This window comes from Plecotus auritus (genome assembly GCF_963455305.1).
Source record: "Plecotus auritus genome assembly, chromosome: 11".
Lineage (NCBI taxonomy): Eukaryota > Metazoa > Chordata > Mammalia > Chiroptera > Vespertilionidae > Plecotus > Plecotus auritus.
Window position 1 is genome coordinate 56581261 of NC_137777.1, and position 142910 is coordinate 56724170.

A 142910-nucleotide genomic window follows, 5' to 3' on the forward strand; every position below is an offset into this window, starting at 1 on the left:
CCACACTCAAGGGGCCAAAGAGCCGCATGTGGCTCGTGAGCAGCAGTTTGCCGACCACGGGTATAATTGCCTGTTTGTTCCAGGAGGTTTTTTCAATTCTTTGGGATTTTCTACATAGATAATCATGGCATTGTGAACAAGGAGAGTTTTATTCCTCCCCAAACTGTATACCTTTTACTTCCTTTCCTTGTCTTTTTTTTTTTTTTTTCTTGCTTAGCTGGTTAACCACACAGATGTCTGGGCTTTCACCCCAGCTCTACTGAAGCTGGACCACTGGGGTCACAGCTTGGCCATCTGTATTTCTTATTGATTTCAGAGAGGAAGGGAGAGGGAGAGATAGAAACATCAATGATGAGAGAGAATCATTGATTGGCTACCTCTTGCACACCCCACACTAGGGATGGAGCCCACAAACCAAGTATGTGCCCTGACCAGGAATCAACTGTGACCTCCTGGTTCCTAGGTTGACACTCAACCACTGAGCCACGCCAGCTGGGCTGGCCATCTGTATTTTAACAAGCTACTCAGGGAAGGAGATGTGACCCAGGTTTACGAATTATTCCATTTCACTCTCTTGTGTTCTTGCTGGGCATGTCACAGGCCTTCTCCTTGTTGGGAGCATCCTGAAAGTTTCCAGAACATAGGGAACTTCCTTCTTTCCTCCTGAGCCCCAAGGCCACAGAGCAATTATTCGGTGGGTCTCAGTGGGTACTTGACTTGGGCCACAGAGTTTCCTTTTCTTATCTTTACAGCATTATCTAGGACCTCCATCAAGATGTCTGTTGAATAGGAATGGTATAAAGAGACATCCTTGTCCTGTTGATCTTAGAGGGAAAGCACCTAATTTCTCACCACTGAGTATGGTGTTAGCTTAGGCTTTTTGTAGATAATTCTTTTCAAGCTGAGGAAATTCCCCTCTCTCTGTAGTTTGCTGAGAGTTTTTATCATGAATAGGTGTTGGGTTTTGTCAAATGCTTTTTCTATAGCTGTTGATGTTATCATGACTTCTCTTCTTCAGTTTTGTCTCTTTTCGATTCAAGGAAATTAGCTCTTTTCCTCAGATCTTAATTCCCACTACTTGTCAGTTGTTAATAATTTGTATGAAGGCAAAAGGTTTACTTTACTCTGTCTTTTGAGTTCTATGTCATGCTTAAAGGCTTTCCACTCCAGCATTATAAATAGAAATATCACCCACTTTACCAATATTCTTATGATTTTAGTTTTCATATTTACATCTTTGAGCTTATTTGGGACAAAATATTAGGCGAAGAATAGGTGTTTTTTTTTTCCCTATGGCTAGCAGCTGTCCCAGTTGGATTCAATTTTTGATGGATGTAGATAATAGAGAGGTAGCAAACCCAGACTAAGGGAACTATGGAAATGGAAATATTTCAATGACAAATGCAGTTTGGTTTCAGTTAAAGCATATAAAACATGGAAGGCAGCATTAGGAGATGGGACTGGAAAGATGGTTGAGACTAGAACGTAGAGAATACTGGGTAGTCAGCAACAAGGCCTTTAAAATAGAGGAAGCAACATGCTAAAGACCATGTGTTACCAAAACCATCTGAGGGTGGAATAGTTTTGGAGCCGGTGAACTTGAGGAGAAGTAGGGGGAGACTTGCCTTCTGAGTGAAAATACGGGAGAAAAGCAAAGACAACCGAATGATATAGATGACAAAATCGGTGTAGAACCAGAAGCTAAGTAGCTTAGGGTTTTGCTCGTGCCATATGTGGAGAAGGAGCGTGTGTAGGAGGAGAGGGCAGCTAAATGAAGGGACGCATGGATTTGCTTTGAATGCATTTTGATTAAGTTGTTAATGGGCCTGTCAGGTGGTGTAAAGAAGTAGCATATGGAAATGTGAAGTATATTTTTGGGGAAGAGGTCAGCCTAGAGATCTAATTTTGGGAATCAGTAGCATAGAGAGTTGAAACTTTGAGTAGATGAGACTTCCCACAAAAACCAGGAGTGAAGGCAAAAGTCAGAGTCTTGTGAATACTTGGGTTTTCAGAGTTTAGAGAAGGCAGAATTGGTGAGGAAAAAGCCATGTGTGAAGGAGGAGGAAAGCCAAGGAAGAGGCGTATGGTGCGTGACATACCCTCTCCACCTTCTCTTTTTTTTTAAATAGGAAATGGACCCTCAGGGATCTGCCTTTCTTATATGTTATCAGGCTACCGACCATATTTATCATCAGAAGCAATACATCCAAATACAATCTTACAGAGTAAATTACAAGAAGCAAGACATCTTTCCCTTGTTGATCAGGTATTATTTCAATGCTTTTAATTTTTCTATACTGAAACAAGATTAGTTCAGCTTATATAAGCATTGTGTTTAATTGAAAATCCTTTCTTCTAATAACACTTTCTATCATTTTAATTTTAGATTTGTAAGTACATTCTGCTTACTTTTATTTATTTTCCTGATTTGATAAGAGTAGAATTTCCCATATGATTTCCTGATAAAGTTTTAATAGGTGCTGTATGCTCAAATGAGTTTGGAAAGGGCTGCCTTTTATTACTGCAGTGTCACTGTAGACATATTAAGGCATATTAGCATGTTAAAGTCATCTTCAAATTTTGCAGTAAAAGGATCAGATTAGATTTGTTGAGACCTAAACTTTCCCATATTTGACCAAAGACTGTTAAGATCTCAAGGGACACCAATGTTGTGTAGCACACTCTCTGGGAAATGCTGGGTTAGAGTAATGGCCTTCACTTTTGTTATGATAGTAGTGGATTGTGTTTTTCTTTTTTCAAACTCTATCTGCCATCTTTTTTCTTTTTTAAATTCATTCAGGACTTAGAATACTTGTCTGAGGGCCTTGAAGGCCGATCATCCAATCCAGTTGCAGTACTCTTTGACACACTCCTTCATCCAGATGCTGACTTTGGGAAGGACTATCCATCTGTTTTGCATTGGAAATTAGAACAACATCATTATATCCCTCACTTAGTTCTTGGTAAAGGCCCACCTGGTGGAGCTTGGCATGTGAGTATATAGATCTTATTAATAAGACAATTTTTATTCTTAAACATTATGATATAATGTTATATATATTAACTGAATTTTTATCTAGAGTTTTAATCCTAATTAATTTGATGTGGGTAATTACTAGAAGCCAAGTTTGATTACTTATATTTTTAGAATAAGCACTTTTTCTATATCATTTTATAAGATTTACTAGAGGCCCGTTGCATGAAGATTCGTGCAGTAGGCCTTCCTTCCCCTGGCTGCCGGCACCGGTTTCCTCTGGCACCTGGGACCCAGGCCTTCGCTCCAGCTGCAGCGGAGAAGCCAAGCCTTGAGGTTAGGCTTCTCCACTCCGGCTGCAGCGAGGCTTGGCTTCTCCGCTTGGTTCTCCGCTCTGGCCGCAGGGGAGAAGCCAAGCCTCTTCAGTCTTCAGTTGTCTTCAGTCTTCGCTCGTGCCTGTGTATGCAAATTAACCCACCATCTTTGTTGGGTTAATTTGCATACTCACTCCTAATTGGATGGTGGTCATTGTGGAGGTACGGTCAATTTGCATATTTCTGTTTTATTAGTGTAGATATAGAAAATATTTTAACATTTCATAGTCAAAGTACTTTTACTTATTTTAGAATTTACAAATTTTACATACTATTTCATACTAATATCCATTATTTCTCTATATTTTCAAGATCTTAAGTGAAAAATGTAAAAGAATAAACTTGTATTAGCTTGCTTGAGCTGCTATAACAAACTACCATAGACCAGGTGGATTAAACAACAGACACTATTTCTCAAGTTTGGAAGCTGCGATGACCAGGATCAAGGTGCCAGTGTACTCACTTTGTGGTGAGGGCTCTTTTCCTGGTTTGCAGACAGCTGCTTTCTTGCTGTGTCCTCACATGGCAGTGACATTAAGAGTCAGTACATTTCATTAGAGGCAGCAACTAATAATTATTGTTTATGCTGTCCTTAGCAGCCAATATAGTGTCTAGTGTGCTGAGAATGCTCATTTGTTGTATAAATAAATATTAAATAAATTTGCTATCTTATGAACTACAAACTTCATGAAAATTTTAACATTAAATGTCAAATTTTAAGTACAGACTTCAGTTGGATCCTTCTATATAATAAAAGCCTAATATGCTAAGTGGTTGTCTGTTCAACCAATCAAAGTGTAATATGCTAATGATATGCTAAGGCCGCTCAACTGCTTGCTATGATGTGTACTGACCACCAGGAGGCAGACAGTTGACTGGTCGACCAGTGGCTATAATGTGAACTGATGACCAGGGGGCAGACACTCCGAGTGGTAGGTTAGCTTGCTGCTGGGGTCTGGCTGATAGGGACTGAGCGAGACAGGCCGGACATGCCCTGGAGGCCTCCCACAGTTCCTCCCTGGCTGGCCAACCTCCTGCATCCCTCCCCAGCCCCGATTGTGCACCAGTGGGGTCCCTCAGCCTGGCCTGCACCCTCTCACAATCTGGGATCCCTCAGGGGATGTCGGAGAGCTAGTTTCGACCCAATCCCGCAGGCCAGGCCTAGGGACCCCATTGGTGCATGAATTCGTGCACTGGGCCTCTAGTATTCCTATTATTAGTGTAATGTTATGTCTAAGAGTTGTTTACATTTAATTTATCAAGTGGGAGCCAATTAGGGGTGCTCATCCATGCCTTGCTGTCCAGGGATTTTTTTGGGGGGTCAGCCATGCAAGCCAGCAGCTCCCATGTGATTGGCCTCTGACTGGTCCCTGCCTCCCAGAGCAAACAGCGGTGTTCACCGTAATCCCATGTTAGGGTAAACGTGCACAGCCAACTGGTGCAGCATTGCCCAGGCTCTGGCATGCAGAAAACACTCATCAGGTGGAATATTCCAAGGGTCAGAGGATGTCTCCCAGGAGGTGACCAAAGGCCAGTTCTGAACACAGATCTTTCTTAGTAATGTGCAGGGCTAACGCAGTCCGAGCCTGTTAATCCTTTTCTGCAGCCTGGTAAGTTTTTTATGGAACAGTAACATAGCTTGCTTATTCTGCCTAGAATAGTCTTCCTTTCTAACAGTGCATCCTGCAAATTCTGCTTGTGTCCTTGAAGAAATAGCCTCTTTGTGTATGCTCCTACAGTACCCCTGGGTATACTGTCTTCATGACTGCAGGCATCATGGCATATAGGTTGCATAGGGAACAAAAGAAAAGCTGATTGGGAGAAAAACGAACAGATCAAAGGACTAGGTCTTGCAACCAACTGGAAGAACTGGTGCAGTGGGAATAAAGTTAAGAGATTGTTGACAGAAAGTAGAATACAGTGCTTTAAGGTTTTTGAGTTCAAGATGAGATGATTATGTGGCTGCAGAGAACTTCTGACATATAATAAATTCTTAACAGCTCCCCTTCTGATGGTTCTAGTTTTCCATCTTGGTTCTGATCCAAGTCCCAGGCCCAACCTGCCTCAAAGCAGTGGCAGCTTGCTGCATTCTCTCCCTTGGTGATGTGTCACAAATTAGCTTCATAAGGCCTAGCACTTAACAAGCGTTCTGGCCATTGCCAATGCCGGCTGTAGACACGGGCGAGAGAGTTAAGGGAAAAGAAGCCATAGCTGAGAGAATTAGTAAAAGAGCTCATTGAGGACACTGGACAGGTGCTGGTGGCCCTTGGGCCTTTCTTGCTTTGTACTGAGCAAAACAGAAGAAAGAGGGCATGGGAGCTTGAAGGCGGCATAGCATTAGCAGTGAGTCTGTTCTTAATCAGGCCACCACTGCTACTTTTCCTCGTTCTAGAAAGAGGTGCTGCTTTAGCTGAACCAGCTTAGACTTCCTAATTACAATTGATGGGGGGAGGCTCTTGTGCTGCCCATTAAAAAATTATTAATAATAAAATGAAAAGACATCTAAAGTGTGGAAATTGCCAGGCTGGCATGGCTCAGTGGTTGAGTGACAACCCATGAACCAGGAAGTCACGGTCTGATTCCCACTCAGGGCACATGCCCAGGTTGCAGGTTAGATCCCCAGTAGGAGGTAGCCGATCAAAGATTCTCTCATCATTGATGTTTCCATCTTCTGTCTCTCTCCCTCTCCCTTCCTCTCTCTGAAATAAAAACATTTTAAAAAATAATAAAGTTGGAAATTAATTAACTCTTTTCCTTTTGTTTAAAAGGTGAAAATATCCATTTGTTTCACTAAAATATCTACATCTGAATTATCATGTTGGTTATAGGCCAAAACTATTAACATTGTGTAGGCACCGTGTAATATTATAAATTTGTTCTGTAAATGTATAACTGTATGAAAGAAGTATATAGATAGATACTACCAAATGATGAAAGTATTATTTGAAAGTTTATTGGCATAAACTTTGAGAGGTAATTTATATAAACATTTAGGACTCCTTTGAGCTCTCCTTATCCAGACGCTTAAAGTTTATAGATGGGTTTGGTTAAAAAACAACAACAAACCCCATGTTACCTAAATGTGTTTTTTGATTGCACATTTTTTATCCAAATAGAATATGGAAGGCTCCATGTTGACAATCAGCTTTGGAAATTGGATGGAGCTCCCTGGACTTAAATTTAAAGACTGGGTGACTAGCAAACGAAGGTAAAAATCAAACTATCACAATTCTTTGGTTGCAGTGGGAAGAGTGTCAGCAAATTTCAAGGTACCTGTGACCTGTCTTAGATGAATAATACAGATGTCTGTGTCTCTCTCGTCAGAAGCCTCTGCAGCAGGGATTCTGAGCTGTTCCCGTAGCGCTGCCCCAGATGCAATGGAGGTCAGGAGGGGCTTTTCTATAGGCTGGGTTCCGACTGCTCTGCTTAAGCATGGATTTATCCTATCCTGTTAAACCACAGTTTACTTTCTTATCTACCCACATATCCTTTCCACACTCAGTCACTTATTTTTATGAGTGGATATATAAATTCATGTATGCATAGTTCATGTGTACATGTGTTTGACGTTCAAACTAGAGGAGTGCATATGATTAATCGTTTAGAGTGATGGAATAAACTAGAATTGATGGTGTGATTGGCTACTTAGATATAAAGGTAAATATTTAGTAGGAAATATTAACTGAGTAACTAAGAAGAAATCTCAACTTGGAAGAATACAAATTTAATTATTTTGGGGGAAAGAACCTAAAATTTAAAAAGAAAAATTGAAAAGCCTTATTGTTGTCAAGGATAATAATATTAAATAGGAATTACTAATTCAGAGAATCTATCTAATTTGACTGATCATGAAAACATTTCATTCCTGCAAATGAAAGCAGGAAGTTACTTAACTTTTGTTAGAACAGGGCTGTACCATTTTTACTTATTTATTTTTTAAAATTTAATAAATCTTTATTGTTCAGATTATTACAATTGTTCCTCTTCTTTCCCCTCATAGCCCCCCTCCACCCGGTTCCCACCCCACCCTCTGCCCTTACCCCCCCCCCCACTGTCTTCATCCATAGGTGTACACTTTTTGTCCAGTCTCTCCCCGCACCTCCCACACCCCTTTCCCCCCGAGAATTGTCAGTCCACTCCCTTTCTATGCCCCTGATTCTATTATATTCACCAGTTTATTCTGTCCATCAGGTTTTTTATTCACTTGATTTTTAGATTCACTTGTTGATAGATATGTATTTGTTGTTCATAATTTTTATCTTTACCTTTTTCTTCTTCTTCCTCTTCTTAAAGAATACCTTTCAGCGTTTCATATAATACTGGTTTGGTGGTGATGAACTCCTTTAGCTTGTTCTTATCTGTGAAGCTCTTTATCTGAACTTCTATTCTGAATGATAGCTTTGCTGGGCAGAGTAATCCTGGTTGTAGGTTCTTGCTATTCATCGCTTTGAATATTTCTTGTCACTCCCGTCTGGCCTGCATAGTTTCTGTTGAGAAATCAGGTGACAATCGTATGGGTGCTCCCTTGTAGGTAATTAACTGTTTTTCTCTTGCTGCTTTTAATATTTTCTCTTTGTCTTTTGCTCTTGGCATTTTAATTATGATGTGTCTTGGTGTGGTCCTCTTTGGATTCCTTTTGTTTGGGGTTCTCTGCGCTTCCTGGAGTTGTAAGTCTCTTTTTTTCACCAGGTCGGGGAAGTTTTCGGTCATTATTTCTTCAAATAGGTTTTCAGTATCTTGCTCTCTCTCTTCTTCTGGCACCCCCATAATTCGGATGTTGGTGCGCTTGAGGTTGTCCCAGAGGCTCCTTACACTGTCTTCAAATTTTTGGATTATTTTTTCTTTTTGCTTTTCCAGCTGAGTGTTTTTTGCTTCTTCGTATTTCAACTCTTTGACTTGATTCTTATGGTCCTCTAGTCTGCTGTTAGGTCTCTGTATATTTTTTATTTCAGTCAGTGTATGCTTAATTTCTAGTTGGTCCTTTTTCATATCCTCAAGGGTCTCACTAAATTTATCGGCCTTTTCTAGGAAATTCTTGAAACACCTTATAACCGTGGTTTTGAACTCTATATCCAGTCGTTTGTTTTCCTCCATTTCTTTCATTTGTGATGTTTCTTTGTCTCCGCATTTTCGTTGTTTCCCTGAGTTGGTAGAGAAGCTTTGTGTGCTAGGTGTCCTATAGGGCCCAGTGGCTCAGCCTCCCCAGTTACCTGAGTTTGACACTCTTGGTGCACCCCTTTGTGGGCTGTGTGCACAGCCTTGTTGTAGTTAAGTCTTGATTGTTGTTGGTATCACTGGGAGGAATTGACCTCCAGGCCAGTTGGCTGTGAGGATCAGCTGTGTCTACGCTGGGAGAACTTTTGTGCTGGAGACGCCCTTATGGGACAAGACTTGCAAAATTGCAAAAGCCTCTGTGCTCAGCTTGGATGGGGCGGAGTTTCAGGGCAGAACAGACAGCCTTGGTTTCCTGTCAGCCCTGCCCTATGAGGCCCCTGGGTCTCAGTGTCCCTTGGTCATGGCTGCAAGCACCTCTGAGAGAAAGCCGCCCTTGAGTTTTGCCCGCTGCCAGACAGTCCAGTTTCTCCCCAAATGAGTCGGGGTTCCCAGAAACTTGCCTGGAACTGGAGTTCAGTGCGGTCGGGAGCTTCTGTCTCCCTCCCGCTTTAGAAAGCCAGCTGCGCACTCAGCCTCCTGTGCATTCAGCAGTTAGTCCTCTCTGTGCGCGTGCGCCTCCAGACCTCTGCCTTCCGCAGCTCCTGAGTCTGTGTGCTTTCTCTCTTCCTGACAGTCCAAATTCCCCCCGAATGATTCTGGTTTCCCAGTGTCTCGCCCGGGACTGGAGTTCAGTGCAGTCGGGAGCTTCCTTCTCCCTCCTGCTTTAGAAAGCCAGCCGCGCACTCAGCTGCCCGTGCACACAGCCGCCCGTGCACACAGCCGCCCATCCTCTCCATGTGCGATTCTCCATACCTCAGCCTTTTGCATCTCCTCTGAGTCTCAATGTGCTTTCCTCTTTTCTTCTAGTTGTAGAATTTCCACTCAGCCAGCTTTGCTGTGGTTCTGGATGGTGTCCGTTTTGTCTTTTAGTTGTAGTTTTGATATTGTTGTGCGAGGCAGCAGTTTAGGTGTTTACCTATGCCGCCATCTTGGTTTCTCCCAGGGCTGTACCATTTGAATGCTTGACTTCTTGCTTCATAGAATCCATGTTAATCCACAGACATTATCTTTCATTTGACAAGATTTAAGGAGAGCAAATTTAGACCAGCGTTGTGTAATTGAAATTAAACCTATCAAATATTCCTTTTGGGTTTTTAAAAAAGAATTGTATATGGATTTGACATGTAAAGTTGCAAAATCAGGCAAGTTGTAAAAGTTCCTGATTTTCATAGGTCAGTAAATAAAACTGCTCAACATTCTTCGCTTTGTTATGTGGGTAAGAAAGGAGCTTCATGACTCTGTACCAGAGTGTTTGTCCTTCTGAAGTGGGGATTATTCGTACCCAATTACTATCACCTTTAGTTCCTGCCTTTGCATCATGGTAAAAGAAGGAAGACTCTTAAATCTCTAGAGATTGACTCTATAACCTGATGTAACCCTGGTCACACAAATTAGCTGTCAATTTCCTAGACTGTAAAGTGGAGATCATAATAGTAACTACTACATAGAGTTTCTGTAAAAATCAAAAGTTAATATGCTTTAAATCTTAATTACTATAATCATTAAACCTTTAGAAGAAAACTGTTTTTATTAACTTTTTCCAAAAACAAGTTATAATGAATTATGTGAAGTGATCTGGTTTGTTTTTCCTGCTATTTATCTCTAATTGGGGCACAGTGTTTAGGGGTGCTAATGCCCACTGCTTTAAATTCCAAGTGTAAAACGAAAGATGTACTAATGTACTTTTTCATAAAAATATTTTATTTATATATCTGAGTAAGAAAAAACACAGAAATGTCATATTATTTACTTAGACGCAAGCTAATTTTATTTACAGAAGACTGATCTGACTTATTTTTGGACATTAGGAAAATAGAAAGCACCTTACTAAAAATTGTGTCAGAGTGGTATATATTATCTTTAACAAACATATCTACGTATTACAGTTAGACCTGTACTGCCTCAACAATTGTAATTAAGTTAGTCTGTACTTAATAGCAGTGATTTTCAACCCTTTTCATCTCATGGCACACATAAACTAATTACTAAAATTTTGTGGCACACCAAAAATATGTTTTGCTGATCTGAAAAAAAGGGTATAATTTTGATTCATTCACATCAACCGGCTATTGTTGTGTTGGCTGCTGTCATTTTTTTTTTTTTTTTTATTTGACAACCTAAGGGAAGAGGTCAGTGCCCCTGACTAAATAGTCAGGTACTGCATATTTTAAAAATTTGGGGGTCCTACCAGTTTAAAATTGCTGACTTAAGAGTACAGAACAAAGACTAAATAGTAGAGCTATAAACAATTATTTAGATTACTATTGTAACATAGACTGTAAAAGAGTCTAATGATCACATATCCACATTTTAATCTCTTTGTTTATTGACAAAAGCAGCCAATTTGAAAAGATACAATGGAGAAACAGGCATGCCTTACCTAGTCTCTACCCTCAGGAGGCTTCTTCTTTTTAACTAAAAAGTTTTCTTTCTTTGTAAGGGGTTAGGACAGCCTTGGGCAAACTATACAGCCCGCGGGCCGTATCCGGCTGTTCTATCCGGTTCTCTTGCTCTCCCCTCTGCTCCTTTACTTTGAATTTATATTAGTTCACACAAACACTACATCCATGCTTTTGTTCCGGCCCTCCGGTCCAGTTTAAGAACCCATTGTGGCCCTCGAGTCAAAAAGTTTGCCCACCCCTGGGTTAGGATCATGGATAGCTAAGAGAGTTCAGAGGAATTTAAAAGATGTAATAGCTTACTGATGGAGAAGTAATAATCACAGAAACAAAGTCCTGTTCTCATAGGATCTTTTCCTTTTCCTTTTCTAGGAACCTAAAAGGGGATCGAGTTATGCCAGAGGAAGTAGCTCGCTACTATAAACATTATGTGAAAGTCATGGGTCTTCAGAAGAACTTCCGAGAGAACACTTACATTACCTCTGTGTCAAGACTCTACAGAGACCGGGAGGAGGATGGTGGTCAGGATGGAGCTATTCCAGCACAGCATTTGCAGATGGAGAAGTCCAAGTTTATCAAGAGAAACTGGGAGATCCGGGGCTATCAGCGAGTAGCAGATGGTTCCCATGTTCCCTTTGGTCTCTTTGCTGAGAATGTAGTTCTAGCAACGGGAACATTGGATTCTCCTGCCCGTCTGGAGGTGGAAGGGGAAGATTTCCCTTTTGTGTTTCATTCACTGCCTGAATTTGGAGCGGCTGTAAGCAAAGGAAAGTTGCGGGGCAAAGTGGACCCAGTGTTAATTGTAGGCTCTGGGCTCACTGCAGCTGATGCAGTACTGTGTGCTTACAACAACAACATCCCTGTGATTCATGCATTTCGCAGACGAGTAACTGACCCAAGTTTAATTTTCAAGCAGCTTCCTAAAAAGCTGTATCCAGAATACCATAAGGTCTATCACATGATGTGTACGCAGTCATCTTCTGCAGACTCCAGCCCTTTACCTGATTACACCAGCTTTCCTGAGCACCATGTGCTTTCCTTTAAGTCGGACATGAAGTGCATCCTTCAGAGTGTCTCTGGATTGAAGAAAATATTTAAACTTTCTGCAGCAGTAGTACTGATAGGTTCTCATCCCAATCTTTCTTTTCTGAAAGAGCAAGGCTGTTACCTGGGCCATAACTCGGGCCACCCAATCACTTGTAAGGGTAATCCTGTGGAAATAGATGCATACACCTATGAGTGTGTTAAAGAAGCCCATCTTTTTGCATTGGGTCCTTTAGTTGGAGATAATTTTGTTCGATTTTTAAAGGGAGGGGCACTAGGTGTTACACACTGTTTAACAACAAGACAGAAGAAAAAGCATTTATTTGTTGAAAGAGGAGGAGGAGATGGGGTAGCTTGAAGCAGGTTTACAAGTAATTTATATGGACAGTTCACCATTAAAGATTTTTAACTTTTTGCAGTGTACTGGCTTGATTTAACTGGAGAGTCTCAGGCAATAGTAACTATTTTTTAAAGTTACAAGAACTTCTTGTAACTTTATTTCATGGCATACATAAACTAATTACTAAAATTCTGTAGCACACCAAAAAATAGATTTTTTGCTGATCTGACAAAAACATAGGTAGATATATTTTTTAATATCTTTTTTAAAAAATTTATTTCAGAGAGGAAGGGAACAGGAGAGAGAGAGAGAAATATCAATGATGAGAGAGAATCGACCAGCTTTCTCCTGCATGCCTCACACTGGGGATTGAGCCCACAACCTGGGCATGTGCCCTGACTGGGAATCGAACTGTGACCTACTGGTTCATAGGTCCACACTCAACCACTGAGCCATGCCGGCAGGGGAAAAATAGGTATAATTTTGATTTACAAAAACAAATAGTAATTACCCCTTTTTGCTCCAGTAACCTTTTTTTTTTTTTTTTTTTTTTTTTTTTTAGAGAGATGGAGGAGGAGGAGAGAGAGAGAAACAGAGATAGGAGGCCTCCTGCACGCACCCTGACCAAGAATCAATCTGGCAACCTGGTGCACTGGACAACACAAAACAACTGAGCAACACTGGCCACGGCTCCAAAGTGACTTTTAAAAAAAATCAGGTGCCTATACTTGTATGTAAGGATTTCTGGTACAAGAATCTACCAGTGAGACTCAACCTTATTATGCAACATGACCGATAAGATGCAACTCTATTATATGACCTATATATTTATGGTTCAAGACAGGACATTCACACTGAACAGCTATTGTGTTGACTGTTGTCATTTTTTAATTTGACAATCTACAGGAAAAGAGGCCAGTGCCCCTGACTAGATAGGTGATGCATATTTTAAAAATTCTTACAGCTCACTGGTTGAAAAATCACTGCTGCAGTGTGCCAGAGGTGCCACTGTCAGACAGATATGCCAATTTGGTATTCTTTTAAGCTCTTACCTAAAATACTCTTTTCTTCCAAGAAGTACTTTTTGTGATCATTTTTGGTTATGACTGATGCCAAAACATTATAGCCTGAATCTATAAACCAAACTGTCATTAGGCTAGAAATCATCCTCGCCGTATATTGGGTCATCTTGCTACTCAGAGGTGGTCCAAAGCCCAGCCCAGCTCGCTCTGTAGCTTGTTAGAAGCGTAGACACTCGGGCCCCACCCCAGACTTAGTGCATTAGAAACTGCGTCTCAGAGATATCCTCAAGGAATGTGCGTGCTCGTTAAAGGCTGAGACACAGGGTCTAAAAGAAAATGGGATATGAAGTGGGGTGGGGATAGGAGGCATTTACAACTCAGGTTTTCTTTGCTTTGAAATTAACAATTGTATAAATTAATTTATCAAATATGCTGATCTTTTAAAAATATTTTTTATTATTTAAGACTTGACAAATACTTCACATTCTTAGCTGCTAATACTTTAAACAGTTCAATAATGTTGGCATACACTTAGACATCCAGGAACTTGCCAAGATATTTTTTGGATGTTTATTCTCTACTTAACTAACATAATAATTTGCAATTCAGTAAATTTTGAATGGGACTACTTATTCCTGTGTGAACACTGGCTTAATTTCTGTTTAAGTTCTCCTAATATTGTTATACCATTTGGGTACTGCCATAATTATTAAAGACTAAAGTTGAAAATAGGTTAAAACTTGTCTTCCATTCCCAAGATTACTTTGAAATTTGTTCACAGATGACAAATTTCTAAGGTTACTTATTGAACTGTATGCTTTATCTTCACTTATTTATTTATTTAGATGTGCTTAATGTTTGTATTTCCATACAAATCCCCAGAATTTTAGTGTTAGACAAAAAGTCCTCTGAAGTTCTCCATAGCAAACAATTTCTCAGTCTTTCTCTAGTCTTTTTCTCTTTTTTGGTAGAATTTATTTCATCTGGAATGTGTTTATTGAATACCTAATTCTATTTTTTCTTAATATTAGAAAATGGACTGAAGTGTTAGTATTTTTCTGTCCATTTTTTGCAATGTTATGTGCTCACCTTAAGGATCATAATTCACCTTAAAATCTATTTAGAACATACTTGCCTCTACAACTAGCTGTTTCAGATAAACTGGTGAATTCTTATATTTTTGATAACTATCATGTCTGATTTAAGTTTAATGATTTTAGAAATGATGAGATGCAGCTTTCGTTTATTATAATGGTAACTTTTCATATGAATGTTACCTCTCCTGGAAATTGTGCACTATCCTGAGAACACTGGGGTGAGCACTCTCGCTGGCCTGTTCTTTTGAGCACTGAATGAATTGGATTGGATGTTTTTCTTAATGTCACTTCTAAATTGAAATGACTTTGTTATAAAGATGGTTTCTAGGCAAGGCTAAGAACTGTTAACATCCCCTTGACTCAAAAGTTTGCTCTGACCCATCTTCCATGAAGACCCAGCAATGGCACAAATTAATTTTTGGGTCGTTTTCCAGGCTGTGCTCGAACACCTACGAAGGTAGGCTTGTGAGGTGTCAGAGCGGATGTGACCCCAGGAAGCTTTCAGTGAGCATCAAAACCCTGTTCTACTTCCTGGGACATGCGCAACGACCCTCAGATGGATAAAAGGACTATACTGTAATTCTAGTGTGCGGCTAAGTTCTTACATTACAAACCTTGAAAGCAAAGACATTCATTTTTTTTTTTTTCTTACCATGTCCCTTTAAAGTAGAAAGAAGACAATCTTACCATTTGTACTTTACAAAAACTAGGCCTCAAAGCAGAGGGACACCCAGCTCGCTAAGACCACAAACAGGTCTCCCTCCTGTGAGATGCATCCACAAGGATGAGGAAGTCTCCAGTTTCCAGTTTCCAGGACTAGAATGTGTGGTGACAGCCTCACCTGCAGTCATCTCTCCGGCCGTCGGTTCAGGAACAATTCCTGCATAGTGGAAAAGAAAACCATCGTTCTTATATACCCACAGCCTTCCAATCTGTGCAGTGGGGAGGAGCAAGGTGCAGAACACTGGACACGTTATGCCATCGTTTTGTAGGAAAGTATTGAAAGTTGATATGCATAGAAATTTGAATAGGCATTAAAATCTCTGGAAAGACGTAAGAAATGAGTATTGTATATTTTTTTCTAAGGAACCAATAGCTGGGACAGTGGTGGAAGGGAGTCTTTTAATCCTCACCCTTTTATCTTTTTAGAATTATGAACTGTGACTAATAATAAAACTAAATTGAAAAATGGAAAAAAATTACTGTAAGAGATGAGATAGTCATCTCTCACCATTTGTACTTTACAAAAACTAACTTAAACACTGACAACTAAGATGGCGGCATAGGTAAACACCTGAACTTGCTGCCACGCACAAACACATTAAAACTATAGCTAAAAGACAAAACGAATATCATCCAGAACCACGGGAAGGCAGGCTGAGTGGAAATTCTACAACTAGAAGGAAAGAGAAAAGCACATTGAGTCCGGTAGGAGGTGCGGAGGTATGGAAGTCTGGAGGTATGGAGGTGCACGTGAAAGGGGCTGGCAGCTGGGTACGCTGTTGTCTTTTTCAATCAGGAGGGAGATACAAGCTCCCGACTGCTCTGAACTCCAGTTCCGGGAGAGACTCTGGGGACCCAGACTCATATGGAGAGAAATTGGACTGTCTGGCATCGGGCCAGAATGCGAGGGCGGCTTTAAGAGGTGCTTGCAGCAATCATTGTTCCTGCACGGTGCTGCGGGACACAGAGACCCGGGGGCCTCTTCGGGGCAGGGCTGACGGGCAGCCATTGCTGTTTGCTCTGCCCTGGTGATTCCCTGAGACCCTGCCCCACCCAATTTACAACCCCACCCAAGCTGTGCACAGAGGCTTTTGCATACTAATGGCCTGGCCTTTCTCCGCCTAAACACCTGTCAAACTGCAGCTGGGTCAGAGAACCCCAGAGCCTCCAAAAGAAGGCCCAAGGCTGGACAGCAGCTTGCATTGCTTCACAGCTGGGCCTCATCTGGGCATCTCCAAACCCCAAACAAAAAGGAGGAATCTGCAGATCTCTCTGTAGCTCCTGCTGGGTGGTCTCAGGCAGTGGCTGCTTTGCACCTCCTTGGAGATCTAAGGGCCAGTATACCCAGTGGTCAGAGTAAGACCATCCAGATTACAAGTCCACATCCATAAGAGACACACTCAGGGGGCAGACTCAGTGAGCGCCAAAGCCCCACTGAAGCAAGTCCTGCCCCATAAGGGTGTCTCCAGCACAGAAGTTCTCCCATTGTAGACACAACTGGTCCTCACAGCCAACTGGCCTGGAGGTCAATTCCTCCCAGTGATACCAATAGCAATCAAGGCTTAACTACAACAAGACTGTGCACACAGCCCACAAAGGGGTGCACCAAGAGTGTCCACCTCAGGTAATTAGGGAGGCTGAGCCACTGGGCCCTATAGGACACCTAGCACACAAAGCCACTCTATCAACACATGGAAGCAGCCAAATTGCAGAGACAAAGAAACAGGTCACAAATGAAAGAAATGGAGGAAAGCAAACTACTGGATATAGAGTTCAAAACCATGATTATAAGGTTACTCAGAAATCTTCTAGAAACCTCCGAGAAATATAGAGAGACCCTCAAGGATATGAAAAAGGACCAATAAGAAATTAAGCATACACTGACTGAAATAAAGAATAATATACAGAGACCTAACAGCAGACTAGAGGACCATAAGAATCAAGTCAAAGATTTGAAATACGAAGAAGCAGAAAAACACCCAACCGGAAAAGCAAAAGGAAAAAAGAATACAAAAATATGAAGATAGTGCAAGGACCCTCTGGGACAACTTCAAGCATACCAACATCCGAATTATGGGGGTGCCAGAAGAAGAGAGAGAGCAAGATACTGAAAACCTATTTGAAGAAATAATGACCGAAAACTGCCCCCACCTGGTGAAAGAAATAGACTTACAACTCCAGGAAGCGCAGAGAACCCCAAACAAAAGGAATCCAAAGAGGACCACACCAAGACACAACATAATTAAAATGCCAAGAGCAAAAGACAAAGAGAGAATATTAAAAGCAGCAAGAGAAAAACAGTTAGTTACCTACAAGGGAGCACCCATACGATTTGTCAGCTGATTTCTCAACAGAAACTATGCAGGCCAGATGGGAGTGACAAGAAATATTCAAAGTGATGAATAGCAAGAACCTACAACCAAGATTACTCTGCCCAGTAAAGCTATCATTCAGAATTGAAGGGCAGATAAAGAGCTTCACAGATAAGAACAAGCTAAAGGAGTTCATCACCACCAAACCAGTATTATATGAAATGCTGAAGGGTATTCTTTAAGAAGAGGAAGAAGAAGAAAAAGGTAAAGATAAAAATTATGAACAAATACATATCAATCAACAAGTGAATCTAAAAATCAAGGGAATAAAAAACCTGATGAACAGAATAAACTGGTGAATATAATAGAATCAGGGGCATAGAAAGGGAGTGGACTGACAATTCTCAGGGGGAAGGGAATGTGGGGGGTGCGGGAAGAGATTGGACAAAAATCGTACACCTATGGATGAGGACAATGGGGGGGTAAAGGGTAGGGTGGGAACTGGGTGGAGGGGAGCTATGGGGGTAAAAGAGGAACAACTGTAATAATCTGAACAATAAAGATTTATTAAAAAAAAAAAAAAACTAGCTTAAAGCAAAGGGACACCCAGCTCAGTAACAACAAACCATACTACTTGTCACACAAAATAAATGGAGTTTGGTGCATTTTATTTAACAAATTCAGGCTAGAGAGCATTTGTAACTTGAACCCCTGAATCCAGAGGGAACAGGAAGTAATGTGGGCAGGAAATGTTTTTCCATGGCTTCTTCATAACAACCTCGGTTATCTATCTTCTCCTTTTTATGTTAGGATTGTATCTGCAAAGAAAGAAATGGGTTAAGTAATATTTAGATAAATGATAGCATTTCTTTCACTTTTAAAGGGTCTTCAAAATATAGTCACACGTTACCAAACAGAATGAGAATGCCAGTTTTATCCTTAGTATCAGATATTAAGCACTGACATTTTTACTTTCATTGATCATTTTGATGCTGGTTTCATTAATATTTGGTAAAAACAAAGCGTCATCAACAAAAAATAATCTATAAAAGCATTTAAATAATTAACAGAAACAACAGTTTAAAAATAAATGTGTTTACACTTTTTCTAGCATAGCTTCAAACAGTTCCTCCCCTCCCCCAATTAAAATATACTCTATTTGCACAAAAGAGCAATAGTGAGCCTGGAATAAAATTCCTTCACAGCGTTTTCTGCTATCGCAATGAGACAAATGCAGCTGGGCAGCAGGCCGGCTCCTTTGCCAACTTTGTCTGTCAGCATGTGGACCAATGATTCATATTGTCAATAATGAAATTAAAAAATCAAATCAGCTGTAAAACAGACTAAAAAATAGATTACCTTCTTCATTTGCCTTTAAATAAGTTTGGGAAAATGTTATTCTCCACTAACAAGTATCTACATACAGTACTTTCAAATACTTTTATGAGTATTTGAAAGTGAATTATAAGGTTTATTGGGCCTGTAAGATGCTGAAAATATGTTAAATCAGAATTAAATTATAATCGCCCCTTATAACTCTGCTAAATCTCTCACAAGAACCTACTTTGAAATTCTAACCCAGCCTCTTGTTTTTATACGTGTGCCAATTAAAATTCAACTAATGGTCTGGTATTTTACTTATCTTGATTCAAAACCTATTTATTCATAACTCTACCCAGTCGAAAATCTCGCAAATTTACGAGCCCAGCTCAGGAGCCTTCTTTGACCTGAGTGCCCCCCACATATTTTAAATATCCGGGGGTACAGTACGACTGAGTCAACCCCAAACTTAGAAGCTATATCCAGTAACTAAACTAAGAGGTGCTCACGCCGTAAAAAGAAACACATGTTAAAAACAAAACATTCTTTAGGTGAAGGGACAAAGCCTCTATTTCTAAGGACAGAAGAAAAATCTTTATGAATAGAACTGAATTTTACATAGATCTCTCTAAGATTCTTGAGAAAGCTGAAATTCAACTTACCTAAAGAGATCATCAGCAAGGGACTCTTCTTTTGCATGTTGATTTTGCGCCTGCGGAAATTAACATACTTTCAAACATTTCTCAATGATGCAGGCACAGGTAATGAGTCGCTCTCCTGGGTGGCCAGTCACCTTTGGGATTTCCACATCCAGGAGGGCCCCAGATGCCAAGTTCTAGCTCTGCACCACTCCCAGCCAACAGACCCTTTCTGTGTTTGCTGCCTGCCACGATTATTGCAAAATCCTCTAATTAAACAACCTCCAACAGCCAATCTCTCACAGGCAACCAAAATGCACACTGTTTGCCTGCTGGCTTTGAAACATTTCTCCCCAGTAGAATCCGTGTACTCGATTGAACTTCAGTGTTTTGAGGTCATACCATTGATGAAGGGGCTGAGTGGGCAATACTTCCCTCACCTTCACCCACAGCACCTATCCAGGTAAGTGGCTCCCTTCCTCACTGTCCCAGGTGGGCTCAGGAGCTGCTGCTGAGTTACCTCACCCACAAAGCAATTTTAAACTGAAACTCATCAAACTACAGCACCTTGCAGAGTTAGGGCCTGAAAAACCCTGTGCTGAGGGCACTTTCCCAAGGTCCGACCCTATCAGATGCTGAGCAAAACCCTGCAGGGACTTCTGCCAACCAAAGAAACCAGACTCCGCACAGCCTGGCTCCTCCCTCCCTCTCCATTGCTGCTCACTCCTCTCCACGAACCCTGGATGCCAGTCAAAACTGAATCACAAACAGGAAAACCAGTAACAAAACAAACAGAAACCAGACTCACCACCTACTAAATACCCTGTGGCTGCTTTTGTTCACATTCCTCCCTCTGACCCCCAGATTACCTTTCTTTTCCTCTTCCCACGTCTGCCTCAAGGTGCATTGTTCAAGAGTTACTCAGTGTGCTGTGTGCTAAGGAACATGCTCTTCACCTCTTTATAACTCTGTGCTCCTCTTTGTTTAATGTCTACTGTGAAGCACGCCCATGAGACTCAGCTGCAAGCTCCTCAATGCTCACCCATCTCTACCTTTCCAAAGATTGTAGCTCCTTGAAATGCAGATGCTGTTTACTGGTGAGAATTTACATCTCTGTGTTTCCAGATACTATCTTAAAAACCCTAAAAAAATCTTAATGTAACTTCATTACTGTTTTTGCACTATTACCTGCATTTTAGTTAATAAGGGAAGAGACTGGGTTAGTGGCCTGTAGCGATCAAAGGGCCATCCTCTGAGGAGCTGGGGCTGGGCCAGGGCTGCAGAACAAGGGCACCAGCTCTCAGCCAGGCTCCTGCGGCTGTGCGTCTTTGCGAAGGGCCTGCAGGAGGATGTGCAGGGATTCAGACATACAGAGGGATTTTCCCATGTGTACACTGAAATGCTAAATACAATTACATCTTTTCTTTTCACATTTTTCTCACTTGTATAGCAGAATACATCTGGGAACACACATGATTTTCACTAAGCAGCTATAAAAAACTGCTGATGTTATTATCCTAAATAGTCTTAAAGCCTTCCCAGCTGGAGATAATAATTTTAAAGTTATACTATACTAGATGGCAGCAGAGTAAGTGAATGTTGCATGGACGGGCTCCCATGACCAAACTGGAATTACAACTAAAATACAGAAAAACTTCCTGAATAATTAACTGAACACTCGCTGGAGAAAACCAAGGCTGGAAAGTGGAGACCACATAGAGACTGGCAGGAGGGGCAGAGGCGTGGAAGGGCTGGCCCGGGGCCCACAGACAGCAACTAAAGTTCCTCAGAGATATCACAGCTGTCTGCCAAAGAGAGATGGCTGGAAATGCAGGCACCCTCTTAAAGGGCCAATGCACAACATTCCCTGTGCAGCCACTCACCTTCTGCTCTGGCAGAGGGAGGGCAGAGTGGACTGGAGCTGGGGAAGCAGAAGACAGGGTTGGAGGCTCTGGAATGAGAGCTCAGAAGGCAGACACACCAGTTTCCTGTGCTGAGTCATTCCCTCACACTGTGGAGGTCCTCTTTTTTATGTAGACATTTGCTATCTAGGCGGTTTTGCCTGGGGGAAGACAGCTGACCCACGCTTTTGGAAAACCACATGCCCCAAGGTGTGAAGTTTCTGAGGCCCATTAAGAGACTGAGAATAACAATTAGCCTCTAGGCAAAAGCAACTGCCCCATCCTGTTGGAAAAACTATTGCCACACCTGTGGGTGAATGCTTGAGGCTACTCAAGACTGAATACAATCAGTCTGCAGGTAGAGGCAAGAGTCTTTGCCTGATTTAATTAGTCAGAAGAGCAGGGGTCCTCAAACTATGGCCCGCGGGCCACATGTGGCCCGCCGAGGACATTTATCCAGCCCACTGGGTGCCGCTGCCTGTCCTGCTTAGCAGCCGACTCGTCCCGGGCCCACAGTATGCATAGGAATTTGTTCATAGTTTTTTTTTTTTAAACTGTAGTCCGGCCCTCCAATGGTCTGAGGGACAGTGAACTGGCCCCCTGTTTAAAAAGTTTGAGGACCCCTGCATTAGAGAGTGAGAAGCGTAGCAGATCTACCTAATACACAGTCACAGACCAAACAGGCAGACAAAATGAGGTGACAGAGAAACAACCCACAAATGAAAGAACAAGAGAATTCTCCAAAAGAAGAGATAAATGAAATGGAGATAAGAAATTTTGATATAGAGTTCAGAATAATGATAGTAAAGATGTTCAAAAGCATGAGAAAAGATATAGTTACTATGAAAACAGAAATAAAGAATGACATAGCACAAATAAAGCACACATTAGAAGGAATACACAGCAAATTAGGGATAGCTGAGGACTGGATCAATGAATTAGAAGACAGGGTAGAAAGAAGTCACTCAATCAGAGAACCAAAAAGAAAACAACAATTAAAAAACAGGAGGACAGCCCTAGCTGGTAGGGCTCAGTGGACAGAGTACTGGCCTGTGGACCAAAGGGACCAAGGTTCGATTCTGGCCAAGGGCATGTACCTTGGCTGCAGGCTTCTCCTGGCCAGCGCCCTGGTCAGGGTGCGTTCAGGAGGCAACCAATGAATGTGTTTCTCTCACATGGATATTTCTCTCTGTCTTTCCCTCTCTCTTCCACTCTCTCTAAAAATCAATGAAAAAATATCCTTGGGTGAGGATTAAAAAACAAACACACACACAAACAAACAGGAGGACAACTAAGGGAGCTGTGGGACAACATGAAACAATATTCAAATAGTGGGTGAGCCAGAAGAGGCAGAAAGGGAGAAAGAGAGAACATTTTTGAAGAAATAATGGCAGAAAACCTCCCTAACCTGGTGAAGGAAAAAGTCACACAAGTTCAGGAGCCAAAGAGAGTCCCAAGCAAGAAGAATCCAAACAGGCCAATGCCCAGACACATATTTACAATGCCAAAAATTGAAGACAAAGAGAAAATCTTAAAGGCAGCAAGAGAAAAGCAAATTGTTACCTACAAAGGAATTCCCATAAGGCTGACACCTGATTTCTAATCAAAAACTCTACAGGCCAGAAAATGGCATGAAGTGCTCAGATGGAAAGCAAGGATCTGAGACCAAGATTACTCTATCCAGCAAGGCTATCGACGGTCAAATAAAGAGCTTCTTTTTCCCGGTGAAAAAAAGGCTAAAGGAGTTCATTACCACCAAGCCAGGATTATAAGAAATGCTAAAGGGACTGCTATAATGAGAAGAAATAGAGAGAGAAACATAGGCATACAGAAATAACATGGCAATAAATAAGTACCTATCAATAATAACCTTAAATGTAAATGCATTAAATGCTCCAATCAAAAGACATAGGGCAGCTGAATAGATTAAAAAAAAACACACAAAAAACAAAAAACAAAAAACATGACCCAATTATATGCTGTCTTCAAGAGACCCACCTCAGAACAAAAGACTCATACAGGATGAGAGTGAAGGGATGGAAAAAAATTTTACATGCATATGCAAACAAAAAAAAAGCTGGGGTAGCAATACCCATACCTGACAAAATAGACTTCAAAATAAAGGTGGTCACAAGAGACAACAAAGGGCACTACATAAAACTAAAGGGATCGATGCAACAAAAGGATATAACCCGGTAAACATATATGCACCCAGTATAAGAGCACCTAAATATATAAAAAATACTTCTTAGAGGACTTTTAGTGAGATATCGACAACAATACAGTCATAGTAGGGATTTATCACCTGCTAACTTCACTGGGTAGATCTTCCCAGACAAAAAATTAAGGAAACAGTGACTCTAAAGGACACACTGGATCAGATGGAATTAACTGACATTTATAGAACATTCTTCTCAAGTGCACATGGGTCATTCACAAAGATAGACCACATGTTAGGACACAAAGCAAGTCTCTACAAGTTCAAGAAGACTGAAATCATATCAAGCATCTTCTCAGATCAGAGTGGAATGTAATTAGAAATCAACTACAGCAAAAATATCCAAAAACATTTAAACACATGGTGGCTAAATAGCATGTTATTAAACAACTAGAGGCCCAGTGCACGAATTTGTGCACCAGTGGGGTCCCTCAGCCTGGCCTGCGGGATCGGGCCAAAACCAGCTCTCTGACGTCCCCCAATGGGTCCCAGATTGTAAGAGGGCACAAGCCAGGCCGAGGGACCCCACCAATGCACAACTGGGACCAGGGAGGGACACAGGATGTTGGCCAGCCAGGGAGGGACTGTGGGAGGACTCCAGGGCATGTCCGGCCCATCTCATTCAGTCCTGATCGGCTGGACCCCAGCAGCAAGCTAACCTACCAGTTGGAGCATCCGCCCCCTGGTGGTCAGTGCACATCATAGCAAGTGGTTGAGCGGCCTTAGCATATCATTAACATATTACGTTTTGATTGGTTGAATGGCCGACACGTCAACCAAACACTTAGCATATTAGGCTTTTATTATATAGGATGAATAGGTTATCAATGAAATCAAGAAAAGAAATCGAAAACTTCCTGGAAACAAGTGAAAATGAACACACAACAACCCCAAATCTTTGGGACACAGCAAAAGCAGTCTTGAGAGGGAAGTTCATAGCACTGCAGGCCTAACTCAAAAAATAAGAAAATCCATATAATGAAAGCCTAAGTGACCATTACAATGGAACGACCGGTCGCTATGATGTGCACTGACCACCAGGAAGCAGACGCTCACTGCAGTAGCTGCCCCCCCGATGGTCAGTGCGCTCCCATAAGGAGAGCGCCGCTCAGCCAGAAGCCAGGCTCATGGCTGCCAAGCATAGCTGCCACAACAGGTGCCTCTCCCGACTCCATGGCAGCAGTACCGAGTGGAGGCAGCAGGCACAGCGGGCCGGGATGAGCAAAAGCGGTGTGGCACCCGGCTCCGATTTGGGCTCCTCCCTGGTGCCTACCGCTTGGCACACTGCTACATCCGCTGAGGTGTCCCAGACTGTGAGTGTGTGGTATGACTGCCGGCTTAGGCCCAATCTCACGGGGATCAGGCCCAGGCCAGCAGCCAACTTCCCCCAAGGAGTCCCAGACTGCGAGAGGGATGTCTGACTGCCGGCTTAGGCCCAATCCCAGTGACATTCTCTGTAGAAGGCAGTCAGTCTGAACAACTCAGTGACTCAGGGAAGTGCAGGGAACTCAGGGTGAGCCTGCCTCCGCGCTTGACTCACCCACTCGATAGTGCTCGTACAATAGACTGCGGTGGCCCAGCCCATGCATGTGCAGCAGCTGCTGAAGCTCAAACAGCAGGCCGTGCAGCAGCAGAAGGCCATCCAGCCACAGGCCGGCAATCGGACATCCCCTGAGGGGTCCCAGATTGCAAGAGGGCACAGGGCGAGCTTAGATAACCCCCAAGTACACGAATTTTGTGCACAGAGCCTCTAGTTAATAATAAACTATTTAACCTTACAACTTAAAGAACTAGAAAGAGAACAACAAGAAAAGCCCAGAGTAAGTAGGAGGAAAGAAATATTAAAGATTAGAGCAGGAATAAATGACATAGAGACTAAAAATAAAAAAGTCAATGAAACCAAGAGCTGGTTCTTTGAAAGGATAAACAAGATTGATGAACCATTAGCTAGATTCATCAAGAAACAAAGAGAGAGGACCCAAATAAATAAAATCAGAAACGAAAGCAGAAAAGCAACCACTGACACCACAGAAATACCAAGTATTGTAAGAAAATACTATGAACAACTATATGCCAACAAGCTGGACAATGTGGATGAAAGGGACAAATTCATAGAAAAACACAACCTTCCAAAACTCAATCAGAAAACCTGAATAGGCCAATAACAACTGAAAAAATAGGAACAGTAATAAAAATAAAAAAACCTGGGTAAGGACGGCTTCACAGACACTCCTCAGACTCTTCCAAAGAATCCAAGAGGAAGGAACACTTTCAAGCTTTTTTTATGAGGCCAGCATTAGCATAATTCCAAACCAGATAAAGACAGTACAAAGAAAAAGAATTACAGACCAATATCCCTGATGAACATAGATGCTAAAATCCTCAACAAAATATTAGCAAATTGCATCCAGCAATATATTAAAAAGATCATACACCATGATCAAGTGGGATTTATTTCAGGGATGCAAGGCTAGTAAAATATTCGCAAATCATGAAATGTGATATATCACATAAACAAATTGAAAGACAAAAATCATATGCTCATATCAATAGACACAGAAAAAGCATTTGACAAAATCCAACACCTATTTTGGATAAATATTCTCAGTGAAGTGGGAATAGAGGGATCATATCTCAACATAATAAAGGCCAAATATGACAAACCTACAGCCAACATCATACTCAATGGGTAAAAACTAAAACCATTTCCCCTAAGAACAGGAACAAGACAGGGATGACCACTTTCACCACTCCTGTTCAACATAGTACTGGAAGTGCTAGCCACAGAGAACAGACAAGAAGAATAAAAGACATCCAAACTGGAAAGAAAGAACTCTCATTATTCACAGATGACATGATATTGTACACAGAAATCCCTAAAGACTCCACCAAAAAACTATTAGATTTAATAAATGAATCTGGCAATGTAGCAGGATACAAAATCAACAATCAAAAATCGATGGCTTTTTATACACCAAATAGAGGCCCAGCGCATGAAATTCAAGCACTGGGTGGGGGAAGGGTATCTCAGGCCAGCCTGTGCCCTCTCACAGTCCGGGACCCCTCGCTCCTTACTGCCTGCCTTCTCGCTGCTCCTTACCACTTGGATCGCTGCTCCTTAGCACTGTGCTCACCAGCCATGAGCCCAGCTTCTGGCTCAGCGGTGTTCCCCCTGTAGGAGTGCACTGACCACCAGGGGGCAGCTCCTGCATTGAGCATCTGTCTGCTGGTGGTCAGTGCACATCATACTGACTGGTCATTCCCCCATTTGGTCGATTTGCATATTAGTGTTTTATTATATAGGATAATGAATTCTCAGAAAGAGAAACTAAACAAACAATCCCATTTACCATTGCAACCAAAAAATTAAGATACTTAGGAATAAGCTTAACCAAGGAAGTAAAAGACTTGTACTTGGAAAACTACAGGACATTGAAAAAAGAAATAGAAGATGATATAAACAAGTGGAAGAATGTACCGTGTTCATGGACTGGTAGAATCAACATCATTAAAATGACCATACTACCGAAGGCAATCTACAGATTCAATGCAATCTCTATTAAAATACCAATAGCATATTTCACAGATCTAGAACAAATACTCCAAAAATTTATATGGAACCCAAAAAGACCCCGAAAAGCCACAGCAATGTTGAGAAAGAAGAACGAAGTCAGAGGAATCACAATACCAGATTTCAAGTTATACTACAAAGCCACCATAACCAAAACAGCCTGGTACTGACACAAGAACAGCATATAGATCAACGGAACAGAACAGAGACCCCAGAAATCAACCCAAGCCATTACGCTCAATTAATATTTGACAAAGGAGGCAAGAGCATAGAATGGAGTCAAGACAGTCTTGGTGTTGGGAAAATTAGACAGATAATGCAAAAAAAAAAAAAATCAAACTAGACCACCAACTTACACCATACACAAGAATAAACTCAAAATTGATAGAAGACTTAAATGTAAATTGGGGAACCATAAAAATCCTAGAAGAAACCATAGGCAGCAAAATCTCAGACATCTCTCATAGCAGTATGTTTGCAGATACATCTCCTAGGGCAGTGGTTGGCAAACCGCGGCTCGCGAGCCACATGTGGCTCTTTGGCCCCTTGAGTGTGGCTCTTCCACAAAATACCACGGCCTGGGCGAGTCTATTTTGAAGAAGTGGCGTTAGAAGAAGTTTAAAAAATTTGGCTCTCGAAAGAAATTTCAATCATTGTACTGTTGATATTTGGCTCTGTTGACTAATGAGTTTGCCGACCACTGGCCTGGGGCAAAGGAAACTAAGGAGAAAATAAACAAATGGGACTACACTAAAATAAAAAGCTGCACAGCAAAAGAAACCATCAACAAAGTGAAAAGGGAGCCCACTGCATGGGAGAACATATTTGGCAATGATACATCTGATAAAGGGTTAATTTCCAAACTATATAAAGAACTCATACAACTTAACAAATGGAAGACAAACAATCCAGTTAAAAAATGGGCAAAGGACCTAAATAGACATTCTCCAAAAGGGACATACAGATGGCCAAGAGACATATGAAAAAATCCTCAAAGTCACTGATCATCAGAGAGATGCAAATTAAAATGATAATGAGGTACCATCTCACACCTGTCAGAATGGCTACCATCAATAAATGAACAAATGACAAGTGCTGGCGAGGATGTGGAGTAAAGGGAACCCTCGTGCACTGCTGGTGGGAATGCAGACTGGTGCAGCCACTGTGGAGAACAGTATGGAGTTTCCTCAAAAAATTAAACATGGAACTCCCATTTGACCCAGTGATCCCACTTCTAGGAATATATCCTAAGAAACCTAAAACACCAATCAGAAAGAATGTATGCATCCCTATGTCCATAGCAGCACAATTTACAATAGCTAAGATCTGGAAACAGCCCAAGTGCCCATCAGTAGTTGAGTGGATAAAAAGCTGTGGTACATTTGCACATGGAATACTGTGCAGCTGTAAAAAATAAGGATCTCTTACCCTTTGAGACATCATGGGAGGGACCTGGCAAGTATCATGCTAAGTGAAGTAAGTCAGTCAGAGAAAGACAAGTATTACATGATCGCACTCACATGTGGAATCTAATTAACAAAATAAACTGATGAGCTGCATGAATCCAGAGACATGGAAGCATGGAAAAGAGTGCGGAATCTCGGAGGGAAGGAGAGTGGGAAGTAATCAACCAAAGACCTTGTAAGCATATATGCATCACCCACAGACACTGACAGTGGGGTGGTGAGGGCCTGGGGGGCGGGTAAGGGCAAGCTGGAGGGGGTCAATGGGGGAAAAAGGGAGACATATGTAATACTTTCAACAATAAATGTTAAAATAAAATAAAATAAAGTACTATAGTAAAGAAAAATCAGGAAGGAAAATCAGCTTTATTTTATATATTTTAGTACAACCATTAAATAAAATAGTATTAAGAAAGAGAAATCCTCATATTACTGATATTTTTTAAGGGTTTGGGAAAAATACATCTCACAATCTTTCCATATTCAAATCAGGTTGGACAGAGTTCAAAGAATTATTATGTTTAGTGCACAGAGTGAAAATAGACTAAATTCAAGAAAACCTCCGGAGCTGACTCCCAATCAGGGTAACTACCACGGCGGCAGCAGAAGCAGAGAGAGAAGGGCTGGGAGAACCGGGTGGGGAGTGCAGACGCAGAGCGGGCAGCCCAGGGAGCTGAGACAAACCGCGCTGCAGCCACGTAGAAGAAAGGCACCTCTGTTATCTTAGACCCCAACCCTCCCAGGAGACACGGTGTTATCTTAGACCCCAACCCTCCCAGGAGACATGGTGTTATCTTAGACCCCAAATCCTCCCAGGAGACACGGTGTTATCTTAGACCCCAACCCTCCCAGGAGACACGGTGTTATCTTAGACCCCAAATCCTCCTGGGAGACACGGTGTTATCTTAGACCCCAAATCCTCCCAGGAGACACGGTGTTATCTTAGACCCCAAATCCTCCCGGGAGACAGGGTGTTATCTTAGACCCCAAATCCTCCCGGGAGACACGGTGTTATCTTAGACCCCAAATCCTCCCGGGAGACACGGTGTTATCTTAGACCCCAAATCCTCCCGGGAGACACGGTGTTATCTTAGACCCCAAATCCTCCCGGGAGACACGGTGTTATCTTAGACCCCAACCCTCCCAGGAGACACGGTGTTATCTTAGACCCCAAATCCTCCCGGGAGACACGGTGTTATCTTAGACCCCAAATCCTCCCGGGAGACACGGTGTTATCTTAGACCCCAACCCTCCCAGGAGACACGGTGGCATAAATCTAGAACACAAGGTCTCCCTCTCCCAATTCTAATGAAATAAACAAAAACTAGGAAAAAGTCAGGGGCTGCGCCATCCTTCTCCCAGTCAGGGGAGCAGGGTCCACGCATGGGCTTCACAAGGTGGCTACACAGAGAACCAAAGACTGAGGGGACAGAGTCCTGACACTAACCCAGTCCATTCAAAGGTGCTACAGAGCTGGCCGAACCTGACACTTCTTGCTGATACCCTAAATTTAGGAAAGAATTGCCTGAGCAGGAAAGAGAGGACTGTGGGTGGGCTGCGGGAGAGACGGGTGGCGGGAGGGGAGTCAGTGGGACCAACACTGACCAACATCCCAGACATGTCAGCCAACAACAGAAGAGCCAGGAAATTCTCCTCTGGGACAGGACGCACTCTGCTGGTACCCACCTCATTCCAACCCCAGGACCAGTGCCCAGGCTCCAGCTGAGCCCTCCCTTTCCTCGACTCCAGGTCTTCAGGCTACAGAGACTAGACGGGTCTCCCCTGGGCCTCTGCCAAGCACCTGCCATGGGGACGGGCGGTGTGGACCCACCAGATAATCCTGTTCTCTACGAGCAAGCTAAGGGGTGGGAGTAACTTCAACTACATTCAGTTTTTGGCTCACAAAATGGCTTTAGAATGTAATCCCTAGGTAAGATGGCCCAGGACACTTCACACAGCGAAGAGCGTATCTGGACAGGTCACTTTAAACAGCTGCTGACGAAAACAGCTGCGCCATTCCACACACTAGGGGGAAAGGGAGACAGAACAGAACTTGCCAAAGAAGATGAAGAACCTAGCCTACAAAAAACAATAACTTAAGAATAAAAAAATACACAAATTAACAAGGACGTGAAAGCAGTAAGAAAGTTAAATGATAAAAAAACACATCAAAAGGAAACGAATGCTATGCAAACTGAGAACTATAACACCATTTCAGAATTAAATAAATTAGAAATAGCTCAGACTGACTGCTCCACTGTTACAGATACTTTATATGTGGAACCTTATTTAGTCCTCACACAAAGTCTATGAAGCAGAGGTACTATAAAACGGAGGCAGACAGACGTTAAGTAATTTGCCCAAGGTCACAAGGTCACATAGCTGGCAAGAAACAGAACAGACACCACTGAAATCTGAATTTCTGATATAGTGAAAGAGCTTAAAAATCACAATGAATGCAGAAGAAAGGAATGTGGAGGGTCAAGGTGAGCTAATAAGATAGTTGGGTCTTAAATGTATAGAACCCAGAAAATACAAAAATGTTTTGAAAGATGTAACAGAAGCCTGGCCGGCATGGCGCAGTGGTTGAGCATCAACCTATGAACCAGGAGGTCATGGTTCAGTTTTTGGTCAGGGCACATGCCTGGGTTTTGGGCTTAATTCCCAGGGTGGAACATGCAGGAGGCAGTCAATCAATGATTTTCTCATCATTGATGTTTCTATATCTCTCTTCCTTTCTCTCTGAAATCAATAAAAAAAAATAATTAGAAAGATATAACAGGAAATTGCCTTGAAATAAAAAAGACTGCATCTGCAGATCAAACTGCAGTGCTGAATCCCAGGGAAATAAGTGAATGAGCAGCACTGAAACTCAGGCATGTTCCTGAATGACCAACCTCAGGTCACGTAAGTTTGCTTTTGAGAATTTACTCTTGCGACAGCACAGAGGGACCTGGAGAGTATTGTGCTAAGTGAAATGAGCCAGTCAGAGAAAGACAAGTACCACATGATCTCACTTACATGTGCAACCTAATGAACAAAATAAACTGACAAACAAAATAGAAACAGAGGCATGGATCCATGGAAGAGACCGACAGCTGTCAGAGGGCACTGGATGGAAGGTGAATGGATTAGCCAAAGAACATACATGCACAACCCATGGACACAGACAACAGTGTGATGGACAGAGGGAAGGCAGGGGCAGGGGCTGGGTGGAGGGGAGCAAACAGGGGGAAATGACATCTGTAATAGTATCAATAATAAAAATAAAGAAAAAGTGTACAAAAATAAATAAATAGATCAGAGAATTTAAGGAAACCACAAGGGATCAAAATACAAAGCAAACAAGTTACCAGGCCTCACTTCTACTAACCTCCATTTCCTGCCTTAACCACTCTTCTAATTCTGTATTCTTCCGAGCATGATGGGCTATCAGATCTGACCCTCCAATGATCTGTGGAAGTTTTCCTGCTCCTGAAAATGCGACCTGTTAAGTAGTAAGGTTAAATGCATTAACAGATTAAGACAATCATTTTTAAGGCTTAAACAAAGCAAGGGTTATAAATCATCTACAATAATAAAAGCATAATATGCTAATTAGACTGGATGTCCTTCTGGACGAAGCCAGGCTACAAGGGAAGCCCAGGTCCTGGGTGCCTGCCTGCGGCCGGAGGGAAGCCCGGGTCCCGGGTGCCAGAGGGAAGCCGGTGCCAGCAGCTAGGGGAAGGAAGACCTACTCTTGCACAAATTTCGTGCATCAGACCGCTAGTGTGTAATATAAGTGCCAAAGATGTATATAACCTCTGGATGACAATGTGTGAGACAGAGCGGTAACTGTGTTAGAGCCATGTTTTTGCCCTGTGTTTGGCTATTATTATACCGAGATGTAGATACAGGACTAGATTTATGTATTAAGAAAATTTAAGATTTTTAATTTGGAGGTTTTACTCAAAAATCACGTTAGCACATCATCCACCAATTAGAGCAACTCCAGGTGAGCACACACTATAATTTAAAGTCGAATATTGTGTTCTAAAGATTTCAGAGCTTAAGTCCTGCTGATACTTGCAAATATTCAAACTTTCTGATTTATACATCCCTATGGCAACAGTTTATACTTTTAATTGAAATTTTAATTGCTTACAAATAAAGAAGTGCTTAAAAATATGTGAAAACCCATAACAAGTGCACTGGTAATAATGCATTTAGGGATTAAGTAATAAATTCTTAATATTTATGGGACATACTTTTAAAATTTCAATACAAGAACTGGAAAGGGAATATTAAATTCATTGACATCATTAAGCAGTATTTTAAGAGTACACGTACAACTATGTCATTGATTTGGGTATATAAAGAAAAACAGACAAATTCTTTCATTAGAGGTAATCAGATTAAACATATTTTCCTACAAATTTTGGGTTGAATTTCTTTTATACTCTCAAAAAATTCCTTGTTCAGGATATTAACACTTTTAAGGGTTTTACATTTTTCCATATTACTTTCCATAAATATGTACTGCTTTATATCTCATCTCTTCATCACTTCTGGGCCAACAGTGAATATTATTGCTTTTCCTTTGGTAACTTCATTAATACAAAAAAACAATATGTCTTTTGGCCATGAGCTTTTGTAACTGGGTACTCAACAGGAAGTATGGGATATGAATGCCCCCGTGCCCTGGCTGGGTGGCTCAGGTGCTTGAAGTGTCGTTTGTGCACCAAAAGGTTGTGTGTTTGACCCGGTCAGGGCATACACCTGGGCTGCTGGTTTAATTCCGGTCAGGGCGAAAACAGGAGACAATTTCTCTCTCACATCCATGTTTCTCTTTCTCTCTCATTCTCTCTATCTCTCCCCCTTTGCTGTCTCTCTAAAATCAATAAAAACATATCATTGGGTGAAGAAAAATAAAGGATGCCCCTGTGCTCTCCCCGGCTGTGGGTGGGAAGGTAAGGGAGCTCTGTGATGGAGACCCCCCATCATCCACTCTATGCAGAAGAAGTTCTTCCTCTTAAATGGAGGTCAGACCCTGTGGAGCTGTCAGAGTGGGCAGACCACTCATTTAATTGGGAAATGTTATTAGCAGCTGCCATTGGAGAGACAAAGTCCAATACCTCATGGTCACAGCTAGCATCACACAGATCCCGTTCCAGAGAAACCCTGTTTCCAGAGAAACTGCCTTTGAAATGATTACTACAGCATTCTCATCAACCGCATGAGCAAGAGCTGTCAGAGCAGGTTCACAGTGGAGCCAGATAGCCCGGAACAGCAAAGAACACAGACAATCTCATGGACAAAATAATGATCTCATCGTTTCTAAAAGAGGAGGCACTCAGGTCTGATGGTAACAATGAGGGTATCCTATATAATAAAAGCCTAATATGCTAAGTATCCGGTCGTCCGTTCAACCAATCAAAGCATAATATGCTAATGATATGCTAAGGCCACTCAATCGCTCGCTATGATGTGCACTGACCACCAGGGGGAAGACGCTCTGACTGGTGGGTTAGCTTACTCCTTGGGTCCGGCCGATTGGATTGGGAATGAGCGAGATGGGCTGGATACGCCCTGGAGCCCGCCCGTGGTCCCTCCCGAGCTGGCCAACCTCCCGCATCCCTCCCCGGCCCCGATCATGCACCAGCGGGGTCCCTCAGCCTGGCCTGTGCCCTCTTGCAATCCGGGGCCCCTCAGGGGATGTCAAAGAGCTGGTTTCGGCCCGATCCCACAGGCCAGGCCAAGGGACCCCACTGGTGCATGAATTCGTGTACCAGGCCTCTAGTGTATTCATAATTTTACTTTACATATGCATCCTATTTAATAAAGAGCTAATATGCAAATGGTTATCACGCTCTCGCTCCCTCGCGCAGGGGCCGGGAGACATGAGGCCACGCCCCCTGCCCGGTGGGGCTTGATGGGGGACCTGAGGCTGCACCCCCCTGCCCGGCAGGGCCTCATTTTCTTACTGAATTTGCTGTTGTTTTCCACAAACCTGCTACCTTCATAAAGTCCTGGGTTACAGAATCCCTTCGGGAAGTCACCGATCAGCATGAGAACTGAGAGGACCTGGCAGCAGCCAGACGCCCGCTGGGGATGGGAGGGGCGAGGGGGACAGGGCACACACTGAGGAATCCAGTCTCAGTGAGGCTTGTTTTGGTTTAGGTGTTCCATGCACCAACTGTCAGTTCATGCCTTAACTGTCTTAGGCAGGAGAAAGAGCACCAGTTTTCAACTCGAACTGCTTTGACTACTGTTAGTATCAGTAGTAGTTCTAAAACCACTTGACACACTGCCCTCTAGTGATTTTTTAGTGAAGAAACACGTACCTTTCTGAATTTCTTGAAATTCTTCAGTGGACCATGATCACCCTTGACACTGGGGTCATTTCTGGAGGCAAAGCCACTCACCACCAGGGACCTGAACTCCGTCAGCAACACCTTCCTCAGAGGCATCTCATCAATACCCTGGGGCCTGTCATTGTTCTTATAGGGGTAAGTGGATGGGTAAGAAATAAGAAAAGGAAAATTATTTGTCATTGAGGGATCTAAATTTAAAAATTCCAAATAGCTGAATAAATAGTTAAAAAGGTTTATTTCTGGCATCAGAACTTTGTATATGGAATCATATCGTATCTATTTCAAAACCAGAAAAGTTTTGTATAACTTCAGAAACATTTATAACATGCTAATCTATGACAGAGGGCATGTGGCATTTTAAAAACTTAGTATTTCAAATTTAGTAGCCTATTTTAATAAATATCATCTCAATAAACAATTTATCTTCTTAAACATATTTTCTTGGCAGGAAATCTTAAAACTGTTTTCTTCTCATTAAAACCATACTCTAGCTTAGCCAGCACGGTTCAGTGCTTGAGCGTCAACCTATGAACCCGGAGGTCACGGTTCGATTCCCCATCAAGGCACATGCCTGGGTTGCAGGTTCGGTTCCCAGTGTGGGGAGTGCAGGAGGCAGCCAAGCAATGATTCTTTCTTATCACTGATGTTTCTCTGTCTCTCGCCCTCTCTGAAATCAATAAAAATATATTTTAAAAAAACAAATAAAACCATATTCCAAGATTAGTATACAATCCATTCCACAAGTTCTTATCTATTATATTTAAGTTTTCTTGGATTTTCAGTAATTTTTATTTTTTATTATTTTTGGCACCTCAGAAAAATCATTAATTCTGGACACACTACCTTCTGAAATGAAAGACCCTTTTTCATTCAGGATTAACAGTTACTAAACCAGCCTGGAGACTCCCTCCTGGCCAACTGGCCAACTGAGATTTCCACATCGTCTGTTATTAACTAACAGCCACACATCACATTGCTACAGCTGCCCAGGCCCACGTCTCCATTTTTATTATTTTTGTTGTTAATCCTCACCCGGGGATATTTTCCCCTTGATTTTTAGAGAGAGTGGAAAAGAGAGAAAAAGAGAGAGGGAAACACTGATGTGAAAGAAACACATCAATTGGTTGCTTCCAGCACGCCCGACCAGGGCCTGGGCCGGGGAGGAACCTGTCACCAAGGCACGTGCGCTTGACCGGAATCGAACCCGGGACCATTTGGTCCACAGGCCGACACTCTGTCCACTGAGCCAACCAGTTAGGGCCATGCCTCAGTTTTTAAACTGCTTTGTATACTTTCACAAGGCAGTTGCTAACAGGACTAAGATAAAGACAGGGAGAGAAGAAAAACGGGAAACAGCAAGAAAAAGGGTTCATCGGAGAGTGACAGATTGCAATAAGAAGCCCGAATAAAGCAACGGCCTCATACCTGGCCGGTGTGGTTCAGAGTTTAGAAAAATTTCACACCCTTACTCTACTTGACAGAAACAACAGCCCTGTTAAAGTGTCACGTGGTTTTATAAACAAAAGACCTGAGGTCACAGATGTGACAATGACTCGTTCGAGGTCACAATCTATGGAGTAGAGGGCAGGGGATCGCCACACTGTTCGCTGTAGGATGGTCACAATATGATCCACCCTTTCCAGAGGAGGCACAATTATGAGACCAAAATGCAGAAAGAGAACCAATTCTGAGACTATACACTGACAGAAAAATGCCGAGAAGACAGTCCCATAGAAGTCAAATCTTCAGAAAAAGTGAATAAAGTTTCCTCACAGATGGCTCTTCTTTAGTTGATGGCAGTGATTCTTTCTTGATCTCACATTTCTTCCCAATTTCATTTTCTTGCTAAAAATGAAAGTATATATATTGTTCAAAGAAGTTATAAAATGGTACCTTTCTGAGAACCTCAGCAATATTCATGCTGAGTAGATGATTAAAAGCAGATTCCAAGTTTGCAACATATGATTTAAAAAAGGAAACACCAAAATATTAACTACAGTTATCGGCAGACAGTAGTGTTTGTCAAATAATTGTCATTATGTTTCTTTATTTTCCATATTTCTACATTACGTATTACTTTGTTAAAAATAAAAACACTTTTAAGGGAGTCTATCTAAATTTATATTTAGAATTAAATTTTAAATCATCCTTAATCCAAAAAGAAAGAAAGTTACTTTAATTATTCGAGTGTTTATCTGTAATAAACTGGAGACTGCCTTGTACATAATCACACTCTCCTTCACAGTCATGTATCCAGACTGTTCTAGAGAAAAGCGTCTTACACAGATGGCGTCTAATGCCGCAGGGAAACTGCGGTCCCTTGGAGACAATGGAGGGGCACACCAACGATTCAGTAATCAAATTCAGGAAAATTTTGATAAGAAAGTTGGAAAGGACAGAAAAACAAACGTACTCTGTGCTTGCTTAGGGGCTAAAGCAGCCGTGGGCAAACTACGGCCCGCGGGCCGGATCCGGTCCATTCGGCTGTTCTATCCGGCCCACGGAGCCGAAAGAGCGGAGGGTTCTCTTGCTCTCCCCTCCGCTCCTTCACCAGCAGCAGTGTTAACATGGCAACGTGGGGAAACACGGCCGCAGCTCCTTCCTGAGAGGGCGGATTTCTATCCCCATTCAGTGGAAGGAACAACCTCTCCATCTTCCAGAGGCTCCCCCGACATCACCCCGGGAATGCGGAGACACGTTATCGTGGTGATGTGGGGAGACACGCCCCTGGAGAGCACAGCATCAGAGCATTAGCTAAAAAGGAGACCAACAACACTGTTCCCACTGAAGTTGATGTTTTAAAGACCAAAACCCTTTCAACCCAGTCTACATTGCCATCTACATCGACGTCCCGGGCATAATTTGGAAGTTGCACTAAAGAAAATGTTTAATTTACTGTTTACACATTTTGTTCTTTTCTATTTGTTTTAGTTTTAAATTATTTTATTATATTTAAGTTTAATTTGAAAGGCTTTTGTACCTTTCCTTTGTTAGGCAATTTTATTTTGCCTTTGCCATCTTCAATATAGGGTAAGTTATTGTGCTATGATTCCTCCATTTTTTGAAGTTTCAAATTATAATAATTAGTGTTTACATTCTTCTTGTTAGTTTGAAATGAATAAAACTACTGAAATAATAATAAAAAAAGACCGTACCCTTTTATGTAATGATGTTTACTTTGAATTTATATTAGTTCACACAAACACTCCATCCATGCTTTTGTTCCGGCCCTCCGGTCCAGTTTAAGAACCATTGTGGCCCTCGAGTCAAAAACTTTGCCCACCCCTGGGCTAAAGAATGCTAATGTATTTACCCACAGCCTATAGTGAGATTAGTTTTACATTCCCAGCCCACCGTGTCTCCTGTCTCCCGCGCGCTCGCTCGCACACAGCGCCCCTGGGAAGCTGTCTCTCAGGAGAGCATGTCCCTCCCACACCTCCCCATCGTGCCCACTCCTTCAAATGGCTCACCCTCTCAAACAAGTTCTTATTTCCTACCTCAGAGAATCAAACTACAACCCACCCAGACATCCGGACTTATCCCAGCAGGGAGACCTGTGTTTTCATCCCATTTGTCAAAACCTAGGGAAGGGACCTTGCTAGTTACTGAACACCTCCTCCCGTCAGTGTCCTAACCTGGCCCACCACACAGGACGCCCACGGCAGGGCTGCAGAAAACCTGGGCTGTGGGGGGGGGGGGGGGGGGAAGGGGAGGGGGCGGGCGGGGAGGCTCACCCTGGGCTTTGGAAGGTGCTACAGCTACAGGAGAGGAGGAAAGCGTAATTTACAACAGGAGGTGGGAAGAGGAGAAGGAGACATGTGCAGACAGTGGGTGCCAAGTCCTGTTGGCATCCTATGGAGGCTGGGAGACGGAGAGTAAGGCCTAGACTTGGGCGGCCATATACATCAGAATAAGCCCCCAGCAGGAGGATCTAGCCGCAGCTTTCTACTTCAGCTTACAGAAAACCTCACAGACAGGCTCCAGTCCACATCTAAATCCCCAAGTAGGAAAAGGGCAGTTCTACCATCAACACAGTTTAGAAACAGCCTTTCTGAAATATAACTAAAGAATCCAATGTCAACGAGAAGTATTTTTTGCCTTCTTAAAACTGCAAAAAGCTTTTAAATGAAAGGATTAAGGAATACTTTTTCTGATAATTACTTCTGTAGCTAGAAATATTAAGTGCAATTCCTTTAATCCATGAGCATCCTCAAGTACTTTCCAACATTTTAAATTCTTAAAAATGACAAAACTAAGAGAATTAAAAATGACCACACACTGTCTGAGGAAGACTGATAAACTGCAGCCATGCAAGACGTTACACTCAGAGACAGGGCGGTTGTATGCGATCTCTCCATACAATTCCTCACAACAGCACGTGAATCAGTATTCCTCTCAAAATAAAAAGGGTTTTAAAAATTATCTCACATGGAAAGTAAAAATACTTTTGTGACAAGATTTTCACTAAAAAATTACAGGGCTAGAATACAGTGATTTAACTTTTAAAACATCCAAAGGTATGCCACAAATTGCTATTCACTCTCCAAAAGTCTATACGCATATTTATGTTGTACTGTATTTTTATTCAGAATGTCATGAATTCTCAAGTAGTAAAATAAAGACAAGAAAATCATGCTATAGAATTATAGAGCAAAATTAAATAATATCCCCTGACAACGTGACAGCATGTAAACTTTGGCATTTAAATACGTTTTTAGATTTCAGAGAAGAAGGGAGAGTGAGAGAGAGAGAGAAACATCAATGATGAGAATCACTGATCAACTGCCTCCTGCACACCCCCTACTGGGGATTGAGCCCAAAACCCAGGCATGTGCCCTGACTGGGAATTGAACCATGACCTTCTGGTTCATGTGTTGATGCTCAACCACTGGGCCACACCAGCCGGGCTAATCCTTGGCATTTAAATGGAAGATCTTTTCAAGTGCACAAAAGCCTTGTCTAATGGTCCCGGCATCACAGGGTCTGTGCGCACTTCCTGCCTCTCTCAGCCGGGGCTCCAGTGCCCACTTCCTTGGTGACAGGAGCCCTGGGAGAACGTGCAGTCCAAGTAGATATTTAGGAAGATTAATTAGCAGCCACACAGGGTGGACCAAAGTTCTCTGACTGAAACCACAACCACGGCCAGACACAGCTGTGACCACTATGAGCAGTGGATCAATCTGGGAGAGAACTAAAAAAAAACAGAGGCTATTAATAAAAGATTAACATGAAATTGGACAAGAGGAGAGAAAGAAAATAAAAACATATCATAAAAAATTAGAAATAAATACAGGAGCAAAGGGTTTAAAGCAAATGCATTTCCAAAGGTGGGGCAACAGGAACAGAACTAGGACCTAACTTTCTAAAGACTAAACTCTCATAACATGAAGAGGCCTGGACAGAGGCTCTGGAACAGGCCGAGCTAGCATGACGATGGAGATTCACAATGCAAGCAGAAGACACCTGTCTGCATGGAGATGGACGGGGCTGCATGGGACTTGGTCAGGACATCATCCTTGCCTGGCACCGCCTGCCACATTAAGCTAATTGAGCTCTCCATGGCCGTGGCAATTGCGCCACCGGTGACCACGTGGCTCAATTAATCTCCTGGTAAAGGAACAGCTAATCCTCACTCTGACAATAATGGGCTGCTCGGTCTGAAGTTCTCAATCCGGCGAGAGGGTATTTCAGTGTCCATTCTCCTCCTTCCTCACAAGGATGAGTGCGTTGGGGACGGCCATGTGACAAGTTTAAAGCATCTCCCAGACTCTCTTGAAGACTGGGAGCGAAGCATGGATGGGGATTGGTACAGGCCATGACTAAATTCTGGCCAATAATCCAAGCTTCAAGTGAGGTTTCTGAGGAAGCTCCTTAGAAAGTGAAAGAACTCAACTGGAAAGGCCTCCTGCTGTCTCTCCCGTGCTTCCTCCTGGAAAGCAGCTCTTGGCCACAGGAGGGTCTGTAACCTCAGAGGCTAGAGGCCATGATGGCTGCAGGGGCTGCGCTGCAGAGCAGGCAGGCAGACTCCTGGGAACTGCCCAGCAGCGCTGCTTGCCTTCTCTGGGCTGCTTCTATAGGAAAAGAACATCCGTGTTTTACTCAAGCCACTATTTTAGAGTTTTTAAAGACCACAGAGGAATCCTACCCCTTACAGCGAGGGAGAAAACTGGCCGTCCTACATCAGGGCCTCTGAGGCTCTGGTCTGGGAGCCACAGTTAAAAGCTCACAGGCCCTGGCCGGTTTGGCTCAGTGGACAGAGCCTCAGCCTGCAGACTGAAGGGTCCCGGGTTCGATTCTGGTCACGGGTATATGGCTGGGTTGCGGGCTTGATCCCCAGTGGGGGACATGGAGGAGACAGCCAATCTGATTCTTCCTCATCATTGGTGTTTCCATCTCTCTCTCCCTTTCCCTTCCTCTCTGAAATTAATAAAAATATATTTTTAAAAATAATAAAAAAATAAGCTCACCGGGTGCTTCTTGCAGCTGCAGTCTACTCCACACAGGGCATCTGCAGTTCACTCCTAAGAAGTACATAATGAGGGTTCTCTCCCTCATGGGAAGATGCCAATATATAGGCTAAATAAGACATACACATTTTCTTTCAATAGTAGTCATTAATTTATACAGTGCTGGATACACACCAGGTTCTCAACAACCATTGTACCTCCCAATCTCTGACGCCTCATCCTTTTACTAAGTCCTGTCCTCACACCATAGCCATTTATAGGAGGGATGACCACACACGGCCATGAATGAAACCAGAGCTAACAGGCCTTGAGGGAGGGTGGGGGAGATGAGAATATTAAACTTTGATTTCATGAGGTCTGTGGTCTCACCTAATGAGCTCACTTGTCCGCTTACTGATGCAGAACGTAGGGAGGAAGATGGAGATTTTTCTTAGATCAAAGTGGGCAGGACAATGACCAACATGCATGAAAATAGGACATTAAAGATCAAAATGAAAGAGAAATTCCTAGTGATGTTACACGTGTTTTATCCCAAATATGTATTTAGAGTTGAGAAAATGGCAGCCAAGTAGGCAGACCTTTATGCACCTCTTCCCAGGGCCAGAGTGGAAATAAAACTAAAGCAGGGAATATACACCTAGAAATAATCAGAGTGGAAATAAATGACATAGAGACTAAAAAATAATAATAAAATAAAATAACAATACAAAAGATCAATAAAACCAAGAGCTGGTTCTTTGAAAAGATAAACAAGATTGATGAACCACTGTTCAGATTCATCAAGAAACAAAGAGAGAGGACCCAAATAAACAAAATCAGAAAAGAAGGCGAGAAGTAACAACTGTCCCCACAGGAATACAAAAGGATCGTAAAAAAAAAAAAAAAATACTATGAACAACTATATTTCAACAAGCTGGACAACCTGGACGTGGATCATTAAAATGTCCATACTACCAAAGCAATCAACAGATTCAATGCAATCCTTATTAAATACCAACAGCATACTTCACAGATCTAGAACACTCCAAAAATTTATATGGAACCTTAAAAAAAACAACCCAAATAGCTACAGCAATCTTGAAAAAGAACGAAGTTGAAGGAATCACAATACCAGATTTCCAGTTATACTACAAAGCCACTGTACTCAAAACAGCCTATTACTGGCATAAGAACAGGTATATAGATCAATGGAACAGAACAGAGACCCCAGAAATCGACCCAACCAATAACCCTCAATTAATATTTGACAGAGGAGGCAAGAGCAACAATGGAGTATAGATAGTCTCTTCAATAAATGGTGTTGGGAAAATTAGACAGACACATGCAAAAATATGAAACTAGATCACCAACTTACACCATACACAAGAATAAACTAAAAATCGACAGAAGACTTAAATGTAAGTCGGGGAAACATAAAAATCTTAGGAGAAACCATAGGCAGTCAAATCTCAGACATCTCTCAAAGCAGTATGTTTGCGGACACATCTCCTAGGGCAAAGGAAACTAAGGAGAAAATAAACAAATGGGACTACACTAAAATAAAAAGCTTCTGCACAGCAAAAGAAACCATCAACAAAATGAAAAGGGAGCCCACTGCATGGGAGAACATATTTGGCAATGATACATCTCATAAAGGGTTAATATCCAAACTATATAAGGAACTCATACAACTTAACAAAAGGAAGACAAACAATCCAGTTAAAAAATGGGCAAAGGACCTAAATAGACAATTCTCGAAAGAGGACATATAGATGGCCAAGAGACATATGAAAAAATCCTCAAAGTCACTGATCATCAGGGAGATGCAAATTAAAATGACAATGAGGTATCACCCTCACACCTGTCAGAATGGTTACCATCAACAAATCAACAAAGGACAAGTGCTGGTGAGGATGCGGAGAAAAGGGAACCCTCGTGCACTGCTGGTGGAAATGCAGTCTGTTGGAAAACAGTATGGAGTTTCCTCAAAAAATTAAAAATGGAACTTCCATTTGAGCCAGTGATCCCACTTCTATGAATATATCCTAAGAAACCCAAAACACCAATCAGATAGAATATATTAAGCAGCACGATTTACAATAGCTAAGATCTGGAAACAGCCCAAGTGCGCATCAGTAGACGACTGGATAAAAAAGCTGTGGTACATTTGCACCATGGAATACTATGCAGCAGTAAAAAAAAAAAAAAGATCTCTTTTTCTCCAGCATGAATGGACCTGGAGAGTATTATGCTAAGTGAAATAAGTCAGTCAGAGAAAAACAAGTATCACATGATCTCACTCATGTGGAATGTAATGAACAAAATAGACTGATGAACAAAGTAGACCCAGAGACATAGAAGCATGGAATAGACAGACAAATCTCAGAAGGAAGGTGGGGACAGGGGTGTGGGTGGGAGAGATTAACTGGGGAATTTATGCATATACTAGAGGCCCGATGCATGAAATTCGTGCAAAGGGCTCAGCCCCCTGCAGCTGCGACTTTGTCTGGAAGGATGTCCAGTCTAATTAGCATATTACGCTTTTATTATTATAGATTATTATTGTAGATGCATAGCCCATGGACACAGACAATAGTGTGGTGAAGGCGTGGGAGGGGTGGGCGCAGGGTGGAGGGGGTCAATTGGGAAAAAAAGGTACATCTATAATACTTTCAACAATAAAGATTAATTTAAAAAAATAATTAAATAAAAGGAAAAAATGTATTTAATAGATACTCTGTTTCACTAACTTTCTTTATCTTCCTGTCTTCATTTCCTCTATTAAGGCATCTCCTATACTTACATTCATGGCCAAATGTCTGATATAAAAGTACTTCCTAGAAATCTATTAAACAATCATGAATAACAGTTTTATTTGCTGTCATTTATTATATACTATCAGGGTCACTGTATTTTTAACATCTACTTTATCAACCATAAATTCTTATACTTAATACAGGTGCTGAAGATAGTAATTTTTTTCAAGGAAACGTAACGAATGTTCATACTGTCAATACAAGTATTGAAAACAAACACTTTTTCACATTCTAAGTTTCTATTTGCAGTATTTTTCATTAAAAAATGTTACTTACAGGCAGCTGTTGACTCTCTGGCACTGCTCCGTCATTGGGAGAGCCACTTGTTTCTCTATCCAGCCTTGGCATCTTTCTGCTGTGGACATCTCCCTCTTGTTCCTGCACGGGCACCTCCATGTCTAGCTCTGGCTTTGTGTCCTTGAGTAACTCTTCCAGCACTTCATTTTCTATGGCTAAATCATCAATTTTCCTTTTTTCTGGTCTTAGTTTTTCTGTAGAAAGAGATTTACTGGCAGAAGTTTTCAAAGTGGACTTGGACTGTGTGTCTGTGAAGAAGCCGCCTGGCTCCTTCCCCACGGGCCGCCTCTGCGGAGCAGGCTGTCCGCAGCTTGCCCACAGCGAGGGTGTGGCAGGCTGTGTTTGTTCTAGGAGAGAACAAGACATTTCCATTCTTGCTGATTTAAATGAAGACGTTTCTTGATTTTCTTCATCCCTTTCCCTTATATTTAAAAAAATAAAAGAAAAAAATAAAAACAGACAATGAGCACAGCTAAGTAATTTAATAGTCTGGCAATTTTCATCCCCTCACATTTAATTCACAATATTTTGGGTTTTATTAATTAACAGTATCACTGGAAATAAGAATAGACATCAGAAAACAGTACATAATCCATATATACTCTACTGCTTTGAGAGCACTGACCCACCATGTGGCTAAAATGATGTGGTGAGCTCTATCTTTGCTGAAGTAGCAGCAGTTGACAAATCAATGTGGAGAAAAGAACAAAAAATACAAAGGCCTCATTGCCAGGAAGCAACACCTTGCAACCTAGGGAACCTGTGGGCAGGGAGACAGCACCACGGGAACAGAACCTGACGGGTTAATGCAGTGGTCGGCAAACTCATTCATCACCAGAGCCAAATATCAACAGCACGACGATTGAAATTTCTTTTGAGAGCCAAATGTTTTAAACTTAAACTTCTTCTAACGCCACTTCTTCAAAATAGACTCGCCCAGGCCGTGATATTTTGTGGAAGAGCCACACTCAAGCGGCCAAAGAGCTGCATGTGGCTCGCGAGCTGCAGTTTGCTGACCACGGGGTTAATGAGAGGGAGTCGAGGAGCTAATCTAGAGCATTTACAGACGACCCCCGGCAAGTGCCACGTGAGGTTTTCTAGACAACCCTGCACTGTGCACAGCCCCGGACACTGTGCGCCCACTGTGCCCCGGCGCTGGGAGAGCACAGTCTCCGCTCTCCAGGACTGGGCTGGGCTCCCGCTGGACTGGACAGTCAGGTGACATTTCAGTCACTCTAATCTCACCTGGGCATGCTGGACCAAAAGGTTTCTGTAATAACAGTTTGAGCCAGAGAGCTAGCAACACAACCAGATGGAAAGGGAGGAGTTTGTATGACTGAAACTAAGAACCAAACTACTGGTTTGGGGGAGGGGGCAGAGAAGAAAGCATCAAAGATTCCGAGAAGTTTCTTGGTAGCAAGAGGAAGAAGCAGCGTAGAGGGAAGATTTAAGGAAGAAGATGGGGCTCTTGAATACAGAGGACCCGGAAGACACGGAAGGCGGTAGAAGCAGAGAGCACTGCTGGGAGGAGTCAGCAGGGACTGCAGGCTGGAGGGCAAGCGCAGCCAAGGGCAGAGACGGCTAGGAGCAGAAGGAAAAGGCCAGGTGAACCGTACACAGCGCAGTGAGGGGCAGTCCTGGCCGAGCCTGCCACAGACTGGACCACCCCCACCCCCCCGCAGCCGTTTCTCAGACAGGGTGAGGGGAGCGGACCTCTTCCTGGGGTCTGGCTGGAAGTGGTTTCGGATGGAGCCGGTCTGCAGCTGCTGGGAAGCCCCACCTCCACCTCTGTTGACACCGTAGTCGGGGATCTCCGCCCTGACTGGAGCGTTTGGTCCTATAGAAGGGCGGTCAGAGCTCCTTTTGGGCGGTTCCTTCCCAGGGAGTGTCTCTGGTGAAGGCACTCTGAATTTCCGTTCCATTCCGGAGACTTTGATTTCTTTTGGCCTTTCGCTCAGGTCCATGCTGCAGCAGAAGAAAAGAATGCCAGGCAGTCCACTTACAGCCATGCTCGCCAGAAACAAAGGCCTCAAGTAGTACTGAAGCAACCCAGCTTCACACCGAGCCGCTGTCAGCCTGCTCTACTCTCCTGGGCCATTGACGCCCCAGGACGGCCGGCCCCTCTCTCACCCTGCAGCGCACACCCCCCACCCCCCGCCCCCCGCTGTGTCCTCCTATGAACTAAACGCGGGGAGAAGCCTATGTAATTTTTTTGCTTGGTTTAAAACTTTTAAATTACTTCCATGAAAAAATTAATAACAAATGGAAAATCACAAGAAGACAAATCTCCTATTATTCTGGTATCATACAACAGGGCGTTCAGAGCACCTGAGATGAACTGGTGTGGTGGAGTCTAGCCAGATGACAGTCTCTACAGCAGAACGCAGCTCTCGATGCCAGAAAAATATATACCTCTCTCTCTCTCTCTCTCTCACACACACACACACACACACACACACACACACACACACACACTCTGCCTGGCTGAATGAATATATATCGCCTTTGCTGTTCTCATTTCACAGAAAAACAAGTAAGCTGTCATTCAAATTATTTTTTAAACAGTTTCTCTTTAAAAAGTTGCATCTGGTCTGAATACTGAAACGTGATATCTTTCAGTATGAACAGCTCATATGGATTCTTTAGAATGAAACACTGTGTCAATTATTCCGATGAGACAGGGAAGCTTTACCATGTGTCTGCTTGCTCTGACGCCATGGCGGCCACGCAGGTCCCAGTGTTCCCGGGGGCACTGGGCATGAACTCCTCTTTGACGGACAAGCCTTGGGAAAGGCTCGGCCCTGGGGTTGCTGTCCTGGACCCTGTAATCACACACGTAAAAGAAGGACACAGCTGCTGGCCGCTCACCACGTTCCCTGGTCGTGCTGAGGGGAGCAAGCAGGTAGGACAGCACACTGTATCCAGTCAGTGGAGCCAACAGATACTTGACGAAATGGCCCCTCACCAGCCTGCCGGCATCTGTGAGGAGAGTGTCTACACTACATCATGTTAGTGCTACATCGCATCCTTCATGATAAGTTATCAACCTAAATAAAAATAACCAACTTAAATTCTAATTCAAATAATGCTTTAAGTCAACAGACAAAAAATTACATTTCTTCCCTACAGGAAGTGTATCCACCCTACTATCTACACAAATCGAAGCCCACGCACGTTTTATTTTCAGAAGATACGCACTATCTGGAAAGAACACGAACCGTTTTAGACGATCTGGCTACCACGATGACCATCACCTTAGTTGCTAGGCAGCAGCGTAACTCTAGGGCGGCTCACCTGCACACTCGCAGGAAGCCCTGCCCCGATGGGGGCCTCAGCCCAGCCCCCACGCACCTGCCCAGCGTCTGTTACCTGTAACTCACTCGCCCCAGCTGTGGGACCTGCATCAGTGACTCTGCCAGACTTTCCTGCTCTATGAAATGGGGAAACTATCATCCTTTCCTCAAGAGCAAAATGAACCGACACATGGACAGCACTGAGGAAACGCGTGGCGCACAGGAGCGCTGTCCGTGCAGGGGAAAGTGCTGCCTCCGCCCCTCACGCTTGCCTGCGCTTTCCCCTAGACCAGAGCAGGGAGGGTCTGCTCCTTCCTCTGCCTCCAGCCCGGAGCAGTGTTGACGTAGTGAATATAAATAAGGTGATGGAACTGAAGTGTTAAATGAAAACACTTTTCAGTGGCATTTACTAAGTATGTAAGCGAGATGATCACTGCCAGCTCCCCGTGACCCCGGGTTTGATAATGTCACGCTGACTCCCAGTCCCCGTATGCGAAGCCTTCTGCCACTCTCCACGTGGCCACCGCAGACGCTCACGGGCACTTCCTCCAACACACACATCCCCAAAACTCATTTTCCTTGCACAGACGTTTGCGAAACATAATGATTATGGATGCTTATATAATCACTAAAAGAAACATTTATAGACGGAATCGAATGTCCAGAATAACTGACGTTTGTCAACAATAAGGTTATTTACAATGTTCTCCTTGCAAAGACACGAGAAAGACAGGCGTCTGCTCGGGTCTGCTTGTGGCTTCTCTCCAAGTGTTTACAATAATGAGAGGCATAGAGCACCCGTTCAATAAACACTTCCTGAGTAAGTAAATGGGTGACTATAAAAGGAGGAAAGAAAGGAGAGGGAAGAAGACACGCATTCTCCCTGCCCCCCCCCACAATGGCTGTCTTCTGAAATTGTCAGTCAGACTATAAGTACGTACAAGAAGTAATGCTTCTAATTACAAAGAAAAGAGAGCTCCTCAGGGGAATACACACAAAAACATCGAGGGTCCAAAGCAAGCAGAAAAGAATGAATGAATCATCGTAATGGCAACAGCTTGTTTTCAAGAAAAGTAGGGGACTGTGTGGGAACTCCTCGGACAGGCAGCGCTGACCTATGCATGCCCCCTTCACCCCAGAAACGGCACGAGCCACCAGGGACTCCAGCCAAGAACAGCAGGCTGTCCCCACAATGTACCCTGACTCTGCTCTCCGCCTCTCCAGCTGCCACACAGCCCCTGGCCCGGCTCCCACCTGTCTCCACGGTGCTACCCTCGGATCGCCACCCATTCTGGACGCCGAAATCCATTCTCCACACAGAGCAGCGGTGCTCAGGTCCTCCTCCCTGGCACTCTGCTCCCCAGATCCGTCCGTGTGGCCTCTTCTCGCCACACAGACGCCTGGCACCCCAGTGCTGCATCCTCAGCGAGACCCCGACCGCCACCCACAGCCCTCCCAGGCACTGCCACTCCCCGGGTCAGCTCCTCTTTGTGCTTGGCCTTCACAGGACTTATCAGAAGAGCCTGAATCCCAACCTTCAGAATATAAAGTCACAGTGACAGGTAACTTGTTCACTTTATTCATCCTGTATCTGCAGCACTTAGAATAGTGCTCAGTATGCAGCTGACATATATATTTTTCAAATGACTACCTGGAGAAGGGGAGTTTTAAAAGACATTGGAAATGGTCACTCCGGGTAAGTACCTAGGAATGTGCACACAGCCTGCCATCAATTACATAATAAACGCACTTGCTGAAGAGTCAATAGAAACGATGCTTGAATTACCTGTACTGGGCTGGCCCTGAGGGTCACAGTAATTCTCTGTAGTCATGAAGATCACTGCCAATCCAATTTCTGCTTCAGGAATAGGTCTAAGACCCTGCCTATTAGAATAAAATGATTTAAGTATGATAATATATTCCAACTAACAAATTTATTAACATGATGTCAAACTGAAACTCTCCCCTCCCCCCAGAGGTCCAGCAATGTAATGTATGGAGAGAATTTCACACATGGAGGTTGGCTCCCTCACTGAGCAGGCTACACTGGGCAAGTCCACCATGTTTATTAACTCAGGTATTTCAACTGTGAAGGTCTAGAGTAAAGAATATAGATCCTTCAGTTCTAAATTCTATAACTTTCAGAATAAGAAGAAAACAGTAACACCCAGATGAAGCAATAAGAAAGATTTTTATAAGTAAAGCTATGATTACTGAAATCCTAAGAGAAAACAGAAAAGAGAGAAAGCAGTAGGGAGAAGGGGAAAGAGGGAGAGAAGCACAATGAACTATGGATAAGCTGATGTGTGCTATGATTTAAAGTTTAGTAAATTAAATCATTTTATCAAATTTACATGTGTGAAAGAATCTTATTAAAGGAATCTTAGGGTGAACCTATCTTCTGTTATTCTGTAATGTGGATAATGACTGAGTTTATAAAACAAAAGCAATTTACTATAATGTTCTAGAAACTATACCTCAAATTTTAAGAACTACAAAACTTAATACTCATTGCAAGATATTTTAAGTGGCTGCAGTAGTTTAAAAGGTCTTTTTTGGATGCTTTAACATTTGTTTTTTAAATGTACTGACTGCATTAACTTAGAGTTTTACTGTAAGTGTGATTATAATAGTATTATAATAGTATATACTAAAAAAATGTTTTATAAAGTATTGTATACTAAAAAAAGGTTTTATAAAGTAGGCCACATATACCTACTTATAATTCAGGCAATCCAAAATTAATACTTTATTACCCTACCAATGTTTTTGAAACTATACATCCTATCTAATAAAAGAGTAATATGCAAATTGACCATCACTCCAAGACACAAGATGGCTGCCACAAGATGGCCTGCAGGGGAGGGCAGTTAGGGGTGACCAGGCTAGCAGAGGAGGGCAGTGGGGGAGGGACCAGGTCAGCAGGGTAGGGCAGTTGGGGGGCACCAACCCAGCAGAGGAGGGTAGTTAGGGGTGACTGGGCCGGCAGAGGAGGGCAGTTGGGGGAGACCAGGTCAGCAGGGGAGGGCAGTTGGGGGGAACCAGGTCAGCAGGGTAGGGCAGTTGGTGGGGACCAAGCCAGCAGAGGAGGGTAGTTAGGGGTGACTGGGCCAGCAGAGGAGGGCAGTTGGGGGAGACCAGGCCTGCAGGGGAGGACAGTTGGGGGGAACCCAGGGCCTGCAGGGGAGCGCAGTTGGGGGGACCAGGCCTGCAGGGTAGGGCAGTTGCGGGGGGACCAGGCCTGCAGGGGAGCGCAGTTGGGGGGACCAGGCCTGCAGGGTAGGGCAGTTGGGGGGGACCAGGCCTGCAGGGGAGGGCAGTTGGGGGGGGGCAGACCTGCAGGGGAGGGCACTTGGGGGGGGGACCAGGCCTGCAGGGGAGGACAGTTGGGAGGGACCAGGCCTGCAGGGGAGGGCAGTTAGGGGTGGCGACCAGGCCTGCAGGGGAGGACAGTTGGGGGGGGACCCAGGCCTGCAGGGGAGGGCAGTTGGGGGCAATTGGGCCGGCTGTGGAGCAGTTAGGCATTGATCAGGCTGGCAGGGGAGTGGTTAGGGGGTGATCAGGCTGGCAGGCAGAAGCGCTTAGGGGCAATCAGGCAGAGGCAGGTGAGCATTTGGGAGCCAGCAGTCCTGTATTGTGAGAGGGATGTCCGACTGCCCTCAAGGGGTCCCAGATTGGAGAGGGTGCAGGCTGGGCTGAGGGACACCACCCCTGTGCACAAATTTTGTGCTCCGGGCCTCTAGTATACTATAAAAATTAGTTATAACGATTGGTTATATAAAATAAAAACATTTTTAAAACACATGTAATAACAGTGCTATACAGACACTGTATCATCCTAGGAGGAAAACAGTGGCAGCACCCATTCAAGCCAATGGTGAGATACGTGGCAGCCCTCCCCGTACAACACGCTTGGAGGCCCCAGAAGACACACAGAGAGAGACAGGGAGAGGAAGGTATCAGAGACATGAGGATTAAAAAAAGATAGAAATGTCATTATTTACAGATATGGTTTATATAAAACATGACTATAGATGATTAGAAATACAAAGCAAGTCCAGCAAGGTGGTGAGCTAGAAGAACAGTGTCTAAATTTTGAGTTGAATTTCTATCCATCAACAGTAAACAACTAGAAAATATAATTAAAGAAATATCATATACTTATATTTCACCTACCACAGGTATATCTATCAGAATATATGTAATATCTAGGAAGACCTAATAAATGGTATTTAAGATCTCTACAGAGAAATTATAAAAACTGTTAATTCTCCCCAAATTGATTTGTGGTTTCAGTAAAATTGCTAATCAAATTCCCAATAAGATTTGTGAAAAGCTGATTCTAAAATGTCTATGGAAAAGTAAAGAGCCAAGAATAGCCAGGGTGCTTCGGAGGCAGAGCACAGCGAGAGCCTGGCCTGGTGGACACGAGGTATAGGTGGTGCTGGACATGAGGGCGTGCTGACGCGTGGAGGAGGGTAAGGACAAACCGCTCCCCTGCCTGTGGAGCTTCGGTGTAAACAGAATCCATTCCGGGTAGATTAAAAACAAATTTCAAAACAAAATATCAAAATACTAATAAAAAATATAGGTAAGTAATCTGATCTATGAATAGAAAAATATTTCTTAAACCAAATACAAGCACCATCTATAATAAAATCTTTGCAATAATTATTGTATATACTTTTCCATTATGTAGAGTGCACCAAAACTCACATATATAAAACTGCCTGCTTGCATATATTTTTACTAACAAAGAATAACAAAGTACCTTTGGAGCATATCCATAACTGAGTGAATCCATTTTTTCTGAGAGTCAGAAATTAAGGGCTGGGAATTGGTCATTCCTACATCAACAACACAAGTTCCAGGAGCCGAAAAGAAACTCTCTTCTTCTTCATTTTCTTCTGCTATCAACCTAGCATCTCCTCCTCCAAAAACAACTGCTGAACTTAACTTTTTATGCTAAAAATGGAAAAAATACAAAATACAATAGCCACAATTAATTCTGAGGATGTTCTAGAACTTGTAAGAACTTGATTTGGAAGCAAAAGGACAGAATTGATGTATAATCGGTCCTGCTTCCTGAGAGGACTGCCTGCACTTCCATTCTGAGAAAGCCCTGGTCCCCAGGCACCTCGGCCCTGGCACAGCACACTGCCTGCAGCCCACGGGCGGGGATCCCCCTGCGACAGAAACCTCGGACCCCCACACTGCCTGCAGCCCACGGGCGGGGATCCCTCTGCGACAGAAACCTCGGACCCCCACACTGCCTGCAGCCCACGGGCGGGGATCCCCCTGCGACAGAAACCTCAGACCCCCACACTGCCTGCAGCCCACGGGCGGGGATCCCCCTGCGACAGAAACCTCGGACCCCCACACTGCCTGCAGCCCACGGGCGGGATTCCCCTGCGACAGAAACCTCAGACCCCCACACTGCCTGCAGCCCACGGGCGGGGATCCCCCTGCGACAGAAACCTCGGACCCCCACACTGCCTGCAGCCCACGGGCGGGGATCCCCCTGCGACAGAAACCTCGGACCCCCACACTGCCTGCAGCCCACGGGCAGGGATTCCCCTGCGACAGAAACCTCAGACCCCCACACTGCCTGCAGCCCACGGGCGGGGATCCCCCTGCGACAGAAACCTCGGACCCCCACACTGCCTGCAGCCCACGGGCGGGGATCCCCCTGCGACAGAAACCTCGGACCCCCACACTGCCTGCAGCCCACGGGCAGGGATTCCCCTGCGACAGAAACCTCGGACCCCCACACTGCCTGCAGCCCACGGGCGGGATTCCCCCTGCGACAGAAACCTCAGACCCCCACACTGCCTGCAGCCCACGGGCGGGATTCCCCCTGCGACAGAAACCTCAGACCCCCACACTGCCTGCAGCCCACGGGCAGGGATCCCCCTGCGACAGAAACCCTGGATCCCACTTCAGCACATGGAAGACATTCAACACCTGTTTAATAACCCACAAGTTAGAACTAAAGCAGTTCCCCTTACCTCCAACTTACATCCTATCTAATAAAAGAGTAATATGCAAATTGACCATCACTCCAACACACAAGATGGCCGCCCCCATGTGGTCAAAGATGGCTGCCCCCATGTGGATACAAGATGGCCACCACAAGATGGCCAGCAGGGGAGGGCAGTTAGGGGTGACCAGGCCAACAGAGGCGGGCAGTTGGGGGTGCCCAGGCCTGCAGGGGAGGGCAGTTAGGGGCGGCCAGGCTGGCAAGGGAGGGCAGTTAGGGGTTACTGGGCCAGCAGGGGAGGGCAGTTAGGGGTGACCAGGCCTGCAGGGGAGGGCAGTTAGGGGCATTCGGGCTGGCAGGGGAGCAGTTAGGCATCGATCAGGCTGGCAGGGCAGTGGTTAGGGGTGATCAGGCTGGCAGGCAGAAGCGCTTAGGGGCAATCAGGAAGGCAGGCAGGCGAGCAGGTGGGAGCCAGCAGTCCTGGATTGTGAGAGGGATGTCCAACTGCCCGTTTAGGCCCGATCCCACCAGCAGTCCTGGATTGTGAGGGGGATGTCCAACTGCCCATTTAGGCCTGATCCGGTGGGATCGGGCCTCAATGGGCAGTCGGACATCCTTCAAGGGGTCCCAGATTGGAGAGGGTGCAGGCTGGGCTGAGGGACACCTCCCTTACCCCCCGTGCACTGGGCCTCTAATATATTTGTATAAACTTAATTAATAGGCCAATTGACAGGTATTAAGGAACATTATAATCACATACATGAACATGGGCAGGCGCTGGTGCCTGGGCAGTTTTTACTCGATGTCACACTTCTGCACATAATCTCAAAAGAAAATGCACTGAGAACATTACTAATTTGTCCTCGTGTGTAATGTTTTCTTTAGGAACGTTTAGCTGAAAACATTACCTGCTTGGCATTCAGAAATACAAATGTTTTCCCTTTGAAGATCTGTTTTCTTTCTTGCCGTCCTGACAGATCAATATTTTTACTTCCAATGGCTGGCTCATCAATTGGTGGGTAAAAACTGTAAAAAAAAAATTTAAGTATATTCTAATTATAAACTACTCTGTATGCATGCCATTAAATTTGTAAATGGAATAGCTCTCTAGACACTAGAAAGGCTTAATTTCCATAATACCATTATATTATTTTTAAAAAGTTTTTACCTGGGACAAAATGATTAAAGGTATCTAAATGATTTTTCTAGAAATAATCTAAGGGTAGACAATCATAACAAGATACAATTAAATGTATATAGAACCAAGTTACACGAATTACAAAGGGTGAGAGACCTCACCATAACCATCAAATTAACAGTGTCTGGACTCCATTCTGTGAACTTCTATAAGTGTTTTGTTATAGATCCCTTTGGAGAAGCTCAGGAAATTAAGACTTACATTATTGTGTCAGTTTAAATAAAATTTCTAAAGTGAGATTTAAAAATACAGTCTTTTAGCTCTTTAATATAATGCTATAAACACATCTAATTATCCATGGGAATGGGGGAAAAGAAGAAAATAGAGAGGAAAAATCAACAGATAATCCTTCAGCCTCTCATCAGTCCAGTTTCAACTTTCTACATACTCAGATATTTTGCTACAGCTATTCATAAGTGACCAGCCTTTCAGCTTACCTCTACCTTCCTTGTAAAAATGACTAATGTCCACATGGATTATGGGGGGCTCAACATTGTCAAGCTGTTAGTGCATCCCAACTTGATCTATAAATCAATGCAACCCCAATTAAACTACCAGCAAGTTCTTTGTGGATTCTGACGACTCTAAAGTTTATATAAAGAGGCAAAAGACCCAGCATAGCCAACAATGCTGACGAAACCACATTAAGAGTACTGACACTCCCTGAATCCAAGGCTCACTATGAAGCCACCGTAATCAAGGGTGTGGCACCTGATGAAAAAGCTGGCACCACCGGGTTGGTGCAGGAAGCTTAGACTCTGTCTTCCCGTCTCCCGGTAACAGTGCAGAGAGGCAGCCATAGCTGCACCAAAAAGGACGGTCCTTTTGTGAGGTCAAAGCACTGTCGTGTGCCTTCCTAATTCAAACCCGGGACTAGTGAGGGTCTTTTTCCAGAACTAAAAGAGAAGACAGTTATGTAATAAAAAGCCACAACAATATATCTCACATTCCTTTGGAAACCCACTCTGCTTCGCAATGTAACCCCTTTCTGTTTAACAGTTGAGTAGAGTCAGATAAGTCTTCAACATCAAATGGGTCCCAGCAGGTGTGGGAACTGATTAAGGGAAAAATATGCATTTTAAAATAACATTAACAATGTGATTACTGATTGTCATCATCAAACAAGGGCTAAAGCAATAGTCTTTTCCAGTTAACAATGAATCTGGAGTTACTGAACAATCTCATGGCAGAAATGTTTATGTTTAGGCATCTAAGTTAATAAAGTCATAAACTGAAGTCAGAAAAAAAAATTATGTCGAACCTAAAGTCAAAAATACCCAAGAATATGAAGAGTACATAGGAATCAATGACCAACTCTAAGATCTCTAAGACCACGGACGTGTTCTCAGCAGCAGAGGCCTCACAAGTCCTCCACTCCCAAGGGATCTAGACTCCACAAATGTTTAATTTGTGACGATCCTACAAGGGTGTAAGGTTATAGTTCAGTTTCATTAGTGAAGATTCATAGGATTTATCAACTCCCCTAAGGAGGTTCATAAATAGGCTTTGGAGGAAAGTGTGATTCTGCTGAAATACTATGCTAAGTTGAGGGTATGTAAGTGAAGTTTCATGTTCTCACAGGGTCTAGGACTCAAAAAAGGTTAAGAATTGTCTGTTTTAAAATATGAGGCTCTTTTTTCAGGGTCTCAAAACATTACATTATCTGTTAAACCAGATTATAAAATACAAGAAACCTTCCAAATGAAAATTAAAAACAAAAAGGAAAATTTGATTTTCAGTTACTTTTAAAAGCAGATACATATTATCAGGTATAAACAGTCCCTAAAAACGCTGAACTGGGCAAAATACCTTATAACTAGCTAGTAATATTTTAAAATTAGTAATAAGACAATAAACTAGAGTAATATTTTAGATTTTTTAACCTTTCAAAGTTGTCTTATGAGATGAGTTTATAAAGGTAGTCTATCTATTGTTCCATTTAGACTATAATCTCCTGACACATATTTTAAGCAGCTGCCCCTGTGCTAAGATGACTACACACCCACCATTTTAGCACCAGCATTTTAACCACACAATCTAAAAAACCCAAACATCTTCCTCTTCAACCAGTTTACATCACTTCAAACATTGTGATGCCATACCATTATTTAGCCTGGTGGTTCACAAATTTCGCAAAGCATCTAAATAAATAAATAAAGCAATCTCCACAGATACTGCAACGAGCAACAACATTTCCTTCAGCAAGCACCTAGCACGATGCCAGGCCATGTGCTCAGACGCTGTACACACTATTACTTAAAGTACCGAACAGTCACCTACTTCTAATATCGCTAAACACCCAAACCCTCAGCAGGACAGGAGTCAGTCCCAGGAGAAAGGAGCTCCAGGCCTGGGGCTGTGACTGCCCCCGGGACCAGTGGCTCACCCCACGGTCCAGGGAGCGCCGGAGCAAGGCACATAGGCTCTGTGGATGCCCTTGCCGTTCACTGGCCTTCAGTGCTTTTCTTTAAATATTAGCACACACGTAACATTTGTTTCACCAAGATAAACAACAACCAAAAAGAATTCAGGGATCCTTTCTTTACATACTAACAAAAAATCTTCACTAATAAAACTGAACTATGACCTTACATCCTGAAAGTCAATAAAGAGAGAATTAACTTAAATAAAATTGGTGCTATCATACTTCATATGCCATATTTTATTATATTTAAAGTACACAAAATACCTTTCAATTTGTGGAAGCTGTTTCTTGGACTGAACTGCTTTAAGAAATTCAGTAAAGTACTCCGGCTTTACAATTGGACGTCCACAAATGAGTGCACATATTGTCTAAGAAGAAGAAAGCATATGTGAATACATATACCCCTGCTAGCTCATTTTAAATAAAAGTTTTAAGTTATAGACTACAAAAAGGCTATTCTATTTTTTTCCCTTCTCATCTCTCTATAAAGAAACCATAATCTATAAAATAGAAGTCAGATCAGTCATTGCTTAATTTACAAATCCCTATACAATCACTCAATTATAAAACCCACTAATTACAATATTAATTTAAAAACTTCTTTGGGGAGGTGGAACAATATAAAACATACGTCAATTTTAAAATGTATTCCACTTTTGAAAACATTAAAATGCTAAAAAGTGTGTTAGGATTGAGGCAATGTAACATTTACCCTAGAGAAGATAGTATCAAGAGATAAACACTCGGGAGACCAGCCTACCTGCCTCTCCAACAAATTATGACTATGTTCAAGAAAGTAAACAAAGGAATGACTGTTTGGGGTTGAGTAAAAGCTCAAAGTAAGTATTTACAAGTAGCAAATGAATTAAGCTTACGCCTCAAATAAGGTATATCCACAAAATTTCAGAAAGTTTAGAAATTCTGCCACTGGCAATGAAATGAAGATGATTCAGCATAATTCAGCTAAAGAATTTGTTTTGTTTAAGTATGCTTCTAATCACATGGGGTATTATGCGTGAGCAATTTGGTGTCTCTCATGAATAGAGTCTGAAACACATCAATGAATGAAATAACTTACTTCTTGCATAAAGCAAAAGTGTGCAATTCAACGTTGGGGTGAGTAAGCTCCAAATCCTAGGCAAAGGATTTAATTGTTCCATGCCTCAGTTTCCTTTTCAGAAAATAAAAACTAAACTGAATGTTCTTTAAGATCTATTTTGTTCTAACATTCAATGATTTTAAAAACATAAGCTAACCTGTCTGTACCAGGAAATTTTACCAAAAAAGTAAGGACAAGTTGTCTTTTTTGGCATATGAATGATCAGAAATATTGAAAAGGTTGGCTCTACTAGCCTCTGTTGGTGTACGTATATCCAGGACTCTAATGGGGAGAGCCACACACGGCCAGCCGTCGGATGAATCACTGGAATAGCATGTGCTCTGGTGAATGGGTGACAGTTCCCGGGACTGTCACAGCCTCAGCTCCTACTTCATACCCACCAAGCAAGGGCATGATTCTCTCTTGTGATTCTCAGGTATCTTGATATCTTAAGATTCCACACATAAATATTCTGATCACTGTGAGGGAGCATCCCTACTGTAAACCAATAGTGGACATTTTGATTTATGAATCTAGTATTTGTGGGTATACTAACATAAGTTAGTACTCTGCTGAATTTATGAATCAATTTCATAAACTTGCAAAATGACGTGATCCTTGGTCAGAAAAACCCCAAGATACAAGTTTGACCTGAGGTTCAATCTGAGCAGCAAGCCCTTCTCTAGGACACTGGAGTGGCTATAATACATACATTCTGACTTAATTATATATTAAAAGATTTTTCTATAATCTAAAAAAGGAATCTAAATATTGGTTGGTTTTCACTACAGATATTAACCTAAAGCAATCCTGCACATCCACAGCCAACGTGTTGACAAGGAGATGAGCGCCCTGGCCGGTGTGGCTCAGCGGATGGATACTGTCCTGTGCACCAGAAGGGTGCTGGTACAATTCCCGGTCAGGGCACATGCCCAGGTTGTGGGCTCCATCCCCTGTATGGGGGTACAGGAGGCAGTTGCACTCTCGCATAGATGCTTCTCTTTCTCCCTCTTCTTTCCTCTCTAAAAATCAGTAAAAACAATAAATGAAGGGAGATGAATCCCCCTCCCAATGTCTTTCTTCAGTTAGTTTGGACATAATCAAATCTGATGAAGATGCAAAACCTGAAAACATACCAAAATACATCACTGTTTTCATGAATACTTTCAGCATCTCTATTGTGAGATACGTTAGAGCAATGTTCAACTACAAGAACTTAAGAAGCATTTGTGAGTAGGGCCCTAAACCAAAGAAAAGAACCTGAGACGACAGAGCCTGGAGGAAGACAACTGGATGAGGAGGGGGGCGATGCTAATGTGAAGACTGGCAGTTGCTCTCAGGCTGAACACTAGCCTTACACTGCATAAACTTCTCGGTGAACGGATGACGTAAATCATTATTTAAAATGCCAAATCAAAATGTGAAATATAATTTTAGGTGCTTCTGTTGTCCCATATAATAAATAACCAAAAGGCCAATCTGACATAAACGTTATACAAAGGCATGGGGTTGGCATATATAAATCTACAACTAACAATTCCGATGGGTTTAAAGTAAATGACTTTAAAAACAACTGTGTAGACTGGATAAGCTTAAATTCACAGAACTCATTTCGGCATAACAACAAGGCATTCGACCTACTTTAATGGTGACCTTAACTGACATCATGACCAGGTGAGTGCACTCTTCGGTCCAGTTGTTTACAGTAAGTCCTCCCAGCTGCAGTATGGCTTGATTCAAAGCATTTTTCCCAGACTCATCTAAACAAGAAGAGCATGCGACCAGAGGCTCATACTCCACTCTGTAAGTGAAAACGAGTCACATAAAGTTGTTATCATAGGTACAGAGCTTTAAACAGGTGCTATTTTAATTTTTTTTGTATTACTAAGATTTCTAACTAATGAAATCACTGTTACCTAAATCTGAAGTGCAATCAAGAAAAAACTGCTGTGTCCTTAGAATCTGATTCGTGCAAAGTAAAGCACTCCACTTCTATATCAATTTTAAAATTCTTACCTGAATTTACTTTCAAACACTCCAAAAGTAATTCTGTCCCCTGGCTGCAAAGTCTGAGAAAGGCCATTCTGCATTTTTTCCTCATTAACAAAGGTACCATACTTAGAATTGTCTTTTATTGTTAATACAGGGATTTCATGTGGTTGACTCTGAAAAAAAATCATCAAATAAGTTGAAGTGTTTTACAACTCAGTTACTATTGAACAATAACGTTTTTCTATACCTATAAGAATAAAGACAGCCCTGGCTGGTGTTGCTCAGTGGATAGAGCATCAGGCCTGGAATTGAAGGGTTGCAGGTTTGATCCCTTGCCTGGCCCCATCAGGGGCATGTGGGAGGCAACCAACTGAAGTGTCTCTCTCATACTGATCTCTCCCTCCCCCTCTCCCTCCCTCCCTTCTTTCCACTCTCTCTAAAAATCAGTGGAAAAAATATCCTCTGGTGAGGATAACAAAAAAGAATAGACACACAAAACCTAAATATCACTGAATAGATTCAGCACTCACTGATATGCAGTGTTTGCTAAAAATAATGGTTTTTCTTTCTTACTAGCACCAGCATGATAACAAGCACAACTGTTGGTACATATGTTTAGCACTTTCATCCCCAAGGTTGTGATCAGAACAACCAACCAACCAACCCAGACAAACGCAAAGCCATTAAAAGGAGCTGTGGGGCCTGAGCAGCAGCAATCTTCCCAAGTAAAAGGAACCACGTGTACGAACCCACCTTGCAGGGGAAATACCTATGTTCACAGGCCGCACAACCCTTCAATCAGGGCACTCACTGCTCCATCCCCAGGCGACACACACAGTGAGACTCAATGAATGCTTAAGTAAATAAATATAAATATGTTCTATTCCCTGAGTTTCTAAATCATTAAACTGTCAAATACTGGAACAGAAACTTCAAATCCTATAATAAAGAGGTAATATGTAAATTGACCCTCACGCCCTCATAAAAGATGGCTGCCCCCATGTGGTCAAAAACGGCAGGGGAGGGTAGTTGTGGACGATCAGGCCTGCAGGGGAGGGCAGTTGTGGGGGGACCAGGCCTGTAGGGGAGGGCAGCTGGGGGGGACTGGGCCAGCAGGGGAGGGCAGTTGGGGGTAATCGGGTCGGCAGGGGAGCAGTTAGGCGTCGATAAGGCTGGCAGGGGAGTGGTTACAGGCAATCAGGCAGGCAGGCAGGTGAGCAGTTAGGAGCCAGCGGTCCGGGATGGTGAGAGGGATGTCCTAGACTGGAGAGGATGCAGGCTGGGCTGAGGGAGTTTCGTGCACTGGGCCTCTAGTATCAAAATAAACAAATACCACTGGTACTGCCGCCAGAATGTATTTAATTTTTTAAAATTAAAAAATCTAACCCTAGTGGGTGTGGCTCAGTTGGTTGGGCCTCCCTGCACCAATCGTCCGGGTTCTATTCCCCAGGGCTGGGGTTGCAGGCTCCATGGTGTAGGAGGCAGTGGACCATGTTTCTCTCTCGTTGAGGTCTCTCTCTCCCCTTCTCCCTTCCTCTCTGTAAAATGAATAAAAACATTAAAGAAAAACACCTAACAGCGTTAGGAAGTAAAAGGCCCTGACCCTCCCACACGCAGCAAGGCACTCTGATCCGACCCCTCCCTGGAGCCCATGAAGCACAAGCAGTCACACACCAGGCTGGTCCCGGGAAAGCAGGCGGCGAGCACGGCGTGACTGCGGCTGATGGACTGGTCGTTCTCCAGGAGGACACCGCAGTTCTTCCTCCCCACCACGTACTCCACACCCGTCAACAGTCGGTATGGTTCTAGGAGAATTAGAGAGGAGACTGAGAAACACACGTGTACACATGCACACACACGTGCACATATGTAAGGGGTATGGCATTATTTCGATGAAATAGTTTTATTTTTCTATTTAAATGAGCTCCTAAAGAAAACGTATTTTTCCAGTAAAGTCTCACTAAAGGACCCAGAAGGCTGACTAGACAGAAAACCACACTGAGAAGCGTGAACGCTCAACCACGTTACCGACGAAAGTTAAAGCGACAATCTTCCCCCAGAGGCCCTCGAACACGCGGTTTACCCCGCCAACCCCGCGCGGTTGGAGGTCAATGTGCTCCGCTGAGAACTCGACCCACAGCCCCTGGGGAAAGCAGGGCTGCGAGAAACCTGAGTTCCGTGGGAACTCGCTGCGGCGGATGAAACGCAGGTGACACAGGAGCGAGCAAGAGCAGCGCACAGGGAGCACGCCTGCCCCCGCAGGTGCCCGCCCCCCGCAGGTGCCACCCCCCCAGGTACCCGTCCCCCCAGGTGCCCGCCCCCCGCAGGTTCCCGTCCCCCAGGTGCCCGTCTCCCCAGGTGCCCGCCCCCCGCAGGTTCCCGTCCCCCCAGGTGCCCGTCCCCCCAGGTGCCCGCCCCCCGCAGGTGCCCGTCCCCCCAGGTGCCCGCCCCCCGCAGGTGCCCGTCCCCCCAGGTGCCCGCCCCCCGCAGGTGCCCGTCCCCCCCAGGTCCCCGTCCCCCCCAGGTGCCCGCCCCCCGCAGGTACCCGTCCCCCCCAGGTGCCCGCCCCCCGCAGGTGCTCGTCCCCCGCAGATGCCCGTCCCCCAGGTGCCCGTTCCCACCATCCGGCGCGCACAGCACAACCACGTCCCAGGTGTTCAGAGCAGACAGGCGTCCCGTCACCTCTGCTTCTCACAGCGAGCGCCTGCTGTCCCGTCACGCTGGACCCGCCGCAGCCGACGCCCGACACTCACTCGGCGGCCGCCACCCCGCAGGGTTCGCTGTCACCGGAGCGGCCGAGCCAACTCGGGAACCTGCGGGGTGCGCTGCACCGAGGGCTGCGAGGGGTACAAGCGACCAGCCGGCCCCCGCCCGCCTCGAAGACGCCCCGCCCCGCGCCCGACGCACAGCCCCCCCCCCCCCCCACCCCCCCGCCCCGCGCGGGACGCACAGCCTCTCGCCGTCGCTGGAAGGTGACGACAGGGGCGGGGTCAAGCCAGAAGCGCCCCTCAGACCCTTTCTCCCCGGCCTGGCCCTGGGAAGTCGGCCCTCGATTACCTCCCTGCCGCCTCACCTCGGGCCGAGCCCGCGTGGGGGAGCAGCTTCCACATGAATCCGGCCTCAGTGTCGGGCGACGTGCGGCTGCGCAGCCTCAGCTGCCAGACAGGCGCGGCCCCGGCGCCTGCGAACTGGCGGGCTCCAAGACGTGCCTGCTCGCGGACTGCGCCTGCGCAGGAGGAGGGCGGCGGCGCCCGGTAGCCACCTGGTGGCTGGGAGGGAATGGCGCAGCCTCTATGGAAGTGTTAAAGGCCTGGGAAGTGGGGATCCCGTTTTAAGGTGTTCACCAATATTAGATTATCTGCATTTTCCTGGTTGTAAATGGAAATAGCTTTATAATTAGCTACAAAGCAACATAAGGAAACTTTATAGACACTAACATACTAATCACTCATTAGAATCGAAAAACGGCCTTCCACAATTTATGGGAAGCTCCTGGTAATTAAACCCCAACATTGTTAGCTCCTCTGATTCAAACAGCCCCTCTGTTCAAATTGGAAGACAAGATAAGTTACTCTCAAGACTACATTCTTGCATACACCTCCTCTCTGCTTTTTTTTTTTTTTTTTAAACAACTCAGGGGTAATTCACACCAAGTCTCTGATTAGTAGAAAGTTTCCTTTCTTCTCTCCTCTTCAAACAAGGCTCTTTGGAACTCTTCCTAACTTTTACGCTGAGCATCGTTTACAGGCTTGGGTGGAGATACTGATAAAGACATCTGCCTAGGTAGTACATCTGCCCTGGTTGTCTCCTGAATAACTAACAAACTTCAACCCCCTGATGTCCAATTTCAGCCTCCACCCCCGCTTCCTTGTCACCTAGCAACAGCAGCCAAGGCTTTAAAAAGGGGAGCAGCTTTAGTTCTTTGCCCTTTTATTGATTAGCAATGCATTGGCCCTTTTCCTTGGGGAAAGTAAAAATAAACTTCCTCTCTGCATCTATCTCTTTTTGCATTTGTGAATTCTTTCATAGTCCACATTACCAGCCCCAAAACACTAACACCACTTATATAATTCATTGGGTTTGCAATTTCTTAAATTTCAGTCATTCCTTTGTATGAATCCTAATGATGGTAACGATGATTATGGTAAAGATAAGGATTTCACCCTTTCACCCGTTAACTTACTATTTTTACTCTTCTCCAAGTTCAAATCAACCTCTCCCAACCTCTCTGTTTCATAATGGTACACTTTCATCTAATCAGTAGCTGAATTCTTTCCATTTCCACTTGGACCTAACTGTTGTAGGCTCTGCTCCCAACCTAGGAGTCCCTAATCCTTCACCACCCTCCTGCGCCCATCCATTCCACATCTTGCACCCGACAAAGTGACCACCCTAGAGCAGCGGTCGCCAGCCTTTCGGACCTCACAGATCACCGGTTGCCGACCGCTGCCCTAGAGCACACTTGTGATCACAGAAGTTCTGGTTTTCAAAAGTATTCTGTAATGTAACAAAATGTAAAGTTATCGTTAAATCTGTGTTCTATTGGCACAAGGATAGACAATAGGCAAATGGGTTAATATAGAAAGACCCAAAAAACATTCACACGTATAAATTTAATTTTTCAAATGTAACAACGCAGAGCAATGGTGGAAAGGTCTTGTGTTGTTTTGTTTTCCAATACTGATCTGGGGGGTATTGGTTAACACTACAGAAGATATGAAGACAGGCCCTATATTTCACAAACATACAAAAAATCGACTCCCTATGGATAATAGATCTAAATATGACAGTAAATATTTTTAAAGAAAATATGAGCAAGAATTGGCAAATCTTTTAAAAATAGAACACAAAAAAGTGTGCCTCAGGCTGCAGAATCCCTAAATTCCACTGATTTTGTGGGCCAGAACAATTTGTAGGGGTTTTCTTGTTACTTTTCTGGAGTATATACATGCTCACCACAGCCTCCAGTACACTGTGGGTTCTTGTGAATCCAACCGGATTGGGGTTCCGGCCATGCCCCGAGCCTAAGGGTGACGGCGTCACAGCACCCTACGAGGACACCGCCAGGCCTCCCGCACCGCACCCGGGACAACTAGAGAGCAAAGGAGCCCCTCCGCACCAGCTCCAGCGAGCGGGGAGGCGCCGCGTACCGCAGCCTCACCCACCAGTCCCCGGCTCCCAGCTGCACATTCCGTCCACGCCGGACTCCACCCTTGTCTCAGCCACGCCCCGCCTCCACCGCGCAAGCCCCGCCCCGCCCCAGTCTCAGACACGCCTCCTGACCCCGCCCCCGGTCTCAGACACTCCCCCTGGCCTCCCTCCGGGTCTCAGACACGCCCCTGACCCTCGCCCCAGTCTCAGTGACGCCCCGAACCCGGTTCCAGCCACGCCCCTGACCCCGCCCCCGGTCTCAGACACGCTCCTGACCCCGCCCCCGGTCTCAGACACGCTCCTTGCCCCGCCCCCGGTCTCAGACACGCTCCTGACCCCGCCCCCGGTCTCAGACACGCTCCTGACCCCGCCCCCGGTCTCAGACACGCTCCTTGCCCCGCCCCCGGTCTCAGACACGCCCCTGACCCCGCCCCCGGTCTCAGACACGCTCCTTGCCCCGCCCCCGGTCTCAGACACGCCCCTGACCCCGCCCCCGGTCTCAGACACGCTCCTGACCCCGCCCCCGGTCTCAGACACGCCCCTGACCCCGCCCCCGGTCTCAGACACGCTCCTTGCCCCGCCCCCGGTCTCAGACACGCCTCCTGGCCCCCCTCCGGGTCTCAGACACGTCCCCTGGCCCCGCTCGGGGTCTCAGACACGCCCCTAACCCCCACCCCAGTCTCAGTGACGCCCCGACCCGACCCCGGTTCCAGCCACGCCCCCGACTCCTGCCACGCCCGCGTTCACTGCCCAGCTCCTGGCCGCGTTTCCCGACGCGTCCTGCTCCCGCCATGGCGCTGCTGGGTCGGGTTTCCTTTGCTCGAGGTCGCGGTCCTCGGCGGGTAAGGCGGCGCTGGAGGGGCCGGCTCGGGGGGTCCCCGCGAGCACCCTGCTTCTGCCTCCCTCGGGGCGGCGTCCGGGGCCCGGGGCGAGGACGGGGGTCCTGGCGCGAGGAGTATGGGCCCGCCGCGGTTCTCAGGGTCGTCCCGTTCCCAGGCGTGTGCCAACTGGGACAAGGTACCGTGCGCACGCGGCCAGTGACAGCCCGGAGCAGGCCCTTTTTTAGGAGGAAAAGGAGATCTTGTGCTATCTGTGCGATTAAACATTGCTACAGCCCTAGCTGGTTTGGCTCAGTGGATAGAGCTGCGGCCTGTGGACTGAAGGGACCCAGGTTCGATTCCGGTCAAGGACACATGGGTTGCGGGCTTGATCCCCAGTGGGGGACGTGCAGGAGGCAGCCAATCAATGACTCATCATTGATGTTTTTATCTCTTTTTCCCTCTCCCTTCCTCTCTGAAATCAATAAATATATATATATATATTTAAAAAACAAAAACAATTAAAAAGCATTAATACTAACAAATTCACATAAAAAGAAAAAAAGATCAGCACCCCGCTCTCCGACGCGGTGCTGGGCGGCGGGCACCGGTGCACCCCAGACCTAGGCCTGCAGACAGCACGCAGGAGGGGCTGCAGGGGCGGAGGGATGGGACCGAGAAAGGAGAATGTCCCATAGCCCCTCCCCCAACTAAACAAAACCCTAAGACTCAACTAAACCAAGAGGCAGGTTCCCTCAGCTAGCTAGGCACAAAAATAACCTGCCAACTGCGGCAGCACTTCGGACCGCTTGATAGAACAGGCACCCTGGTGTCTTTCTTGAAAAAGGACAAATCCAAGTAAGGAGAACACCACGAAACGGTCTGATGAGTCTCCCAAGTGACACAACTTTCTTTTTAAAAGATCTGTTCAGGGCTGTGGCTTTGCTGATACCGGTTCCTCTTCCTGGAAAGATTAGGTTATAGGTCGTTATCAGAGAGGCTAATTAATGGTTTCTGATTCCTTCTCACAGACCTTTCTCATTTCAATCCTACAACAGCCCTCTGGTGGGAAAGTCTCCAACACAAACAACTGGGATTGTGGTAATAAGCTCACACACTCCTCTGACACCATTAGCCAGTACAGGCTGAGAGGGAGAAAATTAACTCCTTTAAAAATTAATTGTAACCTGACAATTCTGAAATTCCTGAGAATGGGGGTTTGGAGGCAAGAAACCCTGTTGTGATGGGTGGTGGATCCCTCTGTTTGAATTCCTGGGGAAGACAAGCCTACACATCAATGAAGCTGGAATTGCGTGTGTGTGCAAAGACAGCCTGAAACCCCTTATTTGAATACTTTTGTTACCAAGAACCAAGAGAAATGTTTCTTTTGTTATACATCCTATTTAAGAAGTGCGGTGTTGCCCTAGCCGGTTTGGCTCAGTGGATAGAGTGTCAGCCTGTGGACTAAAGGGTCCCGGTCAGATTCTGGACAAGGGCATGTACAGAGGTCGCAGGCTCCTCCCCGGCCGAGGCCCAGACCCTGGTCTGGGTGCCTGCAGGAGGCAAGCAATTGATGTGTTTCTCTCACATCAATATTTTTCTTTGTCTTTCCATTCTCTCTAAAAATCAATGAAAAAATATCCTTGGATGAAGATTAAAAAAAAAAAACAGGTGCTGTGTTAAATTGTATGGTTAGCTACAAAACAAACATTCAGAACTGGCTCTGTGCCTGACCCTGGGGACAAAGATTTAAAAAATTAAATTAAAATCCTGCTCTCAGTTGTATTGAGGAAAACATTCATTTATCCAGTTGTGTATCCGGAAATGATAATTAAGAGCCTACTAAGTGTTGGGCATTCTTTGGTTGAAAAAGGTACGTACTGTCATTGAGCCCTGTGTTTTGTTTTAAACGAGGGATGATAACCCATGAGTGGACCTTAAAATCAATTTAGTGTGAGAGCAAAATCAGTAAGAAAAATAAACTGGAAATGCCAGCCTCCCTCTCATGCAGTAAGGTTCAGCTCACTTTCTGAGACTTTTCTTTTTAACTTGCCATTCTTCCTTTGTAGGTTCACTCTTTGGTATCTGTGATGCACACGGTCAAGCTTCTTTTCTTTTGTTTTCATAAAAGTAATAACTTTTTATTATTTTTATGAAAATGATACCTGGTCAATATGAATTCAGGTGCTGCAGTTAAAGAAATTTAAAAATAACAACAACAAGGTACACATAGCCTCACCCTGGCCACCCAGAAATAGTTATGGGCATCATTTGGTGACTGTCCTTCCAGCTGCCTGACTGCAGGGAAAAGACGGGTGTATGGGCATAATTCAGCTTGGAGGTATCACATTTATTTTCCTCGTAGAACTAAACATCGGTTCATTGTCTTCTGATACTGAATATTGTCGGGAGACGTGTAAGGCCAGCTGGATTTGTCCCCTGATTTGTGTTTCTCTTCTATCTGGAAAGCCTAAGAAATCTTTCTTTGCACAGTTAAAAATTCCAGAATAGAAGCCTCCTGGAGGCAAGGATTTCATCTGGTTTGTTCGCTGCTGCATTTTTTATAAGCACATTCCCAAGTCAGCATAAACCCAGGAGTTGTTTCTAACTAACATGACTAACAAAAAAGAGTCACGTTAGTTTGGGCTACGTGACAGGGATAAATAAGAGATGATCTGAATGAAAGGTCAGAAGAAGTGAGACTCCAGCTGAAAATTTCAAACTGCCTGCCAGTTCCTCTCTGATTTCACCCCTCTGGATTGAGTAGGATGGGCGAAGCGTCGGCTCGGGGCACATCTAACTGCAGACAGCTAACTAACAAACAGCAGTGCCCTGCACACATGGCAACCACTGTTTCCAGGCCTCCTGTCTGTTGCTGTAAGATGTGTTATTGCTCAGACACGCAATTCCAGCCTTGCTTCTGGCAGCAGCTGCATAATTCAGCTGCTGGAGCCCCAGGCCAGTCAGCTGCCTTTCCATTTGCTCAGCCGGCCTTGGTGTCGCTGTGGAAGGTGGGCCATGTTCTGAGGAGCTTCGCAGGGCGGTGGGAGACGGGCCGGGGGCGGGGGCAGGGCTTGGGCTCCTTCATTTTATAATGTTTACAAACTGTTGGCATTGGGGGCGGGGGGGGGGGGCAGTCCCTCCTTCCGCAGGACTGTCCTCTGCAGTGGAGCATCAGCAGTGTCTCCTCTAGCTGCCCCTTGTCTTCAGATGCCTCCAGCTGTGACCCCGCCGCTGTGGTGGGCATTGGAAAGAACGCATGCATGGCACAGACAGGGCCTCCCACCGCTGGAGAGGTGGTCGGGAGTAGCTATTGGAGGCTTCCTGGGTGCATGGACCATATGAGTTGCTTTGAGGATGCAAAGATATGCATTTTCCCAAAGTCATCCTTTGAGAAATAAGGCTTTCCAGTCTTTACCAAGCTGACATTTTTATGTGACATTTAAGGCCAAGTTCACTTATGGGAATTTCAGTTGGGGTAAATTTGATCTGAAAAATATTTATTTTGACCTGAACCAACAGGTAGTTAGAAACTTAAAAAATGGATATGATAATATTCCATCGTCTTATAAACACAACTCACACTTAATTGTGGAATAGAGAGTACTTACACTTCAAACAGGTCACACGTCCTTATCATCACGCTGATTCTAGGCCAGTTTTCTTTCTTTTTTGTTTTTTAAATATATTTTATTGATTTTTTACAGAGAGGAAGGGAGAGGAATAGAGAGTTAGAAACATCAATGAGAGAGAAACATCGATCAGCTGCCTCCTGCACATTCCCCACTGGGGATGTGACCGCAACCGAGGTACATGCCCTTGACCGGAATCGAACCCAGGACCCTTCAGTCCGCAGGCCGATGCTCTATCCACTGAGCCAAACCAGCTAGGGCTAGGCCAGTTTTCTTGCTACAATGTTGTTTTCTTCTACCCTTCCTCTATTGTGTACTTGCATATGTGATTTGATTTTTTAAAACTTGTTGTTTTGTTTTGTTAATCCTCACCCAAGGATATTATTACATTGATTTTTAGAGAGAGTGGAAAGGTGAGGGAGATACAGAGAGAAACATCAATGTGAGAGAAACACATCAATTGGTTGCTTCCTGCACTCACCCCGACCAGGGCCTGCAACCAAGGTAAGTGCCCTTGACCAGAACTGAACCTGGGATCCTTCAATCCGGGGGCCAATGTTCTATCCATTGAGCAAAACCAGATAGGGCAGATTTTTTTTAACTTAACAAAAAATAGTTTTATTGATTTTTAGAGAGAGAGAGAGAGAGATCAATGTGGGAGGAAAAAAATCTGCTGCCTCCTGCACGCCCCCCACTGGGGACTGGGGATCGAGCCCATAACCCCTCATGTGCCCAGACGGAAGTAGAACCAGCGACCTTTCTGTGCATGGGATGATGCCCAACCAACGGAGCCACACCCACTGGCCAGGGCTTGTCAGCTTCTAAATGGAAATGTATTAACAGAGCGAGCATTTATCAGTACAAAAGTGTAAGCCCCTCACCTGAGAGGCTCCTGCCATGAGCCCCAGTGGGTCTGTCTTCCTGGTGGCAGAGGCCAGTGCAGAGCCTTCCCCCGGTGTAGGGAGGGCATCATTCAACCCATTTTTATTTTATTTTATTTTCGACCCATTTTTAAAGAGGCACCGGTTTTAAAGTGTCAGCAGAGTTTCTGACACTTTGCTGGGATTTGAGGCTGACTCCGGCGGGTGAGGAAGAACGTGAGTGGTTGAGGCCGAAAAGAAACGAGGCGCAAAGGCCAAAGGGGACCGTGCTTGGCTAGGGTCAGGGTGCTGAGGGGCTGGTTTCTTGTGGTTCTTCCAGCAACTTCTGTGCATATATCAACATGTGTATGAAGAGACCCTCATTTAAAAAACCATACAAATGAAGCATGTTCCTTAACAGAATTTCCTCAACAAGTAATTGCTGAGTGATTGAATAAACAATATATATGTAACAATGTTTACATTAACATGTGAGTTCTAGCTTTTACTAGATGCACCGGATTGTGTTATATGGCGGAGCCCTGATTAATTATATTCCCTATGGAAATGCAGATCTCTTTTCTAGTATTTTCTATTACAAGCGATGCTTTAATGAATATGTTGGACTACTTTGAGCCCCTTGCACATCTGAGTCCCTAAAAAATAAAAATAGTAACGAATTTTAGAATAAGTGTGTCAACTTTTGCAAAAAGCCCACTGGGATTTTGATAGAAATGGAATCTGTAGATCATTTCCAATCCATGAACACAGGTATCTTTACAAGTCTTTCACCACTTTTATTCAATGTATTAGTATTTTGTTCTTTTTGATGTGATTATAAATGTAATAGCTATTTTAATTTATTTTCATCTTAATGGATATCTGTGTAAGATTGGAGTCGCTCAGGGAATTAGGCGGATGCAGTGAGCAAGAGGGGAGTTTATTAGAGGGAATGGAGGATGGAGCCACAACCAGGGAAGGTTGGGACTCAGCCTCTGCTGTTCTTGGGGTTGAATTTTATGTGCCAAAACCACAAGGGGCGGAGGCTGAGGGATGTAGGTGTTCTATTCTGATTGGATGGAGTTCTTTGTCCTTCAGCCCGATTAGTGCTGGCCGTGGAGGCTGTGGGCTGCAGGCGCTGTTCTTATCGGTGGCCTGCTGTCTCACCCTCGGTGTGGCTGCCTCCTGTTGAGTCAAGTAGGGTGACCGACCACAGGCTGTTCCACAAAATGAGGCTGGGCCGCTGTCTCGTTCGCGACTTTCTAGTCCGCTTGAGCCAGTGTCCTCTCCTGGCCTGTCACTTTGAACATTGCTTCTTTCTCCCCGCAAACGAGTGAGTATATCTATAAGAAAAATCCCCAATTGTGGAGTTGCTGGCTTGAAGGGTATTTATAGTTAACATTTTGATAAATGTTGCCAGTTGGCCTCTGAAGAAATTGTCCCAGTTTATATCAACAGGTTATAAGAGTGACGTTAATAAGCTGTTTCTTGTGTCATGTATTATAAAATCTTGACCCCCCAATAATCTGGTAAGAGAAAAGGTATCTTCCTGTGTTTAAATGCGGGTGTTTCGCTGTGTGTTTGCATGTGTTTTCTTTGTGTAGACTGGCTTTTAAAGCTCTTTGCCTAGTGTTTCTATATGCAAATGACTTCTTAATACTCATATCAACAGATTGGATTTTCCCCTTAGATGTGAACTAGTTTCCAGATGCCATTGTTTAAAATCAATGGAAACAACTACTTTAACTTGTTGAAACAAGTGGCGAAGAGCTGGCTTTGCACTGCATGGCTGTGAGAGGCTTGTCGGCTCTCCCCCCGCTTTGGTGGCGTTGGAGCCTGGCCGTCCGTGTCACAAGCAAACCAACAAGCATGTGCTGAAAGGGGCCCAGTCGTTGGTGCCAGAGACCCATCCCCGAGGGACTGAGAGCGGTCTGCCTTCCTGTGGCAGAGCCTAGCATGGAAGCCTTCCCCCGGTGTGGGGAGGAGGTCATTCGACCCATTTTTATTTTATTTTCGACCCATTTTTAAAGAGGCACCAGTTTTAAAGTGTCAGCAGAGTTTCTGACACTTTGCTTGGTTTTGAGGCTGACTCCGCCTGGTGAGAAAGAACGTGAGTGGTTGAGGCTGAAAAGAAAGGAGGAGCAAAGGCGAAGGGGACCGTGCCTGGTGAGGGTCAGGGTGCTGAGGGGCTGGGGAACACAGATTACTCCCCTACCTGGGACCTGGTGGAGAGGCACTGAGGCCATGTTGTCCAACAGCTTGAATGTCATGCTAATGAGTTAAATTTTTTAAAATATATTTTTATTGATTTTAGAGAGAGGAAGGGAGAGAGAGAAACATAGATGTGAGCGTGAAACATCTATTGATTGCCTCCTGCACATCCCCTATTGGGGATTTACCCCACAACCTGGGCGTGTACCCTGACCAGGAATCCAACTGGCAACCTTTTCGTGCATGGACAATGCCCAACCCACTGACCCACACAGGCCAGGGCTAATTTGTGTATTTTTTATTCTGGAGGACTTGATGTTTTTGAGGAATGAGATGTTAATGTGGAGGCCCAGGCAATCTATACTAATAAAAGCCTAGGTGGCCCTTGTGTGCAACATCATCACAAGATGGCCGCCACAAGATGGCCAAGTGCACAATGGAGGCAGGGTCTGGCGGCTGCTCCACGTGGTGAGGCCTGGGGGTCCTGCAGGTCTGTGGTGTGGAGGAGGCAGGTCCTGGCAGAGGAGGCAGGTCGCAGCAGGGGAGGGCAGTTGTGGGCCATCAGGCCAGCAGGGGAGGGCAATTGGGGGCGATCGGGTCGGCAGGGGAGGGCAGTTGGGGGCCATCAGGCCAGCAGGGGAGGGCAGTTGTGTGCGATCAGGCCGGCAGGGGAGGGCAGTTGGGGCAATCCGGTTGGCAGGGGAGCAGTTAGGCATCAATCAGGCTGGCAGGGGAGTGGTTAGGGGGCGATCAGGCTGGCAGGCAGGCGAGTAGTTAGAAGCCAGCGGTCCCGGATTGTGAGAGGGATGTCCGACTGCCGGTTTAGGCCCAATCCCTGTAAGGAGTGGGTCTAAGCTGTCAGTCAGATATACCCTGAGGGCTCCTGGACTGTGAGAGGGCGTAGGCCGGGCTGAGGGACCCCCCTGAGTGCACGAATTTCGTGCACTGGGCCCCTAGTAGTAACATAACTATGATGAGGAAATAGCTAAGCCAAGCATTATTTAAATATTCACTTAGATCCACAGCTTTAATACAAGGGTCTATGATTATGTGGTTTTTACAGATTTGAAACTGGATTTTCTTACTAATGTACCTAAAACATTGAACAGTGATGTTTACAGAAATGTTTTACATGCAACTTCAGAAACTTTTCTGTGGTGTAAAATTACACGGTGCTTCCCCTTCTTTCCTGTGTTGGTTTCCTGGGTTTTATTAGACAAGGAGTCACCTCACCTGCCTCAGGTCTCATAGGCCTGTCCTACAGGGGCCCCCAGGGCCAGGGCTCTCTGGGGGAGGGGGTTCTGGGGGCATGGGCTCAGCCAGGTTTAGGTAGACGTCACTGTTGGAACAGCTGAGTTTTATCTGAATTTTCCCGGTATTGAAATAAATATTGGCTTAAATTTTTAAAAACACAGCAGGCCTAAGAAAAGACATGTGGTCTAGAATCGCCAATGTACCGCTATTATAGGTGTTTATTCTAGACATTTCAGACAAGCCAAATGCTTAAAGAATTTAGGAATAAGTTCCATTGGTCTCAGCCTTCATCCTGTAGGGACGAGACAGACAGGGTGCTCAGAATCGCACTCTGAGGGCGAGGAGCAGGGTTGCTCTCCCAGGTGCTGTGACGGAGGGCGGGGAAGGAGGGTGCGGTTTACAGGATGTAGGTGAGAGATGAGTGTGGGCAGGGAGGCAGGTGATGGCTAACCTTTTCTTTTTTTGAGATTTCAGAACTTTTAAAATATAAATTTGTATTGCCAAAATTGGAAGACTTGGGTTAAGAATTTTAGAGATTTAAAGATCAATCTTGATAGGAAAGGTGTTCTTTCCATTCTCAAAAACAACTTATATTCAGAAAAACCACAGTGAGATTTGAAAATCCATAAAAGACTACTTTGTATTCACTTTTTATAACTCAAGTGAAATAGCCAACATGCTGTTTCAGTTTATTCAGGATCCTTCTCCATAGGAAGAGGAGATTGGATACAAGATCCAGTGAGAACTGTTCATTTCTTTGGATCTTAATGTTGAAATCAACTTGCTTTTAGGCAAACAGATGGCTTGAATTTAATACTCAGCAGCATATATGCTGAGAATGATCAGCGGTAATGTGGATTAAAGTAGCATGTCAGTTTCTTCACTTTTCACGGTGGGGAAGGGGATTCAAGATCAGTATTGATCAGATCAAATCAGACACAGTGGGTAAGATGGTGCTGGCTTTTAATCTGTTACATTATAGACACTTGTTAGGATTTATTACTTTTTTATATTTTTATTGATTTCAGAGAGGAAGGGAGAGGGAAAGAGAGATAGAAACATTAATGATGGGAGAGAATCATTGATGGGCTGCCTCCTGCACGTCCCACACTGGGGATTGTGCCTGCAACCCAGGCATATGCCCTGACTGGGAATTGAACTGTGACCTCCTGGTTCATAGGTCAATGCTCAGCCACTGAACTATGCCAGCCGGGCAGGAATTATTTTTATCAAATGTGATTATTTTTATCTTTATAGCCTTTAATCTTCACATTAGGAGATTGAGAAATCTTTTAAAATAAAAAAAGAAAGTTTGTATGCAAATATTTTGTTTAATTTATCTTTCATACAGTACCACATCAAATTCCCCATACAAATCAACACTACATAAATAGAGCCTGTGGGAAATGAGAACCCATTTTTTCATTATCACTTGGTAATGACAAACTCACCAGCCTACTCGTGGAAATTTCCCGATTCATCATCCTAATGGAATAGCTCTGAGGCTGTGGCAGCCTCTGTCCCCCTGCCACTTGGGTGGAGAAGGATTACTGTGGGCTGCATGGATTTCATGCTTTGACAAAACAATACAAAAAGAAAATGCTTTGTTTACATGAAGCCAAAGGAAATAAACCAGATTTGCAAATGTATCTTCACCAATTATTTTATACTCCTTCTCAAATTTTGTCTTTTAATAATTTTTTCCCTGCTAATAAAATCAAATTATACTTATGGGGACTATCACATGCCTTTGGTGTGATTATTGAGCTCAGTAGGAGCCCAGTGAGTGGAGAGAGGTGGTTCAGAGGCCATTGCATACACCCATGTTGGAATCTTACTTCTGCATCTGGGCCCCTCCTGTGCAATGGGATAAAAGTACTGCCTGCTTCATGGGGTGGGGAAGGTTGGTCAGTTTGATATCTAATGCTGACACATGGGAAGCACCTAATGAGTGTTGCCTCTTTATTGTTTGTTATTTGCTCAACACTTAAAGTTTGTTTTTATAATTAAACTAGAGGCCCAGTGCACGAGTTCGTGCACGGGTGGGGTCCCTAGGCCTGGCCGGAGATCAGGCCCGGGCCGATCGGGGTCTGCCAGCCAAGGGGAGGGACAGGGCACAGGAGGTTGGCCGCCGCCGGCCCCAAGGAGGGAGCCAGTCCTTGGCCCCCCCGGGAAAGGGGCCATGTCTGCCGCCACCCACCTCCGGTTCCCCATCCCAGCCTGGGGCCCGAAGGCCCCTGCAGGGTTGGGAGAGGAGGCAACAGTTGCTGGGCCTGGTGCGGAAAAAACAGACTACGTTGAGTGTTTGCCCCCTGGTGGTCAGTGTGCCATCATAGCGACTGGTCGACCGGTCGTTCCGGTCATTTGCTCATAATGGTCATTTAGGCTTTTATTTATATAGATGTGAGCAGATGGCAGTGGTTTCCCCAGCTGATGTGAGAGTGTAAGCTATAAACTATAAGAGAGGGCAATGCAAATATTTTTTAGTTCAAAATGGTTTCGTCCCCTCCACACCCCCCCCCCCCCCCACTTTAAATATAGCAGAGCCCTGGCCAGTGTGACTTGGTTGGAGCATCGTCCCATGCACCAAAATACACCCAGTTCAATGCCCAGTCAGAGCACATGCCCAGGTTGCAGGCTTGATCACTAGTAGGGGGTGCCTAGGAGGCAGCCAATTGATGTTTCTCTCTCATCGATTTTTCTATTTCTCTCTTCCTCTCTCTCTAAAGTCAATAAAAGCATATTTTAAAACAAAGAAGATAAAATGAATATAACAGAAATAGTTTATCTAGATTTATCATCCAGAAGGCTACATGGGAAGAGGCATTTGACTTAATAAACCTTATAAAGAACTTTTTATGATTGTGTTCAGTGATTTAAAGACAGTGTGTGATTTTTACCCAAAATATTTTTGTTAAAAGGCATATATGCTTTATGTTAGCTTTTTAAAGTTAGATTTAAGTAAAATACCTGCCAACAATAAGTTAGCGTTTATAGAGTGCCGAGTGTGTGCTAAACAGTGTTGTAGGTACTTTACTTATATCAACTCATGAAACCCTCACAGGCATCCTGTGGGGGAAGGTTCTGTCATTGTCTCCATTTGTAGAAGAAGCTGAGGCGCAAAGAAGTTACATAACTTGCTGACGGCTGTTCTACTGGGGAGAAAGGCCTGTGCTACGTCGTCTTGCTCCAGAGCCCATGCTTTTAACCAGGCCTCTATGTCACTAAACATTCCCATAGGAAAAAGTAAGAATTGACTAAATACAATGCCAACATGTTAACAGGGAGTTGTGTTAATCCAAGAATTTGCATAATATTAAAGAGTTAGTGTTTTGAAGTTCACCTCTTGTGCAAATTTCAATTCATTTTTTTCTCTTTTAGTTTTTCAGTTATGGAACGAACATATTATATCAAAGCAGTGACGCTTTTCAGTCTAAATTCTTTCCACCCCTTCAAAAAGCGATGCTGCCACCTAACAGTTTTCAGGGGAAAGTGGCCTTCATCACCGGGGGAGGCACTGGCCTCGGCCGCGGGATGACCACGCTCCTGTCCAGCCTTGGGGCACGCTGTGTGATAGCCAGCAGGTGAGTCGCCCGTTAGGTGCCTGAGGCAGCCGATCCTGAGCCTCCAGATGGAAAACACTCTGCCAGAGTAGTTTGCTTTGCATCTTATCTTCCGTGACACATCCGCTAGGTTAAGTCAGTCTCCTGGGGAAGCCTGTGATAGCTTGAAGTACTGATGAATCCTGGAGCAGCTTTTAGTGCATTTCCCAGCCGATGATGGAGCTATTTCTGTATATGGAGGTGAAGCTGAAAAGTACCACGTCGAGGCTGCTTTGCTCTCGGTGGGAGTGATTGTAGTTGCTGCTTCAGAGGGCAGCTGTGTGCGGGGATGATGGGTATAATCCTTCGTGTCCTATCAGATGGGCAATATTTCACACACGTGTGGTTGCGATGATGGTGGGAAGGGTGAGGCCACGTGGAAGGAGTTTCTCAGAGGTCTTCCCTGGTTGCTACAACTGTAAGTCTAGAGCTTGAGAGATGGGCAACACCTCCCCTCTTCTATTTTGAACAGTGCAGACATTGGGAGGAGGTAGTCACAGTGTGATTACAGCCTCTGTGCAATTTACAAGGGCCAAAGGAATTGCCTTCGATGAATGCAAATTGGCCAGACTGTTTCTGTTTTTGTCTATGCTGTAATATTTTTAAGTGTGGAAAACCCTTTTTTGTAACACTACATAATCTGCCGGGGCTGATCACAGACCCTGAGCGACAGATGAAAGATTACTCTGACACACATTTCTGTGAAAGAGAGGGAGGGCTAAGGGACTGCCTGGCTAAGGAACCAGACAGCTCCATTTGCCTGCCTCCTTAGGCTTTTATTGTAGCAACAGCATGAACTAAAATTAACTATTGGATATTATCAGCAGGTAAGCATCCTTGAGAAGACACACGTCTGCAGTGTCCTTTAAGCAGGGACGTCTGAAGACTAAGCATACAGATTCCAGTAGACACCCGGGGGCTCAGACTTGTTTGCAGAAGTCAAGGCAGGGGCAGCCGCCTTCAGCAAGGTCCCCCTAGAGGCTCCCGACCTTTCAGAGAATCCTCCTTACAGACTTTCCAACCAAGTCACGTGCTTCCCCACAAAAATCTACACTCATGATTACTTTCTATCTTTCTTTCAAGAGTATGAGGTCCTGAATGCACACAATGCACTTACATGCATCAATTTGGTCTAAAATCTGCTATCACAGATGGACCACAGCCTCTAGTATAGAGGGTAGTGTAAGCTTACATCACCATGAATGTGTTTTCTTTCTAAAGCAGCCTTGGGAAGAGATATAAATGATTGTAATTAAGGAAAACATTTTAAACCTATGAGTAGTTATAAAATAACTGGTTTAAATATAATTCAACACATTAGTATGTAAATTTGCTTGAATCAAACTTAGAAAAATGCATTCATTCAAACTGATTTATTTGTGGCTTTTGTATATTCTCAAAAATGCATCCCTTTAAGCTATAGACTGTCTTTGTATTCTAATTTATGGAATTAAAAAGGAAAAATAGATGACACCATATCAGAACTCATGCACAGGACATGGTGTGTTTGTTTTCAGGAGAATTGATGTTTTGAGAGCCGCTGCGGAGGACATTTCTTCCCAAACCGGAAATGAGGTACATAGGAGCGGGTGGTTCAGCTCAGACTCAGGCGTTTCCGGAACTGACCTGCACATGGTCTTGCTTCCGGCACCAGAGCCACGAGGCTCCTTTGTCTGATTCCTTTGCAGGTGCGGGCGGTGCAATGTGATGTGCGGGACCCCGACATGGTCCGCAGTGCGGTGTCGGAGCTGATCAGCGTGGCGGGCCTCCCTGACGTGAGCGGTGGCGACGCGCCCGTGGGTGCGGGGTCCCCGTGGGTGCGGGGGTCCCGTGGGTGCGGGGTCCCCGTGGGTGCGGGAGTCCCGTGGGTGCGGGTGCACCCGCCCACCCCTGTGATGCGGCGCGCAGTGCCCGCGGCGCCCCCGCGTGGCCAGGGTAGAACCGTGGTGCACAGTCCTGGGGCACCTGCACAGGCGGCGGCCCCAGAGCAAACCGCCCCTCCCGCTGTGACGGGGTGACTCACCAGAGCCCTGGCCCAGGCCCGGGCCCTCGTGAAGGGCTCTTGGCTGCCTAATGACCTTGATCGTGTCTGTCGCGGAGAATAATACAAACAAGGAGCCCACGCGGGCGCAGGTTTCTGGGTTCATGTGGGCGCGGCCTTCAGGCTGGGCGGAGTGGGGGGTAGCGGGGAGAGTAAGGGGGAAGGCCGCCCTGGTCCTGAGGAGGCTCTCAAGTTGGAGGCTGCCATGGTCCGACTCTGCCCTGGAGCCAGGCAGGGCCTCCCAGGTGGACACAGTCAGCAGCAGGAGGGCCACTGAGGGAGTGAAGCTCAAGGAGAGGGTGTTGTAACGGAGACCCCTTGAAACACACTAGTCAGTCACCTGGTGGGGTTCACCTCTCTTACGTCCTCAGTAGCAGGCTGCTCCCTGGTCTTGAGAGAAGAAGCAGGGTTCTGAAACTTGGAAAGTAACAGCTTTTCACAGGCTCAAGTCTCGGTGTTCCTAGCAGACGGGGGTCTCTCTGTGCTGTTGGGGTGACACGTTTCAGAGCTCGAAGCCCTGGGGGGTGACGACCCACCTCATCAGCGGCCTCTGACTGCTTGTTCCTCCGCTAGGTTGTGATAAACAATGCAGCCGGCAACTTCATCTCTCCCACGGAGAGACTGTCCCCCAACGCCTGGAGGACCATCACCGACATCGTCCTGAATGGCACGGCCTTTGTGACCCTGGAAGTGGGGAAGCAGCTCATTAAGGCACAGCGAGGTGGGGCTGCGCCTCCCTGGCAGCGGCGTGCGCGGGCCTGTGGCAGCCGGGGCTGGACAGAAGTCAGGGCAGTGTCCGCACCGGGTCGCCGGCGGGCAGTGTCCGCACCGGGTCGGCCGGCGGGCAGTGTCCGCACCGGGACAAGGTCGTCTCACAGAGAGGAAGGTCCTCCCTGCGCTGGGATGCGCTGCGGTCAGTGTTGGAGCATTGGGCCGTGGGAGTGGCCAGCTCTCCCCGATGACCGTCCGGCTGAGCTGGGTGTTCAGAGGTGGTCGGAGCTGGGAGGGAGAGCGGGGAGGGGGTGGGAGGCACGCTGGGTGTAACTGGAGTGTCCCCCGGGGAATCTGGTGTTGATTCGGGAGGAAACAGGGCTTTTTCCTTAGGAGCTCTCGAACGTGTCTCACAAGGGTGGGACTGGTTGGGAAGGTTATTGCAACCTGGCAGCAGAGTGGGGGTGGCAAAGGTGAGGGGACCACTGGAGGCTGGTTTCTTCTTGCTCGTGGATGGATGGATGAGGATGTTAGAAGAAAAGGCCTTACTGGGCAGATGCGGGTTCTGTGTGGTGAGTCGGCGGGTGAGGGAAAGCCACGGAAGGCTGAGGTGTGTCTGTTTACAGGGGTTACCAGGAAGACATTTGTGTTTAGTTTGGGGAAGGGTGTGGGGACAGACAGCAGGTATTGGAGAGGACCCAGCTGCGTGTGTGTGTGCAAGTCTGTGTGTGTGCATGCGTGTGTGTGTGTGTGTGTGTGTGTACACGCTGAGAACTCCCGCATGTTCTCCAGCTGTCACTGAAATTCAGACCCAGGCCACCCATTCCCACCACACAAAGGGGATGTGATCTAGGTTGGAGTTGGAGTGATGTTGACGTTTTACTTTATTTTGCAGAAAGGGTAGATGATGGGGACGGGACAGCGCCGGGCTGAGCCTCTGGGTCCTGTCTGCCCCAGAACCTTGGTCTCGGGTCTCTTCTCCCTCATCGGACCTTCTCCACACTCACTCACCCCCTCGGCCCTCTTCCTGGTCCTCGGTTTCTCCCCCTCCATCTCTCATCACTGTGTTTCTTGTCTCACTGTCTCTCTTACACTTCAGCCACCCAGTGAGCCTCTGTATCTCTGACTTTCTTCTCTCATTAATGCCTCATTTAAAAACAGACTTGGATCTATTTTTATTCCTCACACTGGATTAAAATTCTATGGGCTTCATTAAAAATATATTCGCTAAAACTTTTCAAAGGATGGAAGCCAGTTTTTATTCTTCCAAGATTCCTGTCGGTCATAGCTTCTGTGACCGTGGGGTTTCAGGCCTCTTCCACGGCCTGTGGAGCTCAGCGCCCAGGGTCTGCTCTGGGCGGAGCCCCAGCCCAGGAACTCGGGTGTGGTGGCGCCTGAACTATGTCAAAGTGTGGAACCCCGGGTTCCCTTGAGGGCAGCAGGCTGGTGACCTGTGAGCAGAAGCATCGAGGAGGTCGGGCGAGGAAGGCAGGAGGCGAGGCTGGCGGGCGGGAATTGGCAGGCCCGGCCTCAGGGCCGCCCTGAGAGGAGCCGAGCAGCGTTGGGATGTTGTAAAAGTAGGGTTCTCAGCAGAGTTAACACTCAACAAGCAAGAGACAGGAAGCTCCTGGAGACATCGCAGCAAGGTCAGTGGGCACCGGCCGTCTTCGAGAGGGATATAGTGAGTGCTGCGCTGCGATCCACTCCTCACCAGGCCATCGTGCTCAAATGTGAATATCAGTCAGCAGTGTGAAAAACGACCTCCTTTTATTAAAGAGCTGAGAGAACCTGCAATGAGGAAAGACTAAAAGAGAGACTAACATGGGGTTTTATTTAAGAATTTAGTCGCAAAGGACATGGGCAGGATAAATATTGAATGTTTGATCCCTAGAACAAAAGAAACGAGCTAACCCTTACAAAGTCTCACCTCCATATTCTGCTGCCCGCAGGCATTGTCCATGTTTATCGCAGTGTTACAGACGTATGCCCTGTGCTGCACACACATGTCTGTGCTGCACACACATACCCGTGACTGCCCTGTGCCTGCCGAGCTGTTCTTCCAACCCTCACCTTCCCACCCAGCACCCAGCCTCCTCCCTGCAGTCTGGCCTCTGTATCTGAGTCTGTTTCAGTTTTGTGTGTGTGTTTTTAGGCTCCACATGCACATGAGATCATATGGCATTGACTTTCTCTGTCCGACTCACTTCACTCAGCATAAGGCCAGTGATCAGGCCAGTGATTTCCAACCCGTGTGCTGCAAGGGTTTTAAAATGTGACTACCTGACTATAGAGCAGGGGCGCTGGCCTCTTTCCCTCAGATTGTCAGATAAAACAATGACAACAGCCAGCACAGCAATAGCCATCCTGTGTGAATGAATCAAAATTATACCTTTTTTTTCAGGCCAACAAAAATGTAATATATTTTTTGCTGTGTTGTAGAATTTTAGTAATTAGTTTATGTGTGCCATGAGATGAAAAAGGTTGAAAATTGCTGCTCTAGGGCCATCCATATTGTTGCAGATGGTAAGATTTTATTCTTTTTATTGCTAATTAATATTCCATTGTCTATATGTACCACAACTTCCTTATCCAGCTGTCTGTCCATGTAGACGGCTCCCATATTGGCTATTATAAATAGCACTGAAGCGAGCACAGGGGTGTTTGTCTTTTCGGAGTAGTGTTTTCATTTCCTTCAGATACATTCTAGAATTGGGGTCACGGTCACATGGGAGCTCTATCTGTAATTTTTTGAGGAGCCTCCATACTGTTTTCCAAAGAGGCTGCACCAGTCTGCGTTCCCACGGCGGAGTGCGGTCTCCCGCACTTGTCTTGCTGGTGTGTTAGTAATTGCCATTCGGACAGGTGTGAGGCGATGCCTCCTGGTGGCTTTAATTGCGTTTCCGGATGGTCAGTGACACTGCGCATCATTTCATATGTCTGTTGGCTTTCTGTCTGTCCTCTTTGGACAAATGTCTCTGCGCATTTTTTATTAGGGTTGCTGGTTTTGGGGTTATGTGAGTTCTTTATATATTTTGGATATTAACCCCTCATCCGACATGTCCTTTGTGACTGCCTTCTCCCATTCGGTGGGTTGTCTGTCGTTTTGCTCATGGTTTCCTTTGCTGTGTAGCCGGTTTAGTTCGATGCAGCCCCACATGTTTAGTTTTGCTTTTGCTGCCCTGGCCGAGGAGACACGCCCAGAGAGGCCGTGAGAGCCGCAGATGTGGCTGCTGACTCCGTCCTCTTTCGTCCCAGGAGCAGCGTTTCTCGCCATCACCACCATCTACGCGGAGAGCGGGTCCGGCTTCGTGGTGCCCAGCGCTTCCGCCAAGGCCGGGGTGGAAGCCATGAACAAGTGAGTGCACCACGCCCCTCTGCCCCTCCGCCACGCCCCTCCGCCACGCCCTCCGCCACGCCCCTCCGCCACGCCCTCCGCCACGCCCCTCCGCCACGCCCTTCCGCCACGCCCCTCCGCCCCTCTGCCACGCCCCTCCGCCACTACACCACGCCCTCAAACCCACCCTTCTTCCGCTACCACACTGACCCTGTCCACACAGGACTGAGCCCAGGGCCTCAGGGCCCATGCTTCCCAAGGCTTTCTGCCCAGGGCTGGCGCTGCACCTGGCTCTGAGGCGTGCGAGCGGCACGGGTGAACATGCCAGTGTCAGTGCCCGGCAGCGGGTGGCTGGCTTTCACCTCGCGACTCCACTTCTGGTCTGTAGCATGGGGGCAGTCATTTTACCTGCGGCTGGGGTGTGGCCTCTGGTGTGTCCTAAGCTTGGTTATTATTTTCAACATGGAGTCTAATTTATGTGTTGTTTGTTTGAATTTTCAGGTCTCTTGCAGCTGAGTGGGGTAGATATGGAATGCGATTCAACGTGATTCAGCCAGGGCCCATCAAGACCAAGGTGAGTCTGCTTGTTGCCGGGGAGTGGTTAGGGGTGACACGCAGGGTCTGTCTGACTGTGTGAAGGACGCGCAGGGAGGCCTGTGTCTTGAGCTGGTCGGGGAGGGGTTTGCAGCCTCCAGGCTGAGGAAGGGGTGGGAGGCAGGCGTCGTGGCTCTCCGTGTGTTCATCTGCTGAGAGCTTTCATGCCCTCAGTTTTGGCATTTTGCCTGGTTTGCTTCAATGATCTGCGTCTATCTTATAGTTCTTACTTTTTACTTTGTTTTAAAGATTCTGACTTTGACTGCTTTTTAAAGGAATGATGGGAATGTGTGCTGTTAGTGGGCGAGGTGCTGTGGGAACTTACCTGGCGGCCTGGCCTGCTCTTGGGAGCATTGCCCTGACCCTCATCTGTGCCTGTTAACTCCCCACCTCACCGCCGCCCTGAGCCCCTCTGGCTAACACCCTCCCGATGGCCTCCTCCCTCATGCCACCCACGGGGCGGCGGCCTCACCCGGGCTCCCACTAAAGCAGGGTCACAGCCCAGTCTGCATGTAGTGTGGAGACTGAGGTGATGCTCGGTAACTTGTTCCAGGTGTCGAAGCACGTGGGAGAGGATGCGAAGGAGTTTCTGGGCTGTAGGTGGTTCTGGGCACTAATGCTGACACAGCAGGGAGCGGCTGTGCTGGGTATTCGGCAGGTGAAGGGGGGGAAACGTGAGTGCAGTGTCGCTGAACAGCTCGTGGGGCAACTCCAAAGCTGATGTCAAAACACATGCCAGGTGGCCGGTGCGCAGGCCTCTAGTCACGGAGCGTCCTCAGGGCCTCGACCAGGAAGGACCTCCTGCATTTTACCATTTACTCAACATTTATTGAGTGCCTACTGTGTGCAGAGGTGCTGAGGAAGCTGGGACAGACACAGAAACCTCTGCCACTGTGTTTGCAGTGAGGTGCGAATCACAAGCAAATCGTTTTAAAGAGATGAAAGAAAAACCAAGAGTAGAAACCCGGAGGGCCGGGGGCCGAGTGCGGTAGAGTGGGCTGGGCCTCCGCCCGCTCTGTCCCTGGTGCTGCACACCTGCCTGGGGGTGGCAGCTCCGGGAGAAGCCTGTCACTGAGGACAGGTCACCTCCAGGCTCCAGGGCAGCAGAGTCCAGGCCTTTTGCTCCGGGGCCATCGCGCCCCACCTGTCTGCGCCTCGGCATCACAAGAGGAGGCCATGGCGAATGTACAAGGCGCACCACAGTTTTCCTCTCTAGATCTACTTGTTAATATCCCTGCACACTTGTTTCCTTTTCCTCTTATTGAGAAGAAAGGAGAAGAAAAGGAATTTCCTCTTAAATATGTCCTATTTGAGGCATTTTCTGTGTTTGCTAAGCCCTGCGACAGGGACCCCGGCCCCACACGGGGCTCGTCTGCATCAGAGGACAGTCCTCGCCCTCTCCCGGGTGCTCCCGAGACAGGCGCCTGATTTTAGACTAGGAAACGTAGGTTAAAAGGTCACACTCTCTGGTGGTTTTTTTAGGTCAATATGAGACAAAATGATCTCTTTTGAACTAAAGTTATTGTGGAAGAATTTGGCAAAATTATCTGTTGCTTACAAAGCCTAAGGTGTGAACAGGTAGCCATAGTAACATTCCGCTTTATGCCAATTTGTTTCTTAAATGGGAAAGGCATGGCATTAAAAGATGCAGTCTGATGATTTCCTTCATTGCTAAGGGTGCCTTCAGCCGCCTGGACCCGACCGGAGCGTTTGAGAAAGAGATGGTGGACAGGATCCCCTGCGGCCGGCTGGGGACCGTGGAGGAGCTGGCCAACCTCGCCGCTTTCCTGTGCAGCGACTATGCTTCCTGGATCAATGGGGCCGTAAGCACGGAGGCCTCTTCACTTTGGGAGTGGGGAGGAGGGAGGCACATTGTGGAACCAATCCTGATGATCTTGAATATAAATGTGGTTTAAAATAGTTAATTAGCTTTAAATAATATCAAATTTAATATACATTGCTTAGCCTATGGAATCAATTTATTGATAAATTCATTTTATTAAATAAAAATTACTCTGGTAGATGTGCCTTTAAGATTGGGTACAATTTGAAATTGTAGAGATGGTGGAAAGAAGATTCTAAAGAAAATAAATCAATTTAGGTTTAATCAAGTCTGTCTTTAAAATTTGGGATTTGATTGAGAGACCTAAGGATGAGAAAGGAGTTAGGTTCAGAGTTTTTTTTTTTTGTTGTTGTTTTTTTTTTCTTTAAATATATTTTATTGATTTTTTACAGAGAGGAAGGAAGAGGGATGGAGAGTTAGAAACATCGATGAGAGAGAAACATCGATCAGCTGCCTCTTGCACACCTCCTACTGGGGATGTGCCCGCAACCAAGTTACATGCCCTTGACCGGAATCGAACCTGGGACCCTTCAGTCCGCAGGCTGACGCTCTATCCACTGAGCCAAACCGGTTTTGGCAGGTTCAGAGTTTTTATTTTCTATTTTCAGGTCATTAGATTTGATGGTGGAGAGGAAGTATTTATTTCAGGAGAATTCAACAGCCTGAAGAAGGTAATGCCATTTTGTGAATGTAATATACTATTAGCAGCCGGATACTGAGCTTTAACGTGCAAGGACCATGTCAAACTGCCCTTTCTCTTCCTGGGTCAGGTCACCAAGGAGCAGTGGGACACCATGGAAGAGCTGATCAGGAAGACAAAAGGCTCCTAAGACACCCAGCCTTCATCTGGGTTACCGTGGAAATGACACAAGCTGCCTATAATCTTTTGAATATTTTCAAGTCTAATAAATGGTTAATTAACAAACATTCACTGAGTGTGTGCTGTGTACCAGGCCAGTGGTAGGTAGGCATTGTATATTCAAGATTCATGAGATGGGATCTGGTTCCTTCAAAATTATTTTAAACATGAAAAAGGGGGGAGTGAGTAAAGGCTTTTACAGAGGTGAGAAGTGCATGGCGGTGGGAGAGGCACCAGGAAAGGCGGGGGACTGGCAGGAGCCGCATGGGAAATGGCGCCTGTAGGGATGGGGCCTGAGCGGAAGACAGTCGAGGTCTGGGGGTCCTAATGGACTCTGCCTCCCAATTGTTCCCTCTCCATGGGACCTGTGATCTTCTTTGGGTCACTCAGTATTAATTCAAACAAATCTTGCCAGGCCCCTTTGTAGCCGGCTTTCTGTTCGTGTGTGACTAACCTACAGCCTTTGCCCTTAGACACTCACTGGCCGCCAGGCTGGACACCCCGAAGAAGGAGTTCCGATCGGTGACAAACACCCTCCCCCTGGCACCGTGTGGGGAAGTGACTCATCTGCCTCCGAGGTCAGAGGAGGGGACACTGAGGAGGTCGCATCTGCCCCTGCCTCGAAAGAAAACCAGATTCTCTTTGTAGGAAGAGACTCAAAGCTTGTAAGTGTCCTTATGTATCATTTTACTTAAGTTCGTATTTGCCTTGACTGATTTGTCATCCTGAGAACCCTATCCAATAAAAGAGTAATATGCAAATTGACCGTCACTTCAACACACAAGATGGCCACCCCCATGTGGACACAAGATGGCCGCCACAAGATGGCTAGCGGGGGAGGGCAGTTGGGGGCGATCCGTCCTGCAGGGGAGGACAGTTGGGGGGACCCAGGCCTACAAGGAGGGCAGTTGGGGGGGACCAGGCCTGCAGGGGAGGGCAGTTGGGAGCAACTAAGCCTGCAGGGGAGGGCAGTTGGGGGGGACCAGGCCTGCAGGGGAGGGCAGTTAGGGGCAACTAGGCCTACAGGGGAGGGCAGTTGGGGGGAACCAGGCCTGCAAAGGAGGGCAGTTGGGAGTGACCAGGCTGGCAGGGGAGGGCAGTTAGGGGCAATCAGGCCGGCAGGGGAGCAGTTAGACATCGATCAGGCTGGCAGAGGAGTGGTTAGGGGTAATCAGGCTGGCAGGCAGAAGCGGTTAGGGGCAATCAGGCAGGCAAGCAGATGATCAGTTGGGAGCCAGCAGTCCTGGATTGTGTGAAGGATCCCAGATTGGAGAGGGTGCAGGCTGGGCTGAGGGACACCCCCCCGGCCCCGTGCACTAATTTCATGCACCAGGCCTCTAGTCAAATAATAAGAAAGCCACAGTCTCAAGTCTATGCAGCTATAATTTCAAGCTTATGTTTTAAAAGGGTTATTTTACTTTCCTAGGAATGGCTCAGTGCACGCTCAAGCAACTGACTGTCCCCTCAGCCCAGTTCCTGGGAGGGGCCCAGCTTCCCACTGCCTCCTCCAAGGGGCCCTCCCGGGAGCAGTTCCTTCGGGTGAGGGTGTCGCTGAGCCCGCGTGGAATGCTTACTGCACGTTAGGCGGGTACACAGCCGGGTGTGCTCTATTTGGGAGAAGTGGCTTCACCATCCCCGCCATCCCAGCTCTGGCCCTAGGGCGCCCCTTTCCCTCCTCTTGCCATTGAAGTGCCACCTCCAAGGCAGCAAGCCCTCCTGTAGTGCCGCTCTGAAGGCCTCCTGGTGGGAACCATCTCAGCTCTGAGCTGTGCCTCTTCTTCTGGACTTTACATGCCTCCCTCCCACTAATTCTACCAGTGCAACTGCATCCATATATTTTGTTAAATTAATACTGTGTTCACATTTTTATAACTTTATAAATATTGTTTTCCCCCAATGTTTTCATAATCTCTTTCTTTTTAAAAAAAGTTGAGATTGCATGATAAAACAGATCCTGTTTTTTTTCATAAAAATGATTTTTTCATATTTCATTGTATATATGTATATATATGTATATACACATATATATATATATATATATGTGTGTATATACATATATATAGAGAGGTATTTTTTAAGCCTCACTTGAGGCTGTATTTTTTTATTGGATTTTAGAGAGAGAAACATCAATGTGAGAGAAACATTGGTTGCTTCCTGTACTTCCCCAACCAGGAATCAAACTTGCATGCAACCTAGGTATGTGCCCTGACCCGGAGTCGAACCCACAACCTTTTGGTGTATGGGATGACGCTCCAATGAACTAAGCCACCCAGCCAGGGCTTTCATTGTTTATACTGATCATACTTTATTTTTGGAAGTAGATTATTTTATTTTTTGGTGTAATATATACACCTGTGAAGAACTCCTTGGGTATAAAACATCTTTAAAATTTGGAATTGTTTCCTCACGATGGATTCCTGAAGTAATCCTAGCTAATAAAAGAGTAATATGCAAATTGACCATCACTTCAAAACACAAGGTGGCTGCCCCCATGTGCTCAAAGATCCTGCCCCCATATGGACACAAGATGGCCACCACAAGATGGCCGGCAGGGAGGGAAGTTGTGGGTGATCAGGCCAGCAGGGGAGGGCAGTTGGGGGGGACCAGGCCTGCAGGGGAGGGCAGTTGGGGGGGGGACCCAGGCCTGCAGGGGAGGATAATTGGGAGGAACCAGGCTGGCAAGGAAGGGCAGTTGGGGGCGATCAGGCCTGCAGGGGAGGGTACTTGGGGGCAACCAGGCCTGAAAGGGAGGACAGTCAGGGGCGACCAGGCCAGCAGGGGAGGGCAGTTAGGGGTGACCAGGCTAGCAGGGGAGGGCAGTTAGGGGCAATTGGACCAGTAGGGGAGCAGTTAGGCATCAATCAGGATGGCAGGGGAGTGGTTAGGGGGTGATCAGGCTGGCAGGCAGAAGCGGTTAGGACAATCAGGCAGAGGCAGGCAAGCAGTTGGGAGCCAGCAGTCCTGGATTGTGAGAGGGATGTCCGACTGCCCGTTTAGGCCTGATCGGGCCTAAATGGGCAGTCGGACATCCCTCAAGGGGTCCCAGATTGGAGAGGGTGCAGGCTGCTCTTAGGGACACCCACCCCATGCATGAATTTCATGCACCGGGCCTCTAGTACTATTAATCAAAGATTATAAAGCTTTTAAGGACCATTGATGTACATTTCCAAATTGTTATTCCTAAGAGTGTATTCCTAAGTGTGTATTCCTTCCGTGAGTCGGGGCTCCGGGTCGCAGGTGACATTTACCATCTGAGCACCTGCGTCCCCACCTGCTGACCCAGGATGAGGTTTTCAACACAAATGCAGGGGCCTCACTCCCTTTCCTCCTTCCATCCTCAGCACCACTCGCTGGCCTGCAGCCTACCCACCTGGCCCGGAAATTCCATTCCTGGGCGCACGTCCTCTCTTCATTCTTGTGGGGAAAGAGACATGTCACTTCCATATTATTTCTGTTAACTGAGAAAGTTGGTGCTGAGTTCACGGACGGGCCCGAAGCTGCGTCCAGGAGTGGCAGCCGCCACCCGAGGCCCCAGCAGGCAGTGCCCGCGGCAGGAGCGGACTGTGCGGTCAGGCCGTGCTAGCATCTCCCTATGGACCAGACGGGTTACACAGCATTTCTCTTCACGGTTATTTTTAACTCATTTGAAACTATTTGCAGACAGAAATACAATTATTTTGAATGCTCACCTCAACATGAAAGACAAATTCACAGGATACATGGCTACCGATGTGACTCAGCCAGCAGGGCCCTGGCCTGATGTTGGGATCAGTGACGTTGGGAAAAGGAGAGTGAGAATAGAGGATGTTTTTGGGGGCAGCAGAGACGCTCGAACAGAATGAGAAGTTCTGCGTGGGAAGAAAGTCCCGGAAGGATGCGAACTAGACACCAGGCTGCTCGGCACGTGGGATTTAATTGGAGGAGACAGAACACGACATCAAAACATCATTTTCTAGAATAATCGTCCCCAACACGTGAGAACTGTTCAGAAAGTGAGCTGAGGCTGTCCTCCGACAGTGAGCGTGTGGGAGACACACAAGGATCGGACACAGTGTGGCGTCCGCCGGGCACTGTCTTGTCCCCATATCGCCTGCCCAGCACGTGGTGAGGTCAAGCAGGAGACTACATCCTGCCCCAGGGCCTGCTAACTAACTACGGGGGACATGCCAGTACTCTAGATGTGAAAGCACACGCCTCCTAGTAACTGGAAGTACAGCTTAGAACGATCTCGTGGGATTGACCTGTGATTGTCTGAAATAAGAATGCTTCAGTGAAAAACTTGCATTAACACATCAGAGACTAGAGTTGTAGAGATTAATCCTGATGAATTGTTTAGGGAAATGCTGTCCAACTCCATGTATGAAAGCAGGAATATGTCAGGTTATTTTTTTAATGGGTGTATTGACTGGCTTAAGCATAGACAATCTCCTTTTCAGTCCTGTGGTACAAAAACTGTACATTACAAGCAGTATAGAAACAAGTGGAAAGGTTGTGCCACACACCCGTACAGTCATCTATGGGCAGTTAAATGTACAGCTACAAACGGAAACAGCCTACTCCCTTAGAGTGCACACTTGTTTTTAGATAAGGTGTACCGCTAGCGAGTGGCCGAGTTACCACTCTAGTTGTCCCCAGCAGAGAGAATGAGGGCGAGGTCTGTCCGGTACAGCTTCCCCCCGTCGGACAAGGCCATGATGCTCTTCTTGTAGTTGGGGATGTTGTTAATGTCCAGGTCCTGCACAGAGCACAGAGGGAATGCGGCCTGGTTAATGTGGAGGTGAGTCAGCGTGTCCAGGTGAGGGGGTGTGGCAGGAAACTGCTTCGTACATAGGTCCCTGGAGAGGAGCTGGGTAATCACAAGGTGGTTGTAAAGTCTATTGATCCCAGCCCTGGCTGGTATGCTCAGCGATTAGAGTGTTGGCCTGCAGACTGAAGGGTCATGGGTTTGATTTCCAGTCAAGGTTGTGGGTTCAATCCCCGGCCCCCGTCAGGGTAGGAGTGGGAGGCAACCAGTTGATGTGTCTCTGTCACATCAATGTTTCTCTCTCTCTCTCCTCCCTGTCCCTCTCCCTTCCACTCTCTCTAAAAATCAATGGAAAAAATATCCTCGGGTGAGGATTAATAAACAATAAAATAAACAAACATCTATTGATCCCAGTTGCCAAATCAGGTTAGGTACTGAAAGCTACTCCTGCCCCTCTCCAAATGTTCAGAGTTCCAGACATGGTGTGTGGTTGCTTCCGGATGGATCCGTAAAACCTGCCTAAGAAGTAAGAACCGGTAACGAGTTACCTGCTTGTTCTTCTCGCACAGATCCTTCAGCAAAGCGTCGAGCTCATGTTCATCGATGTAGCCATTGCCGTCCTGAGGGAGGAGAAGCAGAGCAGGTCTCCAACACCATGGCAGTGCGACAACACACATGAAGGACATGCTCAGGCCCCCCGTCCCGGACTGCACCCTGACCCCCCTCTCAGATCCCGCCATGTCTGACTGCTCCGAGGTTCCAGAGTCGCCTCTCATTCAGCACCTTACATTTGTAACACGCTTTGAGCGTTTCAAAGAGCCTCACATTTAACACGTCTCTTCATGCTCACATCACCTCCTGTGGAGGTGCCTGGTCACCAATGTGCTCGTATGAGTGAGGCCCGAAAGCCATGTGACCTGCTGGTGCCACACTGGTTTGGTCCAGGGGTAGAGACTTTAAGAGCAAATAAAGGAGGTTAACAGTGACCTTGCAAACAGCCTTTTACACACACACACACACACACACACACACACACACACACACACGACAGAGCCTTTCACTGGGTGGAGGAAACGGCTGGAATTTTCATTTTCATCCAGATTAGTCCTCCTCCCACCTGCAGAACAGGTGTGCTGTCTTTGTTTACAAGTTAAGGAACTGAGGCTCAGAGGACTTTGGGATCTTATTCAAAGCTTCATAGCAGGTCAGTCATAGCGTGGGGTTTGCGTCAAGATTTGCCTAATTTGGGACACACCATGATACATTTCCTGGGTGAGAAGGAGGCAGCTGGGTGACTCATGTTGCTTTTCATAGGAGCCTGGAGCCTGAGGGTTTTCCCCCTTAGCATTTTTCCAAATTCTGAAGAACTACAGATGAGAACAGACTTTTACCTGGTCATATAACTCGAAAGCTTTATTGAACTCTTTCCCACACATTTTGACGCCCTGGAGGGTAGAGAAGGAGCAAAGGTTAAAATGCGGCTGGTAAGCTTTATCGCGTTTCCCTCAGTAACTCTCCCACATTGTGACTGTTGAAGGAAAATACCATCTATGGAAGAGAAAAAGAGAAATACCTGAAATTTAAGAAGAAAATTCTCCTGCACTGGTAGTAGCCTTTCGAGAGAAAAACATTACGTTAATAGATAAGTTTTTTTGACAGGGATCAGCTTGTGTTAATGTGTGCGCAGCCCCTAACTCACCGGGCCATCTCGGTTAACTCCAGCTTCCCATCATTATTTGAATCAAACAATTTCAGCTGAAAGACAAAAAGTCATTATTGTAGCTGTTGAATAATGGTTTATTGCATGAAGGACAAGAAAATTCAACTTAAAGCTGTTTGAGTTATGAATTACTTATATAGACAGCAAAGTTGTAGAAAGTAGCACTTATTAAACTATTGGTGCAGGGTTTTCAGTTCTATGACTTGTATAATTGCCAAAGTGTCTCAGAACAACTTAGAGCAGTAAGCAGTGGTGGTCCCCACACGTCTAGAAGCTTGCCATGGTTTTCCTCACACAGACGTGCGCATGTCTCCAGACGTGGGGGGTGGGGGTTTGGGCTGTGGCTGTCTGCGGGGGCACCCCCTGACTCCCCGCACAGTGGTGTGAAATAAATACTTGCTTTTCTCTCAGGAACATAATGGGGGACACCCACAGCAATAGGCAGACACTATGAATAATCCTTGGAGAACAGAAGTTTTGAGTAATTTGGAATTGTTTTCATTCCCTTTGCATGCTGGGTACGCTGTAAAGCTCAGCCTGTCCGCAGCACGTACACACCCCACACGGCAGACATGCCTGGAAACCCTACTCACCGCCCCGGGGGCAGGTAGGAATACTGCTGTGCTTTTGCTGATAGAAGAACTGTGTATGAAATAGATCAAATATGTACACGACATATGTGGAAAAGTGCATTATTTTTGTTCGTAAAGGAATGTGATGAGGGTCAGAATGGGGCCTCTTTGGGGACAGAAGGAAGGTGTGTCTGGGGGAGGCAGATGCTGACACGTTTTATAATTCATTGTCCCACTAATACCAGCACTGAGCCCTGGACACCAGGTCACACGGATCAGTGCCCACAGGGAAATATTTCCCCACAAATATACTTAAATGTTAATTAGTTCTTGATTAATTTACTTCTCCGATTTGAACTGGTTTATGACATTTAATCAGATATGCAAACTCCCATCTGAGTGGCTTTAAAAGGCAGCTCAGAGCTCTACCTGGAGAGGAGTCTTTACTCTAAATAGATATCCCTTAAGATCGCACAGAACCGCCAGCCGGTGGATGTAGGTTATTGTCCTCTCCAGGAAGCCGGCGCCGGGTGGCCCTCCGTGACACAGTTCTGTGCTGATGCTTCCACAGGTGCGATGCACGGAGGACATCATGAAAATGGGTTGTTTTGAAACTAGATGTCAGCCCGCTTTATAGCACACATCACTGTGAGCGAATACGGCCACAGCTCCGTTCCGGAGGTATTTCCCCACATAAAGTAGGCTGGCAGGCTGAGAGCCGACCTCAGCTACGTCAAACGTAATCAAACCTTTTATAAGGGTACCTGAAGAGTCTAAATTCTTAATCCGTCTAATGTAACACAATTTTATAATGTGCTCTTATGTTGTATGGGTTATCTATTTAAATCCATGAGGTAAGAATTCACTGCAACGTCACAGTTAAAGCATGGACATACAAACGCGCTGACTGAATAATGAAACTTTAAATTCCAAGAAATAAACAATTAAAACAGTGTTGCCCACGGCTGAAGCAGTTTAGGAAAAGTCCTCGTGGTCCTAAGGAATCAGCATGAGCCCACTCACCCACTGGAAGCCCGTTAACCTCGCAGGCATGGATGGCTTTCTCTGGGGCTTCATGACGCATTTGACATTGCGTTCCTAAAACATGGGTGCGTGTGTGAAGCAGCTTTCTCAGCTCCATGGTCAGCACTGACCGCAGATCTCGCTATACTGTCCCCCGACATCAGAATAAAGGCGTGTTTGGATTTCCTCACCCCACACACCAAGATGAGGCTCCAAAATAACAAAATCAAAAGGCAGAGGCAGAAGTACCCGTTTTTGCCACAGTCTCTCAATGAGTAAGGTAGCATAAGTTCTCTCTAAGCTCTAACAAAACCTGTGCTTTCCTAATGCTTTTCCTGATAAAAATTGATTGAGAACTTCTGTAATAAATGACTTTTAGTGATATAACGCATATATCTATAATGTGACTTACATATATCTGAGTTATAGAATTTAGTGATGTAATACACTGGCTTTTAAGAAAAACAAGTGATCTTTTGAGACAAAATTGCCAACTGCACGAGAAGAGACTTGCCCGTTTGGAGCCTGTGGCACGGCCGCAGCCTGGGGAGTCAGCTTTCCACGTGAGCGGCACCAGTGAGCGAGGCTGCCAGGGACTGCTCTCACCGCGGCCTCGGAGCAGGCCTTGGCCGCAGTCTTTTCAGGAAGTCTTACCATTAGGTCTGTGTACTCGGCCAGCTTGGTATCATCAACCGTCTTGTTCGCTTTTTCCAGCAGGTCCTTCAGAAAGTTCTGTTAGGACAGAGAACACACAGGGACACTTCACCAGTGACTGCCCTGGGGGCGGCAGTGTCTCTCTGAGGGTCGCACTGTAGGAGGAGCGCAGAGGGGAGAGCCACAGTCCCCTGGGTTCCCGCAGACGCCAGCCCTGCGGCGGCTGCTTTCCCGCACCCGCTCCCGGGTGCTGTGTGGCCCCGCGCTTATGGTTTCGGGAAAGGAGGTCTGGATTGTGCACGGGCAGGAGTCTGAGCAAACCTTGTGAAGCGGCCAGCTCAGTGGGCGAGTTTCTAGGACACCTCACCCATGCTCGCCACTCGGCGGGAGCGCGGCCCGCGCCTCGGCCTCCTTGGGGAGAGCCTCGGGGTGAGCCCTGACCGCAGTGCGCCCCTCAGTGAGCTTCAGGCCGCGCCGGCCGACTTCCTGATCCAGGTGGCACCGCGATGCCATCTCATCCCCGAGGACATGTGACTGTATCGACAGAGGGATGCCGGGAGGATGGTGGAGGTGGCTGCCCAGGTCACAGGCAGAGGTGAGGAGTGACGTCAACGCTTTTAAACAGGAGCTCCCACAGAAATGACAGGGGACGGTGAGCAAGTGCCAGCCTCTCCTGTTCTCGTGCTGTGGCTCTCTCCGATCTCCTGGGGAAACGCTGCGCGGGAGTGGAGTCTTGGGGAGGGGGTCGGGAGGAGGGTCTGGCTCTGCGAGGCGCTTGTCCCCCTCGTGTCCCCGCTGGGAGGCATCACCTGCTCTCTCCTCTCTCAGGAGGAGCGGGGCTGACACATCTATTTCCGCCTCCAGCGTTCCTCTTCCAATCCGAGGGAAGATGGAAACTTCCAACTTATCTATGAGGTGAGTTTTATTTTGAGTCTTAGAAGGCTTTTGTCAGAGATTAATTGGGTTACAAGTCCTCACCAGAGACAAAAATGGTGGTCACAAAAATAGCCCGGAGCAAGCGCGGGACAAGGCCACGGCGTCCCAGAGCAGGCGGCGCTTCACTCTGCTGCAGCCTTAAATTAGCTTTCTCGAAAGAGCCATCGAAAGGAGCCCGCTGATCTCCAAGACGCCCGGAGAGGAGGCTCTGCTGAGAGCCTCTTCCTGAGAAGAACATTTAGAGCCAAGAAGGAGACCTTCCGGGTGCTCTGCGGTTGGAAATGAGCTAAAGCTCTTTGTTAGGAACGTGAGGTGATTTTCAAAAGGACGTTTTTGGTTCAATGGGATAAACACACAAGCGCTTGCTGCCACCTGCGGCCTCCACGTTGCTGAACGGCACGTTTGCCAAAGACATCGTTTCTGTGATTTCACTTAAAAATGTTTACCTTCCCAGAGGCGATGCTGGACATGTCTTAGCGACGTTGCAGCGGCCCAGGCCATCTCCGGGTCCTCGCGTGCGGCGACAGGGAGGGGAGGACTGTCCAGAGGAGGACCCCCAGGGAGGGGAGGACTGTCCAGAGGAGGACCCCCAGGGATGGGAAGACTGTCCAGAGGAGGACCCCCAGGGAGGGGAGGACTGTCCAGAGGAGGACCCCCAGGGATGGGAAGACTGTCCAGAGGAGGACCCCCAGGGAGGGGAAGACTGTCCAGAGGAGGACCCCCAGGGAGGGGAAGACTGTCCAGAGGAGGACCCCCAGGGAGGGGAAGACTGTCCAGAGGAGGACCCCCAGGGAGGGGAGGACTGTCCAGAGGAGGACCCCCAGGGAGGGGAGGACTGTCCAGAGGAGGACCCCCAGGGAGGGGAGGACTGTCCAGAGGAGGACCCCCAGGGAGGGGAAGACTGTCCAGAGGAGGACCGTTCGGGCTCCTGGCCGTCCTCCTGTCCCTGCACCTCACCAGCTCCCGCAGCCTGTGCGAGGCACAGGCACGCTCACTTCATGGCTGCTAAAGCTCAGAAATGCAGGCGGGGGCATCTGAGGGCCTTGCTCTCGAGAGGAACCGGCGTGTGGAAGGTCCTAGCCAGAGGCCGACGAGCTGGGTCCGCCCCCAGGCCCTGTGTCTGATTTCTGTGAGGCCTGAGGCCCTCTCTCTACCTCCTACCTCCTCCTCACGGGGGTGAAAGGACACCAAGCTCACCCAGACACTGGACGCTGGACACGGTGGTGGGCAATGTACCTGGCAGATAGTGTGTGTCCAGTAATTGTTAACGTCTTTCTCCCGAGAGAGAAACCTATTGACAGAGATGTTTAATTTATAAACTATCACCTCTCGCTCGGGGGAAAAGGAGTGGCGTGCTCAGCCGAGTGCTCATTATCTCTCTCTGTGTCACAGGATAATTTGTGTCCTCACGGAAAATGCTAACCCCTGGCTTTGCTGAGCGGAAGTGCTCGAGGCCTCCGTGAGCTGGTTCTTCATCTACGATGTGGAGATGCAGGAGATCGTGTGCCCTTGCTCAACGTTAGCTTCCTCTGTGGGAGGTTTTAGAAGGCGACAAAGTCCATCCCTGCGTTTGAGAGGAAGACACCCGGGAGGCCGGGCTTACCTTCAGCTCCTCCGTCTCGATGAAGCCGCTGTGGTCCGTGTCGTACTTCCTCCATGTCTGTGAGGGGAGAGGGAGCTGCGGTCAGACGGCCCTCCCGCTCCGAGGCGGGGACCGCCCGCAGCTGCCTCACCTTCATGAACTCCTCGCAGGACTTCAGCTGCTGGCACCGGAACAGAAGCAGGAAGTTCTCCTCCGTGGGCAGCACGTGCGCCAGCTGCAAGAGAGGCCGAGGGTGAGGGGCCGCGGCAAGGCCAGCACCGCCCTGGAGGCGCTCACGGGCAGTTTCGCTGCCGAGACCCAGGAGAGCGGTGCCGGGACCTCCTTGCCCTTCCTGCGGCTTGGCTCCTGCAGAGCCACTGTGCTCCTCTGGACTGTCCTCGGGCCAGGGCATCACCCGTCACTGGAGCCTGTGCCCGCCCTCCACCTGCCTCACAGCTCCTCTCTGGCACAGGGCACTGCAAGGGAGAGGCAGGGCGAGGGCGTGCACTGCAGGGGAGAGGCAGGGCGAGGGCGTGCACTGCAGGGGAGAGGCAGGGCGAGGGCGTGCACTGCAGGGGAGAGGCAGGGCGAGGGCGTGCACTGCAGGGGAGAGGCAGGGCGAGGGCGTGCACTGCAGGGGAGAGGCAGGGCGAGGGCGTGCACTGCAGGGGAGAGGCAGGGCGAGGGCGTGCACTGCAGGGGAGAGGCAGGGCGAGGGCGTGCACTGCAGGGGAGAGGCAGGAGAGTGATGTGGGGAAAGGAGGCCAGGAAGAAGTGGGTTCCCAAGTCTGAGAAGGAAGATGAGCCCAAACAATTGGAAGGTTCTGGAGTGAGGTGAGAAGACAGCTCCTATCAGTGGTGGTCACTGAGGACTGCTGGGGACGTCCTCTGCCTGAAGATGGCTCTTGGGCTTCTTTTATAATTTCCCTTTCATGATGCTATGATATTTCTCCTTAGATCTCATCTCATAACTTAAATGCTTTTTTTTTTGGAAAAAATAAAAGGGGGCTCCAGCTCCCATTCTAGGATGAACATGATCCATCTCTGGGGCCGGGAGGGAGGTGGACTGATGGCCGAGCACAGCTGGTTCTATTCCTGCTGGGTTGCTAATTAGCTGTGGTCCCGGGGCCTCCGGCCACTTCCATCCTCACCACCGGGAGGCGCCGAAATAGAGCTGGGCTGGTGCGCAGTGGGTGCTGGGTTGTGGGGCGGGGGGAGAGGCTGCATCGTGCTGGGAGCCCTGCCTGGGTGTGGGCCCCACCCGATGTCACCGGGAACCGTGGCTCCAGAGGAATCTTCAGGTCAGCATGTGGTCCAAGGTTCTCCCAAACTATCGAAAAGACTCTCACACTTTAACAGATTTCATCCTTTTAGGTCCACTGAAATTTTAAAATCTATCTATCTATCTATAAAATAAATATGCTAATTAACTGGGACGCCGTAACAGGCCGACCAAACAGGAGGAGGTTGCGCGTGCAGCGTCAGGAGTGGGCTGGCAGGGGCCTCCTCACGCCTGCGCCGGGGGAGGGCCTGAGCAGCAGTGGCTGTGGCTGCTTTAAGGGCTGGACTGGCAGCGGCCGTGGCTGCTGCGCGGCCCGAGGAGCGAGGCAGGGCCGGACTGGTGACTCGAGGGTGGGCGGCACGGCACAATTTTGAATCGTGCGCTGGGCTCCTAGTTTAACATAATCTGTATCATTTGACCGTACATGCAGGTGATCTCAGCTTCTTTATGCCCGCATCAAATGCCCTCTGACTCACCTGGGTTTTAGATCTTTGAAATAACATTTCAAATTGGAACATGCCGTTTAGAGGCAGGGTACAGGGGGTTGAAACCCAGGGACGGACTCGAAGTCCCTAAGGATGTGAGTGCGACTCAGCCAGAAAACATCTGCTTGTTTATTCTGAACGAAGGTCACAGGTGGTTGAGCATTAGCATAGCGTTCATTTAGGAATCGGGGACAGCCAGGGCCCACCCTGTGCCCGCTGGCTCGGGGCTTGTCAGAGACGCTGTGAAGTTTGGGTGGACGCCCCAAACTGAGGGCAGATATTCTTGGTCTCTGTCCCCCAAACACTCAGCCCACATGTGCCTGACATAGACTGTGGACTGGCTGACAATTTTACTTCATAAAAATACCCACTTACTGTGATTTATAGTGAATAATTTGTTTTTACTATCTTCATCGTAGTTTTCTATATTGCTTAGATTTTCATAATTATTGTGTGTTGTTTTGAACAGAAAGCATATTTTTTCTTAAATTCTACTTATCAAAATCCATTAAGTACATAAAACATAAAACAAACAAACAAAAAAAAAGCGAGTAAGCAATGACCAAGGGTAAAGTTAGGAAAATTTTAACCATCTTTGCTTCAAAAATTAAAATTCACATATCTCGCATGAAGTTCAGAGACCTCTGGAAAGTCAAACACAGAGATGGCAAAATCACTCTTCATTTTAGTGTAAATTTCTTTGCCCATTCCATTTTGTCCTACTCATTTTAATTAATTTTTAAAAACGTCTATGTGCAACACATTCTGTCTTTTAATCTCACCGAACTGTTATGTTAAACTGAATGCAGCCCTGTCCTATTTACAGCCGCTGGACGTTGTAGACATGTGGGAGGCAATAAGATGCACCGGCCGCTGAGAGAGAGGAGGGCTCCGACCAGCCTGGCTCAGTGGCTAATGCTGGCCTGCAGACCGAGGGTCTGATAGGGGACCTATAATCTGATGGATAGAGCACCTGGATTAATCTGAAAAATAATCATTTTAAATCTTAGAACACATACACTTATGTGAACAGGGGGTTAAGTTTCTTATATGTGAAGAGGGGTTAAGTTTTTCTTAAGTTTCTTTTCAAGGCCTGTGTGAAGCGATGGAGGAGGTGACTCAGCTGTGAATCCAGCAAGCAGACCCGATAAGCATGGTCAGGCCGACCCACCAGGAATCAAAACATCATCTCGTCAACATCATCTCATCGCCTGATGACAAGGACAATAGCGGACGTCTGAGGACCCCCAGGGCTGCACGTAGCTGCACTCCCTTCCCAGCCTCACCCCGGCCCCTTCCCCTTTATAGTCCTGTCCCCTGCACCTGCTAGAAGACAGGATTTGATGCTTGTAAGCGCCCCGTCTTCTTGGTTGGCTGGCCTTATCAATAAACGCCTTATGTGATTCAACCCGGCCTTCGTGATTGGACACAGCGACAGGCAGCCCGAGCCCACCCGGGGGGTTCCTGGTAACAGGTCCCGGGTTCGATTCTGGTCAAGGGCATGTACTTCGGTTGCAGGATAGACCCAGGAGACAACCAATGGATAATGGATGTGTCTCTCCCACACTGATGTTTTTCTCTCTCCCCCCCTCCCTTCCACTCTCTCTAAAAATCAATGGAAAAATACCTTCAGGTGAGGATTATAAAAAAAAAAAGAGGGGGGTGACTGTGTGGGTAGCATGGGCGCCATGACCGGGCACAGCGCCTCCCCCAGGTGCCACCCGCGTGTGGCCCCGAGTCTCACTGCTCCCGAGTGCAGGCCTCGCTGCAGGGTAGGTCACCTAGGTCCCTGCTTGGCCAGGGAAGTGTCCTGTCGCCTGTCCCAAGATGACTGGTGATTTCCTAGTCCTTGAGCTCAAAACGCTTTCGTGGGCCGGAGGAGAGGTGGACACGTGGAGGGAATGAGTGGAAGGCGGGTATCTGTAGCCACACAGACTCACCTGTGAGGAGGGCCTGTCACTGAGCTGAGGAACCTCTCCCACCTGCCCCACTGCCCCCTGGTGTGCACAATCTGGGGCACGTGGGCTGGGCCTCACCCATAGTTTCCTGGCCCAGTGCCTGCAGCCAACCTGACTCGGGGAGTGAAGGCTGCTCCTGGGCACACTCTGAGGAGGGCAGAGGGGTGGGGAGGGGAGCATGAGGCACCCTCAGACCTGCTTCCAGGAGCCAGGGTGCTGCTGTGGCCTCAGCTGGCAGGTCTGGGAGGTGACCTGGGCTGAAGGGAGCTGTGTCCCCAGGCACATGGACTGCAAAGGCTCTATCCTCTCACTCAAAACCGGGGACACCTGGAAGGGTCTTTCCAGTCAAGTGACTGTCACAGCCCAGGCCCCTCTGCCCAGTCCTGCTCTGTCCTTCCCCTTCCATAGGAGCTGACCCCGAGAGCTCTGCCAGCAAACCTCCTCACCACTCCCAGCAGGCCTGCTTCCCAGGGAGCCGGCCCACAGCCTCGTCAGTGCTGGTGCGGCCCAGCCTTTGCTGTATGTTTGCAGCTGCCCCAAATTCCTGCTGTGACCCCGGGCTCTGCTGTGAGCATGAGCTGGGGCTGGGACTCAGTCCCCTGGAAAGACTCTACAGGGGGCAGGCGAGTCAAAGCAGGCAGTGAGCAGAGCGAGAGGGCGAAGTACCAGGAGGAGGCACTCCCAGGGCAGCACCGAGGGACTCTGCCAGCCACGGGCAGCCCAACGCCACAACAGTCGCGTGCTGACCCCTCGGCGCATCACAGAACCTTTGTTTTCATTTGGGAACCGGAGAGATGCGTCCAGGAAATCTGGGAGGCAAACCATTGCCTCTCCTTCAGGTCTGGTTGAATTTTAGTTTGAATATGACCAGTCGTATAAGAAGTGGGGAAAGGCTTGGCATTCGGAGGAGCGTGCTAGGTTCCCAGCGAGCCCTTTCCATTTGGAATAGCAGCAGCTGACACATTTATGAGTTGTGCAGTGTGCCAGCTTTACCTATTTGCTTGGCACATGTTGTCACATTTGATGTCGCTACTCAGACGCCACACCCGTTCACAGCCAAGGAGACAGAGGCTCCGGACAGACGGGCTGTGTCGATGCGGCTCTTAGCTTGAGCCAGATCAGAAGTTGGACAGCCTGACTTTCTCGATTTTAAGACCCTGGTCCCTTACCATCATCACCCTTAATTAAAACCTCAGTCAAAAAGTTTTCATAATAAACCATTTAAAAATTCTATCCAGAGGCAGTTTTAAATCATAGTTCACTGTCCATCACTCCCCAAGGTCTCGGATGAAAAAGCAGCCTGCCCGAACATCGCGTCCACGGGTCTGAGCCCAGGCCCCCCGTGGAGGGAGGGCACGGCCAGAGACGCTGCTCCGCTTCCCGCAGAGGCTGCTGCAGGTGTAAGATTAAAACAGCTTTTAGATCTGCGTCTGCAGTGGGCGCAGTGACCTGGACAGACAGGCGCAGCGACGGGGAGACAGGCGGTTCTGCTCACGACCAGGGTCAGGTGCAAGCTCGTGGATCTGCCTCCCGCCAGGGGAGCTCGGAGGAGAATTTCCATCATCTCCGAGTCATTCCTCTCCCTCTGTAATTATTCTCACCCGCCTTCTCTGCAATCGGGTCCTTCGTCACAGTCAATTTTAGAGCATTTTTGACTGCCGTGGTATTTGTTAAATTACCTTGGAATTCCAATTCGCCTATTTTTTCTCCATGTTAACAATCTATCACAGAACTGCATCTGTGTGTCCAGGTGTCAAAGCCACGGGGTTGGAGGGGGGTGGTCACCTTCGTAGGGACGGAACTTTGGAAATTGATGTGTGTCCCCGGATCTTTCCCACCCACGTTCCAGTTCCAGTCCTCAGTCTGAGAGGACGGTGCCTGACGCGTTTGGTTCACTCGGATTCGGTTGTGATGAACCACGAGTCACCTCTGAAGTAGGCATAACATTTAGTCAAACCCAGCTTTCCCTGCGACGGCGAGGTGGCGGTGGTGCGTGGGCGGGCGTGCTGATCCGGCCACGCGGGTCACTTCCCTCACCGCTGCCGGGAGGTGTGCGCCCCATGTCACAGGGCGGGGGTCGCAGCAGGTGCCGCCTGTGCTGGACTGGGAACCAGCAGGGATGGACTTGATTTAATGCCCCTTTCCTGTGACAGGAGGGCACCTGGCCCTGCAGGCGTTCCTCCCTCCTTCAGCTGCTTCCCCGTCTCTTTTCCCATGAGGATCAGAACCTCTCCTTCCCCCTGCACCTGACTAACACCCTGGGCAGAGCCGACTTTCACAGGAACCTCCCAGCCGGCCTCCTCCCAGCCGCTCTTCCCTCCCCACCTGCCAGCAGCCCCACTCCTGAGCTGAGGCTGGAGCTCAGAGCCAGATCCGGTTTATCACTCCTGCCTGTGGGCACTTGCATGCATCATTCCACCTTTTTGGCTTCGGTCTCCTCATCATGAAAGTGAGGGTTTTGGCTAGTTTTTCCCAAGGGTCCCATCTAGCAAAAATCCCACATGCGGGATCCCCGAACCTCCTAAAACATGGCGGGGCCTCCCTCCCTCCCTGACTCTGCCTCGCTGACTGCGAGCCTCTGCGTAGGCCCTGCGACCCCCCGCATCGGCTGGCCTGGTTCTCCGTTGGCAAGTCCTGCAGCTATACATCCATCTCTTCAGACAGCAATGCGTTACATGTCGGCAGAGGGGAGTGCAGACTCCAGGGAAATACTTTAATTACAAAGATAATAATAGTACGTCCTCCTGTAACTCTATCTGTGTTAGCAGTTTAAAAGGAAGTGTATTCCATCCTGACACGCGGCTGTCCTGTGAGATCAATTACTTGAAAACCAGGTTAGTTCTCAGAATCAAAGGTAAATTATGACTAAATATTGTTAACATTCAGAATGTCACAGTCTAGTAGACTAAGGGCATTACATAAAGAACATAATGATCCTTGTGCTGTGGCGTGTTTTAAAATAGGAGCTGATTAACTTTCTGAAGCTGTGCACTCGAGTTCTCTCATGGAAATAGAGACAGAGACAGGTGGAGAGGGTTAAGGAGCCGCGAGGCACCAGCCTCTGGGGGACTTAGTGAGGGGCACGGAGCACTGATGTGGGACCGGTTTTGCCTCCTTGGTTCACAGACAGAAGTCATCACCAAAAGCTAAGATTTGGCACCGTGTTTTGAACTTCCAGGGACCTCTAACAGAGCCAACACGCCCACTGCCAGTTCAAAATAGAATCTCAGGACCCAGGCTGCGGCTTTGACACTGCCGTGGGGCTGCGGCGTTTCCGTGACATTTAACGGTGCTGAGTGGTAAGCAGTGCCCGCGGCTATGCCCATGGCAGGGTCACGGCGGCCGAGGCAGGCACACTTGTGGGCTGGGAGCGAGCCGGGCGTCTGTGTGGGCAGGTCCCTTCCCTGGCCCTGGTCCCAGGGTCTCGTCTAAACGTAGCTGAGGACTCCGGTTTTTATTTTATATTTCTGATACTTAGGCAACATAAGCCTCTCTGAAGGGTCTGCCAGGTCATATCTGAGTTGAATATGGCCACAACATGAAGACCATTTGTCCAAACTGTATTGGAAACACGTCTCTTACCTCTACAATTCCTATCTTCCCATCATCCTTCTGTCCGTACTGGTCCACAAAAGCTTTCATCTCAGGTGACAGCTCCTGAAATTATATAAAAGCAAGAAAAAGTCTGTGAGAATAAGACCCACACCCAGTCATGTTTGTGATGGTGTTAGTAAGTTATTGCAAAGAAAAACTGGGATTGGAACCATTTAGAATTACTCATACTGATTAACCATTCTCATGAAAATTAAAGACAATGGATAAACAGTATATGCTGGTTTCCAATGCAGGAGTCATAATTATCATGATCATTTCTGAATTGATTGCTATGATTTTTCTTCTATTAGTTTTGGGCTGATGAGCTATCATGAATTGAAAGATAATGGTCACTTGACACATGCTTCAGAAGAGAGTCTGTCCCAGTGCCGCCCCAGCTTGGCGGCAACCTTGTCCTTATTCTCAACGTCTCATCCCTGGGAGGTCGTAATCCATGTTTTCAGTTTGGACAAGCAAAGGAAGTGAACACTGAGGAGCGACTCACTTTGTAGGCATGTGGCATCCATCGATTAAATAAGTAAAAAAATGAAACATCAGAAAAATGTGTGTCAGATAAAAACGACGTGTGCTTTCACTAGAGACAGACGCTGAGGGTCTGATTTTAAGCCGCTGGTCATGGGTCCCGCATCCCAGTGCTTCCTTGTCTCTGTTTGTTCTGGACTAAATGAGCTTGAGTTCACTAAGACATGTGGAGCGTCTTACTGAATGCACCCGCCACATGGCTTCCCGCAATCTGCTCTCTTGCCCTGCTGACAGGCGGGAGATCTAGGGACTATGGCATCCGGCTAGCATTCAGGAGGTTGGATGTAGCCCGTTGGAAACAGCCTGCTGAAGTGCCACAGCCTGTTTAAAATAGGTCAGCCTTTCTTGCTGTGCCATTCTGTGTTCTTGCAAAACAAATTAAGGTCTCAGTTTTTGTCATAACTAGAAAGAGGCACCGTTTGCTCTAGGGATAGACCAGTTAGTATAATCTAAGGGCTATATTGAGGCTGAATATCCTTACTACAAGTTTTACAAAATCCTTTCTGAACCAAAGTAAATATTGTTGGTAGAACTGAAGAAGCAGATAGTAATTAAGCAATTTAATTATAATGTAGTCTTAAAAAACAAACAAGCAAACGAAAAACTCTTCTAGCCCAGTCAGTGTGGCTCAGTGGTTGAGCATTGACCCATGAACCAAGAGGTCATTGGTTGAATTCCTGGCCAGGGCACATGCCCGGGTTGGTTCACAGACAGAAGTCATCACCAAAAGCTAAGATTTGGCACCGTGTTTTGAACTTCCAGGGACCTCTAACAGAGCCAACACGCCCACTGCCAGTTGAATATGGCCACAACATGAAGACCATTTGTCCATTTGATCCCCAGTGGGGGGTGTGCAGGAGGATCAATGATGTTTCTCTCTTATCGATGTTTCTACCTCTCTATCCCTCTCCCTTCCTCTCTCTCTAAAAATAAATAAAAGCATATTTAAAACAAAACCTCCTCCGGTACGGATTAATTTAACTTGTATTTATTAACTGTTACTATAGCAACAACTGTAAGGAAGTGAGAGTGGCCCGGCCGGCGTGGCTCCGTTGAGCGTCGACCTATGAACCAGGAGGTCAGGGTTCGATTCCAGTCAGGGCACAGGCTTGGCTTGCCGGCTCAGTCCCCAGTGTGGGGTGTGCAGGAGGCAGCCGATCCATGATTCTCTCTCATCATTGATCTTTATATCTCTCTCTCTCTCTCCCCCTTCCTTTCTGAAATCAATAAAAATATATTTTTTAAAAAGTGAGAGTGACCGTAGTGGGACTATCCATTCTAATGTACAGTTCTTAAAGTACACATAGAACAAAGCATTTGTTCTTAACTCTTAAAATCATCTTAGAAAAAATAGTAAATAATCAAAGGACCAAGCAACTTGAGATAACCCTGTGTCTGTGTTCAGAGTCGGTATTGTTGGATTATAATCTAATAATTAAAGCTTCAAGTATTCTAAAATTGGAGTCTAGGCAGTAGGAAAAGAAAATTATGCTCTAAAATCTTCAAACCTCTAACATAGGTCAGTATTTACAAAAACGTATAAAAATTAAAATAGGAAGAGGAAAAGAAAAATCTGAAAAAATGTATAGTTTCTAAATATTTTAATTTCTAAGATGAAAATAAATCTCAATTTTAAAATTACTTCTAGAAAAATTAAAATATATTCATTTATTTGCTGGAAGCATCTTACAAGGTTTCAATTTGAAATTTTTTAACAAGTAAGATTTTTTCCTACCAAATATTTTAAATACATATTTTGAAAGATGAAGATACTTGTTTTTGCTTTATTAGTAAAAGATACATAGAGCTGTAATGATAGTATTGCATAAGTTTATTTACATGGTAATGTGTAAGGAGGGGGAGAGAAAGAATGTGTGAAACATTTTCTATTTTACTTGATCCCATTCAGTTATACCTCCAGGTTACAGAGTCTAAATCTGGCTGAGACAATCCCCAGCATGTTGTCTGGCTTTAAGTCGATTCTGTCAATGATTTTAGCAACTGATAGATCAGTGATGCGTTGCATTTGAGAGTCCTCTGGGGTTCTTTTTGAATATGTTGAACAGAGATGTGTAAGTGATATATATGTAATTTTAAATTATATATGACTCAGTGCTAGAGGTGGTGATCTGCTAAGAGTCACACGTACCTATATTTTCCTCCAGATATATATACAGGATGAGGCAAATGTAGGGTTACAGCCATGAGTACACAGAACACAGAGTTTATTCTTATATTATTTATTAATTATTGTGTTATTTTCCATACAAATAACTGTAAACCTACTTTTGCCGAACCTTGCATACATAATCTCTTTCTAGTGGTAGTCAAAAAAGCCAAAGAGTACTATCTAATAGCTCCACTCCAGCACTGCTTCTGAAATGCAGTTTCATATAAATCCCAATAGATTAGTGAAATTCTTAACCTATTTTCCTTTATACAGTCATCTCGTCTATGATTTAAAGGTGGGCACTTTATTTTATGCTGACAACATATTTTCTTAACAGCATGACCAAAGGAAGTCATTCAGAATTAGTAAGAGTTGTTTAATTAATTAATGGCTTAAATTACAAATATAGCTATTTTCAAAATGCCATTAATTGCTTACCATCAGAGCATCACTTTAAAAACATTGAATTGTCAAAATTTCTTTACTTTTTACATTTCTAACTTTTGGGTTGCTCCCTTTGGGCAGAAATGAACACCTTTCTTGCTAAATTTTTGCTCATTATCATGTTGCAACTTGTTCCGCTTTCCCCAGAGAGGAAGGTCATTTTCCGATCTCCCACCACTTCACCATCACAACAAAAACTGGCGATAGGAATGGTCCCTATCTGCAGGTCTGCTTCCTGACCACGGAGGGGCAGAGTGGACGTGTACCGGCCGCTCAAGCAGTTAGGGAAGTTAGGAATTACCTCACCAGCCCAGTCCCAGGCGCAGGCCCACAGGGCTCACTGCCTCTTATGCACCGGAAGGCATGCAAGCGTAGAAGCTGACTTTAAGCTCTGGTTTCAGATTGCACGGATTTCCCCTTCAGGGACTCGCTTTTCTCTCTCTGACTTTGTCTCTCTCTGTGTCTCTCCCTCTCTCTATCTATGCTTCTCTACCTCAGACTTTTTCTCTCTCTCTCTTCCTCTGTTCTCTGTTTCTCTCTGCCTCCCCTCTCTCTGTCTCTCTGTCTCCCCCTCTCTCTGCCTCTCTGTCTCCCCCTCTCTCTGTCTCTCTGTCTCCCCCTCTCTCTGTCTCTCTGTCTCCCCCTCTCTCTGTCTCTCTGTCTCCCCCTCTGTCTCTCTCTTACTCCCCCCTCTCTGTCTCCCCCTCTCTCTGTCTCTATCTATCTCCACCTCTCTCTGTCTCCGTCTCCCCCTCACTCTGACTCTGTCCCCCCCCCTTCTGTCTCTGTCTGTCTCTCCTCTTTACCCGACACACTTTGGAAAGGCCTGCTTCTTCCCCTTTCTCAGTCAATAGAATTCACACGCCCTAGAAACCACTGGGCCCTGCTGGCTCTTGATGCGAATGTAGAATATCTGTATTTTCCTCCTTTGAACTCAACCTACCAGCCCCGCCTTCTTCCGCGCCTGCTGGAGCTCCTGGACCAGGCTCTGCAGCTCCTTGCCTTCCAGGTACCCACTCCCTGCAAGACAGAGGTGCCAGGTGTCAGACACCCCGTCCCTCCCCGTCAGTGTCCCGGGCTGGTGTCTTTCTGGCCACCCCAGAGGTTCCCTCCACCCCCCCCCCCGACCTGGATTGCCCAGGTGTGGGGGTGCTGAGCATGGCCACGGGACCTTTGAGGAGCAGTGTTCCCCAAACCCTGAGCCCCACTTTCTTGGAGAGAAATAAGTTTAAGGTTCAGAATAATGTAGACACAATATATAAACTTCCAAGTTCACAATTACGCCAGCCTGGAGGTAAGATTGGGGAGCGGGAGGAGCGAGAAGTAAAGGAAAGAAGCTGGGGGAGGCGGGAGAGGAGACTGGGGAGAGGGAGGGATGGACAGGGGGTGATAGGTGGAGGGGAGACTGGGGAGGGTGATAGAGAGGTGGAGAGGAGACTGGGGAGAGGGAGGGACGGACAGGGGGTGATAGAGAGGAGACTGGGGAGAGGGAGGGACGGACAGGGGGTGATAGAGAGGGGACTGGGGAGAGGGAGGGTCGGACAGGGGGTGATAGAGAGGAGACTGGGGAGAGGGAGGGTCGGACAGGGGGTGATAGAGAGGAGACTGGGGAGAGGGAGGGTCGGACAGGGGGTGATAGAGAGGTGGGGAGAGGGAGGGATGGACAGGGGGTGATAGAGAGGTGGGGAGAGGGAGGGATGGACAGGGGGTGATAGAGAGGTGGAGAGGAGACTGGGGAGAGGGAGGGACGGACAGGGGGTGATAGAGAGGAGACTGGGGAGAGGGAGGGTCGGACAGGGGGTGATAGAGAGGAGACTGAGGAGAGGGAGGGATGGACAGGGGGTGATAGAGAGGTTGGAGAGGAGATAGTCACCGTCAGCGTCGAAGTGAAGCCAGATCTCGAAAAACTGTGAGGCCGAGATGAGGGGCGACTGCAAGTGGGATTCTGCCATCGCGCAGCGGAGGGTGTCAGCACGAGTGGATCGGTGCTCAGGGAGCCTCGGGCCGGGCGCTGTCCGCGGTGCTGCTCAGCCCAGCGCAGCGCAGCTCAGCTCAGCTCAGTTCGGTGCTGGGTCCCGCGCGGGCTCCAGCCTTTATTCCCCGCCCACCGCCCCGCCCACAGACACCCCGCCTGCCCCGCCCACCGCCACACGGTCCGCCCCGCCCATCATCCCGCAGCCCCCCTGTGGCGGTCCATCAGCCCACCCGGGAAGCAGCAGGCCAGGGGCTTCACACTCAATCCCCCACATTCGCCTGGCTCGGAAAGCATCTCATTCCTGAGAATTAAGAGTAAAATAAGGTACGTGCGCAGGTTTCCACGTGCAGGGCAGGCGGAGGAGGAAAGCTGATGCTCTCGGAACGTGGCGCTGAGACATCTGAGTGCTCATGTGAACACTCAGGGGAAGCTGGCAGCTATTAGATCGATCTGAGCAGTGACCGCAGTATCAGCACCCACGCTATACTATGCCCGGGAGGCCGCCCTACAAATCTCTCTTAAGCTGGGTTATACGAACAAGCTGTGCTAACCTGAGATAGCAGGATTATGTGGTTTTATTTTATGCTTGAAGTAGAATTATAATTGGAAACTAATAGAATTAAATGACAAAATCTTAAAATGTTAAGAGGAGGAAGTGATCTTGGAAATACTACGGCCTACCTCCTTGAGTTTGAAAAAAGAAAGTAAAGCAAAGAGACACCAAGCACCTGGTCCAAGCACCGTGCCCATGGGGTCAGTGGCCAGCCAAGGCCCAGTCAGAGGCTGAGCACAGGGACCGCTCCCCCTCTCAGAGCTGAGCATCCCTGTTAAGGAGTTTTTGAGAAACGGGAAGTTACCATCAGCGTTGGGAACTATATTTGTGTATTTTAGTGTAATAAATGATATATTCAGATGATTTCTTATTTACATAAATACTTCTTAAGTAGCATTTGGTTTTTAATCTTTTGAGTCCACTGAGGATGTACCTTATGATTACAGTGGAATGAAATCACAGTGGAGGCACAAGAGAAAACCCAAACATGGGAACACAGCCATCAAGTGGACTCCCATGCTCTGTTTTTTGTCCTGGGGGACTGAGTCTGAGGACCCACACCCCTGCGCTCCTGAGACGGCGCCTCTCCCAGCCGTGGGTTTGGGGCACTTTTTTCAGAGACCCATCATTTCAAAGCTGGTCTCTCATCAACTTCGCAACAGCGTTCTCTCTCCACAAGACTGGCACTAACAGATGACTCGCACTTCAGCTGCCTTCTCAGAGGCTCACGTTTAGTCTCCAAGCTGTGATGCAGAGCAATACTTGTGTTCTTGTTTTACTCAAGAAGTAGATAAACTGTATTCTTGTACTAAATAGGTAGTCATTAAATGCTCAATTACTTACATTTTCAGTCATGCTTTGAACATTTATTAGTACGTATTATGCCAAGCAGAATGCTAAGCACTGAAAACAATGAAGAAGAGGCCTGGCCCGTGCTTGCTAAACACTTAGACTCATGGGGATAATGACCAGACCCCACGACAGGGTGTCTGGATAGGATGGGAGCTGGCACACGCCTCCTGCTCTGTCTGCGCTGGAGCTGAGGCTGGGGTCGCTGACTTGCTTGAGAACACGTGCCCCTCCCTGGCGCTGTTGGTTTGAGGAGAAGTGGTCAGCAGCTCCTGGAAAGGAGTTCTCCGAAAGGCCCTGTGCTGCACTCCACTCCCAGCAGGGCCGTGGATGGGAAGTGGCTGAGGTGGGCTGGGAAGCAAATGCTAGGAGGTGACCCTTGCAACCAGGCTGAGCACGTGCTGACAGGGAACCCCTGGCGGAGCAGCTGACCCTCCCTGTTCTCAGCGAGCTGTGTCTGGACTCGGGTGTAGTGGAGACAGAGGGCCAGAGAGGGACCATGGCAAATCGCTGGGAAGGGAATACACTCTATTCTTCTTGGTAATTACAACCAATCCTTCCAGCCCCCACCCCGCTTCACACAGGGTTCCTAAATAGACCCACCACGACTATTTTTAGAGTTTCATATTAAGATCCAAAAATATTACATGGTAACTTTTTAAAAGCAGAAAAGGACAAGCATATGAAAGCTCACTCACTCTTCCATTCCAAGTCTCTGAGGCTGCAGAGCTTCAGAACTTCCATGCTGTGTGTACAGGTGGTGACGCCAGGGCGTGGGGAGCTGTGTGCAAGCAGCAAGCACTCTTTTCACTTCTCTTCATGTCCCCGTGGAGCGGCTCCTGGTGAGAGAGGGGACAGCTCCTTTTAATCACGTGGTGCCTTCGCACTGGGGAATCAGTGTCAAAGGCTTCATGCTCCTGCAAACACACCATGACACATGTGTGGGGGTTTGTTGCTGTTATTGATTTTGCAGAAAAAATACTATCCTATATAATAAAGAGGTAATATGCAAACTGACCATCACTCTAACACACAAGATGGCCACCCCCATGTGGACACAAGATGGCCACCACAAGATGGCCAGCAGGGGAGGGCAGTTGTGGGCTATCAGGCCTGCAGGGGAGGGCAGTTGGGGGGGACTGGGCCTGCAGGGGAGGACAGTTGCGGGGGACCCAGGCCTGCAGGGGAGGACAGTTAGGGGCAATCAGGCCTGCAGGGGAGGGCAGTTGAGGGGGACCAGGCCTGCAGGGGAGGGCAGTTAGGGGCAACCAGGTTGGCAGGGGAGAGCAGTTAGGGGCAATCAGACCAGCAGGGGAGCAGTTAGGCATCAATCAGGCTGGCAGGGGAGTGGTTAGGGGCAATCAGGCAGGCAGGCAGGCGAGCAGTTGGGATCCAGCAGTCCTGGATTGTGAGAGGGATGTCCAGATTGGAGAGGTGCAGGCTGGGCAGAGGTACACACACACCACCACCACCCCTGTGCATGAATTTCGTGCACCAGGCCTCTAGTAGTCTTTATATTACTTTGTAACTTATTTTTAATCCAAGGTCACTGCTCCAGTACTAACATCATCATCTATTTTATACTTTTTTTTGCAGTCAAATAATATTTTTCATTGTTTAACCATATTATAGACATTTAAGTTCACTCTAGTTTTTACTGTGGCAAATAATGCTGCAACAGACAGCTTCATGCATATATCTTAGATACAAAAACAGTATTGTTGTTCAGATCTATGCATATTTTACATTTAATACACATTGCCAGGTGATTATCTCTAATTTGTAGCAACTTGTTCTCAAATGACCAAGTCTGATGATGACTTATTCTCATCAGCTATGGATGTTATTGCCTTTCAAACTTTCTATAAGCTAATGGGTAATACAATAGGTCATTATTTTCCCCTTAGTTAACATTCACTATTAATTCTTCAAGTTTACTTTTTAGTTTAAGATAGAATTTTTATCATATATTTTAATAGAAGAAATATCATTTTATAGAATTTTTTCTTTCTTCTTAAAAAATATATTTTTATTGATTTCAGAGAGGAAGGGAGAGGGAGAGAGAGATAGAAACATCAATGATGAGAATCATTGAACGGCTGCCTCCTGCATGCCCCCTACTGGGGAATTGAGCCTGCAACCTGGGCATGTGCCCCAAATGGGAATCAAACCATGACCTCCTGGTTCATAGGTTGAGGGCTCAACCACTGAGCCACACTGGCCAGGCAAAATTGTTTTCTTGAAACTATTATTGTTCTGTGTCCCAGACTGTAATCTCAAACTATCTCTTTTCAGACTACTTTCAGCCATTTCTAGATTAAATTATGCTTTATGGCGACACATTTTAAATAACTTGAGAAACACTTCCCCACTGTCCTCCAGTCCTTCAGTTCTGAATCACAGTAGGGTCCTAATTGCATGGGAACCCTTTGTTTTTAGGGCTGTCAAAGAACTGCAAATACTTCTAATGGTGAGAAAAATCTGTCCATGAGATTGGAGTTTCTAAATATAGCATTGCAAGCAAAGCATGTGTATGACTTGCTTTGAGGGCCTCATTACCCCACGTTAAGGGGAATGAGTTAATGATCCAATATTGTCATAAAAGTAGAAGCAACTTATTTGTAAAAAAAATCTGCTCTAGCCGGTTTGGCTCAGTGGGTAGAGCATTGGCCTGCAGACCAAGGGGTTCCAGGTTCGATTCCGCTCAAAAGGGCACGTACCTCGGTTGTAGGATCCTCTCCAGCCCCGGCCCTGGTCAGAGCTCATGCAAGAGGCAACCAATCGATGTGTTTCTCTCACATCGACGTTTCTCTGTCTTTCCCCCTCCCTTCCACTCTCCCTAAAAATCAGTGGAGAAACATCCTCGGGAGAGGATTAAAAAAAAAGAAATCTCGGGCAATGAAACTGCATTTTCCGTTCACACCTGGGCCACTGCGGCTCAAGGCGCCGTGCGAAGGGGGAGACGACCTTCCCAGGTTCCCCAGTGCTCACTGAGCCTCCGTCCGGAAAGGGCAGCTCCCGCAATTGGCTCCTGCGGGGCGCGGGGCGCGGGAGGGGAAATGCGCCGCAGCTCTCCCGTCCCAGCTCCTTGCAGATGAATCAGCCGCTGGGCGGGGTCCATGGTCCCTCCCTGTGCGGCCTTGTCAGCGTCCACTGGCCATGTGATGCAATTCTCAAGAGCTGGGGAGGGCTTGGGAAGACGTGGTCAGCGCGTCCACTCTGGCCGGGGAGGCAGCCATGGGAGTAATTCTATTTCCTCCTGGTGCCACAGGGCTTAGACCCCCCCAAATGCAGCCCGGGCCGGGGCAGTAGGAAGTCTCGGAAACAGAGATTGGGCAATCATGGAATGAAACAGAGACGGTGGACTTGAGAAGAGGCGGCCTCAAGTACCTGCAAGGCCCTCACGTGGAGGCCCCAGAGATGGCGTCCAGCGCAACGCCAGTAACTCCCAGAGCCCCGCTCTGCCGGACTGTCCCCCAACGCACCCACTCCGGGCTCACAGCCCTTGCTGAGCACAGGGGCTCCTCCGGGCCCCCTGGGACGAGGCAGCGAGGACCTGCGTGGACACCCGCTGTGACGAGGGCCCCTCACGGGGACTCCCGGGAGCCTTCCCAAGTCTTCAGTTTCGTGATTCCGCTTGGCCTGGTGTTTCCGTGCGAAGTGTCTGTGTGCACCTGCGGAGGAGCCATCCAGTGCGGCGCAGACGGTGGTGGCTTGAGCAAAACTGGTGTTGGTGGCTGACGGCCCCTGGGACGGTTCTGCAGGCCGGGGCCTCATGAAGCCACGCGCTCACCTCCTAATTGCAGACACTGGGGAACGCAGCTACAAGTATTTTCATTTACACTCACTGTACTTTCACTTTTTTAAAGACACAGAATCCTCTGATTTGTGGGGAGAAAGGGATATAAAAATTTGCCTTTTTATTTAGAGCGGATAGTAAAAGGCATCAGGCTCCTGCTTCCATAGCGCTCCCTCAGTGCTGACCCGATCCGAGGCTTTCTCCCTTTCCTGTCTCTGACACTGGGATGCCGCATCTTACAACTCGTGTCCTGCAGCCACGAATCTTAAATCAACAGCATTTTAACCCGATGGAAATGGCTGATTCCCTTCAAAAAATGTCAGCAAGTAGCATTTCCATGAAGATTAGAATTTAAACTCTCAGCCGGGAACCTAAAGATTTGCACGATGTATCATCCCCCTCTCCAACACCATCCCCCTCTCCAACACCATCCCCCTCTCCAACACCATCCCCCTCTCCAGCACCATCCCCCTCTCCAGCACCATCCCCATCTCCAACACCATCCCCCTCTCCAGCACCATCCCCCTCTCCAACACCATCCCCCTCTCCAACACCATCCCCCTCTCCAACACCATCCCCCTCTCCAGCACCATCCCCCTCTCCAGCACCATCCCCCTCTCCAGCACCATCCCCCTCTCCAGCACCATCCCCCTCTCCAACACCATCCCCCTCTCCAACACCATCCCCATTTCCAGCACCATCCCCCTCTCCAGCACCATCCCCCTCTCCAACACCATCCCCCTCTCCAGCACCATCCCCCTCTCCAGCACCATCCCCCTCTCCAACACCATCCCCCTCTCCAACACCATCCCCCTCTCCAGAACCATCCCCCTCTCCATCCCCCTCTCCAGCACCATCCCCCTCTCCAACACCATCCCCCTCTCCAACACCATCCCCCTCTCCAGAACCATCCCCCTCTCCAACACCATCCCCCTCTCCATCCCCCTCTCCAACACCATCCCCCTCTCCAGAACCATCCCCCTCTCCATCCCCCTCTCCAGCACCATCCCCCTCTCCAACACCATCCCCCTCTCCAACACCATCCCCCTCTCCAACACCATCCCCCTCTCCAACACCATCCCCCTCTCCAGAACCATCCCCCTCTCCATCCCCCTCTCCAGCACCATCCCCCTCTCCAACACCATCCCCCTCTCCAACACCATCCCCCTCTCCAACACCATCCCCCTCTCCAACACCATCCCCCTCTCCAACACCATCCCCCTCTCCAACACCATCCCCCTCTCCAACACCATCCCCCTCTCCAACACCATCCCCCAGCACCAGCCCTGGGCTGAGAGCTGCGCAGGGCGCTGCGCGTCTTTCCTCGTGTTCTCTTCCTGGGAGCGTCTTTCCTCGTGTTCTCTTCCCGGAAGTTCACCTGTTCCTGCCACCACGCTCCCTGTTGGAGGGCTGGGCCTCTCTCAGGAGACACAGCTCTGTCTGTGCAATGACTTCCCGCAGCTTGAGCTTCTCTGTCCGGCCTCTCAACTGGATTATGCAGTTATTTGTAAAGTAATTTTATTTATTTTTTCTTTTTAAAATTTCCCCTCACCTGAGGATCTTTTCCCATTGATTTTTAGAGAGAGTGAAAGGAAGGGGAGAGACAGAGAGAGAAACAGAGATTGGTTGCCTCCCATCTGTACCCTGACAGTGGCCAGGGATCAAGCTTGCAACTGAGGTACGTGCCCTTGACCAGGAATTGAACCCTCAACCCTTCAGTCCATGGGCCGACGCTCTAACCACTGAGTCAAACCAGCTAGGGCTATTTTTACTATTTTTTCATCCTCACCCTAGGATTTTTTTTTACATTGATTCTAGAGAGAGAGAAAGGGAGAGAGAGAGAGAGAAACATTGATTGGTTGCCTCCTGTATGAGCCCTGACTGGGGATCGAACCTGGAACCTGGGCATGTGGCCTAACTGGGAACCAAACCTGAGCCCCTTCGGTGCACAGGATGATGTTCTAACCACTGGGAAACACTGTCTGGGACTATAAAGTGGTTTTAATGGCACAGAAAACAGGGACTATATTCAGGAACTAAATTTGCCTCATAATGGCAGGAAATTTGTCACAGCTTGATATTAATTGGAATTAATACCTGACTAGACGAAAGCCATTATATGTTAATATCTTTGAATTTCTAATTGTACCTTTCCCCCCCCCGCAATAGACTTTTGTAAAATTTAAAAGTATGCAAGGTGGAACTTTCTCATCAATACATGCAATGAATTTACAAATTAGCCTTTAAAAATGTAATGGAAAATGAAAAGCTAATTAATCAGTGAAAGGAGTATGTACAGTTCAAGGGTCAAAGTCACAGGTCTGGTGTGTGATTGCTCTCTGAGCCCCCTTTCCTGCCTGTGGCCTGTTGTATTCATTCTGTGCCCCATCTCTACTGACCCCTTTTCTCCAGCATTTGCACACCTGCTCCATCTTCTGGAAGCTTCTCCACACCCTCTCTTAGCCAGACGGACTCTAGATCATCCTGTGGGAATACAATTAAACATCACTTTTCCAGGAGCCCTTTCCTTAGCGATCTCTGCGCAACCCCTGTCCAGACACCCTCCACTCCAGCTGGGAACATCTCTTCCCACCAGATTCTAGGTTCTACGAGGGCGGAGACCAGCCTGTCTTCCCTTCATTGCTCCGTGAGCGCCGGGCACAGTGCGTGACCAGCACACGGTTTGAAAAATGAGCTGTTAAACACAAAGACGTATGGATCTTTAATTACCGATCTGAACCTTCAGTGCGTTGCCTCTTTTTAAAACGATGCTCTGCGTTTGTAACTTACCATGGGAAGGGAGGATGGACAAGAGGTGGGTCGGGAGAAGGTGTTCATGGGGGAAAGCATGATCAATCAGTCACAGCAAATGTAAGACGAAGGGAATGGCTGTGGCATGTGGCTGCAAATGCGCTGGGACATTACATCCACTGACTTCACAACCTCAGTAAGCCACCCTCCCCCACCCCGTGGCCTTTATTCACATTTTGGTTAATGGCTATTCAGTGCTCCAAGCCATGGATTTGCAAATAATTTCCCTTCGTTTGTGGCTTGTCTTCTTACTCTCTTACCACTATCTTTAAACACACACACACACACACACACACACACACACACACACACACACACACAAACATTTTGCACTACTATATATATTTTTAGAATTTAAACCCCTGAATTAATCAGAAACAGACCCACAGGATGTACTTCTGCAGAAAGTGATCAGCGGCAAAGAGCTGGTCCTGTGACTGTGAAGAGGAGAGTCCCGAGGTTGGTGTGTGGGGGGGGGGGGGCGGTGTGAAGTGCCAGCAGGGCCCGTGGTATATAAGCCCCAGGCCAAAGGCTGAGGACCCAGAGCGGATGGTACACCAGCCGGCCCAAACCCAGCTGGCCCAAACCCAGCTGGCTTGAGATTGAACACAAGCTGACATTTCAGTTCAAGTTTGAGGCAGGAAAGGACTCATGTCCCAGCTCGGCAGTCATGAGGAGTGTTATCTTTTCCTAAACTTACCTTTTTGTTGAAGGTATTACAGATGCCCCCTTCCCCCCACCAACCCCTCTCCCAGCCTCCCTTAATACTGCCTTTTGAAGATCACAACAGCTTTTTTTCTTTTATAGGTTACTGGTGTCCGGGTGCACGGATTCGTGCACATTGAAAGGAAGTTAAGGAGAAGAAATATTTTAATATCACTATTTCCCCTTTCTCTATAATAGAAGTGTCAACCAAATTCACAAATTCACAATCGACAATGACAGATCGAAACACACTCATGCAATTGGCACCAGTGAGAGCTTTACTACTATATGTATCGCGCATGCGTGAGTCAACTTAGCCTTTTATATATATAGATGTTTTGGTGTTGCTCAGAAACCTTTGCCTAATGTAAGGTCATAACTATTTTCTGTTATGCCTTCTTCTAGAAGCTTTGTAGTTTTAGGTTTTATACTTAGGTCTATGATCCCTTTGGAATTAATTTTTTTTTCTTCTTTTTTTTTTCTTTTTTTTGGAATTAATTTTTTATGTAAAATCTTATTTTGTGGCATATGAATGCCCAAATGTGAAAACACTCTTCTTTGCCTAGCTTTTCTGGCCGGGCCTCTGTTCAGGTGCTCACAGAAACGGGCGCCACTGTCCTCCACTCGCCTTGTTCCGATGAGGAATCCGCTTCATCTTTGTTTCTCTGTGTGTCAAACCTCCCCGCCACCCCAGCTGCTTTTACGTCTCCTCATGGTCGCTGGTCTAAGTTTGATTGGGATGTGCCTCAGTATAACTTGCTTTGTTCCTTGTGCTCAGATTTCATTTTCCTCCTTGGATTTGCAGGGTTTTGTGTTTTTTTTTTTAATTTGAAATTCTTCTTCTTATTATTATTTCTTCACACCCTCCCCCTCCAGAAACTCGACATGTGTATTCGTCACTGGGAGTTGTCCCGTGTCCACTGACGTTCTGTCCGTTTTAAGATGGTTTCCTTCATGCTTCCTTGTGTATAGTTGATTGCTGTGTGCAAGTTTGCCATTGCTGCCCCGTCACCTCCCAGCTAGTGTGTCTTCATCTCCTGCCCTGTGGTTTTCATCCCTAGCCGTTCAGTGGGGGCCTTTTTATATCTTCAGTGTCTCCACTTCACATTTAGATCTGCAGCCTTACAACTGCTTCAGCGTCCTCATTGGCCAGTTTCTGAAACATGATTTATGTCCTCAGAATGGATCGTGTTTTGTGCTTGTTTGCATGCCTGTGGTGGTGGTGGTGGGGGGTTACTGGACTCCAGACACTGCTCCTTTTCCCTTGTTGGGTGTTGCGTATTCCAGTGTGAATTCTAGAGCACCGTTGTGGGGTGCGGCTGTGGGGTGTGGCTGTGGGATATGCTGTGGGATATGCTGTGGGATGTGGCTGTGGGATATGCTGTGGGATATGCTGTGGGATATGCTGTGGGATGCGGCTGTGGGATATACTGTGGAATATGCCTGTGGGGTGCTGCTGTGGGATATGCTGTGAGATATGCTGTGGAATATGCCTGTGGGATATACTGTGGGATATGCTGTGGGATATGCTGTGGGATATGCTGTGGGATATGCTGTGGGATATGCTGTGGAATATGGCTGTGGGATATGCTGTGGGATATGGCTGTGGGATATGCTGTGGGATATGCTGTGGGATGTGGCTGTGGGATATGCTGTGGGATATGCTGTGGGATATGCTGTGAGATATGCTGTGGGATATTCTGTGGGATATGCTGTGGGATATGCTGTGGGATATGCTGTGAGATATGCTGTGGGATATACTGTGGGATATGCTGTGGGATATACTGTGGGATATGCTGTGGGATATGCTGTGGGATATACTGTGGAATATGCCTGTGGGATATGCTGTGGGATATACTGTGGAATATGCCTGTGGGATATGCTGTGGGATATGCTGTGGGATGTGGCTGTGGGATATGCTGTGGGATGCGGCTGTGGGGTGCTGCTGTGGGATATGCTGTGAGATATGCTGTGGAATATGGCTGTGGGATATGCTGTGGGATATGCTGTGGGATATGCTGTGGGATATGCTGTGGGATATGCTGTGGGATATGCTGTGGGATGTGGCTGTGGGATATGCTGTGGGATATGCTGTGGGATATGCTGTGGGATATGCTGTGGGATATACTGTGGGATATGCTGTGGGATATGCTGTGGGATATGCTGTGGGATGTGGCTGTGGGATATGCTGTGGGATATGCTGTGGGATATGCTGTGGGATGTGGCTGTGGGATATGCTGTGGGATATGCTGTGGGATATGCTGTGGGATATGCTGTGGGATATACTGTGGAATATGCCTGTGGGATATGCTGTGGGATATGCTGTGGGATGTGGCTGTGGGATATGCTGTGGGATATGCTGTGGGATATGCTGTGGGATATACTGTGGGATATGGCTGTGGGATATGCTGTGGGGTGCGGCTGTGGGATATGCTGTGGGGTGCGGCTGTGGGATATGCTGTGGGGTGCGGCTGTGGGATATACTGTGGGATACGGCTGTGGGGTGTGGCTTTGGGGTATGGCTGTGGGGTGTGGCTTTGGGGTGCTGCTGTGTGGTGCAGCAGTGGGGTGCGGCAGGAACCATGGATGCTTACAGACTTGCAGGTGAGGCCAGGCTCCATTGTCCCCAGCACTGAGGTGAAACCCTCCTGCGCCCTCGAGCTCAGGAGTGACTAGGGCTCGGGCTGCCTGCGGGCATGGCGCTGCCGGCCTCACAGGGCTCCTCACGGCGGGCGGGCAGCACTGCGCTGAGTTAGGAGGAGCCTCTGGGTGCCAGTCCTCTCCGAGCATGGTCTCCTCTCTGCAGCTCAGGCTCAAAGCTCCAGCCCCTCACTCGCCTCAGGCTCAGGCCCTGCTGTGCCCACAGGTCTCTCCCCCTGCGCCCCGCTGGGGCCTCTCAACGGTCACCCCCTCCTAGTCACCACACCTCCTAGTCACCTCCCTCCTAGCCACTCCCTCTCTAGTCACCCCACCTCCTAGTCAGCCCCCCTCTTAGTCACCCCACTTCCTAATCATCCCCCCTCCTAGTCATCCCCCCTCCTAGTCTCCATCTCAGGATTCTCGTGTTTTGTTGCCTGATATCTGGTGTCTGCAAACTATGGTTTCTTATCTTTCATAAGTTTTTCTGTTTTTATCCTTTTTTAAAAAATGAATCTTTATTCAGATTATTACAATTGTTTCTCCTATTTCCCCCCATAGCTCCCCTCCACCCAGTTCCCACCCCACCTTCTGCCCTTACCTCCCCCCCACTGTTGTCATCCATAGGTGTATGATTTTTGTCCAGTCTCTTCCTGAACCCCCCATACCCCTTTCCCCCTGAGAATTATCAGTCCACTCCCTTTCTATGCCCCTGATTCTATTATATTCACCAGATTATTCTGTTCCTCAGGTTTTTAATTCATTTGATTTTTAGGTTCACTTGTTGATAGATATGTATTTGTTGTTCGTAATTTTTATCTTTACTTTTTTCTTCTTCCTCTTCTTTAAGAATACCTTTCAGCATTTCATATAATACTGGTTTGGTGGTTTTGAACTCCTTTAGCTTTTTCTTATCTGTGAAGCTCTTTATTCTGAATGATAGCTTTGCTGTGTAGAGTAATCTTGGTTGTAGGTTCTTGCTATTCATCACTTTGAATATTTCTTGCCACTCCCATCTGGCCTGCATAGTTTCTGTTGAGAAATCAGCTGACAATCGTATGGGTGCTCCCTTGTAGGTAACTAACTGTTTTTCTCTTGCTGCTTTTAAGATTCTCTCTTTGTCTTTTGCTCTTGGCATTTTAATTATGATGTGTCTTGGTATGGTCCTCTTTGGATTCCTTTTGTTTGGGGTTCCCTGCGCTTCCTGGACTTGTAAGTCTCTTTCTTTCACCAGGTGGGGGAAGTTTTCAGTCATTATTTCTTCAAATAGGTTTTCAGTATCTTGCTCTCTCTCTTCTTCTGGCACCCCCATAATTCTGATGTTGGTACGCTTGAAGTTGTCCCAGAGTCTTCTTACAATATCTTCAACTTTTTGGATTCTTTTTTCTTTTTGCTTTTTCAGTTGAGTGTTTTTTGCTTCTTTGTATTTCAATTTTTTTGACTTGATTCTTGTGTTCCTCTAGTCTGTTGTTGGGTCTCTGTATAATATTTTTTATTTCAGTCAGTGTATGTTTAATTTCTAGTTGGTCTTTTTTCATATCTTTGAGGGTCTCGTTATATTTATCGGCCTTTTCTAGGATATTCTTGAAAAGCCTTATAACCGTGGTTTTGAATTCTATATCCAGTCGTTTGTTTTCCTCCATTTCTTTTGTTTGTGATCTGTTTCTTTGACGCCGCATTTTCACTGCTTCCCTGAGTTGGTAGGGTAGATTTGTGTGCTAGGTTTCCTATATGGCCCAGTGGGTCGGCCTCCCCAGTTAACCTGAGGTGGACACTCTTGGTGCACCCCTTTGTGGACTGTGTGTACAGCCTTGTTGTAGTTAAGTCTTGATTGTTGTTGGTATCACTGGGAGGAATTGACCTCCAGGCCAGTTGGCTGTAAGGATCAGCTGTGTCTACACTGGGAGAAGTTTGGTGTTGGAGACAGCCTTATAGGATTAGACTTGCCAAATTGCAATAGCCTCTGTGCTCAGCTTGGATGGGGTGGAGTCTGAGGGCGGAGCAGACAGCCTTGGCTTCCAGTTAGCCTTGCACTTGCGCAGGCGCGCGCCTTCAGACCTCTGCCTTCCCCGCCTCCCGAGTCTCTGCCCGAGAGTCCAGATTCCCCCCACAAGAGCGTGGGTCCCCGGGGGCTCGCCTGGAACTGGGGTTCAGTGCAGTCAGAACTGGGGTTCAATGCAGTCAGGAACTTCTGACTCCCTTCTGCTAGGGAAAGCCTGTGGCAACCTCCGCAGCCTTTGTGCACACTGGTGCGCATGCCTCCAAACCCCTGTCCGCCAGGGCTCCCCCGGGTCTCTCCCGGGTCTCCGAGTCTCTGGGTGCCTTTCTCTCTACCTGACCGTCCAGACTCCCCCTGTATGAGCCTGCGTCCATGGGGTTTCGCCCGGGACTGGGGTTCAGTGCAGTCAGAACTGGGGTTCAGTGCGGTCGGAGGCTTCCTTCCCCCTTCCGCCAGAGAAAGTCAGCCAGGCTCTCAGCCGCCCTTCCCTCTGCATGCACAAAGACCTTTTGCCGTACCTCCAATTCTCTGTGAGCTTTTCTCTTTCCTTCTAGTTGTAGAATTTTCACTCAGCCAGCTTTCCTTTGGTTCTGGATGGTGTCTGTTCTGTCTTTTAGTTGTAGTTTTGAAATTGTTGTGCGAGGCAGCAGTTTAGGTGCTTACCTATGCTGCCATCTTGGTTTCTCCTGTTTTTATCTTTATTGTTGAAAGTATTATAGATGTTCTCCCCAATCCCTCATTGCCCCCTCCAGGTAACCCCCCACCCAGGCCTTGGCCCACCCTTGCATTTGCTGATTTGTCAGCAGCCATTCTGGCAGGTGTGTGTGTGAATTTGGTTCTTGTTGCCCCATCTTGGCCGACATGAACATCCGCCGCCGGTGCTGCAGGGGTCCCACTCACGGACACACTGACCATGTCGCCTTCAGTGTGCCTCCCACCACGTGGCCGCTGAGACCCTGCCTTCATCGCCCTCCTCATAGGTCTGTCTCTCAACGTTCTTTTTTCTGTCCCCATTTTTCATCTGCTCTGAATCACTTGCTTTTCCTCCCACACGATTTGCTTTGTGTATTTTCTCTGCCATTTCCTCTCCTTCTCATCTCCCAGGATTGAGATTCACTCTCCTAGCCTTTCTTACCTTTTCTTTTGTTGCTCAGAACTGGCCATTCTTTGTGTTTGTACTCCACCGGCCTGGAACTTGCTGCTACAGAAGTGCTCCCAGGGCTGTGGCCATTGGGTTGTCCCTCTCCTGGTCCACCCGTCTGTGGAGGGGGAGATGGCGGCCTCCTTGTTTGTGCTCAGTGGCCACACCGTGTGGGGACAGTGTGTGACCAGGGGCTTGTGGAATCGGTTAGCCGAGAGTGGGAACAGAGAGGTTAGCACACCATGAGCCAAAGGCTTCAAGGAAGGACAGCCATGAGCACACATCTGAGTCACCGGGGAACTTTAAAGATTCCTGATGTCCAGATCCCAGGAATATTAAACCCAAATATTGGATCGTGTGCTGCAGACATGAGCATTTCTTAGAAGTCCCCAGGGATCTAAAATATGCAACCAGGGTTGAGGAATCCTCTCTGTTTCGTACTTTTTAATGGCTTTGTTAAAACTTGGCAAGAAGTTTTCCTACTGTTAGTGCACAATTCAGTGACTTTTATAAATGTACTGGAGGCCCGGTGCATGGAATTTGTGCATGGGAGGGGGGGGGGTCCCTCAGCCCGGCCTGCACCCTCACCAATCCGGAATCCCTCTCACAATCCGGAACCACTGGCTCCTAACTGCTCACCTGTCTGCCTGCCTGCCTGATGCCCCTAACTGCTCCCCTGCCAGCCTGATGCCCCCAACTGCTCTCCCCTTCCGGCCTGATCTCTCTAACTGCCCTCCCTCCTGGCCTGATCCCCTTAACTGCCTATCTGCTATGATTGCCCTAACTTCCTATCTGCCCTAACTGCCTATCTGCACTCCTCTCCTGGCCAGATCCCCCTAACTGCCTATTTGCTCTCCCATCCTGGCGTGATCCCCCTAACTGCCTATCTGCTCTCCCTTTCTCTCTGAGCCCTTCGGACCCCCTGGTGCAGGCATGCTGAGAGCTCTCTGCTGCAGCCCCACCCCCATCCTGATTGGTTGTTATGTGACTGTGTCCCAGACAATTTGCATATTCCTTTCTTATTAGTATAGATGTGCTGCCGGAATACAGCTGTGGGACTTTCCCGTCACAGCCCGAATCATCATAAGCCTGTTTGTTGTAAACCTCTCCTTACACTCCACCAGCCTGGACAGCCACCCTCTGCTTCTGTCTGTACCAAGCCCACTTTCCTGGTATTTCATGTAAATGGAACCACACAGTGTGGAGTCTTTTGCATCTGCTTCTAGTGCTTTGAGGTTCACCCATGTTGTAATAGGTCAATATTTACTTCCTCTTTGTTGCTGCGTGACATGCAGTAGGTGTCATTTTTTTGAGTGTGTGGGGAGTTTATAGATTAAACAATTAACTCCTGTGGGGAGTTTATAGATTAAACAATTAACTCCTGTTACTGCTCTTCTGTGAGTCATGCTCTGACAGGATCCACGGACAGCGCAGGCTTCGCTGCAAGGAGACCTGTTCAAAACCCTGTGTTGCTATTTGTTAATTTTGTGACCTTGGTCAAGAGTAGTTCTAAAACGTGTGCAATGGTGACACCTACCTCATGGGATTGTAAACTTGAACGGGAATCACAGGACAAGTGCCTGGTAGGGAGCTAGCCAGGCCGATACTAATGGTCAGCGCCATTATCTCAAGCACCTCTTCAGGCGAGCAGAGCCAAGGGTCAGTCAGAACTGGCGCCTGTTCCTGAGATGCAGCGGATGCTGACCTGTGGTCCCTGACTGCGGTACTGCCCCAGCCCTGGTGACTCCAAATCCCACGCATTTACTGGTGCCCAGTCCTGGTGGCCATTGTCACTTTCCACTCCCAGGCCATGGTTTGTTAGCTGGACCTAGACTCCTGCACCCAAAGCAATGCCGGCGTGAGCCGCCTGGGAGGGTGACTGGGGGTGGCGAGAGGGTCTGGGGTGCTTAAAGGCTGAGCATGGCCTCCGTGACTCGGATGCTCCTTCCGATCCGCCATCACACAGGATCAAGACATCCTGGGCAAATGCTTTCATGGAAGATGCAAGAGGGATGACTTTAAGGCCCCTCGGAAATGAGGGTTAGAGATCATGCGTGAGAAGTAAAGCAACACAAACAGAACCTCCTGGTCACGGAGCAAGCTGGTGAGCGCCTCCGGCAGCAGGGCCTCCGAGCGCTGGAATCGGGGTTGAGGCTGCAATATCAGAGCTCGGTGAGGCCAAGGCTAAGTCAGACGGAGAGATTTAGCATCAGACTCGAAGCTTCATCTAGGAAAATGCTATTTTAGTTGTTTTTCCCTTAAAACGTCATGTGTGTGCCCAGAGACGAGGTGAAGAGCAGCGAACAGTGTGCTGAGGCGGGGGATGGGGGGGGGGTGCGGGGGACGGGGGGGCGGGGCGGGAGTCGGCGAGGCTGTGCTCTGGGCTGGAGCTGGAGCTGGGGCGTGGGGATGCGATTCCCTGACGACCCACGGCGCCCATCTGAGCAAAGGCGAGCGCTGTCTGCAAGTTAAGCGAAGAGAGATTCGCTTTAGGAAGCGCCGAGCACATGTTCAAGCACAGCGAGAGCCGCGCTCACTGTGAAACACACCGCGCTCACGAAGCCGCACTTGGAGCCATTTCCCATCCGGCAAACCCCGCTGCCCCCCGGCCGCCCGTGTAGCTGGGAGCGGGTTCCGGAGGACAGCGAGACTGAGAGGCCAAGAGCGGCCTGGCATTGTGAGTGACGTTTTTATTTAACAGCCATTTCCAGCAGTTAGTGAGGCTTGATGCTAAACCGCAAGCGGTCTGTGAGCCAGCGGTTTATCCGCTAGTGAGAGGCACAGAGGAGAAAGCGAGGGGTCCCACCATGGCGGCTGCGCTGTAGGAAGACGGTGCTGCCTGCAGGGGGCCTCGGAGGTCCCGTCCGGGGGGCAGGCAGGCTCCCTGGGGAGTCGGTGTCTCAGGCGGGAGGAGTTATCTGGGCAAAGTGGGGAGAAGGTGGGTTTGGGGCTGGTGATGGTGGTGGGTGAAGGGGTTAGGGATGGGGGTGTTGGCAGAGGGTCTTCTAGGCAGAAAAACAAACACACAGACGCAGAGGTGGCAGGGCTGGCGTGGGGTGGCCTGCGCGGTGCCTCCTGAGATTTACTGTGGAGCGAAGTGGGCGGTGGGGTGAGGCCGGGAGGGGCGGGGCCACCGGGGGAACAGAGCCCGCTGTGCCCGGCAGGTGCCCCTGGGTCCTGGGCACCAGATGATGCGACTGGGTCTTGCCCTCTGTGGTGTGATGGCCTCTCCAGACACTGGGCTGTGGAGCCGCCTGGGTGGCCTGCACGGGCCTGCAGGGCAGCTCCCAGGAGGGAGGAAGGCCTGCTTCCCCAGCGCCCCCAACACCCGCAGTGGGCACTGCCCCCAGGACAGGCTGGGAGTCAGGCTCCACTCTGCCGGCAGGGGTAGGAGCAGTTGGTGATGTTGGTGGAGTCGGCGGCGATTGTCTGGAGTCCCCTGTGGCTGAGCAGCGCTTGTTTTGAGCCTCTGGCTGGAGAGCGGGCGGACTTGTCTGCTGCCATGGATGTTTCTAGGTGTGGATTCCTGGGCGCTGAGCATGCCCTCTACCACCTCCTGTCCTCCTGCCTTTTATTAACAAGTAACCTGAGAAGACCAATGGATAGAAAATTTGATTCCAAAAGTTGAGAAAAAGAGTGAAAGTCAAAACCAACCAGAAATGCGGTCTTGGGTGGGCTGTGGAGGAGGAAGGGATGCTCTGCCCAGGACAGCCCCCCTCCAGGGGGGCCCTGAGGCCCTCAGCGACTCCAGTCCCTGCAGGGACAGCTGGTGGGGGCCTGTCCAGGGGTGCCAGGAGCCCTGATGGCCGTGTCCTTGGCATGTTCACATGTGTTCAGCATACTGATATGGATGAAAGGGGCCACATGCTGACCTGACAGCTCAGGGGAGGCCTGCATGGCGGTCTTGCAAACTCAGAGACCTAAAGTCACCACAAAGGATGGTCTGAAATTAAACTTCAACTAAACGCAGTGATGGTGGGTAGTTAGTCCTAGGCCAGTATCTTCCCTGACAAGGTCAACCTTTACCTGAACTGAGCCCACCTGTCTTTGCATCTATAATAACATACCCTTGAAATGTCTGGGTAACTTGTAATTTCCCTTTCTCTGGACCCCTTGGGGCACAAGCTAATGTGCTGGGCGCCAGGACAGATACCACAAATTCCTTCATTGTTATCATGTTAATTGTTCCTGCACCCACCTAGTATGTGTCCATCATTTTACTTTTTATCCAATCCCAGGGGTTTCTCTCACTTTGCTTTCTCCTGCCTCTCTAGTCTATCACCAATGGATTTCAGGTAACCCACCTACGTCCCTTCCTTTGATTGCAATGTATAAATACAGATGTAACCCACCATTCTCTGGAGCATCATCTCAATTCGTTGAGGTTCTGCTTCCCGGCATATGTCGAAAGTTTGGCTCAAATAAACTCACAAAATTCTTTACAGGTTTTAATGGTTTTTTTACATTAACACTGAGAACTCCATGACCAGCCATTCATAAAAATGCTCTAATATTTAGCCCGATACAATTGCTGTGTGTTCTGAATGATTCTCATGAAAAAAGAGGGCTCTAGCCCTCATGTGAAATAAATGTGTTTTTAACTTAAAGCAGAAGCACTTGGCACTGCTTCCGAGCATTGGGATCTCAGCTAGTGAAGCGAATGTTTGCCCACACGCGTTTAATCTGTTTCCATTGGTACCTGTCGAATCCATGAGGCCCTGATTCCCCCTGAGAAAATCCTCACGTCAGGAACTGGGTGGAGCAAGTCCCAGCAGCCCCGAAATAAATGGGGGTTCTGAATGGTGTAATTCCAAATGCTTTTGTTATGGAAGGAAGTCGATTGAATGTGATTCAAAAGCAAGCACATTGTATGACTGGCATCTCACTCACCAAAAAGGTTAACCAGCCCCTCATCGGCCCCGGCACAGGCAGGAGGGTGAGAGGGAAGCTGGTAGCAGAATTAGAATCTGCGCTGCTGCAGACCTGTCCCTCAGCGTGGAGTCACCCAGCGAGCGGGATCATGCCAGCCAGCCAGCAGGGGTGTTTCCCAAGTGTCACTGCCATGGCCATGAGTGGGTGTGAAGTGTAAATAGTGGAGGAGGAAGTATTTCTCTTTGCAGCTACCAAACATTGCAAATGGAGAGACACAGCCGAACAAGGCAAAATGCTCCTCTCCTCTTCATTTGCTGAGCGCTCTCCCTGGAAGTCTTCTGTTTATTTGCTAATGGTGAAGAGACTAGATTTTTTCAACATCCCTTTGTAATCAAACTGCGAGCCTTGTATAGTGATTAGTAATGTGTTATGCAGGCCGAGATGAAGGGACTGGGACCGGAGGCCCGGGCTGGTTAGGGACTTGGTTAATAAAAGTGTCCCAGTCACGTAAAAGGCGGGACCCAGGGGGAGGGTTGCCTGTGGTGGGTTTAGAGCAGGCGTCCTCAAACTATGGCCTGCGGGCCACATGCGGTCCGCCGAGGACATTTATCCGGCCCGCCGGGTGCCGCTGCCTGTCCTGCTTAGCAGCCGACTCGTCCCGGGCCCGCAGTGCGCAGAGGAATTTGTTCATAGTTTTTTTTTAAACTATAGTCCGGCCCTCCAATGGTCTGAGGGACAGTGAACTGGCCCCCTGTTTAAAAAGTTTGAGGACCCCTGGTTTAGAGGGAAGGGGTTTGTCTACTGTTTGAAGTGCGTGCACACACACTGGGAGCTCAGGCCCTTCTCGGCAGGCACTGGGCCTTCACGGACGCCTGGTATTGGACGAAGGAGATAGGAGCAGTCACAGGCTTGCACAGGAGATTTCACCGCAGCCTGAGGAGCCATTAGACAAGACGGTTCTTCAGGGCAGCCTCACAGAGAAGCGGCACAACATAGTAGCCACTGCAGATGCCGCCGCGAACACGGACCCACACCAAGCAGCCTCGCACCAGCTGGTCGTAACACCTTTATGCCAACTCAGAAGAGGGCTTCTTGCCAAGTAGTGACATCAGTCTTTGGTTATAGGAAGGCAGCCCGCGCAGTGCGCACAGTAGGATCGCGGTGTCCTTGCTCAGAGTGGCCTTGAACATCCACTGGAAGGGCCCTGTCCCCCACACGTGTATTATGAATGCAAATGTACATATATTCACATGTATCCGCGTATACACAGACCCACATGTGTGCACACATATGTAGGAGTGGAGGCATGTTCAACATTCTAGGTGTTGGCCAGCCCTTTGCAGCCCATTGGTCAAGCTCCCCCCCCATCCCCCCCCCGCCCCCCTGACTCAGGTCTTTCCCACCGTCTGTCCTGGGTCCTGGGATTTAATAATGAGTTGCCCCCATCATGCACGTTTTGTCCCAGTCCTGGACTCAGCATGGGATTTGAGTCCCATCTCTGGTGCTGGGCGGGGCCTGGGGTATCTGGATTCTCCTTCCTGAGGTGACTGTGGCTAGGTCAGATCAGGGCCTTCAAAGGCAGGCGCGTGGATGCCTGTCTCATTCCTAACTCCCTAAGACGTCCCTGTTCCGCCTCCATAGATTTCTAGGGTCCCACATGTCCAGGGTTCCTGGATTGGGGGCTGTGTTTCAGGGTTATCCTTGAGGAGGTGAATCTGCTTATTCAGCCTTAAAACAAAATGTTATTCACCTGAGCCCTCACACGGAACCCATTCCCACCCCACACCCAGTCGGGTTTCTAAGTTGGGTCAGCCTGACTAGTTGGGTCCTGCTTCTAGGTCGGATCTGGTTGCCAGTCAGACCCAGTTGTGGATGAGAAAGGGGTCCTGTGGGAGGTCCCCTCCTGGGCGATCTGATCCCAGAATCCTACTTGGACAGGCCAGGGTGGGCGGCACCGGGCACACGCCTCCTCTCCTAAGAGGCTCACCTCCGCCTGCAGCCATGCCTGCCCGTGGCTTACAGGTTAGCACACCTTGGACAGGCCCTCAGACCCCCTTCCAGAGCCCGAGCACAGGCCTGGCCTGGGTCCCTCTCCCGCCCCTCCCAGCAGTCTCAAATGCAAACCACAGTTCTCAGAAGTGGCTGAGATCTTGCTCCCGGCAATGCGGTCAGTTTGGCTCAAATAAACTCATAAAAATTCTCTACAGGCTTGGACGTTTCTTATGTCAACACACCTGAACCCCGGTTGGTTCTGGTTTCTGGCCTCAGTTTGACTACCGGTTTGGGGGCTCATCTGGAAGAAGAACTGATCGAGTGGTCTGAAAGCTCAGGACAGAAAAGCAGCAGGCTGGGTCTGAGAGGGCCTTCAGATCTCCTGGGTCCTCTTCTGATACCAGAACTATTAAAAGAGAACTGAGGCATAGTGCATATTTTAAGAGTTTATTTGAGCAAAAGTCCATTTGCATAGGGCAGATGGGAGGCTCTGTGCACAATGGAAGATTTTCACAGGCAAGAGGTTGCAGGGACGGGATGGGAGGTCACACAGGGCAAAAGAGCCTTGGTTGTGGCAAATTGGCTTCCGGCCAGGGGAGGCAGGTCCCCCGGCAGCAACCTCACATGCTGGCCTGGTGCTTCCTGATCGACACGGGAAAATGAGCTGTAATTATTTTTGGTTTGTTGACATGAAGCTTAGCATCAGCTACTCCATTTTGAGCCTGTTGTCTTGTTTTTAACAATATGAACTTTATGTATATACTAGAGGCCCAGTGCATGAAAATTCATGCACTGGAGGGGGTTCCCTCAGCCCGGCCTGCCCCCTCTCACAGTCCGGGAGCCTTCAGGGGTGGGAGGGAACCTGGTGATCAGGGGAAGGCGACACTGCTATCTTTGAGTGCGGGGCAGGCAATTAGCATATTCCCTCCTTATTGGCTGTGGGCGCTGCCATCTTTGCAACAACGTGAGGGTCAATTAGTATATTCCCTCTTTATTAGATAGGATAGAACTTTGATTCAAAGCTTCCTTCCGTATTTTATTAATTTTTCATTTTTGTAGTGAAAGCACTGTTTTCTTGTTATTATTTGTCTGACATATTAAAATACCTTTATGCTTCTCCTTATAGAATTTTGCCATTAAATAAGTATATTTTACAGTTTTCTATATATTTTCCCAATTTCATTGCTGTTGATTTTACTTTAAAAGCTTTTGTACTTCCTTGCCTATAAATGGAAGGGGTAAGAAAGGTCCATCTTTTAATGTGTGATGTGAACCAGGACTTCTCAGATTTATAGGGGGGCTGGCCTTGGGCCCTCACTGAACCCTCCCAGGAGACACACGTTCCATTCTGTGGCAAACACGCATCTCTGTCTGTTTTGACCTTTCTCTACCTTGTTCCAGCACTTGGTGCCCGTCACTTCACATGAAGTCTTCCTTGTCAGTGGAGCTAGGTCTCCCCTCCTACTCCTGCTCCTGCTCTGCAGGGAAAGGGATGCACAGGTTTTAAAGCTGGAAGCCCCCCCACCCCCCCGCCCCTGCTTAGGGAAGATGCAATGGTTCCGAGTGCTCCCAGTCCTTGTGTGATGTCACCCTCATGAGCCAGGCTGTTCATGTCAGTAACTCAGAGTCACCAGTGGCCAAGAGAAACTGTATTTGGTGGGACAGGCTCTTGAACTGTGTGTGTCTGTATGCCTTCTCTTCTACAGGCGTGGTCCCTCTCCTCAAGATGGCCACTTAGCAGGCACTTCTCCAGCCTCCGACTTCCTGCTGGGGGCACCCGCTGAGGTTCCATTGCTTGTGGAGCCAGTGGGACCTGAGAGCGCGCGGGGTGCAAGCTGGACCCGGAGGAATGAGGGTGAGGAGGGTCCCCTGACGGTGCTCCCAACCCCAGAGACAACCTGGTAAGGCAAACCAGACACTTACCTTCTCTCCTCCTTTCCCTCCAAGTGATGGTGACTTTGGGGCAAAACAACAGCTATTTTAATTTTCTTAGAAAAACTCTCTCTCTCTCTCTCTCTCTCTCTCTCTCTCTCTCTCTCTCTCTTTCTCCTCTCTCTTCCCTCTCTTCTCTCTCTCTCTCCCCAATTCCCCCAACCCCCCTCCCCCCTCTCATGTTCCCAGTTCCCCCGTGTCTAGTGTCTCCTCAGCAAAACCAGAGCTGCCAGGGCACCAGCAGTCCTGGCTGCTCTGAAGTGGGACCCACAGCCCGATACTGAAATAGGGCGTTTTTTTCTCTCCATATCTTGCCTTTTAAATCACTGTAGTGATCATGAAGGGTTACCAGCGCAGTGCCATGGGGCGAGGTGCGCCCGTCACTGCTTTCAGAACTCAGATCCCTGTGCGCCCGGGACGCGTGGGCCGAGGGGTCTGGCCGGCTGCTGCTCGCCCTGGCTCCTGGAGCAGCGATTCCCGCTGACCTTCCCGCAGACCCGGAAATGCCCAGCGGCAGAAACGTGGGCTTAGAGCTGGAACCCAACATATCTGACCTCTGTGCCTTGGGAAAAGGGTTGCCCTTCTCTTACGCCTGCTTCCTCATTTGTGACATGCGGACCGGATGACTTACCTGAGCCGGTGAATGGTTCCAGCGTCAGCGCGTCCATATCCCGCTTGTGCCTCCCGCCAGACGGGGCCCAGCGCCTGGAGCCTCTCCGCGCAGCACTGAGCAACCCGCAGACAGTCCTGGACGGCAGGCCGCGCCCGGGCAGTCAAAAGAAAGGTGACTTACCAAGACCCCACTGCTTGGCCTTTACACCAAATAATGGCTTTCCTGGTTGCTTTTCATCCAATGGGCTGCCTTTTCCACAATTTAATCAAAATGATAGAGGGGTACTTCGGTTATTGGGTGAGATCAGAGGTGTTGGGAATATAGCTTTTGAAAATTAAACTGCAACTCTGGGCCCACCTACTGATTAGTTTGCTAAATAGAGAGAAATCGGGGACCAGGAGTGTGTTTACGAATTAATGTGTTTATCTGCAAAATGACTTTAGATGGTCGAAGGTCCAGGTGAGCAGTTATGAATATGCTGTTTCTAGTAGACAACTCCTTACGTCCTTCACACAAACCCTCTCTGTTAGCCGACCAAGCCAGGGCTGAGCCTGAGTAGATGATGGCTGCATTGCTGAGCTCTCTCACGGACTGTGCATGTTACTTGTGCTGCAGACAGCGCTGTTTCAGGGCCAACATGTCCGCAGCACACAGAGCTTTTACACGGCCAGGTGTAGAACATTTTTTTAAAAAGTCACTGGATTGGCTGGTTAATTTGATTTGGACTTACCTTATATACAGACTAACTTGCCTTATATATAAACTTACCTTATATACAGACTAACATGTTAGATGCGATCCTTTGTTTATGAAAAATGTACATGTCTTTTTGTGGTGGAAGTAAAATCCTATCTAATAAAAGAGTAATATGCAAATTAACCATCACTCCGGTACACCCACAAGCCATGCCCACAAGCCACGCCCACCAGCCAATCAGGAGCGAATATGCAAATAAACCCAACCAAGATGGTTACCGCCACAGAGAGCAGGAGGGAGGCTTGGGTTTCCCTGGCAATGGAGGAAGCCAAGCTTTCCGCCTGCCCTTGCTGGCCCAGGCCTCCACTCAAGGCTACAAAGTTTCAATGATAGAAGATACATAAACCCAAACAGAAATGGCAGCAGCCACTGAGCTGGAAAGAGCAGGAGGCTAGGGTTGCCCCCGGCGATGGAGGAAGCCAAGCTTTCTGCACAACCTGGATGGCCCAGGCCTCACTTAAGGCTACAAAGTTTCAATTATAGAAGATACATAAATCCCCCATAAAATGGCTGCCGCCACTGAGCGAGCAGAAGGCTTGGCTCCGCTCCAGGCTACAAAGTTTCAATTGTAGAAGATAAATAAACCTCAGATCCCAGGGCCTCTGCTTGGGTCACCAGGGGGTGTGGCCGGCCTGCAAACCACCACAGGCCCCTCACTCAGGCCGCCCCACGCCCCAAGGGAACCCCCACCCTGATCCGGGATACCCTTCAGGGCAAACCAGCTGGCCCCCACCGTGTACCAGGCCTCTATCCTATCTAATAAAAGAGTAATATGCAGATTGACCATCACTCCAACACACAAGATGCCTGCCCCCATGTGGTCAAAGATCCTGCCCCCATGTGGACACAAGATGGCCACTACAAGATGGCCAGCAAGGGAGGGCAGTTGGGAGGGACCAGGCCTGCAAGGGAGGGCAGTTGGGGGCAATCAAGCCTGCAGGGGAGGGCAGTTAGGGGTGACCAGGCCTGCAGGGGAGGGCAGTTAGGGGTGACCAGGCCTGCAGGGGAGGGCAGTTAGGGGAAAACAGGCTGGCAGGGGAGCAGTTAGGCATCAATCAGGCTGGCAGGGGAGTGGTTAGAGGGTGATAAGGCTGGCAGGCAGAAGCAGTTAGGGGCAATCAGGAAGGCAGGCAGGAAAGCAGTTGGGAGCCAGCAGTCCTGGATTGTGAGAGGGATGTCCCAGATTGGAGAGGGTGCAGGCTGGGCTGAGGAACACACAACCCCGTGCACGAATTTTGTGCACCGGGCCTCTAGTTTTACTATAAATGAAAATGTTAGTTTGTCTGAGCAGACACACAAAGGAAATATATTCTCGTGGCACAAACATACCCTTTTCATGAAAGCTAATGGATGACTTTGGAAGAAATAATGCACCAGCTCCTTTCGGTGGCTGGAATGAAAGTTCCCTCCCTTTGCTTTTGTAACGCCGCCCCCCCCCCCTCACCTGGGGAGCTGGAGAGCAGGCGCAAAGGAGTGACTTTGTCTAAGCTGGTTGCAAAGCCCGCCATTCCAACCATCCTTCCTTATGGGGATTTTATCTTCCACATTAGCCTTCATATGTGAAGGAAAAGGTAGCCACTCCCTTTTCCTATTGTATGTGGAGTCTCTGGCAGAAGTTTCAAATACTTTGGTGCTATAGATGTAGCTTTCTTAGTATAAGTTTTTTCTCAAAACCACCAAAACTCAGCTTTATTGTGACAGGTCCAGTATCAAAAATGTGCTTTGCTTTAAATCACAACTTTATTCATAAGCTTTAAAAAAATAAATCCCTTATTCATGGCTGCTCATGGTTGACATAAATATTTGTTTAGAGCAGTAATTTCATTGGAAGGACAATTAGGAATAAAAATGTGAACCAGAATGACTCTCCTAGTAAAATTTGGTATTTCTTATTCATTTTTGTTTCAAAATGAAAAATATCTTCCTGGTAATGCAAATCATGGTCAATATTATGAAACAGAAATATTTAAATCTCACCTTATAAAGCTACTTACTGTTAATGTTTTAGTGTACTTTCTTCCATCCTTTAAAATGTTTCTTTAAAATAACTTTTCTTGTTAAGACATAGTTGACACACAGCATCGTTTAAGTTTGCATCCCAGGTGTGACTGGATACATTTGCATATTGCAGTGGCTCCAGCCTGTAGGTCAGGTCTCTGCTCCAGTGGTTGGCATTGCTTCTCTGTGGAAGATGCTTAGGTCTGTCTCCTAGCAACGCTGAAGAGCATGGTAGAGCGCTGCTGACTGCCCACGGTGCTGGGTGTTAACCTCCAGGACTTAGTCCTTGATTAGTGGGAAGCCTGTGCCCTGTAGTAACAGCTGCCAGCCCGGGGGGCCCCCGTTGAACCCCACCTATGAGGTTAGTTCTTTTAGATGTCACAAGTCACGACGTTGTTCAGTGTCTGTCAGGCCCTGTCTGGCTGGTTCACTTAGCATGATGCCTCGAGCCATCCGTGTTGCGAATGGAGGGGCTCCTCCTTCTCACGGCCGAGTGAGATGCCACCACATGTGCACGACACATCTCGATCCGTTCGCGCATGGTGGCACCTGGTGTTTCTGTATCCTGGCTATTGTTAATCACTGCAATGAACAGAGCGGGCATACATCTCTTTGAGATCCTGCTTCCATCTCCTTTGAAAAGATACCCAGGAGTGGAATTGCCGGGTCACATGGTCATTCTTATTCTTAGTTTTCTGAGGAACCTCACACTGTTTCCCACAGTGGCTGCACCCATGTACAGCCCACCCACAGGCAGCGGGTGCCCTCCCCCACATCCTCACCAGCACTTGTTGTTCATTGATGTATTGCGGATAGGCGCTCTGACAGGTGAGGCAACCTCTCACTGTGGTTGTTGTTGTTGTTGTTGTTGATGCATTACTGCCTGAAAATCTCCAGTCAATGCTTTATCACTGGCTTTAATTTCTGTTTCCCTGGTGGTTCGTGATCCTGAGAAGCTTGGGAAGCTTCTAGTTTGATGTGTTGATTTTTGATTTTGTGGCTTGTGTTTTTGGTCCATAATAACATTGTGGAGACCAATGTCAAGAACCCTATTCCCTATTTTCTTCCAGGAGTTTAAGGTTTCAGGCCTGTGTTTAAGTCTTTATCTTTAATCATTCTGGGCTAATGTGTGTGAGTGTGTAGGCTCCAATTTCACTTCCTGCCGTAGCGATCCAGTTTCTCAACCTCATTTACGGACCCGCTTCCCCTTTCCTCATTGAGTATCTTGGCTCATTATTAGGTTTCCTTATTTTGTAAGTTGCATGTGTTTCATTTCTGCCTACTCTTCTGTTATATAGTATGTATATTTATATATAGTATAATATTTATATATTATGAAAATGCAACACAACACTAAGAAATACAATACTAGGGTGTTTCTACTATGAATATTGGTTGCCATTTGTATACCTTGTGGTGTATTTCTGTTTAGTTATCTTCTCATTTTGTTCATAGTGTTTTTGCCTTAAAAAGTTTAAAAATAATATAACTTTATAGTGTTTTTTTTATTTCTTACACCTAAGAAAGATGTTCTTGCCTTTTCCTTCAACATTAAATATAATATACTTCTTTGATTGGTTGTAATAAATCTGTTAAAAAACTTTAAAATGAATAATAATTTTCTTTAAAATAAAAAAAGGAATATATCTGGACTTGTGCAAGTTGGAGACTTCCTATTTTTCCAATTGTTTATCTAGCTATGCAAAAGTATTCATTATACTTATTCATCCCTTTCCCCCACTGCTGGAAATGCCACACTTATTATAGTAGAGCGTTAATATACTTATAGATTTGGATCTTATTTTGTCTTTTTTGCCTGTTTTGTCTGTTCCTCTGGCAATGGCATCTTGTTAAATAACCGTAGCTTTAACAAATCTCATCACCTGGCAGAGCACACCGCCTTACGTTTCCCTTTCAAAATGTCTTGGTCATCCCCTGATGAGCTTCTTCATGGAACTGACAATGCCGCGGGGGCCTCCCGTGCCATCTTGGCACCCCAGCCATCAGTCCCAGGGCCTTCAATTAGAGGTGCGGTGAGTTGATGGCTATAGTGGGAAAAACCACATCTTTACTGTAGTGAGTGCTCCTCCCTGAGAATCATACCTGGCACTGTATTTAGAAAGTTTATTGAACTTTATTTAGAAGCTTTTTTATTCCTATCAGTACATTTTATAGTTTCCTTCAGAGGGGGTTTTTATAGTTCTTTTTAGGTTTCTTTCTTTTCTTAAAATGTATTTTTATTGATTTCAGAGAGGAAGGGAGAGGGAGAGAGAGATAGAAACATCAATGATGAGAGAGAGAGAGTCATTGGTTGGCTGCCTCCTGCACGCCCCACACTGGGGATCGAGCCCACAACCTGGGCATGTGCTCTGACCGGGAATTGAACCCCGACCTTCTGGTTCCTAGGTTGATGCTCAACCACTGAGCCCCACTGACCGGGGTTTTAGGTTTATTTCTACCAATAATAGGTTTTGTCTCAGTAGGACTGTGAGTGGGACTGCTCCATTCACACAGCTACATGACTGTACGGATATTGAGGAGACACTGATTGCTGTATGGTTATATTGTAAGTTACACTGGCTTCATAAAAACAAGAGTGAAACCCTCTTTATTCTCTGCAGCAATGTAAGTGATGTAGAGCCATCTGTCCATTGAGTGGGGAACGTGTCTTGGTCAGGTGCCAGATGGCAAAGGTAGGTCTCAGACCATGTTCTCACCCATGTCACTGGCAGCTCCCACCTGCTTTGTACAGCCTGCTAGTTCGTCACTGCACACCTCCTGCTAGCTATTCTCGTCACTGCACACCTCCTGCTAGTTCATCACTGTACACCTCCTGCTAGCTCATCACTGCACACCTCCTGCTAGCTCTTCTTGTCACTGCACACCTCCTGCTAGCTCTTCTCATCACTGCACACCTCCTGCTAGCTCTTCTTGTCACTGCACACCTCCTGCTAGCTCTTCTCATCACTGCACACCTCCTGCTAGCTCTTCTTGTCACTGCACACCTCCTGCTAGCTCTTCTCATCACTGCACGCCTCCTGCTAGCTCTTCTCATCACTGCACACCTCCTGCTAGCTCTTCTCATCACTGCACACCTCCTGCTAGCTCTTCTTGTCACTGCACACCTCCTGCTAGCTCTTCTCATCACTGCATGCCTCCTGCTAGCTCTTCTCGTCACTGCACACCTTCTGCTAGCTCTTCTCGTCACTGCATGCCTCCTGCTAGTTCATCACTGTACACCTTTTGCTAGCTCTTCTCGTCACTGCACGCCTCCTGCTAGCTCTTCTCATCACTGCACACCTCCTGCTAGCTCTTCTCATCACTGCACACCTCCTGCTAGCTCTTCTCATCACTGCACACCTCCTGCTAGCTCTTCTCATCACTGCACACCTCCTGCTAGCTCTTCTTGTCACTGCACACCTCCTGCTAGCTCTTCTCATCACTGCACGCCTCCTGCTAGCTCTTCTCGTCACTGCACACCTTCTGCTAGCTCTTCTCGTCACTGCATGCCTCCTGCTAGTTCATCACTGTACACCTTTTGCTAGCTCTTCTCGTCACTGCACGCCTCCTGCTAGCTCTTCTCGTCACTGCACGCCTCTTGCTAGCTCATCACTGTACACCTCCTGCTAGCTCTTCTCGTCACTGCACACCTCCTGCTAGCTCGTCTGGTCACTGCACACCTTCTGCTAGCTCATCTCGTCACTGCACACCTCCTGCTAGTTCATCACTGTACACCTTCTGCTAGCTCTTCTCGTCACTGCACGCCTCCTGCTAGCTCTTCTCGTCACTGCACACCTCCTGCTAGCTCATCTCGTCACTGCACACCTCCTGCTAGCTCTTCTCGTCACTGCACGCCTCCTGCTAGCTCATCTCGTCACTGCACACCTCTTGCTAGCTCATCTCGTCACTGCACACCTCTTGCTAGCTCTTCTCGTCACTGCACACCTCTTGCTAGCTCATCACTGCACACCTCCTGCTAGCTCTTCTCGTCACTGCACGCCTCCTGCTAGCTCTTCTCGTCACTGCACTCCTCCTGTTAGCTCATCTTGTCACTGCACACCTCCTGTTAGCTCATCTGGTCACTGCACGCCTCCTGCTAGCTCTTCTTGTCACTGCACGCCTCCTGCTAGCTCATCTCGTCACTGCACACCTCCTGCTAGCTCTTCTCGTCACTGCACACCTCCTACTAGTTCATCACTGTACACCTCCTGCTAGTTCACCACTGTACACCTCCTGCTTGCTCTTCTCGTCACTGCACACCTCCTGCTAGCTCTTCTCGTCACTGCACACCTCCTGCTAGCTCTTCTCGTCACTGCACACCTCCTGCTAGCTTATCACTGCACACCTCCTGCTAGCTCGTCTGGTCACTGCACGCCTCCTGCTAGCTCATCTCGTCACTGCACACCTCCTGCTAGTTCATCACTGTACACCTTCTGCTAGCTCTTCTCGTCACTGCACGCCTCCTGCTAGCTCTTCTCGTCACTGCACGCCTCCTGCTAGCTCTTCTCGTCACTGCATGCCTCCTGCTTGACCAGCTTTTGAGGGAGCTGCACCTTCCAGCATCTCTGTGGTCCTTTTTGTGCATTTATAACAGTTTTTTAAAGCTCCTACTTGATCTTTTTAAAATTAATTTTTAATTGATATTTAGAGAAAGGAAGGGAGGGAGAGAGAGAAACGTCAGTCAGTTGCCTCCTGTACATGCCTTGGCCCAGAATGGAGCCCACAACTTGGGCATGTGCCCTGACCAGGAACCAGCCGCCACCTTTTGGCGTAAGGAAGACAGTCCAACCAGCTGAGCCACACTGGCCAGGGCCGATCACAGCTTTCGTTGGAAGTACATGTTTACTGCTTGTTTGGGGCAGAAGGGTTACTGTAGCTCGGTTTCAAGGGCCAGTAGTTTCTAGGAAGTGTGGGCCAAGAGTGAGGGGTGGGGACAGACACGAGGGAGGCGCCTACGCTGTGTTGGGAGCAGCGGGGGCCAGACTGGAAACCAGTGAGAGTTACTGTGGGCTGGTAAGAGGGCGGGGAGGCCCTGTCCACCCGCTGTCAGGGGAGGCGCTTCCCCAGCGTCTCCGGAGGCTTCACCTGCGGGCAGAGGGCTCCGCCAGCCTGGTGTTAGCTCCGGCGGGAAGCCCGGCCTGCCCGAGGGAGG

General features: G+C 47.3%; 4 protein-coding genes across 15 annotated transcripts in view; 2 read left to right on the forward strand and 2 right to left on the reverse strand.

The window, feature by feature from the left end:
* The window catches only part of OSGIN2 (oxidative stress induced growth inhibitor family member 2), an 18039-nt gene extending 5219 nt beyond the window's left edge, over positions 1–12820 (forward strand). The window contains exons 3-7 of one of the 2 annotated variants that reach the window (XM_080646223.1): positions 2130–2266; positions 2801–2992; positions 6465–6556; positions 6673–6731; positions 11334–11470. In XM_080646223.1, coding sequence (XP_080502349.1) covers positions 2130–2266; positions 2801–2992; positions 6465–6556; positions 6673–6709 — 458 coding nt within the window. In that variant the 3' untranslated portion in view covers positions 6710–6731; positions 11334–11470. Of the gene's footprint in view, positions 1–2129; positions 2267–2800; positions 2993–6464; positions 6557–6672; positions 6732–11333 lie in introns of both variants that reach the window. The other variant, XM_080646222.1, reaches the window with a different exon arrangement.
* A 2294-nt stretch (positions 12821–15114) lies between these two features.
* NBN (nibrin) lies at positions 15115–63785 on the reverse strand. 9 transcript variants are annotated; one of them, XM_080646214.1, is made up of 17 exons: positions 63583–63768; positions 62184–62314; positions 60534–60682; positions 60159–60318; positions 57683–57786; positions 54704–54821; positions 52587–52780; positions 49602–49699; positions 47215–47344; positions 46236–46487; positions 44502–44943; positions 36737–36808; positions 34934–35089; positions 31984–32097; positions 19482–19531; positions 18278–18317; positions 15318–15344 (listed from the first exon to the last, which is right to left on the reverse strand). In XM_080646214.1, the coding sequence occupies exons 1-16, from the start codon at positions 63617–63619 to the stop codon at positions 18287–18289; spliced, it is 2238 nt and encodes a 745-aa protein (XP_080502340.1). In that variant the 5' UTR covers positions 63620–63768; the 3' UTR covers positions 15318–15344; positions 18278–18286. The 9 variants fall into 9 exon arrangements, 8 of the variants coding, with proteins under 8 accessions (XP_080502341.1, XP_080502340.1, XP_080502346.1 ...); XR_013959295.1 differs by lacking the exon at positions 15318–15344 and adding an exon at positions 41431–41484 and having other exon boundaries at positions 18152–18317; XM_080646220.1 differs by lacking the exon at positions 15318–15344 and having other exon boundaries at positions 18046–18317; positions 63583–63785.
* Positions 63786–66257: 2472 nt separating this feature from the next.
* DECR1 (2,4-dienoyl-CoA reductase 1) lies at positions 66258–92539 on the forward strand. 3 transcript variants are annotated; one of them, XM_080646358.1, is made up of 12 exons: positions 66258–66502; positions 77817–78019; positions 79555–79612; positions 79726–79812; positions 80652–80799; positions 84045–84144; positions 84625–84697; positions 86394–86540; positions 87169–87231; positions 87331–87524; positions 87893–88084; positions 90761–92539. In XM_080646358.1, exons 1-10 carry the CDS (start codon positions 66452–66454, stop codon positions 87388–87390), a joined length of 990 nt encoding a protein of 329 aa, XP_080502484.1. In that variant the 5' UTR covers positions 66258–66451; the 3' UTR covers positions 87391–87524; positions 87893–88084; positions 90761–92539. The 3 variants fall into 3 exon arrangements, with proteins under 3 accessions (XP_080502484.1, XP_080502485.1, XP_080502483.1); XM_080646359.1 differs by having other exon boundaries at positions 66286–66502; positions 86953–87231; positions 90761–92502; XM_080646357.1 differs by lacking the exons at positions 87169–87231; positions 87331–87524 and having other exon boundaries at positions 66311–66502; positions 90761–91045.
* On the reverse strand, positions 91314–111586 carry CALB1 (calbindin 1). Its single transcript, XM_080646360.1, has 11 exons — positions 111000–111586; positions 110070–110146; positions 105958–106032; positions 98802–98885; positions 98672–98728; positions 96133–96210; positions 93863–93918; positions 93737–93776; positions 93555–93608; positions 92712–92783; positions 91314–92154 (listed from the first exon to the last, which is right to left on the reverse strand). Exons 1-11 carry the CDS (start codon positions 111076–111078, stop codon positions 92041–92043), a joined length of 786 nt encoding a protein of 261 aa, XP_080502486.1. The 5' UTR covers positions 111079–111586; the 3' UTR covers positions 91314–92040.
* Positions 111587–142910: the final 31324 nt, after the last annotated feature.

Excerpts from the sequence above, each read along its gene's own strand:
- CALB1 (XM_080646360.1), bottom strand. The coding sequence starts at position 111,078 with ATGGCAGAATCCCACTTGCAGTCGCCCCTCATCTCGGCCTCACAGTTT. Across the intron at positions 98,886-105,957 it reads GGAAGATAGGAATTGTAGAG|CTGGCGCACGTGCTGCCCAC; the intron begins GTAAGAGACGTG and ends CCTCTCTTGCAG. Across the intron at positions 98,729-98,801 it reads CCTGCGAGGAGTTCATGAAG|ACATGGAGGAAGTACGACAC; the intron begins GTGAGGCAGCTG and ends CTCCCCTCACAG.
- NBN (XM_080646214.1), bottom strand. The coding sequence starts at position 63,619 with ATGTGGAAGCTGCTCCCCCACGCGGGCTCGGCCCGAG. Across the intron at positions 60,319-60,533 it reads GTGTTTGAAAGTAAATTCAG|AGTGGAGTATGAGCCTCTGG; the intron begins GTAAGAATTTTA and ends TTTCACTTACAG. Across the intron at positions 35,090-36,736 it reads CAACTAAAGAAGAGCCATCT|AACAATGACAGGCCCCAGGG; the intron begins GTGAGGAAACTT and ends TACCCCTATAAG.
- DECR1 (XM_080646359.1), top strand. The coding sequence starts at position 66,452 with ATGGCGCTGCTGGGTCGGGTTTCCTTTGCTCGAGGTCGCGGTCCTCGG. Across the intron at positions 78,020-79,554 it reads CGCTGTGTGATAGCCAGCAG|GAGAATTGATGTTTTGAGAG; the intron begins GTGAGTCGCCCG and ends GTTTGTTTTCAG. Across the intron at positions 84,145-84,624 it reads GGGGTGGAAGCCATGAACAA|GTCTCTTGCAGCTGAGTGGG; the intron begins GTGAGTGCACCA and ends TTGAATTTTCAG.